We start from the raw sequence: 119,803 nt of genomic DNA, 5'->3' as shown, positions 1-119,803 counted from the left end.
GCCGTTGCCTCTGAGGCTCTTCTGCAAAACCCCTTGAATTCCGCACACGCTGGAGAATGCCCTTTCAATGCACTTTAGAAGCTAATTTTCCAGTTTCGTACAGGGAAATCCAGCTGCAAAAGCACATTGGAAGAGCATTGTCCATGGTGGCGAAGTGAGGGAGGGAATGTCTCTTAAAGGGAACTTAAAATTAACAAACTGGCAAGTCCGGGATCCCTTTCTCTGCCCCCGCCCTCTCGCCCGCCCCCAAGCAAGAATTTGAGCACCAGATAGAGTTAAATTGTATAGTCACATGGGTTTCAATAAGGGCTAGTCCCAGGAACAACCTTAAAACCAACTCTCTCAGACACTTAGCCTACCTTGCAGGGTTGTTGTGAAGGCAAAAAGGGAGAATGGTGCGTGCCTCCCGCTGTTCCTTACAGAGCGGGTGAGCTACGGGCCGTGGGGCTGAGTCTTAAAGGAGCCCGACTTGTTTATATGAGGACACAGGCTTCCCTGGTTGTTTTCATGGTCAGTCCCACGTTCCTCGCTCCCGTGTGGCCTTTTCACACATGCACGCGGTTGAAACGCATCCTGAGGCTCTGCCATGAACCCCCCCCCCCCCCGTGATCTGGGGAAACAAGGGGGCGAGGGCTCAGTCCCGAAGCCGGGTGGGAGGGAGAGAAGAGAACGGCGCGCCAGGTCGAGTCAATACCTCGGTTCCGAACCAAGCGGGCCGGGAGCCCCGGGAATGACCCCAAGTGGCTTGCACAGGGCCGCTGAGGCTTCTTTTAGTGAGGAGATAGATCTCACCTGGTAAAGGACACGTCAGACTTTTTAATTAAAGGAAAAGGACATTCCCCACCACCACTTCCAGGCAGGCAGTTGGCAACTGTAGCGGCTCATTTCTTAGGCGGCTGGAAGTCCCTGGTCCCGCCTCCACCCCGTCTGGCCTTTACAAGCCCGTCGCACAGCGAGGGTTAGTCTGTGCTTCCCCCTCCTGGCCTGAAGATGGAACTGCAAGATGTGGAAGTGCGCTCTCTCACGCGCTCCCACAGAGTGTCACATAAAAATGCAGAGAAATTCTCATTCGGGTGTGCCAGCTTTCCACTGCCCTAAGGGGTCTCCAGGCGGCTGACAGTCGCCTTCCCTTCTTCTCCCCACAACAGACACCCTGTGAGGGAGGTGGGGCTGAAAGAGCTCTGACAGAACTGGGACTGGCCCCAGAACAGAATCAAAATCACACAGAGCTGGAAGAGACCACAAAAGGCTGTCCAGTCCAGCCCCGCACCTTCTCAGAGACTTCTCAGGGACCCAGACCCAGCTGGCTGCCTGCGGAGGAGCGGGGAATCAAACCTGCCTCTCCAGATGAGTGGCCACAGCTCTTAACCATGACTGTTTTGCTGGCTCCCTTCCTAGTATCTGCTTCACGAGCTGCACCTTACTCTCGTGTAGTGAAAACAGACATTCTGCTTGCCACAGAGGCATCTCTTGCCCCCGGGTACCCCCAGCATCTAAGAATTGCTTTGCTCGCCTGGAGACACCCTCTGATTTGCATTGCTCAGCAAGAGAGGGCCCTGCTGGATCAGACCAGGAGTCCACCTTGTCCAGCGTTGCCGTTCACCCAGTTGCCTTGGAGCAGGGGTAGTCAAACTGCGGCCTTCCAGATGTCCATGGACTACAATAAGTGGCAAACGATCTCCAAACGTCCCTTTCCTGGCTGCCAGACAATCCTTGGGTCCTCAAGAAGCTAAGGAGGACCAGCTTTGGTTCATAATTGGATGGGAGACCATCAAGGAATTCCAGAGGCAGGCAATTGCAAACCACCTCTGAATGTCTCTGGCCTTAAAAACTCTAAGGCAAAGTGGCCAGACGTCAATTGGACTACAATTGCCATGAGCCCCTGTCAGCATAGGCTCATGGTAATTGTAGTCCATAGGCCTCTGGCAAGCCACAGTTTGGCTATCCCTGCTCTAAGGGGCTAGATAACCCAGGAGGTCCCTTCCAACTCTATGATTCTACGTTTCTAAGGAAGGAAGAAGCCCCTTCGAGTCAAACTTCTTTACACTCTTGTAAGTATGCATCTTGGGAAACATCTGGTGGGGGAAAGGATGGTTAAATCACCACTGAGTGGTTTTCAAGGTAAGCGATGTTCAGAGGTGCTGCCTCACATCCAAGCACTAACTAGGACCAGCCCTGCTTAGCTTCAGAGATATGACCAGATTGGGCAGATCCGGGCCATCCAGGTCAGGGGTGCAGGAGACAGAATGCTGGACTTGGAGTCAAGAAAGACTCCGCAGTGCACCGACTCTCATTCGGGTAGGTCCCCTTTTCTCGGCCCGTCCTACCTTAAAGGGCTGTTGTCCCCCTCCAGTTTCGTTGCTTATCCCAGAGGCTGAGCGAGTGGAGTAAAGCTGAGGACAAGGTCTGGTACGTGCTCATTCTTAGCACGAGTCAAAGGACGAGACGGATCCTCGTTCCCAAGGAACGGGCCCCGCGCCGCTCATGCCAAGAGAAACATAGCCGGCTTCTTATGCTCTGGCTATTGTTTCGGAGGCCTTCAAACAATGGCGCTTTGTCTCAGATCCTTTTCTATAGACTACAGATGCTTTCTTTCATCTTTATTTTCCGCTTCAAAGGCGACGTCTCAATCTTGTGTTCATTACTGGAAAAGCACCGTTGCGCTAAATAGTCGCGGCATGGTTGAAATTGCGTCCACGGCTGATTTAACAGGAGGGCTATTTTTCAGAGGAAATAAGTGGTCATAATTAATTGTATATCCTTGAGTGCGTGGGGATGATTTTCCCCTCCCGAATCCGTGGAGGCTTATTTGAAGCCACACGTCCCCGCGGCCACATTTGGGAAGTATCATAACGTACGAGGAATGCAGGCAGTCTACATCTGCGGCCATAGAATTTGGATATGGATTTTGGACAATCACGTGTGGCTGTCCGGGCACTCAGATTCCAAGCACATGGGTTATGACGTCTGACCTGCACATTCAGGGCAAGCTATTCCTCCGCCCCAAAGATCAAGAAAGATAACGAAAGAACAGGCTTAGTTACCTGCCGTACAGGGGATAGATACAGAGATTGTCGGAGAGAACGGAGACTGTGCGGAAACAGAACTTTGAGGCCGGCCTCTGTGGAAGGCCTCCTTTCCCACGAGTCAAATGCAAATGGTCAGAATTCCACAGGCCTACAAGGTCACACGAAACCATCACCGAAAATTTGAGGTGGGTTCCTGAGGAGGCAAGCTACCAACTCAGCCTGCCAAAACACACGTTGTAACTCATACATATAGATATCATATGAAATCGGACATTTTTGTGATGGTTGTGATGGATCGAAAGGTGGGAAGCAAATGAAGCAAATAAAAAGAAAGGTGAATAAATTGTATAGACTCGAGCAGGCATTCTCAACCAGAGTTTCGTGAAACCATGGGGTTTCTTGGCAGTCCTGGAAGGGCTTCCCGAATGGGTGGGAGTTAATTGTTTTTATATATATTCTTTAGATTTGTTGAACATTTATCAGGTGATATGACCATATATGGTCATGCTGACCCCCCCCCCAAAGGCCAATACTTCCCAATTGTATTCTGCATGATTGCGCCACTTTCAACTGGCAGTCTTCAAGCAAAGGTTGGATACACACTTTTCTTGGATGATTTAGGATGCTTAGGGCTGATCCTGCATTGAGCAGGGGGTTGGACTAGATGGCCTGTATGGCCCCTTCCAACTCTATGATTCTATGATTCTATATGTGCTGCTGAAGCAAGCACTGATTGTGCCACTTCAGGGTGTTCTCGAAGCCTGAAGAAGGTTTCAGGGGTTTCTCAATGATAAAGAGCCAGTTTGGTGTAGTGGTTTTGAGCGCAGACTTCTAATCTGGTAAACTGGGTTTGCTTCCCCCGCTCCTCCTCCACTTGCAGCCAAGTGGGTGACCTTGGGCTAGTCAGAGCACTGACAAAGCTGTTCTGACCGAGCAGAAATATCAGGGCTTTCTCAGCCTCACCCACCTCACAGGGTGTCTGTTGTGGGGAGAGGAAAGGGAAGGCGATTGGAAGCCGCTTTGAGACTCCTTCAGGTAGAGAAAAGCGGCACATAAGAACCAACTCTTCTTCTAATAAAGTTGAGAAAGGCTGGACTAGATGAAGGGTCCCCAATACAGTACCCACTGACGTATTTTCTGCTGCCGTCCAAACGTTTTGAGAAAGTGTGTGTGGCCAGATGAGGCTTTTTGCCCAGCAGGACTTCTGACTGGCTGTGCAGTTGTTGTTTTTTGAGTTGCTTTAGCATAGCTGCCCCCACAGCTCAAGGATCTTTCCTGCATTACTGAAGGCAAGCTATATCTATGCAAGAAAATGTTTATTTCTAAACAGGTTAATTATAAAAGGCATCCTGTTATAAAACAGATTCTACCTGAAATGTCAAAGAGTAAATATTTGACATGCATGATCTCATTTCCTGACATTTTGGGATTGGCTCCGCCTCCTGAGGCAGCCATTTTGTGATTGTGCCCATCCCCTGTGCCAGAATTCCAAAGGTGCTCTTGAGTTCCAAAAGCTTGGGGAGCTTAGACCAATCCCCTCCCCATTCTTCCTTCAGGGGATGCTAGTCAGTGCTGAACGAAAACCAGGAAAACCTGGGTCCAAATTTCCCATTGTCAGCTATGATTATTTTTAAAATCCAGATGAGACATGGGCAAATGGGCTATTCACTGAACAGAGACAACTCACAGGATTACAACTCACAGAATTAGGCATCTCATCCATCTTTTATAACTGTGTGGGGTTTAAAAAAACTTTAAAAAAGAAAGAAACAAAGACAACTTTGGAGTTCTTAAAAGATGGCTCCGTTTCAGCTCAAGTTCATCTAAGACTCAATGAAACCAAAAAGCTAGTTGCGACTCACATTGACCTGAATCAGGACAGAGCCAAGGACAGGTGGATCACAGACTTTAAATTATTGCTTCATTTATACCATATTTTCCCCTACTGGGAACCCAAAAGTCCTTAGATTATTCTCCAACTCCTCCACCGTATCCTCACAGCAATCTTGCGAGGTAGGTTATGCTGAGAGAGAGTGATTGGCCCAAGGTTATCCAGTGGGCTCTCAGATCCTAGTCTGACACTCTAACTCAGCTTTTTTCAACCTTTTGACCATGGAGAAACCCCTGAATTGATTTTTCAGGCTTCCAGGAACCCTAGAAATTGTGACAGCTGGCCACTCCTCCTTACCACACCCCCGGAAGTGACATATCACTGGAAGTGACATCACCACCCGCATTAACAGTCAGGCTTGAGGAGGACTGAGTAGGGGAGAGACAGGAGGGGGTTTAAGACAGGATTAGGCAAGCAGGTGCATAAACCAAGAAAGAACACATACTCAGGAGGGGGAGCAATGGATGAGGCCAGCTTCCTCGCTTGAGGCCATATCCATTAGGGGGAAAAGCCACGGACCCCCATCCAGATTTCCCACGGACCCCTGGGGGTACACAGAACCCCAGTTGGGAATCCCTGCTCTCACCATTACACCGTACCTCATTGCAAACACATTGGAAGGATGCGCATCTGTATTTTTACACTGACGTACAAACACCTCCTATATTCATTCTATGCAGCCCAGACCATCCGACAACACTCCTAAAGGAGAAATAGGGGAGAAGTGTTTCTTATCAGCCTGCTTTTCCCTGATTGCTTTATCAAATTCAATTTTATTAGCTTGACTCTCCTGGGAACGTTCTGTTTTAATAATGCATAAAAAGAACTGTCTCGTAGTTGACTCCTGGCATTTGCTTGATACTTAATGTAATCTGTAATTACTCTAGTCATTTCAACGTTGGCCAGCTTGTTGTGGTCGCTGGCAAGCTACGCTAAGTGGTACAAGGCGTACAAGCCCATCCTCACGTTGATTGATGTCCGGGCTCTACGGGAGGGTTTTAATTTTGTCCTTGAAGCGGGTCTGAAGAAAGACTGTCAACACGCATCCTTTCCTATCAAGCTTAGGAATCTAGATGCCGATTAAGGGCTGTGTCTCTGGACAGCAATACTTGTCCTTTGGGTCATTCATTTATTTATTATATTTATATACCGCCCTCCCCGGAGGCTCAGGGCGGTTTACGTTGAACTTATGAACCATACATTTACCAGGCACTAAACTTTTAGCCAGGTTACTGGAGGTGGAAATTGCTGCCCAACACTTTTTACCAGGGGCTCATGGGAATTGTAGTCCATGGACATCTGGAGGGCCGCAGTTTGACTACCCCTGCTCTCTACCATAAAAACTGCTTTTGTCTGTCTGGCAGCAGTGATCAGGTGGAGCAAACTTGCCTCTGGAGGGAGCTTTATGCTCTTCAGTGCCACTACTGAGAAGGCACTGTTGCTTATGCTTATTCGGCATACCCCAGAAGGGAGGGTTTTTTTGGGGGGGTGTCATCAAGTTCAAATTGACTAATGGCAACCATTTTAAAAGGCCTCATAGCATTTCTAGTTAGGATTTCCAGCTCCAAAATTTGGGAAAACCTGGAATCTTGGGGGCCATAAGCCTGGGAACGTTAGAGTTGGAGGTGGGAGATATTGGGTATAATGCCATAAATTCCACCTTGCAAAGACAAGAACATTTTTATTGTGTAGAGCAGTGGTCCCCAACCTTTTTATCACCGGGGACTGGTCAACACTTGACAATTTTACTGAGGCCCGGGGGGACAGCTGGTGTAGAATATTTGGAATCTGATGGAGCTTTTGGCTTTTTGTGGAATTCCCCCCGCTAGTATGATTTTTGTTGTCCGTGGGTTTTTCCTTGCTGGTTGTACTATTTTTATTCCGTTGGCTTTTAAAAAAAACGACTATGAGTCACACCGAGACTTTGTGAATGGCAGGATATATTTTAATAAATACATTACATGTACATGCCAATATATGGTTATGTACATCCTGCTAAGGGGCTGGAGGAGTTTTAAACAGATCTTGTTCCCCAAAAATGTCATTTAAAGTTTTTTCATATGGCCTCACTTATCTCTCCCCGCTCCCTTCAAAACCATTTAATTGCTTTGACCGTAAGCTCCTTGGAACCAGAATGGTTTGCACTTTGAACAACGTCTCTAAGCTGCTCTCAGCTCATTGAATGGGAGAAGATATAAATAAAACCCTCTGGAAACAAGGGAGACATTCCCACAGCAACTGGGAGAGGGGGGAATAGTACATTTTTGTTGATGCTTCATTAGCTAAGCAGGGTCCGTCCTGGCTAGTCTTCAGGTGGGAGACCTCCAAGGAATACCAGGGTCATGACGCAGTGACAGCCTATGGCCCAGCACCTCCAAACCTCTCTTGCCTTGAAAATCCCACAAGGTGTTTTCCATCACCCCTGTGAACTAATTCAATTGCAACTATTATAGGTGGCTTGCTTTCTTTTGGTGGGGATAGGAATGCATTGCAGAAAGAAAGAAAGAAAGAAAGAAAGAAAGAAAGAAAGAAAGAAAGAAAGAAAGAAAGAAAGAAAGAAAGAAAGAAAGAAAGAAAGAAAGAAAGAAAGAAAGAAAGAAAGAAAGAAAGAAAGAAAGAAAAAGAAAGAGCTGCTGTGGGCATAGAATCATACAGTTGGATGGGACCTCTTGGGTCATGGGAATTGTAGTCCATGGACATCTGGAGGGCCGCAGTTTGACTCCCCCTGCTGTATTGCATATTCCAGCCTACTGCATATTCCTAGCTTGGGGGAAACTCACGAAGCAGCAAGGGGTGGTCATTGCTTGAGGCACTGAAATACCTTCCGCTTCAGACATTCAGCAGCCCCTTCCAAGGCGACTGAGACACCAGCGGTGCCGACCGATGCATGAACTGGTGCTGGGTAGGATAGTTCAAGGCTTCGGGGTTAAATGACTGGCCACCTTTCCTTTCTAAGAATCGTTGGGTTCTGGGTTTCAACAGCATGCTAGCTCTCTTTCTCCTGTTTCTGAGATAAAAGCTCCCATCTGGTGAAAGGCTGAAGACTTTCTTGTGCAGGGCCGTGTATGTTTTAGACACTTGCTAATATACCTTGACGTGGGGAGGGATGGCGAGAGAGGACATCTGTGTTTAAACTGTACTCATGAGCTAAGAGTTCATTATAACAGCAATCAATTCATCTTGGGTTCTTCTCGTAAGCCCAGACCTGAGATGAGGCCAACACAGATGGAGACGAAACATATTCTTTGGTCACCTGTAATGAAAGAGCCGCACATGTTTACACAGGGCTCTGTTTAACTTCCAGCGAGCAGTTCTGCGGGTGGAAGCCAACAGGCACCCTGCCCTTGAAGATGTCTTTTGACGGTCTCTGCTGAAAAATGCATTTTGTTCTGCTTGTCAGATGGGCTGCATCGCTTGCTTCCGGAAATGTGACAGACCCAAGAGCCAGCGCATCAGAATAATGACACACCATCTCTGGTTAATAGGATCAAGATCAGGCAGGTCCTGGCGCCTTTTCATTACAAAGAGAAATGCACCCCTCAAAATCAACATATACGAGGAGAAAAAGAGAGGAGAACAAAGCTGTTTTGGGGTCCCCCCCACTGGGGAGGAAGAGATGGAGAGCAGGTGAAGTAAAGAAATACATGAATTATAGAAAGCAAAATTAAATAAATGTCTACTCCATGCAGTACTGAAGAATTCCCCCCCACACACACACACACACCGGCAGGTATCTCTTAGGATTCCTGTTACAATCCCAGTTATTTCCTTGGAACGAGATCAGAAGGCTACAACACCAACAAACAGCCAAAGGAAAAGATACAAAAAACAGGAAAAGGCCCATTTCTCTGGCGTTCCATTCCGCATTAAGACATGAAAAGATCTGTCACCATTTGCCTTCGTGTTTGAACGCCTCCCCTTGTAAGCATGCAGATAAAGACGTGCACCTTAGGGGGAAGAAGCAGGAAGCAAAAGGAGAGGGGAGAAGCAAAACCAGCCGAATGGCTTACTCATGCCTTTCATTGTCATGCGCCCGCTTGTTCCAAGTTGCTTGTAAAATGCATAATGTGGGGATTGCAGCTAGATGGAGAACTGAGGGCCCGAGATAAGAACTTTGGATTACATTTAAACAAACTTATCTTTAGACGCAGCAAAAGCTGCATAGCTGGTGGAACAAAAAATCCGGTGAAACATGGCAGGGGCATGTATTTTGTGAGGCAGAAGGCTTCCTGTGATAAAGGCCACGCATGCGGCAGCTAGGCCGGAGTTAAATATGGTGAACCCCATTACACTGATGTTAAGATAAACTTAGAACAATGGATATCATTAAGGACATCAGCAGGTGGGGGTGGTTTTCGTTGTTTTAATCACACTGCAAATGGGCCCCAATCCAGCACCATGTGTGATAGCCCAAGTGTACGTTCAAAGGACTCATTACTGGGCTGTCTGTGAAATCCAAGGGCTACATTTTTATATCAATACACAACTAGAAGAGTCATGCCGTGACATCCAACAGTTCCGTTATTCTCTTAATCTGATGATGAAGACGGGGACATGATTGACAACAATTAGCCCAATATCATGAAATCTCAGAAGTTTACTAGGGTCGGCCCTGGGGAGGCCATCCAAGAATACCACCATCTCTACATAGAAGGAGGCAATGGCAAGCCACTACTGGATGTCTCTTGAGTTGAAAACTCTCCCCGTAAGTCCACTGCAACTCAAAGGCTTGTTCCACCCCCAGTGTCCCACCATGGTATCAGTCTCTACATCGATGTTGGTCTGGCACACGGAGTTTAGATGCTACACAATTGCCAGATTAAGCACCTAATTCACTGAAATTGCTCAAAAATGAGTGCTTACAACTGGACGGAAAATACTTTGTGACTTTTTGCACTGCCACATGGGGACCGTAGTCAACAAAGTATGTTCTAAGCATATGCCAAAAGGATGAATGCCCCTGCAGGTGTGAAAACTCTCTATCACACACACACACCTGGGAACTTGATTTTAAAGTCTGCCCACAACAATGCAGAGGCATATAGAGCAGGGATAGTCAACCTGTGGTCCTCCAGATGTTTATGGACTGCAATTCCCATGAGCCCCTGCCAGCATTTACTGGCAGGGTCTCATGGGAATTGTAGTCCACAAACATCTGGAGGACCACAGGTTGACTATCCCTGATATAGAGGGCTCCCTTAATGCATGGCAACATGTCCAGGGGCCCGACACTAATAGTTTGTGATATGTTTGAACTGGCTTCCACACTTACGTATGGAAAGCAACATTCTGAAGACCACAGATTTCAAGCCAATTATGAAACAATTCTCTGCAAAGAAATATTGCAAATGCTTGTTAAAATACTGGTTTAATGAAGAGTAATTCATTGCAATTTCATACTGTGCCATCTCTGCCTCTTATTATTTATCAATTTAATTGTTTATATGTTGTAAGTTTTGTTTTCGCATTCCAGGTTCATGTTACATTGTCCAAACGTTTGTGTTGATTAATAGTCATTGCACAGCATGTTTTTAAAAAATGTTTTGAATACTGACCTTGTTGCAAGTGCCGATAAATAGAAGTTTAATTTTAACGATGACTTGTGTTTTTATTCCTTATAGTGGTTGCGTAGGTTCGGCTTCAATACACCCAGCACACTGGGGGCCTAAAATGCTAAGACAGCCTTGGGCGTACAGGCAAACTCAATGACCAAGTGAGCTTTCACCAGCCGTAGCTCTCTGACAAGTTGCTCTGCTCCACAATGTCATCTGAAGTGCTTGACTTGAGGGTGGAAAAAGAGACACTGAGAACAGGTAATTTTGGTAAGTCTGGATCCTGTGCACCTGAGGGACCATCTCTCCGTATGCACCCCCTGAAGAGCTCTTCGCTCTGCTAATTCCAACATGTCAGTGAACCCTGGCCCCAGAGATGCCTGGCCCTGGGTCCAGCCTGATGGAGATCTGGGCCCTTATGGAACTCCCAAAGTTAAAAGGGCCTGCAAAAACAGCACTCTTCTGTTACCCAAATTGCGTGTACGCATGTCCTCAGATGCACGTACTTGTTTTTGGGGGAAGGTTAGCCCAAATGCAGCCAGCGGGCAGCGGGGGGGGGGGAACTTAACATTTATGGATCGAAATGCCTATGTATACGAGGGTTATTCCACCTCAAGGAACTCAAGGCAGACACATGGTAAAACAATAAGCACAAGTTTTATTGAAGAAAATAATAAACGAGCATAAAAATAGCTAACACACTGATAAGCAGTCAGATAGAGAATAGGGTGGGAAAAAGAGGGTCCAGTATAGTTACCTTTTCCTGTAGAGATGATAGGCAAGAGAAAGCAAGCTGCACAGAGACCGTGCAGGGTGTTCAAGATGACTCCCATATCCGAAATGCACACAGGGGCTTGCTAAAGCCATTGTTTCTATTGGGTTTGGGGGAGCTGGCCTACATAACGTGACAAGACTCCGGTGAGCATGTGCTGGAAGTTTCAGGGTCCCCAGAGGCTGGGACAATGCCTGGCCAAGTATTGCTGATGGCCTCAGACAAAGGTGTTAATGGGTCTGCGGAAGGGAGCCATCATATCTCAATGGATCTAGCTGTAGGGTTCGGCAGAAAGGCCAAGAATGAGTGATGCACAAAGATAAAGAAATTGGCCAAGAGCCCCTAGCCAAACCACTTCTGGCCAGACTACGCTTTCAGCAAAACTGGGGGGAGGGGGGGGCAGACTCCAGAGGCTTCTGAAATTCCAATCTGTAGCAAAGGGCAGGTTGAGGCATTGTCCTGGTTTTCAAGATAGATTCTGCCTTAGCAGTGTGTCCTGTGTCTGGCTTGCTCCCAAGCCTAGACGGTTACAGTGTACTACTGGTTATGTAGTGTGCCAGCATGTGAGGCAGGGGTCCTGCCAACAATAACACTTCCACCAAGCATTTGGTTGTGGCCAAGGCCACACTCACACCATCTAAACAGGCACCCCCTGCCAAATGCCCTGCCCAGGCTTTGCCAGGACCACTCTCCCCTACCTAAATCGGGTCAATAATTTAATTTCCAACTACTGCAACCTCAGGCCCACAAGGGTGTTACTTGACAGGGCAACTGAGTCATTTTATAATGTTTAGCATTTTAATGTTTTACTGTATGGAGATTTAGTTCTATCTATTGTGAGTCGCCCCAAGACCTTTTTAGGAGAGGGGTGACTCAGAAAGGTGTAGTGGTTAGGAGTGTGGACTTCTGATCTGCCATGCTAGGTTTGATTCCACGCAAGTGGTGGCTAAAGCTCTTGAATGTGACAAAAGTAACCTCAATGTGACAAAAGTAACCTCAATGGTGTTCAGCCTGAAAGGGCTGGAGGTGTCTAACAAAAATGGTTCCTTTCCATTGGTTTACTTTTAATAGTCCTATCTTAGCTGTGACTCACCTAAAACAGGTCTCTGGAGAGACAATATAAATCTTCTACATAAAATCAAGTTGCACATGGAGCACAACTGCATCCTTTGTGTTGATAGGTCTTGGTATTATTGTAAAAAAAAAAAAAAAAACAGCCATAGCAATTCCGTTATCTTCCGTGTGGAAATCATGAACCACCACCAGATGGCAACAAACATCTATGCCATACCCAAGACAGAGACAGGCCCATTGTAATATCCTATACTGTTTATGACTGATTTGCCACTAATTTACCTTTTCCGTATCTGTTCTCTCATGATCCCTGATCCATTTTGCCTGAGGAAGAGTGCATGCGCATGAAAGCTCGCACCTTGAATAAATCTGTTAGTCTTAAATGTGCTATTGGGCTCTATTTTTATAAGGGTTAATGCTTATTAAAAGGTAAACGTATCCCCTGTGCAAGCACTGAGTCATGTCTGACCCTTGGGGTGACGCCCTCTAGCGTTTTCATCCAAATAAATCAAGGCACCCCTATGGCACTCCCATATACCCGAAGCACAGAACAAAATCTGAGTCCAGTAGTACCTTGAAGACCAAGGAAGTTCAATTCCAAGGTTAAGCTTCTGTGTCCGTTTTCATCACAGCTTACATACAGGTTGGGGAGGGGGGGGGGAGGTAGGTACCCGGAAGGGCTGGTTAGTCAAGAGGTATGGCTAACCAGGCCCAGTTATTTATGTATCTTGACTCTAACTAGCCCTTCCACACAACTAACCCCCACTTATCTAAGTCTTGAGGTAGACTTGTTTCAGTATATCTGAAGTGTGCTTGAACACAAAAGCTTATGCCCAGAATTAAACTTTGCTGGCCTTCAGGATGCCACTGGATTCAGACTTTGTTCTGTGGCCACAGACCAACATAGCTACCCACCTAAACCCCTGAAGTATGTATACCCAAAGCTAAGCCCTACTACAGCCAGGTTCATAGGTAGAACTAAAGATCTGTGCAGGTCACTGATGCAAACTGATAGGGCATGCATTACTCCACCACCAAAGGATTTCATTATGCTTTAGAGCAGGGGTACTCAAACTGCGGCCCTCCAGATGTCCATGGACTACAATTCCCAGGAGCCCCTGCCAGCCTTCGCTGGCAGGGGCTCCTGGGAACTGTAGTCCATGGACATCTGGAGGGCTGCAGTTTGACTACCCCTGCTTTAGAGAAGTTGATTTCTATATATTCAATATTAGAATAGTGGCGTACCCTATGCTTTAGTATAATAGGTTATTTATCAGAGAGGCAAGGCTCAAGGACCAGATTCTGGTGTTTCTTAGCATCAGCTTTCGAAGGAGTACTGGCACACAGCCCCAACTCGCCCCCTAGGGCCCACTTGAGTCAGAATAGCACCTAATCCAGGCTCTTAAAAGTATGGCTTTGGAAAACATTGTTCCTTTAAACAGCAGTTAACTGAATTTCTTCAGCATACACCAAGAATGTGAAACTGCACTTATTGCTGGTGGCTATATCACTTAGCTCAGCCGATAAACGTTCAACAAGTTTTAAAAATATAAAAATTCATTCTTACCCATTCATGGAACCCTGGGCTAGAGGAATGAGCAGCTTTCAAAGGGGGATAGATGCATGGAAGATAAATCTTATCAATGGCTACTAGCCATAGAAGCCTCTGAATTCCAGAGCCAGGAGGCAGCATAAGGGGAAAGCTTCAGGCTCTATACCCAGTTGTCCATGCAGAGGAACTAATTGGCCACTGGGTGAGACAGGATGTTGGACTAGAAAGACTACTGGTCCTACCCTGCAATTATGTATTCCAAATAGGTATGTTTAGTAACAGAATATCTGCCTTCTTCTGTATGGTTCTGTAGTGGCTTGGAACAAACTGGTAGCTTGGTCCCTTTGCAGTACCGAAGAAAAGACGTTTTTGAGGGAACTACTTTAGCATGCTCTCCAGGGAAGCACACTTTTACATGTGGAGCCAGTTTACTTTACCACTGTACTAACACGGGGAGACTCAATAGCAGGGGTAGTCAAACTGCGGCCCTCCAGATGGCCATGAACTACAATTCCCATGAGCCCCTGCCAGCATTCGCTGGAGACATCTGGAGGGCCGCAGTTTGACTACCCCCGCTCAATAGGGAAAGTGGGCTGATCAGAAAGCGATTAATAAACAATAAAATGGGCTCTACATTGAAAAATATGCTATATCAGAGAAGAATAAGATCGATCAAAAAGTAGGGCTACTCCTGAATAACGCTTAGAGATCAGCAGAGTCCCAACTCCTACTACAATACCAAGCAAACAAACCACCAGAATTAAAAGGGGCAGTTTAAATGGCCCTTGAGGCTTGCAGTATAATCTTTGTCTACTACAACAGACACCCAAACGTTGTCAGGGGAAAAACAGAGAGGCACATCTCCCAAGATTCTTCCTTTTCTCCTGCAGACCAGCACTTGGGGGTGGAAGAGATTACAAAGCAGCTTGCATTCCCCTCCTTAAGTCCAGGCACAGGCCCAGCAACGGAGGCGTCTGTTTTAAACGCCTGCTGCCAAGGGAGCATGAACCCACAAGGCCAGGCCTCACTGGATCAGAAGAGCGGTCCACCTGTAGAGATAAACAAGACACACTAAGGCATGGGTAGTCAAACTGCGGCCCTCCAGATGTCCATGGACTACAATTTGCTGGCAGGGGGCTCCTGGGAATTGTAGTCCATGGACATCTGGAGGGCCGCAGTTTGACTAGGAGTCTGAACGCAGCTTACAATCGCCTTCCCTTCCTCTCCCCACCCCAGGCACCCTGTGAGGCAGATTGGGCTTAGCGCCCAGGTCGCCCAGCCGGCTGCATGTGGAAGGGCAAGGCAATCAAACCCAAGCTGCAGCTCTTAACCACTACATCGTGCAGAGTTAAGCCCCGTGCATCCCTAAATGCGACAAGCAAGCCTGCAGCACTGCACGGCTTTTCAACCCTAGTTTTGCCTTTTCCTTTGCCGCGGCCATGCATCCCTCTCCCGCCCCTCCACGTGGCCCGGCGGGACCCCAAAGGGCCCCCTCCCCACGCACAGCGCGAGGCGCGGCTGGAACAAGCGCACCGCGCCTCCCTCGACGACGCAAGCGGCATATAAATGGAACGAATGTGCGGGCGAGCTACTTCGCGCGCCCCAAAGCTCCGGGGCGCGCGTACGGGCAGCTGCCCCCCGTTTGCTCTGGCGCCCGCCCCCTCCCGCCCGGAGGCATTCCCCCCCCCTTCCGCCGCCGCCTCCCCCGCGTCCGAGGCAGTCAGGGACGAACCCTTCGCGGCAGCGGCGGGAGCCAGGCTGGCCGCGGCCTCTTCGGCGGGACGGCGGCTTCCGGGAGGCCTCGAGCCTGCCGCGGGGAGGAGGCGGGCGCGCGGGCGGCGGCCCCCCCCTGGAAGCTGGCGTTTTTTGGATTCGCTGAAAGCCAGCCAGAAAAACAGCGGGCAGCGAGCGAGGTAGGGTTAGGACACGACACAGAGAGGGGCCGCCGCGGGAGTGCGCGCCGCGCGGCGGGCTTTTCTAGCCGGCTCGCGCCGCCTCCGCCGCTTCCGATTGGCCCGAGCGTTAGGGCGTGACGCTTCTCATTGGCGGAGGAGGGAGAAGGGGAAGGCGCTTGCTGTGACGAGCTTGCAGCCCTACCAATCGCGTCGTTTCGGAAGGAATGGCGCGCTAAAGGGAAGGGGGCGGGAGATGGGAGCGAATGTGTTAGTGGCTGTTCCTTGTGTTCCATCTTCTCGTGGAATGGCAACGACAAAGGCCGCCTGCTTGTTGCACGGCAGATCCGATAGCAGACTTTAATAGAAAATGGACTCCAACACTAGTCTATGTGGATTGACCCGATGTGGTTGGGAAAAACAGTTTGGGAACACAATGGGGTTAAGGGTACACCTTGAGTTGCCGCGTGGGCTCTACAAAGCCAGAACAGCCTATGTTTTCTAAAATGTAGGGCAGATCCTTTCAAGGGAGCTTCAGAATGTTTTGGGGTCAGGATACCCGGGAAGAACCTTATATGCTGCTTGTAGGTAGAATTGAGCCTCTTGTGGTGCAGAGTGGTAAGGCAGCCGTCTGAAAGCTTTGCCCTTGAGGCTGGGAGTTCGATCCCAGCAGCCGGCTCAAGGTGGACTCAGCCTTCCATCCTTCCGAGGTCGGTAAAATGAGTACCCAGCTTGCTGGGGGGTAAACGGTAATGACTGGGGAAGGCACTGGCAAACCACCCTGTATTGAGTTTGCCATGAAAATGCTAGAGGGCGTCACCCCAAGGGTCAGACATGACTTGGTGCTTGCACAGGGGATACCTTTACCTTTTTAGGTAGAATTGGCAGCTGACCAAGGAAAATAAAGACCTAGGCTGTTCCTTTGACAACAGCTTGATCTCCAAATATCAGCAGGGGAGCTTTTTACTATGTACTGGTAGCTTAGGGCTGATCCTGCGTAGAGCAGGGGGTTGGACTAGATGGCCTGTATGGCCCCTTCCAACTCTAGGATTCTATTATTCTAATCACCTCCTGACCAAAGGGCTCTTAAGGTGACAATAGTTAGTTAAAAAAATGGCAGATGTCCCCTAGAACAGCAAGAACAGGAGGAAATGTGAACTGGCCTGGTAGACATTTTTGACTTCCAAAATGTATTTATTATATTTACGGTACCACACTACAGATTATTGGATATAACAACAATAAATGGGTTAAAATTAATTGAATGGCAGGAAGTGAAAAATAGAAATGGACAGTTCTCACAAAGGAGGAACATAAGCAGTGGGGAGCCACATGGTTTGGGACCCCCATAATGCTCTGTGGTGCATATTCCATTCAAAGAGGGCAGCCACACTTCTGGTCCTTCACATTACCTGAGAGCATGGTTAAAATGCAGCCCAAAGTCTCCTACAGATGCATGTTCTTGGGGGAAGGTCTTTTAGAGAAAACGTGGAATAAAAGTCAAAACATAAATATAGACTTATTCAGGAAAGCATGGCTGCCATTACTGATTTTCCCCTTTGAGAATTCCTAGATAGGTTCCACATGAAGCCAGGGCTCTCATGCTGTTATAACCATGGTTAAAATGGCATCCTGTCTGGAATATATTCCCTACTGTTTGGAGGTGTTCCCAAGCCAGCCCAGTTTAATACAGGGAGAAAATATCTCCAAGGCACTCCGCACCAACAAGTTAAAAGCACAGATCTTGTTGTTTTGTGCTGAATGGAAGGAGTTAAACAAGTTGAGGTAAGATTTGTGAGAATAGCACATGGTTTCATATATCCTGCCACTCTTAACTATAGAAAAACATGAGTGAGGCAGTGTATCTTTTGTGGACAATCACAGAGCTGTTTTGAGAAGCAAGCATGCTTGAAATTTTTACTTTTATTCATCTTTCAGAAAGCGGTAAGGCTTTGAGTTTCACTGAGGATGGCATGGCTTTCACGTTCTTCCCCGCGGCACTTTTAAATAAAAATGTTTCAACACAGCAGGAATCTAGAAGCATTTCCTGTGTACTATATTGGGCCCGACTTCAGCGTATTCTTCCTTGGAAATCCACATCTCCTGGAAGGCAGAGAGAGAAGCAAGAATGGAGCCTCCCATCCAGACAGAAATCTTCCGGTCAGGGGGTGCATTGACCATCACCTCTGTGTCTTTGGGAGCCAGACGAATCAACTCTTTCGTCAAGCGGTCAGCAATCCCAGGAAAAAGGCTCGAACCCCCAGAAAGGAGCACATTGGCATACAAGGTTGTCCTCAGGTCGATGTCACATTTCATGATGGTGTTGAAGAGAAGCTTATCAATTCCAGGGGCCTCCATGCCAATGTTAGACGGACGGAAAAGGGTCTCAGGGCAGCGGAACAGTTGGTTGTGGACTTTAACTATCTGTCCGTCAGGCAGCTTCCAGGTTTTCTCTAACTCGTTAGGTTTTTTAGCCATGTCCTCCTCAGGGTTGAGACTCACGTAGCACAAGCCCTCCTTCATGATTCGCACAATTTCCCTCTCAGCCGTGCTCACTAGGGCAATTCCGCTTTCCCTCAGGATTCTCATGAGGTATTCCGTGAGATCGCGGCCCGCCAGGTCCAGCCGGAGAACCGCATGAGGCAAACAGTAACCCTCGTAGATTGGAACTGTGTGGGTGACACCGTCTCCGGAATCCATCACACAGCCAGTGGTGAGGCCTGCAGCATAGAGTGCGAGCACAGCTTGGATGGCCACGTAGAGGGCTGGTACCTCAAATTTTTCAAAGAGCAATTTTGTCATTTGTTCACGGTTGGCCAGTGGGTTGAGTGGTGCTTCAGTGAGCAATGCTGGTCTTGTGCAAGAGTTTAACTTCAATTCGTCGTCATAAACATGCCTCCATATCTTCTCCATGTCTGGCCAGGAAGTGACAATGCCATGTTCTACTGGGTATCTGTTGCACATTAGTGAGAATAAAACAGAACGTTGGTATTCTGTTACTTGGTCACGCATTACCCGGCCCCATATTCCACATGCCTAAGAAACTTCGTAGCAACAACATAAATAATAGGAACCCCCCAGATATTTATCATTATCTATCCATTTTATCCTATCTTTCATCTGAGGAGCTCAGAGTTGCTTATATGATTTCCATTTGGATCCAACAACAACCCTTGAAGGTAGGCTGGAGGCTGATTCTTTATAACACAGACATGCAGAGGACACCTGGGGCTATATGTGGGCTATACTGGGGATTCAGTTCCCAAGCAAGTGTCGGCCCAGTTAGATCAGGCCCCCAGCTTGTGAGAAGATGCTTCAGCCTACTTCCCGTGCCATTTTCCTGACCAGTAACAACTCAATGGACATGCTAAGCTAGGGTTGTGCGCTTCGGCTCGGTTCGGCTGCCTCAGTGAGCATCGAAGCCTGAAGCAGTGTGTAGGAAGCTACAGCGTGGAGAGGAGGGGCAGCAGCAGCGTGCCAGCCGGTGATGGCGTCTGTGTACGGCCGCTGCCGTCCCTTCTCTCCATTCCGTGGCACTGGCCGCCTCAGGCTGCAGTCATCTCCGAGGAGGCCAAACTGAGCCGAAGCACACAACCCTAATTTATGCTGGGAAAAACTTCCATTTACTGAGAATCATGTGTAAGTTTCCCTCAGAAGGACAAATAGCGTCCTCCCCAGGCTTTTGCAGGTGGCAAAAATACTGCAGAGGAAGGGCTGCCTCAACCCGGATCAGGTTCAAGATTTTGGTATTAACCTTTAAGACCATACACAGTCTGGGCCCCACATATCTATGGCACCATCTGTTTACTTATGACCCCCCGCAGGGCTCTTCGCTCTGCGGGTACAAATCTGTTGGAGATCCCCGGCGCGAGGGAGGTAGGCATGGCCTCGACCAGGGCTAGGTCCTTTTCGGTCCTTGCCCCAGCCTGGTGGAATGAGATCCTGGGAGAACTGAGAGCCCTGACGGAACTTTCCCAGTTCTGCAGTGTCTGCAAGATGAAGCTCTTCCGCCAGGTCTTTGGTTGAGGCCAGGGCGGGTAAGGTCTGGGCTCCTCTCTGTGCTAGCTGGGTCATCAGTCCACCCAGGGTGTGCTGCTCCTGAGGCAACGGTGTTAAAGCTGGGGGGGGGGGTGCTTTGTCACCATCTAGTGTGAATTTTAATGGGTTTTAAATGGGGGGGTTATGATTGTTTGGGGTTATTGTGGGCCACCATTGTTACCCACCCTGAGCCACTATGTGGAAGTGGCAAGTTATAAATTGCCTTTTTCAGAGCTGGCATAAATAATTTCATTTAAAGAGATGGGGTGTGATGGGTGTCCTTTGGGAGGGAATTCCAGAACCCTCTCAGTGCTGTAAAGAAGGCCTATCTCTCATAGCTGCCTACCATCAGGGGATGAGAGCACATGAAGAAGGACCTCAGAGGTTGGCCTTCCAAGTCTTGGAAGTAGATTGGAAGCAGATTGCACAATATTCCCATATGCAAAATATATTCTTATTCAATGAGCACTCCTGCAGTTGTCTGGCTTGGACCTGTATTTTAATACATCTGAATGCTTCACTCCTGCAGTTTTATGCTGTACTTTTGGCACAGATGAGACTGCAAATTTTAGTTTTATTAAGATAGATTTGCAAGATCCCATATAACTGCCTCTGAGCCACCGGATTCATTATTCATTTGCTTCATTTTAGCCCCATTTTTCTTCTCAATGGTGGCTTACAACTTTCTTCACTTCTCCATTCTATCCTCCTAGCCACCCTGTGAAGTAGGTGAGGCTGAGAGAGTGTCAGGTTCAAGGTCACACAGCAAGCTTCCACAGAAGAGTGCAGATCTGAACATGGGTCTCCCAGGTTCTAGTCCAGCATTTTAACCACTACATTGTGCTGCCTCTGACCACTGATTTTTATCTGCAACTGAAATGTCCAGACTGGGATGGTTTTGGGATGCTTCTGTTGGGTTAATTCCTGGAGGACCATGATGCTAAGGTGAAGTTGTATAGGACTGACATGATCCATAATGAATTGTTTTTGTCCTTCGGGTTTCCCTGAATCTTAAACTGAGTGTTGCAGCACTGTTTAGCAGTATGGATGGAACCAGTTCTAGATGAGCAATATGGATGGAACCAGTTCTAGATGAGCTTTCATCCCTGGATAAATTACTGCATAATAAACACATTTCCCAGGGATGTCTGATATGCAAGGGCTGATGAAATGCCAGGCTTCCAAGACACAAAATAAAATGTGATGCAAATGTACCCACATTCCATCTAGGGGTTAACTTGAAGGCCAAGCCAGGCTAAGCAGATACACCTGGTTTGGTCTTTAGTCCTTATCACTCCCTAGGTCAGGCAGTGGAATGTGCTACTTGGGAGTCATTTTTGACAATCAGACCTGGCTGAGGTAAAGGGGGGAGGAGTAAATGTGAATGTCTTCTGGTAGATTCCTAAGGGGGCGGGGTTATTGAAGTGGGTCATCTGATTATGAAGGGGGTTGTTGGTTGTAAATGAGTAATCTAATTATGATTATGTATAATTTGGTATAAAGGCTTGGGAAGAAACCTGTTTCTCTTCTGCTTTCCTCCTTGTTTATCAATCTGATACCTGTATTTAGCGCTTAAGCTAGTATATTGTATTATACCATAATTTGGATTATTTTTCTTCTTTCTGTTATCTGATTGCTCACTGAAGATTTTATCTTTTTTGCTGCAGGTGTCCTATGTGTTATGCAGTGCTATTTTTGTTGCTTTTGGATCTTTGGCATTTTAATTGTTTTTTTATTAGTTTTTAGAAATAAAATGTTATTTATATTATATCTGAGTTGTTTTCTGTGTACGTAGGAAGTCCCTTGAAACGTGTGGTAAAGTGTTTTTGATGGCTTTGCAAGGGTTTTTTTTTAAGGGGGGGTGCTCTGTGTGCCTGTTGGGACGGGGAACATCCCTGTTGGGCAGTTTTGGTGCAGACAGTCAAAAACCCTGAAATCCCATCCTATCCTAAAATCGCCTCTGTATCCTTGACTGCAGGTGGCAACAGTGATCCATGGAAAATTTTCAGAAACAACAACCATGCAAATGTCACTAAACAGCATACCCCAGAAATCTTAAGCAGGCTGCATATTCCATACTAAGATAAAAAGGGGGAGATGTTTTAGCAAACAGCTACAGTCTGCCACGTGGCTGATTTGAAACCTGTTTGAAATTTATTTTGCTAGTGCTTTGCTAGATCAGACTAATGTGTCAGCCTAGAGTTATGCCTTTCTAAATCCAATGGTCTTTGAAGAGCAAAACTTTGTTGGGATTGCACCGTAAATTTGCAACAGACTCTTCAGACTGTGTACTAAGTTTGTTCCAAAACATCTTTTCTCCTTCTAGTTGTTTCACCCTGGACATGGGCTTTATTACAGTCCCTCAGTGACTTTGGGTTCATCCCAAAGCATCTAAGAGACTCTCAAAAGCCTTCCTCTGGAAACAGCTTAAGAAAGCAAAACATTGCTAGCTACCTCTTGGCATCTTAACTACATCAACCCTACTGATTGGTAGATGAAAAACTTTCTTCCTGTAAAGTTTTAAAAGAAACAGGGGAAAAAATGCTTTGATGGCAATCCAGTCAAACTGCAGGTAACAACATGGTGCCATCCCACACTTGAGCAGCAATTCGTCCCAAAGTCAAATCCTGTGTCAACACTTTATAAATCTCTTCTGCAAAGGCAAAAATGTTTGGGAAGCTGCAAATGGGCAGATGCATGTCTAATTTGTATGGGAATGGGCTGGAAAATAGTTCTAATGAGCTGACCTGCTTTTTTGTACCCCACTTCTTACTACCTGGAGTCTCAAAGCAGCTTACAATTGCCTATCGTTCCTCACTCCACAACAGACACCTTGTAAATAGTTGATGCTGAGAGAGCTCTGAGGAAACGGTAACTGGCTCAAGGCCACCCAGCTGGCTGCATGTGGAGGAGGAGTGGGGAATCCAACTGGTTCTCCAGATTAGATGCTGCTGCTCTTAACCACTACACCACGCTGGCTTTCAAATGTTCTCCTCAAAAAAAGAAAGCAATGCCTGTGAGTGCCACCTCCCGGTGGTTGCCATCACCCTATTGGGGGCATGTCCCCCAGTGAGGGCCAATCAGAGACTCACCTTGTCGTCGGAAGGACCTGACACTTTTTATGAGGTACTAGGAGCAAAGCCCATTTTAAAAATGGGCCAAACAAAGGCAACGGTGTTAAATCTGTTGTGTTAAAGCTAGCAGGCACAGGAGCTAGCAGGATGTGGTGGAGTGCTTCCTGGAGGAGGAGGAGGAGAAGGAGGAGAAGAAGAAGAAGAAGAAGAAGGAGGAGGAGGAGGACGAGGAGAAGGAGGAGAAGGAGAAGGAGAAGGAGAAGGAGAAGGAGAAGAGTTGGTTCTTATATGCCGCTTTTCCCTACCCGAAGGAGGCTCAAAGCGGCTTACAGTCGCCTTCCCATTCCTCTGCCCACAACAGACACCCTGTGAGGTTGGTGAGGCTTAGAGAGCCCTGATATTCCTGATCGGTCAGAACAGTTTTATCAGTGCCGTGGCGAGCCCAAGGTCACCCAGATGGTTGCCTGTGGGGGAGTGCAGAATCGAACCTGGCATGCCAGATTAGAAGTCCGCGCTCCTAACCACTACACCAAACTGGAATGGTGTGTGGTGCAATAGAGCATGGACAGGCCACCTCTCTCACCCTTCCAGTAGCCAGGAAGTCAAGGAGTGCCACACATCATGGCAGAGCACTCCCAGCCAGTGTCAGCAGCCCCCCTGAGGCCTGGCTTGCTGTCAGTGTGTCTGGACATAGTCAGCCCTCTTCTCTCCCCCTTTTTTTTTTGTTGGCCAGCATGTTCACGGGTTTAGAAGAGTATAAATCTGTTCAGAATTACCCCATTAGCTCCTTACTCCCACACAGGGAATAAAAGATCTGTACCAGATTCTGGCTCATTTTCTACTGCTGCTGTCACAAGTAGTTGCTCTTTCCCCCCCAGCTCTCATGCTAAGAAGCTGGCCTACCCTTGTTTTCCAAGTTTGCTCCTTCCACATGGTTAGAGTAGTTGGGATGCCAGCTTCCAGGTGGGACTTGGGGATCCCTTGGAATTACAGCTAATCTCCAAGCAACAGAGATCACTCCCCCTGGAGAAAACGGTGAACTGAATGACATTATGCCCCCGTGAAGTTCCTCTCCTCCCCAACCTCCACTGTCTGCAGGCTCCACCCCCAACATCTCCAGGATTTCCCCAACCTGGAGCTGGCAACCCTGTATCATAGGCAGTCCCGTCCCCCCTGTATTCCCAGTACTTGAGAGAGAGGATCCCTCGCTTCGCTTGTGCCTCGTCACCGATGTAGAACTCCTTCTGTCCGGCCCCTAACATCACAGACTTGGCCTTGGGCCGACCTATCAAGTTGGTGAAGGTGATCCGTGGTTCCTTGTCGCCAGCAACGCCTCCCTTGAGCAGACCTGAGCCATTGTCTATCACGACCGCTGGTGGCAGCTCACCCATCCCCAGGTGATGGGTCTGTGCCTGCTTGTTCCTGTGCTTGACCCTCAGTGGTCCTGCCTTATATTGGGGGAAGAGACAGCCTAACAATATTTGCAGGTCTGTGTGGCTTGCTCTATTATGACCTGGGGGTTGCTATGATACCTTTGCCCCCAACTTTGGTGAGGCTGTGACTGTTTCTTTGCACAAGAAGTCTGCGATGATGGAGAATTTCTGGTCTGCCGGTGTTATTACTATACGACTCTGGCCGGTCTCTTGGACGGGAGATGAACATAAATATAAATTGGTGGCATGTTGCTTTCATACTCTGCCTGGTTGGCCTCTCCGGAGAAAGTAATGTTGGACTGGGCAGACCAATTTGCTTTGATCCAGCAGGGCTCTTCTGATCTTCCTACAATGTAGGGATGTGTTACTATTGGAATAAGAGCCTCTTTAATCTCCTCATTTGCACATACTGGGAAAATTTTCAAACAATATTGTCATTGCTAACAGTTTATGATAGGTTGGAAGAACAGATATATTAACCGAGAATAACTGACAGCTAGCAGGATTGTTGAAACTCAGCTTGCACTAAAGAAAGAGAACCCGCAGATTCAACCGCATAATCAGGTTTGTACTTTGGGTTGCCAAGTCCAGGATGGGGAATTCTTTGATATTTTGGAATGGCTCCTTGGGGAGAGTGAGGTTTGGGTATAGGGGAGAGGAGCTCAGCAGGGTAAAATGGTCTCAAGTCCACCATCCCAAGCAGCCAATTTCTCCAGGGAGAAGGATCTCTTTTGTCTAATTATCAACTGTAATTTCAGTAGAGCTACAGCCCCCACCTGAAAGTTGGGTACACTAGATATACTCCATGAATGGGCACAGAATTCAACAGCTGCAAACAAGATGCGCTGCTAAGATGTCTGTTCAAGAATCTCCCATTATCTGACAAAACAGCAACAATAATTAATAAATAGCAGTCACAGACTTCAGATTCAGAGCAAAGATCTGGAATGTGGGGGTTTGCTTTTTAACCCTTCTTCCCAGAGGTGTTTTTATTGATTTCAGTTTGTTCCTAATGTTGCTATCTGCTATACAGGGAAGACATGTGCGTACCTGTATGGCATAACTGTTCTGTAAAAGGTAATTACTAACTTTTAATATGATTACAAAGGATGTTGCAGGACCTGATGAAATTTCAGAAGCCACACAAACTTTGAATAAATTTAAACTCTGTTGATTCCCAAGGCATCAATGGACTCAAACTTTGTTCTAAATGCAGATATGTTACTTAGGCACGTTGAATGAATGTTTTATCTTAACTCTTGTAGGTCAGGGAGTTCTAATATAAGAATTCCTGTTGGGGGGAGCATCATTGGAATTGTAGTCCATGGACATCTGGAGGGCCGCAGTTTGACTACCCCTAGGCTAGATGATACTGAGGCTGAGCTGCCTTGATTTTCCCGCAGCCGTGTTGTGCTTGGGCCAGATCCTGCGAAGAAGTATCACTTCCACTGCATGGGTCTGAGAATGGGTTGCAGGCCCCTTATCTAGCACTTTACCACCTTTGAATTGCCTCAGCAGGGCCTTCTGACGCTGCTATTCCTGCAGGGTGAGATTGGGCCATGGGAGTCTATGACTTTTTCCATGGAAAACTGGTGACTGTTTCATTCACAAAAATGCTGCAGATCCAAACAGACCAGCGATCAAGTTCAGTAAGGACTTCTTAGATGAACACTAAATGGTAGCAGTTTTTAGAAACGTCAAGGATAGGTGATTGATACGATTTGTGACTATTTGGCTGACTATTTATACAATTTCTGAAGAAGTGATACACTAGAACGCAGAGTGAATGACCCATGCTGGGAGGGGGTGCTGCCAGCACAGCACATTCTGGGCTACTGTCTCACTACAAAACCACTCTCAGAAAATACAGGGAAACAGCAATGGAAAAGCAAACTGAGCCCTGAAGGAAAAATAATACTCATTGTAAAATCAAAGGTCTGGTAAATTTCCTTATTGTGGCAGCCAGGAGTTGTCGCAAATTATACCAAGAATCTTTATTGTAAACTGCTCTGAGCTGCAAGGGAGGGCAGTATATAAATGCAAAATAAATAAATGAATAAAATAAATAAATAGGAAAAGCGCACAACTAAAAGAAATGGTGCAAGATCGAAAATCGTGACGACCGTTGAGTCATCAGATGACCAGGAGATGGACTGGACTGCATGGCTATCGTCATCAAGCTAAAGCTGTTTATAATTGTGGAAAAAATGACTAACAGCATTAAAGTAATGCTGGAGAGACTGGCTGGACGCACACACACCCATACACACACCCATACAATTAAGCTTGATTTGGTGAATTACTTGAAAAGTTTCTCAGCTTGTAAAAACAGCATAAAGAGGCAGCTGAGCACTTTGTAGTTTTGCAAGCAAACAACATGACGGGAAGCTCAATGCCAGTTTTTTTTTCAGTTTGGCTTGTTGGGATAAATAAGGGTTTCAAAAATAAATAAAGGCGGAAAAAGAAGAAGAAGAGCTGGTTCTCGCACGCCGCTTTTTTACCACCTCATGCAGTCTCAAAGCGACTTACAATTGCCAACTCTTCCTCTCCCCACAACAATCACCCTGTGAGGTGGGTGGGGCTGAGAGAGCCTTGGGAGCTGTAACCGGCCCGAGGTTACCCAGCAAGGCTTCATGGGTGGGAGTGGGGAATCGAACCCAGGTCTCCAGATCCGAGGCCACCACCCTTTGCCACTACACCAAGCTGACTCTCGGCAAAATTGGCAATTTCAAACCCTATGTGTACTGAAGCAGTGAGAGACAGCAGAGACTTTATGTAGGGTAGTTTGAAAACTCTTTGTATGGGAGTTTCCGTAGTGTAGTGGTTATCATGTTCGCCTAACACGCGAAAGGTCCCCGGTTCGAAACCGGGCGGAAACATTTTTACCCCCCTCTTTTCAGCTCTAAGGTTTAGTTTTGTGTTTAAAACAACATACACATTTTGCATTTAGTTGCCTTTAATGATATCGCAACTCGTTCCGGGGAAAGGAAAATGTGTTAATGTGCTTTACGATGAAATCACTGGACGGGAAAAGGGATTAAAGATCACAGACTGACCGTGCCATCCCAAACAGAATTGCCCCTTCTTCAAACCATAGAAGCAGATGGGCTTAGAATGGCGTAGCTCTGTTTAGGATGGCGGGGTAAATATTGGTATTATGATTGCAGGAAAGTTATTAGATGCCCCCCATTTTTTATTATTTTATTTTTTTTGCAGAGGATTGCTGTAACTTAAAAGTAACGATTTCCAACTGTTGGAAATTTTTTAAAAATGCGACACTTTGAAGCTGCCTTTATTCCCACCCAGCCGCTTTTGTCCTACGTCCTTTGCAATAAAACCCAGCGACCACCTGCAATACGCGCCTTTCATCCACCCGCCTGGCAATGAACTGGTTAAGCGCGGCGCGCGCCCAGGGCTCCCCACCCCCACCACGCTTTGTGGCGCTAGGCATCATGGGAAGCACATCTCCTCTCCCCCCCGCCCTGTCTCTCCGGGAGCGCTCACTCCGCTCTGCCCCCACCCCCTCCAATCCAATCCTCCCACCACCCTTTCGCTGCCAGAGTCGACCGAGGACGGAAGTCGGATTCGGACCACCAGCTCCGCCCTCCGAGGGCCGCGTCATCGTAAAATGGCGGCTTGAGGCGCTCAAGGTTCCGTGTCCCTCATTCATCTCCCCCCCCTCCCGCCCCTTCCAGGTGTGTTTGCCCACTAAGGGCCGCGGACTGTGGTTGGGCGGAACCATCTGGACTGCGGGGTGGGTGCATGTGTGGGATGCGGTGGAGACCTCCAAGCAGACGGGAGGGAAGCTGGTAGGGAGGAGGGAGGGTCTGACGGGCGGGGAGGGCGAGTGGGGCGGCGTGGGTGCGGGGCACGGCTCACCCGCCAGTTGTGAAGACGGGAATGGGAGGCGAGGACGAGGGTGGCCCCTTTCCCGCAGACCGACGTCGAAGCTTCTCTCTAAATAGCTCTTTGCAAGCAGCCGCGAGTCCGAGGAAACACGCGTGTCTGCGGGCTGCACGTGTGCATGCTATCGCCAGATTTATTGGGCGGCAAGCCCTGCGCACGCCAGAATGGTCTCGTTCCGATTCAGACTAGTTTACGGGTTTGGACTGGCATGAGATGGTTGCACTGTAAGAAAGTAGGGAGGCTGGGAGAGGCGTGCAGGGGTGAGGGAGGGGATCATGGCAAGGCTAAGGTGACCAGATAGTCCCACTTTTGGAGGGACATCTGGGGGCACCTGGCAAATTGTACTTATGTTGCAAGTAAAATATATATATATTACAATACTATTTTTGCGTTCTATGAAACTTTTTGTTGCACCATATTTTTAATCAAGAACCCCCCCCCCTCCCCGGTCAATGGTGTCCCGCTTTACCAATGTTAAATTCTGGTCACCTTAGGTGGGTCAGCAAAAGGGTGGAAGGGTGAAGGGACAGGATGGCTGAAGGTACCTCAGTGTGGGACAGTGGGCCTTGTGTGCTTCCCTGGGCCAGACTGAGTAGACTAAAGGGTTAACTGTTGTCCGAAAAACAGCATGTAGTCCGGGGGTGGCAAACTGGCTCTTCAGATGTCTGTGGACTACAGTGACCATGAGCCCCCGTCAGCTTGGTATTGGCATTGCCTCAAGGTCATTGTAGTCCATGGACATCTGGAGAACAACAGTTTGGCCACCACTGGTTAAGGAATCCCTGGAAAACGTGGATAAAGGGGCAGTGGTTTAACTGGAACTGCAGTGGAGGGGGATATACCCCCTCCCCAGTCCCTTGGTCTAGAATCAAGGCACAGTTATCTTTGCTCCTCCTCCTGCCTTTTTGGCATCTTTCTTTACTTGTTTAGGAGGTTGATTTCAAAAGCTGTCAAAATAGTGGAAATAAATTCTAGAATGATAAGAGTCATAGTTTGCTTTCCTATCACTGGGATATCTCATTCTGTGAGCTTTAGTAATCTGGTCACTTGAAGTGATATACCTAGGACGGTGGTCTGTAAAGTGATCTTAATTAGTGATATTATACTGATGAAATGTTTGTAAAACCTTGTTCGTGTACACAGATGGTGGTGGATGTTGGTCTCCATATTTTACAGAGGTTCCACATGGAAAGAAATAACATGTAGTTTGCATTCAGGGCTATCACGTGTGGCTTGACCGCAGTGAATCCGTGCTTCCATAGATTTTTCACTCAAGTTCACTCATAGAATTGCTCTTTATAACAGTTTATATTAGGATGGTGTTTTTTATGTAGATATTTCTGAAGACAAATTTTTTGGAATTTATTTCTCTGCGTCTGCTGTCCTGAAGCTATCACTAACGAACGAATCGCTGTAATTTTGCTGTAAGCACTCTATGCCAAAACTAAACCATCCAGTGGCACCTGAAAAATACATTTATACTAATAACCATCTCTATGACTGTTTTGCTGTCAGATCTAATTTTGGCCAGTAGAAGTCCTGCTTAGCTGTGCAGTAGTTAAACTTCTTTCTTGCTTTATGATTTCACATAAACCCTTTGGATACTGGGCAGAGACTATGGTTACTACAGAATTCTGTACAGAGTCTGGTGCCCAGCCACTAAAAGTGTTCCTTTGCCTTCTCAGGCCAAAGAAGTCAAGCCCTGATTCCCCAAAATGCAGTATTCACACCACTGTGAGCACCTCCTGGAAAGGCTGAACAAACAGCGAGAGGCAGGTTTCCTGTGTGACTGCACCATCGTTATTGGTGAATTTCAGTTCAAAGCTCATCGAAATGTGCTGGCTTCCTTCAGTGAGTACTTTGGGGCTTTTTACAAGGACGCGTCTGACAGTAACGTAGTTTTGGATCAGAATCAAGTGAAAGCCGATGGATTTCAGAAACTTCTGGAGTTCATATATACAGGAAATTTAAACCTTGACAGGTAATATTAACGGGGTTGGGTTTGGGATTGTTTTAGCACTCAGAATTAATTCAGTACAAAGAAAGCTTGTATGTACAGGAAAGACCCATTTTTAAGGGAGGGGCTATGGCTCAGTGACAGAGTGTGGAATTAGCATGCAGAAGGTCCCAGGTTTGATTTCTGGCATCTCTAGCTAAAAGGATCAGGTAGTAGGTGGCTTGGAAGACTCCTGCCTGAGACCCTGAAGAGCTGCTGCCAGTCAGAATAGACAGTACTGATCTAAATAGATTAGTGGTCTGATTCCCCCCTCCTCCACATGCAGCCAGCTGGATGGCCTCGGGCTAGTCACAGCCCTGTTAGAGCTGTTCTCCCAGAGCAGTCCTGTCAAAACTCTCTCAGACTCACCTGCCTCACAGAGTGTCTGTTATGGGGAGAGGATGGGAAGGAGATTGTAAGCTGCTGTAAACTGCTTTGAGACTCCTTTGGGTAGTGAAAAGTGGTGTCTAAAAACCAACTCTTCTTTTTATCCAGTTTGCCTACTTATACCAATCATTCAGCCGTTTCTGTCGTCTTCGCCCAGCACACGTTGTCATCTAAACCTTTTTCCCTTGCAGCTGGAATGTTAAAGAAATCCACCAGGCTGCCGATTATCTCAGAGTGGAGGAGGTGGTCACTAAGTGTAAAATAAAGATGGAAGACTTTGCTTTCATTGCCAACCCCTCTTCTACAGAAACCTCTAGCATCACTGGGAACATTGCACTGAACCAGCAGACGTGCCTGCTCACCCTCCGCGACTACAATAGCCAGGAGAAATCCGATGCCCCTTCGGCAGACACCGCTCAGGCCCCGGCTGCAAAAGCAACCCTGGAAAAGAAATCCGCTCAAGGCAAAAAGCGGAAGAAGTCCTTCGTCGCTCAGAAAGGCCTGCCGGACAAGCCAGCGCAGTGTCCAAGCGATGTCATCGAGAACTCTTTGGGGGAGATGTTCTTCAATGCAAATAAACTGGCCACTGAGATCACGGAGCAGGCCGCCCAGGGCGGGGAGAATTCAGAGCTGCAGCTGGCGCCCGTGGTGGAAAGCGAAACCTTTACTGCCCAGGAGATCCTCGCCCAGGAGATCCTTGTCCAGATACTGCCAGCGAAGCCCAAACGGGGAAAGGCCCAGCAGGGCTGTGCGCTGAAAGAGCACTGCTTGTCCAACATCTCCAACGACAAGAACTCGTACCAGTTGGAGAGCTTGGGAGAGGACCTGGATCCGAAATCTCCCAAGACAAAGCCGGTGTGCAACACCTGCGGGAAAGTGTTTTCCGAAGCCAGCAGTCTGAGACGGCACATGAGGATCCACAAAGGAGTCAAGCCGTATGTGTGCCAGCTCTGCGGGAAGGCCTTTACTCAGTGCAACCAGCTGAAAACGCATGTAAGAACTCACACAGGTAGGCTCTGTGGTTTGTATTGGGGAGGGGAGGGGTAGCCACTTGGGAATTTGAGCTGGAAACATCCATTCTCTCTGATCCTTTCAGACCCAACATGTTGTGGTTTGGTGCCAGTTGGGGCGGTATTGTATGTGGTCCCTGGCATGATCCCATCATTACATTGAGGAGAGTATCCCCACCTGCCTGAGCAGGGTAATATGTACATGTAATAGTGATTGAATAACATGTTGCCCCGTCTTGAAATTAACTCCTATAGTTACAGAACTGTACAGGTGGAATTATCATCCCCCAAACTGCCCGTTCAACCCTTCCCTCTGTCAGAAGCTCTCCAGATTTGTTCCTTTAGAAAAGGGTGATTGTTTTGCTTTGCTCTGTTCATGACCCATGTTTGAGTTCTTGAAATCTACCTAACCTCATTCCTTGATGATCCTTGGGTAAATTCAGAATGAATTGTAATGACTTGGATTTAGACAGAGTGGATCAGATCCTATCAGCTTTTCCACTGATAGTGGGGCTCTTTTGATCACCAAAAATGCTGCACTGTAGATTGTGTGGCCGGGTGTGGAAGCTGCACTGGGGAGGGGAGTCAGATGAGATTGAGCAGAAAAGCTGGTCGCTGGCCATACCTGACGATGAATTCAGTGAAAAGGAACTACACCGTTGATTTCCAAATGTTACAGATAAGAGAAAAACTAAATCAGCAGACCAAAATGATATAGAATCATAGAATCAAAGAGTTGGAAGGGACCATACAGGCCATCTAGTCCAACCCCCTGCTCAATGCAGGATCAGCCCTAAGCATCCTAAAGCATCCAAGAAAAGTGTGTATCCAACCTTTGCTTGAAGACTGCCAGTGAGGGGGAGCTCACCACCTCCTTAGGCAGCCTATTCCACTGCTGAACTACTCTGACTGAAAATTTTTTTTCCTGATATCTAGTCTATATCGTTGTACTTGTAGTTTAAATCCATTACTGTGTATCCTCTCCTCTGCAGCCAACGGAAACAGCATCCTGCCCTCCTCCCAGTAACAACCTTTCAAATACTTAAAGAGGGCTATCATGTCCCCTCTCAACCTCCTTTTCTCCAGGCTGAACATTCCCAAGTCCCTCAACCTATCTTCATAGGGCTTGGTCCCTTGGCCCCAGATCATCTCCGTCGCTCTCCTCTGTACCCTTTCAATTTTATCTACGCCCTTCTTGAAGTGAGGCCTCCAGAACTGCACACAGTACACCAGGTGTATCATTCTGGCCTGCTGATTTCGTTTTTCTCTTATCTGGCCCATACCTGTCTTGCTGACCGGATCGCCTTTGACATGTTTCCCCTACATTTTAAACATGCTGTATTTTAGTGTCCTTCAATGGCCCGGCTAAAATGAGCAGCCTTATTCTCTCCGTAGGCGAAAAGCCATATAAATGTGAACTCTGTGACAAAGGCTTCGCTCAGAAATGCCAACTGGTTTTCCACAGCCGGATGCATCACGGAGAGGAGAAGCCCTACAAGTGCGATGCCTGCAACCTGCAGTTCGCCACTTCAAGCAACCTGAAGATCCACGCCAGGTGAGTGAAAGGGCACTGCCTGGAACTGGCTCTCCCTGTCGGGTCGAGGGCGTTGTCGCGCAGGTACACGGCTGGCGCGTTGGCGGACCGTAACCTGCTCCTTCCCCCCTAGGAAGCACAGTGGGGAGAAGCCATACGTCTGTGACAGATGCGGCCAGCGGTTTGCCCAGGCGAGCACCCTGACCTATCACGTGCGACGGCACACAGGAGAAAAGCCTTACGTTTGCGACACCTGCGGGAAAGCCTTTGCAGTCTCCAGCTCCCTCATCACCCACTCAAGGAAGCACACAGGTGATTCCCAAACAGTTGAGCTGGGAGACATACTGGAGGGGTCCTCCTCTGTTCGGACGGAGGCATCCAAGGAGCCGGAAGGTTGCGTGGAGTTTCCCAAGAAGGGAATACATGGTCTTCATAGCCATATCTGGATCACGAAGTTGAGGAAGGTTGTGCTTTGTTAGACTGCCTAGAAATAGACTAGATTCAAATGGGTCGCCGTGTTGGTCTGAAGTAGCACAATAAAATCAGAGTCCAGTAGCACCTTTAAGACCAACAAAGGTTTATTCAGGGCGTGAGCTTTCGAGTACAAGCACTCTTCGTCAGATGAGTGCTTGCACTCGAAAGCTCACGCCCTGAATAAATCTTTGTTGGTCTTAAAGGTGCTACTGGACTCTGATTTTATAGAAATAGACTGTAGGAGAGGAAATAGTTCTTCACTCAAATAGCCATTAACTAGGGCAGGGGTAGTCAAACTGCGGTTCTCCAGATGTCCATGGACTACAATTCCCAGAAGCTCCTGCCAGCGTTTGCTGGCAGGGGCTTCTGGGAATTGTATTCCATGGACATCTGGAGGGCCGCAGTTTGACTACCCCTGAACTAGGTGATCCATTGCCCCATGATGTAGTGACAGTGTCTAGTTTAGTCGGTCTTAAAGGGGAATGTCTGTAGGCCTAAGGGAGTTGGCACCATAAAGTTTCTAAAATATAATGTAATTATAAACATATGAGCATTTCTTAATAATAATGCAATTTAAATTAGAAACGCCCAAAGGCTTATGCATGGCCTCTGATACAATCCGATCCTAGGAACACACCATTGTCTTAATGCCGGGGACCAAAAGCGTTTCGCCGTAGCTGCCTTTATTGATGGTCTGGCATTGTAGAGTGCTTGTTTTGTACGTATGATTTGGGATTTCCATTGGAAGGACCGTGGGGGGGGGGGGGGAGTGTTGCTGCCAGTCTGAGTAGATCCCGCTGGGCTAGATAGACCATAAGCCTGGTGGTGAACATGAGGCTGCACTGTAAAGGAACTGGACAGCCTCTGTGTGTGTGTGTGTGATTGTGATCTGCAGAGTCCTTTACAAGCATTTGTCTTATGGCTTGTGCAGACAATTAATCAACTCCTCTCTCTCTCTCAAGGGGAGAAACCCTACATCTGTGGCATTTGTGGGAAAAGCTTCATTTCTTCAGGGGAACTCAGCAAACACTTCCGATCCCATACAGGTCAGTTTTCACGCCTACACCTTCCCCCTTCCCACTCCAATTTGTAAATGCCCAGCAGAGGTGTGATAGGTTCATAGAGCTGGGAGGGGCCATACAGGCTATCTAGTCCAACCCCCTGTTCAGTGCAGGATCAGCCTAAAGCATCCAAGATGTATCTGTCCAGCTGCTGCTTGAAGACTACTGGTGAGGGAGTGCTCACCACCTCGATTCCACTGCTGAACTACTCTGACTGTGAAAACTTTCCCCCCATATATAGCTGATATTGTTCTACGCTTAGTTTAAAGCCATTACTGCAGGCCCTATCCTTTGTTGCCAACGGGAATCTTTCCCTGCCCTCCTCCAAGTGACAACCTTTCAGATTCTTAAGGAGAGCCATCATGTCCCCTCTCAACCTCCTCTTCTCCATGCTGAACATTCCCAAGTCCCTCAGTCTTTCCTCATAGTGCTCAGCCCCCAGGGCCCAAATCATAAGAGAGCCAGTGTGGTATGGTGGTTAAGAGTGCCGGACGGGTATCTGGGAGACCCAGGCGGAAATCCCCACTCTGCCATGGGATCCACCTGGGTGATCTCAGGCCAGGCTCAGCCTAGCCTACCTGACAGGGGTGTTGTGAAGAGGAGACTGATGCAAACCACCTTAGGTCCCCATGGGGAGATAAACAGGGCACCAATGCATGTAAATAACCCTATTGCGTTCACAATGTTCTTACTTTTTCATTGCTAGTGTGGATGAATGGAGAGTCCTGGGTTTAAATCCCCCTCACTGATTCAGGCCAGTCCCTCAGTCTGACCTACTTCCCAGGGGTCTTGTGAGGGTGAAATGGAAGCAGGGAAAACCATGTATGCTTCCCTGAATTGTTTGGAGGAAGCGCAGGGTTTGTTTGTTTTTAAAATTAACCCATTCTTAACAGGCAAATTCTTAATTGAATGTATGGACCACTTCATGTTCAATTAGTATAGCATTTTGGCATAAGAGGTTTGTAAGAAATTCTTTCAGTAGGGTTGACTACATTGCATCCATGAAGCCTAACTAGCTATTTATTTCCATAGGTGAAAGACCATTTATCTGTGAGCTGTGTGGGAATTCCTACACAGATATAAAGAACCTCAAGAAGCACAAATCAAAGGTACATGCAGGTGAGTGCTGATTTCTTTAGAATACAATCTGGTGTTTGTAGTAACCTGGACCTCCTTTCCAAAGGCTTGGGGAGTCATTCACAAGTCCTGAGTAGATCAACTTGCACAAGCCTTATTTCAGCACAGAGGCTTTGGTGCAGCTGCTCCTGCCTGCACCACTGTTGATACATCCCTGTGTAGACAGCCCTGACAATATGAGAATTGCTAAGCTTTCCCGAATGGCCCAGGCCACCTGATCTTGTCAGATCTCCGAAGCTTAGCACGGCTGGCCTTGAAGCCTACTTTGATGGGAGACCGGCAAGGAAGTCAAGAGTCGTTCTGCAGAGACAGGCCAGGGCCAACCACCTGTGAACCTCTCTTGCCTCTCTTGTCTCCTACAAGGTCACCCAAAGTTGGCTGTGATGTGAATACTCTTTACCCACATACTCAGAGTGTTTAACGTGTATGTTAGTAACTAGAGTGGAAGCAAGGCTTAATGTTGTCAGTCTGTGTAGAAGCCCGAACTGAAAATTACCTTACTTGCAAGGTAGATGACTTGTCTCCTAAAAGTGCTATATACACATATGTAGGGAATTGTCAGGTGACCTCCCCCCCATTTTTATGGTATCCTGGGGAGGGGGGGAGACACCTAGTCTTGCATATGATTAAATGCATTTATTGGGGGGTTTGTGGATTCCCCAGCAAATCAATTGCTTTTACCCCTAGGAATAAATTATTTTTGATTTTATTTTGAGTAAGAAATGATATCATTAACTGGGTTTGCCTGTTTCATTATGAAGAATTTATATCTCCAGTACCTGGCATTACATGGATAGCCCTACAAAGTAACATATATGTCTGATCCAGCCCTTGTAACAAATTAGTTTGATTTCTCTAGTGTTGAATATGTTTATATTGATGCTTATTAGGTTTTTAGACCACCCTCAGCTGGCTCAGGGCGGTGTACACAATATGCGAACCAACGCCCCCCCCCCCAAAAAAAAACACGTCATTGGAAGGGAAATGAGGAAATATGACATGTCGATCTTGTTTTTTTGTTTTTTTTTGGGGGGGGGGGGGTTAGAAGCTTTGGCAAAGAACCTAAGCCTGATACTTCAGCCTCTTACCCAGTGAGGGCAGTATGAGAGGATCAGAATACGGAATGTTTTAGGAGAGGTTTTTCAGTTCGCAAACCCCTTTGCATATCCAATCAGGTGGGCGGGGCTTAGCACGACAATCAGAATCCAAACAACTCTGACATCTCTTTAGACCTTGAGCAGAACTGGCTTTTTCAGAAAAGCTCATTTGAGGCTCTGCTATTGGAGAGGAGTTGCTTTGCTGGATGGTTGTCGAGCCAGCCTTTTTGCTGGGATGCCCTGTGAAGGGGGTGCAGGGGGGTGGGGGGCAGTGTGAATGCTGTCCCTGCATGTCTCGGTCCTCCTCCGTGGTGCTTGCACGGTGGAGGCAGCTTTGCCCACCCTTGTGTAAAAGCAGCCCATATTGCTTTCAAGAATGGAAATGTTTTAGGCTCTGTCTTCGCAGGTTCCGAGAACCCCCTGGATCCCATCGCGGCCGACCATTCCTTCAACGATCAGGACTCCGCCCCCAATGAGAAAAGCCCTCTGCTGGAGTCGGCAGATGTGAAGCCTTCTGACATAGTGTTGCCTCTTCCCATTGGGTCAGAGGACCACCAGGTGCTGCTGCCCATCGCCGAGAGCCAGTCTCCCCCCTCGGACACGCTGCTGAGGTCGACCATCACCGGATATTCAGAACCTCAGTTTGTTTTCCTCCAGCAGCTGTACTGACACCGGGCACCCCCAGGGGACGTTGGGAGCAAGATCTTTGGTAAAGTGAACATAATCATGCAAGCTGTTTCCAAGCTGGACTTTTGCTTTGGCTCCAATGAGGGACACTTGGTAAGGCACCTGAGGTGTGCAGCTGTTTTTTTCTTACATGTTGCTAATTTAGAACCACGGTTTGTAACTTTCTTCATTTAAAAAATCATGACAGAGTTCTTGTGTTTTTCTAAGGTATGGAATACTTTCTTTCTCACACCCCTTCCCCGCAGCTCTTGTCAAGAATCCTCAGTTCAATAAGTATCCCTTCATTGTTTAGAAGCCAGGAAGGCATCACAAAAGTTTGTTCTGCTTATTTTTACACAGCTCCTTCCTGGGTTTTGGCAGTTGGTGGAAAGGGAAATGGAGCTCTGTGGGGACATGAAGCCGTGTCCAACTATTGGAAATCTTACTTATCAATTCCCTGGCTCCTGAGTCACCCACACATTTCCAAATGTATTTTTACAGCTCTAAGGACTAAAAAAATCTTTTTTAAAAACAATAACTGAGATTCTCAGGAAACTGAATTGTCTCTCTCTCTCTGTACGTGTGTGTTTAAGCACTCGTGTAGAAAGCACGCAACCTGGCAGTACAGTTGAGTACAGGACTTGGATTCGCAGAGTTGTCAGATGGAGCAATCTGGAGTCTGGTTTAGGAGGACCATCCAGAGCGATACTGTGTCTGGAAGCAAGCACTGGCCTGTCGCTCAGAGTCAGAGGCTATGTAACCTGGGCTATCCATCACAACCCGTGGCATTCTGGCTGCTGTCTGTCCTCTCTGGCTCCACAGCATGTCTTTATGAGATATGCTCCATGTCCAGGTGAATGGTTTTGTAGCAGCAGCAGTCTAGAAATCTATGTTGTTCCATCCTTATCACCGAGCTGTGGTGAAAGTATGGTGAATGTAGACAGAGGCGTACAAAATATTGGCCAGCATCCATTGAGTTCTCCCACTAATCCCATGCATGGGTGGAGACTCTGGACTTGTGTCTCTCCCACTCCTATCCCCTTGACAAGTTTATCTCTGACACTGCACCAATTTTGGATGACCAATGATCCTACTGTCCAAAAGAGAATAAGAAAATTATGTGGCTCTTTGGACACCAGTCTCCTCCTCTCACTTCTGTAACTCTTTGTGTGAATGTTAAATTATAATTCTACAGTTCTGGCCCTTAGTGACTTGAAACTTTTAATTTCATGTCTGCATGAATTTCTCAGGCATTTCCACAACTGAACCTCCAGGTTTAGCAAAGACCAACTTGCTGGATCATTCTAATGGTCCCTCTCTAATATTCTGTCCCCACCCTTGAGCAGTCAGAGATGCCTTCAGAAAACTCCATAGAGCAGGATGTGAAAAAGTCATCATCAGGGACCTGCTGCTTCTGCAGTTGGAGAGGCCATTCTTAGCTCTTAGTCAGTTTCCCCTGAGGTGGCCTTAAGGAGAAACACCTGGCAGAAATGCAATAATCTTGATAGGATGAGGATGTGACTTAACATTCTCTTTTGTCACATTTTGGAGCACTGCAAAGTTAGTTAAAAATTAGGCAAACTTTTTCAGTCTCCCAAGAAAGTTAGATTAAAGATGAAGAACAAAGATTATTCTTTTTTTAGCATTGTAGCTCATGCAGTCTTTAGCTGTTTGCTTGCTATTGTCTGCGTCTGTCATTTGGGGAAAACAAATCAGGGAAAGGAAGAGCTGCGGACCTCTGGTTTGTGGGGTGCATTCAAGACTGTGCAACTGATGGAGGAGAGTAATGCAAGGGCTATTATGCAGAATTCTGGTACCAAGGAAACGCTTGGTTTCTCTGCTGCTTAGAATGCAAGTGGCTAAACCCAAGATCTACTTTGTTATTTGGGAAGTCAAATTAGCCATCAGAACAAAACATGTGCAAGTGACTCACTTTGCGTGGTTTCTAAGGCAAGACCAGGCGCCTGTCCAGTCTGGCGGGTGAATTGCACTCAGGTGCAAGAGATTTTTACTAATTCCACTGCCAGAGACTCTCCCACTGCCAGGGATGACCCGGAGAGTTTATAAAGGAGCAAAGCCTGTGCTTTCCCCATTTTTGTAAGGGCTTCTGTCATGTGCTCTTTCACAATTTAGGTTTTCAGAGTGTTGGGGCAGATTCAGGCAAGACACGGATGTTGAGGGAAATAGTTTGAACACGGTTGGGTGTGAGGAAATGCATTACCTGCTTGAAGGCTGCCCCCCATTTCCTCAGTCCTTTGGCGGGCAGAGCAGAAGTGCCACTTGCGTTTCCCAGGATCTGGGTCTTCTTGTCCCTTCTCTCCTCACACTCAAGAGTTTTCGTTAGCCTTTTGGCGCTTCTGTTAGGTGAACTTCAGAAACAAGTCTTTGCAGTTTCCGGAAATATTCTCTAAGCCAACTGATAGCGATGCCCACTTCTCTCCCAAGCACAAAGTAGTTGAATGGCCATCTCGTTTGCTTCTGCAGAATACAGGCATTTTCACTTGACAGGAGACCCTCTCTGCATCGTAGGACTGCCGTGGCCAAACAAGCTCTGGAAAAACTCTTGCCGTTTCAGGATGCATCTTTCTTACAAATATTCTGGTATGTCATTTTTTTTTTTTTAAGAGGCTTCCGGCTTTGGAAAAAGAACCCCGTTCTTAGATTTATACTAGACACGACATAGCTATTTAATATTTATATGGGCGTTACTTTATAGACCTCTCCTAGCTTGCCTTTTGTACATGAAGAGTTTTTAAATGGGTGATTGGTTTTTAATGCCGTACACTACACACAGGCTCTGAGAGAGCTGAAACCGATTGTAGCAATAATTATGAGCACTTCCAACTTGACCGTGATAGACAGAAGTCTTGGGCGGTCAGGATATGATTTCTACTCAAATATACTCATTTAGTGGACCTATACTGATACGAAGTTTGGTAGCCAAGAGGGTTCTGCTTAGTCCTCATGAGGGCACATGAAGCTGCCTTATTCCGAGTCAGACCTGAATCCATCTAGTTCCATATTGTCCACTGTGAGGCAGAGAACAGCTTTTCTTAATAGAAACGTAAGATTGAACCTGGGACCTTCTCCATGCAAAGCCTGTCTTCTGGCATTGAGCTATGGACCTTCCTGAGCCATTGCTCTACCCCAGAGCCCGGCACCTTCGTTAATATGATGCAGGAGCATTCCACGCATCTCTTATGTAGGTCTCACTGCAGTCAAGCCTCATCTGCAGTTGGCAAGACTTTGCAGTTAAATTTCAGATCCAGAAGGTCTGCCCATTCATGAAGGGCTCCGTTAACTTGCAGGGGCTTCGATGGGCAATTTGGGGCTCAACCTGCTCTTCCTGAGGAGACAGGTACTCCGAGTCCAGTTCTTAACTTGGAAAGATCCTACTAGAATCACCACCATACTAGTTCTAAGATCATGAGGTGCTCCCTGTGAGTTTAGAGCCGGTGATCCTCTCTGGTTGAAATGACTTTTGAAATATTTTTCACGTGTACATACAAAGCATCTTTCTTCTCGTTTGTGTGTCTGTATATAGCCTGCCTCCTGCTTTTATACTCCCCACCAAAAGGGGGTCATGTAAATATGCAGCCTGCAATATTTTAAGGTTAGAGTTGAATAAAATTTGTTTTGTAACATTTCTTGGCTCCTGAAATTGTTCACTTTTATCATGGGTGCTGTTGCATTTGCAGTACACACAGCCTTACATCCACCATTTACATCAGGGGTAGGCAAACTGCGTCCCTCCAAATGTCCAACACTACAATTCCCATGAGCCCCTGCCAGCATTTGCATAAAATATGCATGAAATATGCTCATAAAAATATGCTTTCAGCCGAGTTGAGCTTCTGCATGTAAGATCTTAAGCCTTGCAGCCATCTGCTTGACTCTCTTCCTTATATCTGGGAATACTGGGAGGGGGGTATGCTTCTTGTGATGTGTGCCATTTGCCATGGTTAGACTCCTCCATTGAGAGGGCCTCTTCTCTCTGCCAAAGTCAAAAGCAGTTGTGGCTGTCAAAAGCTGCAGGGAAAGGACAAGCCCTGTCATTGGAGGGAAGCATTCCTATTTAACACCCAACTCTATATCATCATCCCTCACTGGCAGTCTTCAAGCAAAGGTTGGATACACACTTTTCTTGGATGCTTTAGGATGCTTAGGGCTAATCCTGCATTGAGCAGGGGGTTGGACTAGATGGCCTGTATGGCCCCTTCCAACTCTATGATTCTATGATCTATCATCATCTATCCCTTGATCTATTCAATAGAGGGGACAATTATGGCTTTGCATTGCATCTATCGTCTCTGGGCTGTGTGCTCTGAGAATCCGTCAATGACATCCTTTTTCAGTGCAAACCATATCTTGCTGCTGTAGCTAAGGTGTGAACTCTGGCTTGCGGCTGAGGCTGGCTTGCCATCCTGGCTTTTGAGGGGAAGCACAGACTAGTCTGTAGATCAATTTCCCGTATTGCTCCCAAGACAGTGGGATGGATCTGACCAGCTTCCCTACTCATTCATGTCTCATTCATTTCCTCTCCCTGCTCCTGCATTCATTCATTTCCTCTCCCTGCATGGTTCTTGTACTAGCAGGACTATGATTACCAGCACAGCTTTTAGGTGAGCGTCAAAAGAAGAGCTGTTTTTTTAAATACTTGCTTTTCACTGCCTGAAGGAGTCTTAAAGTGGCTTAAAATCACCATTCATGTCCTCTCCCCAGTGATATGAAGGAGGAGAGTGTTGTAAGAGAACTATTTGGAAGAACAGCTCTAAGAGGACTGCGACTAGTCCAGGCTCACCCAGCTGGCTGAATGTGGAGAAAGTGGGGAATCAAGCCCAGTTCTCCAGAGTCCCACTCTTAACCACTACACCACACTGGCTTTCAAAAGGAACACCTTCCTATTATGCCAGTAGAAAGATTTTGCAAGCAAAGGTCTGTGCCTATGAACGCTTCCATGGGTGGCTACTGGTTCTTGGTTAGCAGAATCAGTACAGCTCCTGCATCGTTTTGGAGCCTATCACACAATAGACCTTTTATAAGCTGCTGTGTATAGCCATGAATATTATAGCTTGAGCATCAAGATGGTAGATTCTCTAATAGTAGAGAGAATGACGCATGCACCAAAAGCAGTGACCCAAGCCAGTTACTGTTGATGCTGCTGCTGAGGCTAGGCCATAAGCCTCAAATGCATTAAAAATGCTGTAATGGACACTTGCCCAGAGATCAAAAACATTTGCTTCTAACTTTGTGGGTTTTTTCCACTCAGGCAGTTCATAGAAAGCCAGCCACACAAGAATCTCTTAATTCAGAGCACCAGAGGTATTTTATTAGCATAATATTTTGGCTGGTAAGAGCACGGTTCATGAGCCCCAGGCTCTAAGATGGCCTTCAGGCTGATGCTATTTCCTCGAAAGGGACAATTTATAGGGTTTTCCCCATCATGTGCACAGCCGAGATCAATTTAAGCTTGTCCGTCTTCCCGCAAGCTTGAAACTGGGTTCTCCACGCTCCAATTTCAACTCAGCTTGTACAGGGGATGTTTCCCCAGGGTCACATTGTGAAGAGTGCGTTTAAGCCAACAACAAACTCATAATCTAAGTTTAGAAAGACATCAATACAAATAATCAAACATCTTCCCTCCCCAAAAGTAAACTTAAGCGAGACTAAATCCTATTGATTTCCGTGGCACTTGTTTTTAAAGGACTGCAGCCTCACTTCCAGTTATCACGAAGAAGGCATTGTACCGTTGTAGCGAAACCTATTGCATTATCGTTTGGAAGGAGCCGAAATTAGTCATTCGTCATTTCATTAAGACTAACAGCACTTGGCTGAGCGACCTCAACCCTCCACTGTGGGTCAGTGGAGTGCTGATGATCCAGCTTTTTGCACCTGCAAAAAAATGAGCTCTCCAAGAATCCAGTAGTCTTCAATGGAGATCCAAGTTACTCAAACCCCCTGTGCTCCCACCTGTACGAAAGCCAACCGCTGGATTCACAAATGCTCCGCCACAGGAGCTATGGCGAGAGAGGCGTTAGCATCCTCGTTGTCAGGCTCCCCGTAGCTTGGGGTCCAATAGTAATGTCTCTTGAGGCCGTGGGAGAGCTCGGCCAGGTACGTCACCCCATCCACCACGTACGGCTCGACGTCTGTGCTGGTCGGCTTCAGGCGGCTGCTTTCCAGCAAGTCTGCAAACGCCTGAGAGGCACAAGAGACCGGGCAGCTGTAGGCTCAGGCCGGAACCAGGCATCATGCGAAGACAGACACGAAGCGCCATGTAAATATAGGGTTGCCACCCGCCAGGGGTGAAGACTGAAGAAAGGAGCGGCTATTGATGAAATTGCAATTTGTGAAAACAAGTGTAGCTGCACACCTTTGTTCTCCCATTTGAATAAGGAACCTTTGAAATCTGAGAACTTGGACGTGAAGAACTTTACTGCGCAGCCGCTTTGCCGTTCCTTTCTTCGGTCTTCGCCGCGTGGCTCCGGCCAACCTCCAGGGAGTGGCTGGAAATCTCCTGGGATTACAACTGATCTCTGGATGACAGAGGGCAGTTCCCCTGGAGAAAATAGCTGCTTTCTTAGGGGGCCTCGGGGGCACTGCACCCTTTTGAGGTCCTGCTCCTCCCCGACCCCTGCCCTCCTCAGTCTTTACCCCGCAAATCTCCAGGCATTTCCCAACCCAAAGCTGGCAGCCCTGCGTATGGGGGACAAGATCTCCACTGGCCCTTACGTGGGGAAGCTGAAGCCCGTCGGAACCACACGGGGCATTTCCTGCATCACATGGCCGATTGCCGAGGCAGGTTAGGTTGCGGCCCAATAGAACAGGTCAACCTACCCATGAGGACTTCTAGCCATGTGTTCACTGGGAGTTCAGTGACTGGAACTTAATTTCTAAGGCTCAATTTGGTTTGAGGGAGGGAGAGGGAGAGGGAGAGGGAGAGGGAGAGATTTAAGCATCCCTCTTTTTTTCTTTATTATTTAAAGGTTTTATTTTTGATTATTATTATTATTTATTTTTAAATTGTTTGTATTTGTGTCTGCTATAGCAATTTCTTTGGGCTGTTTCACGTCAGGAGAATAGCAGGGGAGAGGGGGGCTTCAGTTCCTTCTTGCCAAAGGCCCCTGTCCCAATCCAAATTGGGCCTGTGTGAACCTAAGGATGCACAGAACTCCCAGTCTTCATAGCCTTTATACTGTGTGAATCAACTCCATGAAGAAAACTGCAAGGGGGGGGGGGAACCACAACCACCAAAAGGGAGTCTTACCACACATGCCGACTCATCGATCTTGTTTCCCCAAATGTAGATATAAGAAAGCACTTGGTTTGTTTTCATGGCCTCCGCAAGCGCCACCAGTCCTTGCCCAGTGATGCTGTTGTTTGTCACTGCTAGCCTAAGTAAGCAAGCAAAAGTTACAAAAGAAAAAAAAAGTGGGTATCCAGCAGAAGGGGCTGATTTCCAAAGGATCTGCAAAAATTCCTCTGCAAGAATGCAACTCCCATTACTTTCTTTTAAACATATCTCTTGTATTTTTGGAGGAACCAGCGAAGCCTCATGAGATTCAAGGCATGCGTGCCAAAATGCTTTGCAATATGACAGAGGAAGTTCGGGCGGACTCTTGGGCTGCATGCAGCTGTACCACAGCTCTCAGGAGGCTTCTGAGTAGACCTGCTTAGGGCTTCCCTCTAAGTCTCTTGGCCTAGGCCTGCCAATTGCTGCAGGGCTTGTCTTCTCCAGTTTAATCAGACTCGTGTCTCTCCCACAACCAGGTAGTGACCAGTGACACACTTGGGACCAAGAAGACCTAGGCTGAAATCCCCACTTTGTTACACAACTGAGCAGTCTTGGGCTTGCCGACTTTCTCAGCCTAACCCTGGTGACTAGAGCCCATTCTGCACATGTTGGATAATGCACCAATGTGCTTTTGCAGGTGGCATTTCCTGTGCAGAACAGGATAATGACTTCTAAAGTGTACCGAAAGTACATGATCCAACATGTACATAATGGGCCCACACAGGGAGGAGGGAACCACACACCTTACAGGATGGGCAGAGTAGCAATCCAATAAATCAGGGTTAGTCAACCTGTGGTCCTCCAGATGTTCATGGACTACAATTCCCATGAGCCCCTGCCAGCAAATGCTGGTTGACTACCCCTGCAATAAATAACAAATTGCATTTCCTCCTGTCCGTGTTGCCAATTCTAAAGGCTTGCTCCAAGAACAGTTGACTCTGGGGGACGAGTATACTAACGCTTGAAGCGTCCGGTTGTGCGAAGCCAGCGCCTCGCTCAGGTAGAAAGCGCCATCATCTTCTATCCTGTTAAAATTGAGATCCAGGATTTCCAGGGTGTTGTTCAGTTTTAACAGCTTTCCCAGAAATCTGACTCCGTCTCGAGTAATTTTGTTGCTGGAAAGAGAAAGAATATAGATTTGTTCTTCGGTCCCAAAGGCAGGACACGGTGGCATAAGTCCCATTGCACCAGGAGCAATAAACATTGCTGAGCCACTCTCCTGGAATATAGGGAGGTTTTCTGGGGTGTTGTTGTAGGGTGGAAGAGCCAGTGGAAGGAGCTTTGGGTAGATGCAGGTTTTCCCCACAATCCACTACTGGAGCCAGTATGGTGTGGTGGTTAAGAGTAGAGGCTTCTAATCTGGAGAGCAGGGTTTGATTCCCCACTCCCCCTTTACATGCAGCCAGCTGGGTGACCTTGGGCTAGTCACAGTCCTGCTAGAGCTGTTCTGACACAGCAGCCCTGTCACAGCTCTCTGAGCCCCACCTGCCTCACAGGGTGTCTGTTGTGTGGAGAGGAAGGGAAGGCTGTTGTAAGCCACTTTGAGGATACGCACAAAAATGAGTCACAAAAAGCATGCATATTAGATGGGTGATACACTTCTGGGTAGCAGTGTGTGTGAATGAGATCTTGGGGTATTTGTGGACTGTAAGCTAATTATGAGCAGACAGAGTGATGTGGCGGTAAGGAAGGCAAATATTGTCTTGGGCTGTATCAACAGAGGCATCACATTGAAATATCAAGATGTCACATTCCTACTGTACACTGCATTGGTCAGACCCCACCCGGAGCACTGTGTGCAGTTTTGGAGATCTCATTTCAAAAAGGATGCATACAAAATTAAGAGGGTCCAGAGGAGAGTGACAGATGACCAAACCCTATGAGGAAAGGCTGAGAGATTTGGGAATGTTCAGCCTTGAGAAAAGGAGGTTGACAGGGGATATGATGGCTCTCTTTAAGTACCTGAATGGTTGTCACATGGAGGAGGGCAGGCTGCAGTTCATGTTGGCAGCAGAGGACAGGACTCACACTAATGGGTTTAAACTGCATGTAGAATAGTACCAGCTAGATATCAGGGAAAAGTTTCCATAGAGAAGTTGTGCAGTGGAATTGGCTGCCTAAGGAGGTGGTGAGCTCCCCCTCACTGGCAATCTTTAAGCAGCAGCTGGACAGATCCTTATCCTGGATGCTTTTAGGCTGATCCTGCGTTGAGCAGGGGGTTGGACTAGATGGCCTGTCTGGCCCCTTCCAGCTCTCTGATTCTACAGAGATGCCCCTGGACTCAAACTTTGTTCTGTTGCATCAGACCAGCATGGCTCCCCACCTTTTTATGCACTGTAACTCATTGCAACGGCAAACGAAATCTGAACAACCGAAGCCACTCTTACCAGCTGAGATCGAGGTATCGCAGGCTGCGGTTTTCATACAGCGCATCACACAGGCGCTCGACTCCAAAGTTCTTCATTTCATGCTTACACAAGTGCAGTTCAATAAGAGTGCTGTTGGCTCTCAGCATCAGGGCGATGTGGACGGTGGACTCTTCCTGCAGGTCAGTTTTTACCATTACAACTTGAATGTATCACGTATTCCACTGAGCAGGAGATGTACACATCTCCCCGCACCTCTTTGTATGCAGCCAGGAAGACAGGCGTACACAGCAATGCAAATGACTGTAATACATTACTGACCAAATGTGGATACACATCTGTTTCACTACCCAGCGTAGTATCTTTGCACCAGCCAGTCCTGCAGGGCTACGGACAATCAATATTCCCATGAAGCAGACTTAGATGAAGAAAATCTCTTTATTTAGGAACAAGCAAAAGCAGAACTTCTCCAATTCTTTGCTAAGACTCTCAGATCACATTTAAGAGAAAGTGTTCTCTCTCTCTTGAATAAATCATCTCTACTCAAGCACCCCTGTATCAGCACATCCCCTCTTCCCATCTCTTCTCACGGTAAAATGAAACTAGGCGCCAGACTTGACAGATTTACAGCCTGCCCTGGTGGAATGGCAGAGGTGGCAGATACCAGGCTCCCACCAGCCCCTCCTGGACCCTCTGTGAACCCACCCCCACCACTACAGACCTAAGCAGACACTAACAGCTGAACCAAAACACCTGAGTTACAATGGTCATGACAAAAGTTTTGGCATCCTTTTGATTTTGGTTTTTCTACGTTCTGTATCCTGGGCCAGGCAAGAAGATCCGTGAGACTTACCTCTTCACTGTACAGGATTGGCCGGTTCAGGTTTATGGCCTTGATGGATTCGTTGTGATTCAAAACGGTTGCAAGCGCTATCAAGCTCTGTGTTCCCTGGAAATGAAGAGCACAGAAGTCAACAGCAACAGACTTAGAAATCAACACAGAAGCGTATCGAGGCCAATTGCTTTTAAAGACCTCAGCTTTGCTCATTGCAAACCCCTAGATAAGCTAACAAAAGTATATCTTCAAGCAAGTATGGACTACAATCATAGGGACTACAAACCTACAACCTAAGCAGAACTGGTTATTTCAAATGGGATTGAGAATTTCCACCTTTTTATTTAGAATCCTAGAGTTGGAAGGGGCCATCCAGGCCCTCTAGTCCAACCCCCTGCTCAATGCAGGACCAGCCCAAGGCATCCAGGATAAGGATCTGTCCAGCTGCTGCTTGAAGACTTCCAGTGAAGGGGAGCTCACCACCTCCTTAGGCAGCCGATTCCTCTGCAGAACTACTCTGGATGTGAATTGCCCCCCTGATATCTAGCTAGTAAAATTCTAAACATAGCTTAGACCCATTACTGTGGGTCCTATCCTCTGCTGCCAACAGGAACTGCTCCCTGCCATCCTCTAGCGACAGCCTTTCAACTACTTAAAGACAGTAATCATGTCCCCTCTCAGCCTTCTCTTCTCCAGGCTGAACATTCCACAGTCCCTCAGCCTTTCCTCCTAGGGCTTGGTCCCCAGGCCCTGGATCATCCTCATCACTCTCCTCTGGACCCTCTCTGCTTTGTCCACATCTTTTTGCACTTGCACAGTCCTTGGCTATGTGCAGCTCTGTTCTCTAAAAGTGGTCTCCTAAGCTTACTTTTTCCTCCCCGTTTCTGACTTTGTCAGCTGGCCAGCTCCTCACTCTAGAATCATAGAGTTGGAAGGAACCTCATGGGTCATCTAGTTCAATCCCCTGCACTATGCAGGACACTCCCAACCCTTCCTCACACATGAAGCTGAATGAGAACCTTGGTCTATCAAAGTCAGTAATATCTCCTCGGGTCAGTACAGGCTCTCCAGGGTGTCAGGCACAGGTCTTTCCCATCACCTACTGCCTGGTCCTTTTAAATTAGAGTTGCCAGGGATTGAACCTGGGACCTCCTGCACGCAAAGCAGAGGCTCTTCCACTGAGCCACAGCACACCCTCATTCCGCTGAATCACAGCCAATGCCTGATCGGCAGGGTCTGCCAGGGATGCGCCAGGAGCACGAGGCCTTTGTGAATGGACTGGCCCTCAACGGTGCTTCAATGCTGCTCACCAGGTCACAGTCTCCGAGATCTAACTTCCGCAGGGTTGCGTTGATCTGCAGCATGGCCGCAAAGAACATCCCTCCTTTGTTGTCGACCTTGTTGCCGGTCATCCTTAGATGTGTCAGCGTTTCATTCCTCTAGGCGTGGGAAAGGGTCGGTTATTTTCTCGCAAATATCCAACAGCAAAACTGTGTAATCTGCCAAAACTGTTCCAGCTTGGTGAAGAAAAGCCCTCACCTTCCCTGGTTATTTGACAGCCTTTAAGGGGCGGTGCCAGGGATTGAACCTGGGACCCTTTGCATAAAACCCAGAATCCCTGCCAGCCGCTGCCCCCCAGCTCCTCCCATGCTGCTACATGAAGCTGAGGCTACTCCCACCCTGGCTTAAGCAAGCTCTGCTATTTCTTTATCGCACCACAGCCTTCAGCTAAGATACAGGCAGTTGCTGCCAACCTCTCTTGCAAGTTCTGCCTTTTTCACTTCTGCAGCACCTGGCCACGTGTTGGGCAGTACCAGGGCAATCTTAAGAAAAAGATTCTTATGCCTCCTCGTTCTCCCCCCTGCTTCACTTCTCTCTTCTTCCTCAAACTCCTCTCAAGACTCTTCCAAACTCCAGAGCGGGTTGTTCAAAATGAGGTCCGGCACCTCTTTTTCCCCATTTTTGCTTTGCGCAACACCCATCCTAAACATAAATATGATCTGCTTTGGGGGGCTTTGTAAGGTTTCAATGGATCCTCCCCAGCCTTTGCTGTTTCTCCACCCCCCCACCCCCCGAGCAACCAATATAATAACAGCAACAAGGTCAACTGCACTTTTTTTCTTTGCCCACTTCAGAAAAGACATCAAAGTCGTTGACTTCAGAGCGTTCAATACTCACATGCAGGGCTTTGGCAATGGATTCTGCTCCCGCAGTGCCAATGTCATTAAACATCAGGTTGAGGTAGCGCAGGGAACGGTTGTCCTACAGGAGGCACAAGCCCAGGCAGTTGTTGAGGCACAGAGTCCAGCATTACTCTCCTTTCTCTTATCACACTCCCCCAAACCTCCTGCCACCCGGAAACGGTACACAGCCAGCGTATATCCGGTTCCAAACGGATAAACGAAAGCCAATATCTTGCAAACTCCAAGTTGGGAGATTTCTGCAAATTTGAGGGGTGGGGCTTGGGGAATGGAAGTTCCTAAGAAGGGTGTGAAGTCCACTGTCCAAAGCAGGAGATCATTTGAAGTCCTGGGAGATCTCCAAACCACACCTGGAAGCTGGCACCCGTAGCTGGTCAACTGCTCTTTGCCCCAGTCAACTGTTGGTGGGATGCCTGGATACAGCCCCCCTCTACACCCTGAACAGGTGATTGCTGCTTTCAAAGCATTATTTCCTGGTGTCTCTTTTCATTTTCCCAAGAGGAAAAAGCCAGTCTTGATTTTCCGCTACCTTGCTGGAGCAGGAGGTGTTTTGGAACAGCCAAGAAGGCCTCCCTTTCCTGTCTGTATGAAACACTCAATCTAGAGCAGCTGCCTCTATCACAGGAGAACACTTGGCTCAGAACCTCATAAGAGTCTTGTGATTGGTCTCCTTCCCCCTCCACCACCATGGCAGCCATTTTGTGGTGATGCCTACTTCCTGTTTTCAAAATTTTCAGAGTTCCCAGAGGCTCAACAATAGTGGGACTTCCAACTGTAAAGTAAGAGTTTGGCATGTTTACCTCAAGGAAGGTACCAATTTGGGCTGCACCAGCATCTGTTAACAGGTTGTACCTCAGGTCCAGCCCTGAAAGAGTCAAGGATTACAGGAAAGAATAGGATACTTGGTGTCAAACAATCACTTTTATCCCAGCCCACTGTTTTTAGCTGTCTGGTGTTCCACATGCTTTCCTTCTTAGGCTGTACTTTTGCTCAATCACACCTTCATCTGACCTTTCTCCTGGGAATTCAGCTAGCTTCTCCTCCATTTTACCCTCTGTAAGACAGAGCTGTTCAGCGAAGCCTACAGCTCAGGCCTAGAAATAACATCGAGATGATGGCCTCCCTGCATGAAAGCCCACACCAAACAACTGAGTTCAGCACATGAAGGCCAGTCGCAGAAGAAAGACAAAAGGAGCTGAAACTGAAGTTAAGTTGGGTTTTATACCCTGCTTTTCTCTACCCGAAGGTGTCTCAAAGACCATTTATGCACTGGAGGTTTCATTCTGGGCTGCAGGCTGAAATATTAATCATGGCAGGTTGCCCCACCTCTTCCTGCACCCACACGGAGGAGCATTTGGCCCAGTGTGCCTCATCTGTCCCCGATTTGTGCACCTGGACAGGAGCTGGGGCAGTGAAGTTCCCAGTGCATAAACGGTCAAAGTGGCTTATAACTGCCTTCTCTTCCTCTTCCCACAACAAACACCCTGTGAGGTAGGTAGGGCTGAGACAGCTCTGAGAGAACTTTGGCTGTCTGCATGAGGTGAGGGGAACCAAACTTGGCTCTCCAGGTCAGAGTCTGCCCTTCTTAAGCTGGCTCTTGGAGGGGATCAAATTTACTTTTCCTCACCAGCACCCAATTTATACATTAGCTGGTGGAGAACAGGCGGATCTTCTCCATTCGGCCTAATTTGGCTTTTGCTTTCTATTAACGCATCAATAGCTATTTAACATGTATGTTTGAAAGAATGAGCGAGTGGGAGAAATGAACCTAGGCTGGATGCTCAGATAAAGAGGAATACCTGTAAGGAACAAGTTGTTCGAAAAGATTGCAGCCAGGACTTGGAAGTCCCCATCTGTCACCTTCACCACGGGAAGCAACCGGTTGTTTCCAGCTATCTTTATAGTGATATTTTTGATCAATCTGCAAGATAGATGGAAAGGAGGTTGGGAGGGTCAGGGGAGTTGTTTGAGTTTTCCCTAAAGCAGCACCTCAAAAAAAGGAGTTAAGAACTCACAAAAATGTGCACATTTAATAAAATGCTAAAGTATATCATCCAAAGGGAGACCAGAACATACGTGGATGGAAATTGAAAATTCTTTACAACTATTGATTTACCTCCTTCCGGTCAAGTGACACCACTGGCCTATCTTGCCTGAATTTCTCCCCTTTGCAAAATTAACAGTGTCACATAAGCCATAACAATATTTAGCCTTCTTATACCCCAATAAGGCCTCTTGTGGCACAGAGTGGTAAGGCAGCAGGCATACAGTCTGAAGCTCTGCCCATGAGGCTGGGAGTTCGATCCCAGCAGCCGGCTCAAGGTCGACTCAGCCTTCCATCCTTCCAAGGTCGGTAAAATGAGTACCCAGCTTGCTGGGGGGTAAACGGTAATGACTGGGGAAGGCATTGGCAAACCACCCCGTATTGAGTCTGCCATGAAAATGCTAGAGGGCGTCACCCCAAGGGTCAGGCATGACTCAGTGCTTGCACAGGGATACCTTTACCTTTAATACCCCAATGCTTATCATGTATTATTTTAGTAATCTTCACAACAGCCCTGGAAGGTAGACCAATATGGCAAATGAGGTCAAACGCCAGCTTGTCTGCAGTGCCTTAGTGAGTTCACTGCTGGGGTAGGAACTGAAGCAGAATCACATACATGTTGCCGCTACCCTGTATCAGAGGAATCTCGGGCTTATGAAAGCACAGGCCTCATTCTAATGGTTAAGGCTGCAAGGTGTTCCAAGACTCAAGGCTCCCTTTGTCCTTCATCAGCTCCCCAGGCCATATAATTCAGCTCAGAGCGTGCTCAAAAAAGTCGGTTCCCTGGACTTCCGGCCGGGCAAGCAGGACTGCCCTTGGAAGCTTTGGGTATGTTCTTCGCTCAGAACATAACAGCTGAGCAGACTTTGCAGGCATTACTGGCCCCTTTCACTGGGACCTCCTTCCCCAAAAGGGATGGCCATCAGAATATGTGCTGCAACAGTCCAAGTGCTTGTGAAACTCCAGTCCTCAGAATATCCAGGCAATGCCTGGGGAAATATCTGGGAATACTTTACAGGGGGAATAATTAAAGTGTAGAATGCATTGCCAGAAAATGTAGTGACGGCCACAGGCATAAGATTCATGGAGAACAAGTCTACCAGTGGCTAATAGCCATGGTGGCTGAGGGGAACCTCCCTGTGCAGAGGCAGCCCAACTCTGAAAATGCCAGTGCCAGGGGAAGGCCTTGCCCCAGAGGAACTGGCTGGCCACTGAGTGAGACAGGATGCTGGCCTACATGGACCACTTGCCTGATCCAGCAGGGCTCTTCTGATGTTCTTATGACTGGCGAAGTGGAAAGGACTGAGTGGAATGCCTATTGGCCAAGGTTTTAACAAGTCATCTTAAAGCAGGGGTGGCCAAACTGTGTGCAGAGACTACAACTACCATGAGCCCCTGACAGCATGTTCTGGTAGGGGCTCATGGGAACTGTAGTCAATGGACATCTGGAGAGCCACAATTTGGCCATTCCTGTTTAAGGGCACCTGTTACGGTCATCTTACATGTTACTGTCAAGCTTCACTTCTTGGAGGACGCGGAATATGAACGGGTTCTCCGGCTGTTCCAGTTCTGTGCAGGCGTCAGAGTACTGCTGGTCAAGGCTTGGTGGCTCCAGCATGTCTTTCTGAGGGGAGAGAATTTGTTGATTACAAGAAGAATCTTCACACAGACTCTTTTACGCACGGTGGTGTTTATCTCACACTTAGTTCGGCTCTTTTGGGCCGCTGTGAGCACTTTTGGGGACGGCAAGAGACAGATGTGATTATCTTACTATTTCCACTACAATTGAACCATTGTTCATCCTTAACTTCTCTGTGCAAAGCCTGAGCCTTGAAGGGTCCCAGGGTGGCATTCTTGGTAGCTCCTCGTTAGTAATCCCTTCATCAGGAAGATCAGCCAAGGCTGAAGCCGTGTCTTCCTCAACTACTGAAGGACTCCAAATATGTCCCCCAGAAGAGCCTTGCACTCAACCAGGTTGGTGGCCTCCAGTCCCAGAGAAATTTGGCTGGCCTCAACTAGAGCCAGGACGTTCTCAGCTTTGGCTCCTGCCTGGTGGAATGAGCTCCCCCAAACGTTAGGAACCCCAAGGTTAAGCTGCAAAAATAATTTTTAAAAAATTTCAAATATTTATTATATTTTGTGAGGAATGCACTTGTGTATGAAATCAAAAAGGCTTGCTGGGTGGCAAAGAAAAATCTGTTAGGTGCTGCTCCAACTAGACTTTCTAATGGAAAGGTATCTGTACAAGTTCTGTACAGAAAAGGAGTGGGGATGAGAGATATTACAAAGAAAGCTGGTTTGAAACGATCAAAAGAGCTCCAATCAAATCCAATCAAAAGAGCTCATTCAGAGTAGGTGAAGTCCAACCCCAGATACTTTGCGATAGGCGTACGGATGATAAACTAGGAAGTTCAGCAAGCAGAATCTTAACAAGTAAAGGTTTAAACAAGCACGGGTTTTTCATGGCGTAGAAGGTGGAAATTCACCAGATACATCATTGTGTAACAATAAACGCCACCGGTGTGTTCTCCGCTTTAAAAAAAAAAATCTGGCCGACGATTTACTGATTCGGGAGCACTTTCTCCCTCCCCTCCTTTCCTTTCCTTGCACTCCATCTCTACTATCCCGGCTGCTAAAAGACGTCTCTCCACCTTTCTTGACAAAATGCCCCCAGGTGGGTGGGGGGTGGGGAAGAGGTACCTTTTAGGATTCCCCGCTTTTTTGCTGCGGCAACCGGCTTCCTTGCAAAAGGCACGCGCCAGAAAACGCTCCGCCCGGGCCACGGTTGCTAGGGCGATGGCACGCGCGACTCTTTCCCGATTTGCTGCCCCAAGGGGGTCCCGACTGCGCCTGCGCCCCTGCTAGTTGCGCTCACCAGAGCCCGGGTAAGACGGGGGCGAGCTGCGTGGCGCCTGCTGGACCGCCAACGGAGGAGCGCAAGCAGGGCTGCCGCTCCGCCGCCCTTGGGGGGGCCAGGGCGCTGGCAGCATAGGAGCTTCGCACATTGTGGGCTCTTGGCTCGGTCTTCTTGCCTGTCAGATGCGCGGGGCTTAATTTGCCCTGACTTTGCGAGGAGTGTCAAATCTCAGCCTTGCGGGAAAGAAAAATTAAGAGTATTCCCGAGCATGTGCAAAGGACACCTTTCCTTTACTTAGCCAATAATGTGATCCACTCCCACATAATAGATATTAGAAGGGAATCTTTCCAAGGACAAGGCTGTGACTTAAACTTGCCATCGGGTTGGGAAATACCTGCAGATTTTGAGGGTGGAGCCAGATGAGGGCAGAATTGGGGGCAGGACTGGACTTCAGTGGGATCTAAGGCTTCACCTGCCCTCCAAAGCAGCTATTTTCTCCAGGTGAACTGATTCGTATTGCCTGGAAACAAGATGTAATCGCAGGTCTCCATCCATCCCCAGGAGGTTGGTATCCCTGTTGTGACTACCAAATCCGTTTTGAGAAAACGATTCACAATTCTGAAATGAAGTAGTGCAGGGGTAGTCAACCTGTGGTCCTCTAGATGTCCATGGACTTCAATTCCCATGAGCCATGGGAATTGTAGTCCATGGACATCTGGAGGACCACAGGTTGACTACCCCTGAAGTAGCAGACAGCAGTACTGTGAAAGGGTTTCCTGGATGCTTTTTGGACTTTGAATTGTTGGAGAGCCCGCCTGTTGGAGTGTTGGGCCAGGATACGGGGACCCATGTTTCCATGGAAACTTGCTAGGTGACCTTGGACTAGACAGTCAATCTCAGCTTAACCTGCCTCACAGGGCTGCAGTGAGGATATAATGAAGGACAATGGAGGCTGCTATGAGATCCCATCGGGGAGAAGGATGGGGTATAAAGGCTGCTTCCCCACCTCATGCTGTTTCAATGCACTTCTGTACCTTTGGCAAGTGGATTTTGCCATTTCACATGGCCAAATCCTGTTGCAAAGTGCGTTGAACGTGCCAAGGAGGGGGTGAAGAGAAGAACAATGAGGCTGGTCTGGGGCCCAGGGAGCCAAGCCCTGCGAGGAAGGGCTGAGGGACTTGGGGATGTTCAGCCTGGAGGAGGCTGAGAGGGGGCAGCATGGCTGTCTTTAAGCATTTGAAAGGTTGTCACTTGGAGCAGGGCAGGGAGTGGTTTAGTTAGTGGCTGTGGGCATCACCATGAAATGGCTGCCATGAGATGTGGTCAGAGAATGACTGCCAGGGAAGGGGCAGGTACAAAATGTGGGGAGGTGCTTGTTGGACTATACAAGATTTGCTGTGTGTATAATTGAGTAGGATATAAAGGGTGTCCTGCAGGGGGCACCGGGGAAGATGTATATTTAGCATAGATAGTATAGGAACTTCCTGATGATTTTCAAATTATCTTCTTCAGGGTCCTGATTGGCTCAATAAAAGACTTCCTGTTTTTTGAGCGCATTTCCTCCCTGCTTGCCTCCAGAATAACCCTGTGGAATAACCCTGTGGACTACAGCTAGCTAGTTAGATCTCTCTCTCTCTCTCCCTCTCTCTCTCTCTCCATAATTGCTTCTCTTCCGAATAAAACTATTGTATTCTTTAAGCAGCTTGGTGCTCTACTCTTCTTGCATATTTAAACTGCTTACAGTTCTAAGCCAAACAGCCTCTGATGATGGAAGCCGCAATTTCTGAGTGGGTGCTCCTTGGAGAACCAAAGGTGATTCCTTCTGCAGTCTTCTGAAAATCTCCTGCTGTAATAACCAGAACTGGCTCTTTGCTCTAGGGCAGGAATAAATAGGTGCCAGGAAAAACACTTCTGGATACCACAGCACACTCTGGCAGCACACTGACCGTTTATGCACTGGGAACTTCACTGCCCCAGCTCCTGTGCAGGAGCACAAATCGGGGGCGGATGAGGTGCACCAGGCCAAATGCTCCCCTGTGTGGGTGCAGGAAGAGGTGGGACAACCTGCCACGACTAAAACTCCAACCTGCAGCACAGCATGAAACCTGCAGTGCATAATTGGTCACTGTGGAATCCCTGTTCCAAGCTGATCCTTGCATTGCATGGGGAATTTAGGGGGCTTTTAGAAATCTGAGGGAATTCCTACTTTGCAGAAAAGATGCTGATGAGGTGAGATGATTATCACCTTATAGGATACATAAGAAGTTGCCATGCAAAGGATGATGAGACAGATATGTTCTCAGGCATGTTGGATGACAGGCCTTGAACTCAGGGATATAAACTATTTATTTCATTTCATTTGGATGCCATCAATCCTGGCGCAGCCATCTTGAGCAGAGAGGTTTCAGTTAAATCTGAGGAGGAATTTTCTCACAGTGCAGCATATTTGACACTGCAACCATCTCCTTTGTGAAAGATGTTTCATTTTGGAAGGTTTTAAAGTATCGATCGGATTCCTACTGTGGGGGATGTTATAGTTCTTGAGTTGGCAGCGGCTGGAGATAGATCCCTTCCAACTCAAAAGAGAAGAGTGAATACGTTAAATAAGCAGGTTAGTCGGTGAGAAAGTGATTTTTAAAAGTCTACCCTTTTTGGTCATCCAGACACAATCCTCTTGGTCCAGCAACACTCTAAAGAAATTTGCCCGAGAAAGGCAGACTATTAAAATAAAGCGATAAACAAGTAAATGATCATGCCACTAAAGTAGACTTTGAGCTAGATTTAAGTCTAGTCACACCTTAGAGACCAATATTTCAGGGGGTGCATAATTTCAAGAGTCATCAGTTAGGGAAGAACTTGGTTTCTGTTTATGAGATTAACTGGATTTTTGACATTTGAGTTTCCCCCATATTTCCTGCAGGCCGTACTGCCAGCTCCTTCCTTGCTTGTTCCTCCCCTTTTACCTGGCCTGAGCTTGCGGTGGCCACGGAGCTGTCCATAGTGGGATTATTATGATATCGGAGGTAAATGTGAGCTCATCACCCTCTTCTTGGGCGGGTGTCTCTCCTCGGCTGCTTTCTCCTCCACTTCTCTTGGTGCTGGGAAAACGGATAGGGCCCTCGATTCCAGGAGGTTTTGTGACATCAGAGGTATGTGAGCGAATCAGCTTTGCTCCCTATTTGAAAAGGACCTGTTGGCTCTCGATAAACACAGCGTTGATCATTGTGTCACAATTCTTGCAGAAACAGCCAGTAGTTAATGAATAACAAACTTGGCCTGCCACCTCACTTTCTCTGCCTAGTTCCCAGGATAAGCTGTGTCCTGTTAACAGATACATCCAGTCCAGTTTTGTTAGCACACTAGCTTCAAAACCCGTTCCTAAGAACGGGCCTTGAAAGAGACCCCTCCCCTGGCCCCTGGCCAGGCAGCTTAAGTTGGCTTTGGGCCGCAGTTCGCAGCTGGATCAAGTGGGGCGGGTGGGGGCTGGGCAGCTCATTAGCAGGGCCGGGACAGAGCTCCTTAGCAGGCAGTCAGCAGGCTGGGAGGTCCTCGTCAGCAGGGCCAGCCTAGCAGGCCAAGAGGAAGAGTGCTTGCACTCAAAAGCTCACGCCTTGAATAGATCTTTGTTGGTCTTAAAGGTGCTACTGGACCCTGATTTAGAAGTGTGTGTAGTTACGGCAAGCAGCACAGATACCATTTGAGCGTGTGGGGCCCCAGCAGGGTCTGTGATTCCACTCCCACGGGCCCACTCCCTTTGACGGGAACCTCTCCGAGGCACACATAGTACCAAATGACGGCTGCCAGTGATATGAGGAAATCGGCTGCTGCATTTGCGTAGGCTTCTGATCCTGCAAGACAAAAGGTTCCATGATTCCTTGGCTCGTGGAGCCACAGAGCAGAGTGGGGCAAGCATAGCTAGGAACCCCAGCCCACGGCTGTCCCTTTGAGTTGAGCCTCCAGAGATGGGGCACCTGAGCGTTTCCTGAAATGAGACCCATTCACCACACAGCATGGATGCTGCTCTCCCCTTGGCTGTTAGTGGCTTGTGCTAAGGGATGGTAAATGCCCTCCCTGTCCCTCTCCTGTCACTGAAGTGCATTGCTGTGTGTGCTAAGACTGCACAGCACAGACCTCTGAGGCAGCGTCCTGGCTGGCATTTATATAGAGTTTGGTGGGGTGCTGTGATTGGGTGGGGGGGGGGGTTGGCTGGTGCTGGTTGGTCTAGGATTTTTGGACAAGGCTATGTCTGGGGAGGAGCTTGGACTTTTCTGTTGCCTGGATGCCTATGGGTTATGCCATGGTCTTTGCTAGTGTCATTTTCAGCTAATTTTTTTGGGGGGAGGGCATTCCTGGGTTGGAGCAGCTTAGGGAGCTGGAGAACAGGCGTATCCGGTATTGCAATTCATTTTAAAGTCTAAAATTGCCACAAATCTGAAAAACAGAAAGGAGGACCCCTGGGCAAACACTGACATGCAATGAATTATCTGTGTTCTCCATTAAAACTGCATGAAGCAGTGATGACATCTCAAAACTAAATGGCTAGACTGGAAGCCATAGTCCTCCCAGACTTTGGCCTAGTCTGCACACGTGAGATAATGCACTTCCGGTGCACTCTAGAAGTAGATTTTCCTGTTCTGCCCAGGAAAATCAAGCCGTGAAAGCACATTGAAAGTGCATTGTCTATTGTATGCAGAATAGGCCCTTGTCTCTTGACAATAAGTTCAACGTGTGTCATGGATTCATTTCAGAATGACATTTGCAACAGCAGCGCTGAGCTACTAAATAGAATTGTGTTCTTGGTGAAAATCAAGGGGCGTAGTTTTGTCGAGATTAAATTGGGGAGGGAGCAAAGCCAAAATTTGTTGCACCCTTTTCAAGAACAATCTTTCTGTGGGCCATATTTGTATACAGTTCATTGACGGTAGCTATTTATGATGCTCTATTCATCCAACAAGTCGGTGTCCATGTCCGTGGGGTTTTAAAGGCAAGACATGTTCAGAGGTAGTTGCCTCTTCCTGCCTCTTCACCAGGATCCTTTTGTGGTTTCCCATCCAAATACTAACCAAGGTCAACCCTGCTTAGCAGCTGAGATTTGCCAAGATCAGCTAGCCTAGGGCACCCAGGTCACATTGACCCTAGGCAAACTCAGTCAGGGAAAGCAAAAGTATTTGCCCGGATTAATGGTCATGACTCACTGGTCTCCTGGAAGCTATCAATGAGCCCCAATAGCTTCATACTCATCACGTTAATTCACAATTCTCCAATCCTCCCCTTTTGCAGTGAAAAGTGGGACGTCAAATGGCTGAAATCCCCAGGCTCTGCTACACCAAACCAAGTGACGATTACCCTGAAGGAGGTACTACCTGTTCCTTGGTTGACAGTCTGTCCTTGATACACACGGTGCAGACTAGTGAAGAAATAAATGAGAGGCAAAGAGAGGAGGTTCTCATTCCAGTGCAGATCACTGACCGAATCTTCTTCCTCGATCTAGCCAATAAAAAGCAGACTACCATCCCATCACAGGTTTTTGAACTGGAAGACATGGAGGAACTGCATCTGGAAAGAAATATGATCGACACCATACCAGAAAGCATCTGCCGTCTTCGGAACATGAAAGTTCTTTATCTGAATAAGAACAACATCAGAGAGCTCTGTGAGGAACTTGGAGAATTGAAATCTCTCCAGAGCTTGGATTTAAGCAGCAACCCACTCTCTCCTGATTCTCTGTACATCCTCAGTCAGCTAAGGGCTCTCCGTCGGCTCCGGTTATATGACGTGAACCTAGATGAATTCCCAGTGGACATCTGCAAGCACCTTCACCACTTGGAGCTGCTTGGCCTTTCTTCGAATAACCTGAATAATCTTCCCAAGGAAATCATCAATCTGACCAAACTTAAAGAGATTTATTTACAAAACAACAGGTTTGAAGATTTCCCACCGGAACTTTGTCATCTCTATAATCTGGAAATAATAGATTTGGAAAACAACAGCCTCACCACTATTCCGGATGAAATTGCCTCTCTGGAAAATTTAGCCCAGTTCTTCCTCGCGTTCAACAGTCTGACGGCCGTGCCTGACGCCCTGAGCCAGAGCTTGAAAATGCTGGTGCTGGATTTGTCCCATAACCGCCTGCACAAGCTCCCCCGAAGTTTGAAGCAGCTGACGGAAATGAAAGAATTTGGGCTATCTGGGAACCACCTGGCTGTGTTCCCACGCCAGATCCGCCGCTGGAGGTCCCTCATAGTGGTCTACATGAAGAACTGTGCCCTACAGACAATACACCCATCTTTTGCCAAGCTAACTGCTATGAAGATCCTTGACTTAAGTCAAAATCTCCTGGAGGTGTTCCCAAGAGAGATTTGCGCAATGGAAAACTTGGAGGTCTTGTCGTTAGATGATAATATGATCTGTGAGGTATGAATGAGCTAGGTAATTAGGATAGGGCTCCCAGGTCCCTCCTGGCAACTGAGAGGGGAGAAGGAGGGGTGATTTACCAGGAGCAGCAGGGAGACCCATCTGATGCGCAGCAATGTGTAGACGTCCCTGGCATTGTGACCAGCAAGAGATGTTCTCATGTCTGGGATATAAGGGCAATGCTCTGGTATTTGGACATGACCATTATGGTAAAAATGGCTTCTACCATAGAGCTTTTGTCCAAATACCAGAATGTCACCCTGATGTCCCAGATGTGAAGACATTACTTCCGGGTCATGTGGGCTGTGATCTAGACATGTCCCTGCATGTCAACAATTCTCTACTTTTTTGGGGTAAGTTTCCCCTCCCTCACACTGGCCAGCTGATGAGTGACAGGGAGGTGGGGTTTGTCAGCGGGAGACCCCTGGCTCCACTAAGGGAATCTGGCAACCCTAAACTAGGATGAATTAAAATTCAGTTAAAATCTCCTGGACTATGTCAAAACACAGAAGCAAAAACAGACCTTGTGGCAGCAAAACTATGGCTTTAACCACGAGCCTTCAACAATCACATACAAAATGGTCAGAAGGTGGATACAGACAGGGCTATGTTTGCATGGGTTAGTGAACCCTCGTTCCCCCACTTCCTTTTCTTCCAGTCGGTTAGCTCCGTTGGAGCCTGTCTGAGGGGATAAAATACCTTCAGGGAGGGTTTTAAGGAGCATAGAGACAGGACACTAATCAGAGACAGGGCTAATCCTGCGTTGAGCAGGGGGTTGGATTAGATGGCCTGTATGGCCCCTTCCAACTCTATGATTCTATGATTCTATGATTCTATGATTCTATGATTCTATGACGCGGGTGGAAAGGGCAGTCAAGCCATGGCTCTCCAGAAGTCCATGGACTACAATTACCATGAGCCCCTGCTGGCAGGGGCTCATGGTAATTGTAGTCCATGGACATCTGGAGAGCCAAAGTTTGGCAACTCCTGTTCTAGAGGCATCTGGGGATGTGTAGCAAGGAAATCTGTCTTTCCTGCTCTTCTGTTTCTCTGACAGCATCACTGTGAGTAAACTTTTCTTTGATGTACACAGGATCGCAATTTGACTAACATGCATTTCTTTTTAATGACATTTTTGGGGAAACTGTCCAGATACCTCAAGGAGTGGCGAGGCTTTCTCAGCTGAAGTGTCTCAGTCTGACAGGCAACAAATTTTTCTCCTTTCCTGAGGAAGTTTTTCTTCTCCAGTCGTTAGAGAAATTGTACATGGGGCAGGACCTTGGGACCAAGTTTACAGAACTACCCACCGAAATCTGCAAGTTACAGGTAAGAAAATGAGCAGGGTTCAATTGTGGAGTCTTCAAAATCCATGGAGGATTGGCAGGGTTTATGGCGACATTTACGACACCCTTATAAAGAAAAGAGGCCATACTCACGAGGGTAAGAAGCAGAACAAAGTTTGAGTCCAGGGGCAACTTTAAGACCAACAAAGTTTTATCTATTCCATTCCACATAATATATTTCTGGTAAGGGCTTGGAGGAGGAGCTGGTCTCATGGCTTAAGTGCCACTCAGTGCTTAACCGCCAATCAGGACGGCTGTCTCACCCAAGTGCCTCCTCCTCCAACCGGCTTGTCTGTCTGTCCACTGGCCAGCCAATTGCCTTCCATCCCCCATCCCCGACCACCCCCTCCTCCTTCCACTTCCCTCTGACAGCTACCCCTGCCGTTGAGTTTCATAACAGCTGCCTGCAGCCTTTCCAGGTCCTGGGAGGAAGGGGAGAGGGAGGCCGTCCACAGAGTTCTTCCACTCCCACCCCCAATCTAATGCTTGATCCCTAGTTTAAGTTATAAGCTTCCTCAGATATTTAGCTGCTGCCAGGGGCCAAGCCAACCAGGGATGTCAGGGAGTAAGGTTATGCAAATATCTAGTAAATCTTTGAGGTTTCAGGGCAAAAGCTCCATTTAAAAAGATGCCTTTTAAAGAGAATATATCATGCTAAAGGTTTGGGTTTTTTTTCTTTTTTTTCTTTCTTTTTTTTTTTTTGCATGCATATAGCTTACCTTCGGTCATGTCATGAAGCTCCTTGTTCTGCAGTGACCACTGCAATGTTTTTAAAAACCTGCACAAGCAGCCAAATCTCCAGTCGCCATTCAGAAGCCTTGCTGGGCACATGCCCTTCTTGGCCCTGCAGGCTCCCGGAAAGGTGTCAGTGGTGCCATAATGCCATGGGCACCTCGTTGGGGATCCTGGCACTGGCCAATCAGCACCATCCACGCCAGTTTTGATCTTAACCAAACTGATCCATTCCAGAAAGCTGTAGAATGGCTTACTTCTTAGCGTGGGGGACAGATATGTGGCTCTCCTGAACCAGTCTACTCCTTCAAATGAAATGTTACATACCTCTTCACCCTCAGATAATGCGTAGTCAAGACAGTGGGAAGGGTTTAGCATGGGCACACTTGTGTGAAAATACACCTGTGTTTTTATCCCAGAACCTGAAAGAGCTCTACCTTGAGAACAACGAGCTGGAGCATCTCCCGTCCACCATAGGCTTGTTGAGTAACTTGGAAATACTGGACTGTCGTGACAATTCCCTTATTGAGCTACCTGACTCCATCTGCCAAATACCAGGTAAAGGAAACGGATGTCCTGTGCCAAGGCTGAGTGCTCAGCCATCCCTTCAGGGGTCCGCGTCTCGATCGACAGCCTTGTTTCTGGGCTTCTTGTGTTCCAGTGCCTGGATTGGGTAGGGAGGGCTGGACGCCTTAATGGCACGTGCTCGTAAGCCTCTGATTCTTGGCACAGTGCAATAGGAACACGGATAAGGGGCAGAGAGGAAGAACAAGGGAAGGAAGAGGGATCCGCTGCATCCCATGTCAGTCCATGCATACTGATGCACTCAAAGGTGGATGGCGTTTTCTTTTCCTTTTTTTTTTAATGAACATTTTGGTTCTCAGGATGCCCAAATCTGCTTCCTTCCCACCTTCTCTATAGATTTGTTTTTATTTCTGTGGAGGGGGAAAAGGAGAACCGACCAGGGTAGGATATTCCCTCTCCTTTCCATCTGACAAAAGCCTCGCTCTTGCATTATAGCGTTGACATGCAGGGCTGAGGAAGAGCTAAAGAGACACAGACATAGGTCACTGCAAATGGGAAGCCTACAGTCTCCCTCCGTGCCATCTTGCCCTTTTCAGCCAATGAGAAGGAGCTCAATCTGGGTTGGGGTGGAGCCTCTGATCTTCCGGCGAAGCGATCGCCATTTTTTTTTCTCGGAGCGAGCGGAGATCAACGCACCGGCGAGCCTTCGTTTACCCAGCGAGGCTTCCCTGGCTGCAGTCCCTCCCCAGAGCTGTCACCAAGCACCACACAGCCCTGTTTGCTGGTTTATTTTCCCTTTAATTTTCACTGTATTTTCGGCCAAAAATCACACCCGTGAGAGGGGGGGGGAGGTAATTTTTTTTCACTCGGGGGGAGCGTGGCAACGACGAAACGGCAGCTCAAACACCACCTGCTAGCTAGATGGGTCTCTCCGTTGCAACGAATCAACGCAGATTCGTTGCAACGTGTGTGTGTGTGTGTGTTTTTTTTTTTAAACCTGCCTTAAAGGGAAAGGGGCTTTTCGGGAGCATGATAACAGCCGCCCATTGGCTGCTCGTTTGATTGACGGCCAGGGGCGGGACAAAGCTCGGCAATATCGCTTCCTGGCTAGCGATTTTTGCCGAGACCGGAAACCTGTGGGAAACAATAGAAACGCAACTGGATTCCACGACAAAGGCAGGTATGCATAACGACAAATTCCACTATTTAAAATGGCGTTTTTTCGTTCCGCAACCAATTTGCAACATAGATCCTGGTGCGGAATGGCCCTCAGTGGACCCTTATGGGCCATCCTGATGGTGTGATTCTCTATGTTTAGGTTTGCAAAAAATATTGGTGGAGAAGAATCAGCTGTTTCAACTCCCAGAGAACCTGGATAGCCTAGTGAAATTGCAGGTCCTGACGCTGTATGGAAACCCGATGATGGAACCCCCAGTGGAAGTGTTTTCTCAGGGGATAGAGGCGATATTTAAGTATTTGCAAGAGTTAAGGAAGCAAAAGGCCATGGCTATCAAGGTACGAATCCCCCAAAAGCCACAGAAGAAGCACACTGCACACCTAGGCGTGTGCAAGGAGATTCGGGTTCTCTGGTCTGTTCTCCCCATAGGAATTAAGGGAGGTTGGATGGGGCACCATCTTTGGGTGCCCCTAATATTGAACCCTGTGGTCCAATCTCTTTGCAAGTTGGGGGTTCTTTTGAGGAGAAGCTTCTGGTGCATCAAACACCCACTCCTGAGCCTGGGATAAAAGGGCCTGAATAAAATCCACAAACTGCATTCCCTCACTCTCCTCACTTTTTGACCTTCTCGCTGCTGTCCCTAAGTCACATACCAGTTCCAAATGACTCCTGTAGCTCTGGAGTCATGGTGTGCTCTGTTTACGAAGGCCTGTATACAAGGTGAGGAAAGTGCCAGGGAATTTCAAGCCTTCTTTTGCGTGGACTGCAGTCTGCACTAGGTTCAATCGCCTCCTACTCTTGCTGAACGCAACTGGAATGAGTGACATAAATATATCAGATGCAAGTGACCTGCAACTCATGCACCAGCCAGTGGTACATCAAACTGCTTTTCTTAAGACTGATTGATAGACTTCAGTCTTTGGACAGCAATTCTGGGAAACATGGGAAGGGGATGGAGACTGCTTGGAAGTCACTTCCTGTTCTGAAACAGGAAGTGACTCTCCAGTACTGCTCCCACCATTCCATTGGGTGAGAGCAGGGAACTGATAGGGACCTCATAGGGAGGTCCAAGACGAGGCCCTGAAATATCGGTGGCAGCAGCACTAAGTGTTAATCTGAGTAGCATGCAGAAGGTCCCAGGGTCAATCACCAACATCTCCAGTTGAAAGGATCAATCAACAAGTGATATGATACATTCCTACCTGAGATCCTGTAGAACCACTGCAGGCCAGATAAGGTTGTCAATCCCCAGTTGGGACCAGGGGATCCCCTGGTACGGAACCTCTCCACTCATTCTAAAGCTCAAAAAACCTGGGAAACTTACTGGGCACAGGGAGGGAACAACCAGTAAGCAATGCGGAAATGACATCAGGAGGGCAACACTGGTTTCTGAGCAAAACTCTATGATGAGAAGCTAATTCTACCATAGAAGTTTTGCCCATAAACCAGAATGTAGCACCCAACATCCGTGGCATATTGTGTCACTTCTGGGTGATGCAAGGACATTTACTTCCTGGCTCTTCTAGCAGCCAGTAAGTTGCCCATCACCAGCTGGTCTGCCCATCCTGGCAAACCTATGGCTAGAGAAGACTATAAAGAAATAAATGGAGCCCATGGTTTGACTCTAAAACAACTTCATGTGGTCACTGCCTACCACTTCTTCCATCCTTAGAAAGACAGCAGGATTTAGAATCCTTTTCAACCAACCATTTGCTGGGGAGGGGTGGAGGGTTGGGGAAGAGAAAACCACAACATCCATTTTTGACCATTTGAACCTTGATTTGGCTTTTCCAGGTTCAGGCTATTTGGCGTGGCTTCATGGTACGCAAAGGGCTTGGCGCTTTTGCAGAAGTCTTGAAAATAATAAAGAAAGTCAAGAAAGAAAAGGAGAAGAAAGGCAAAGAAAAAGGGAAAGGCAAGGGGAAAGGCAAAGAAAAAGGCAAGGGAAAGGGGAAAAAGGTATAACGCATCCGTTGGGAGCTTCAAAAGACACACAAAACTGTGCAAGGAAATAGGGGAATAAAGAAGAAGAAGAGTTGATTCTTATATGCCATTTATCTCTACCAAGAGTCTCAAAGCGGCTTACATTCGACTTCCCTTTCCTCTCCCCACAACAGACACCCTGTGAGGTGGGTGAGGCTGAGAGAGCCCTGATATTACTGCTTGGTCAGAACAGCTTTATTAGTACTGTGTGGCGAGCCGGCTGCACGTGGGGAGCAGGGAATCAAACCCAGCTCATCAGATTAGAAGCTGCCGCTCTTAACCTCCACACCAATGCACAAAAGTGGAAAACCAAAAAGTATATTTATTCCCTAGAATCATTTAGACCAGGGGTAGTCAAACTGCGGCCCTCCAGATGTCCATGGACTACAATTCCCAGAAGCCCCTGCCAGCATTTGCTGGCAGGGGCTTCTGGGAATTGTAGTCCATGGACATCTGGAGGGCCGCAGTTTGACTACCCCTGATTTAGACAGATAAAGACAACATGCAGCTTTCTAGGGTTTAAATAATAAGCTTTATGATAATGCCAGGGCCAGGCAGAGGATCAAGTAGGATCTATGCTCAGCGGCCAGGCAGAGGACAGAGTGGGAGTCATGTTGAGTGGATAGTCTTGAGTATCTCTTCTCCCCAAGAACAGTCCCTGGGTGTTACTCTTTTTTCCTTCTTCTCTCCACTGTACTGTACCAGGTAAGGCTGAATGGCACGGCAGGACCACAAAACAAGTACTGTGGCTTCTCCCTGCCGACCATTACTTTGGGCCTGGACTAAAAGTCAATGCGAATCTTTCGTTCATTGTCCCAGTTGAAACTTTCCAGCTGTTTTTGCTGACGTTTGGAGAGAACCCAGCCTTGGAGGTCTAGGTCCGAGAGCATGGGCAGCTTCAGCAAGGCAGCCAACAGCTGGCCAAACCATTCCTCGCAGTCACAATGCGACACTGGCCGAAGACTGACATCCAGTTCGGAAAGCTGCTCAAGGGCACCTATGCCTTGATAGAAAGTGGCCCATCCCTGGTCAGAGATATGCTGATTGTAGCTCAGGTCCAGCTTCTGTAGTTTAGCCAGAGGGCCATCTTGGACAACCAGCGCTGAAATGAGACACCAGGTCAGCAGCTAAGGTACATGTTAAACAGCATACATAGCATACAATGTGTGCTTTCAGATTGCAAATGGAGTATTATTGTAGTTTCTCTTTTAAAGGAAGGGGAGTTATACTTTGGACAGAGAAATGTCAAAATGCATGGGGTATCATCGCACTATGGGGTTTGTATTTAATGCAAGCACTGAAAAATTCAGCAATAGTACTTTGATTCCTGGGGTGGCAAATGCACACGTCCCTGTGATGCACCCAGTTTGTACAATCACCATCACCACATGGATTGGACAGTACGTGGATCTGCCATGTGGACACGGCTTCTGTTCACATGGACCACAACCCTGGACAATCGGGTTTCTAGTTCATGTGAATGAAAGCTTTGCACAGTTCACACAACTGTGCAACTCATACGAACATGAGAAGATCCCTGCTGGATCAGTCCAGTGGTCCATCTAGGCCAGGATCCCGTCTCACAGTGGTCAACCTGTTCCTCTGGAGGACCAACAACAGGGCATAGAAGCCGAGGCCTTCCTAAGGATGTCGGAAGGGACCAGCTAGACCAGGCCAATGGTCCATTCTAGGCCAACATCCCATCTTACACAGTGGCCAACCAGTTCCTCTAGATCAGGGGTAGTCAACCTGTGGTCTTCCAGATTTTCATGGACTACAATTCCCATGAGCTCCTGCCAGCAAATGCAACTATAGGGCATGAAGGCCAAGGCTGTTCCTAAAATTCGTGGTTAGGCCAACTTGCTCCTCTGCATAAACAGAACCCCATTGTAATGTCTATCTGCTAGGGCTGAAAAGATAATTGAAGGGGAAAGGTGATATTTATTTAGATACATATATTCCACTTTTTCCATCAACACGGGTCCAAAGGAGCTTACTACATCCTTCTCTCCTCTGCTTTATCCTCACAACAGCCACTTTGTGTAGGAAATGAGGCTGAGGAAGGGTGGCTGGCCCCGCATCACCCTTCCATGGCTGAGTGGAGATTTGAACCCTCCTTTGACACCCTCATCCCCATACCACGTGCCTGTCCTCAAAGCATTTTCAGACCAGAGCAGGGATTCACAGAGGAATGGCAGGGCCTGACTACAAAGCAGTAGCATTTAAACCTTCTGCGAGGGTGGCCAGCTGTGGTTCAGGAAGCACTTGGAGATATGGGGGGTGGAGCCTGAGGAGGGTTTGGGAAGGGGAGGGGCCTCAGCAGAGAACAATGCCATGCAGTCTGCCCTCCTAGACAGCCATCTTCTCCAGGGGAACTGATCTCCAGGCCCCACCTAGAGATCAATGAAAAGGAACTACACGGTTGATTTCTGACGTAGGAGTAAAATTGCCTCAAGATAGAGAGCTTAAAGCCGAGAGATATGTCCTAATTTACTGTTAAATGGATTACAGACTCTGAAGTGGCAATCATTGAAGAAGCATTTGAAAACGGGGGAAAATATACCTAGGAGCCCGTTCTGATTGTCCAGAAATTATATGATTTACACGCCAAACAAGAGTGAGACTTATCATTTTGGCCTGCTGATTTCGTTTTTCTCTTATCTGTCCCACCTAGAGATCAGCAACCCTATTTTCTTCCTTCAAAGACCTCGAAACATTGCATGAGCCTTTCAGAATTTTCCACCCTGTACACCTTTCTCCCTGCATTCCCGATATCCAAATCCTTGCAATGTGAATTGTCCCATGTAAGAACCGGTAATGGCCAGCTTTCTTTCCTACCACGTAGTGCAAAGAGGAATCGTGGCCATTGACCAAGCTGGTTGTGTCGCAGTTTTTAAAACACGGAGTACCTAAGGAGGGAAATGCAGTTTCATACCTACCGAGGCAAGCCAGATCTTTATCCACCAAGCTGCAGCTGCTCAGTCTTAGCTCTTGGAGCTCAGCTTCGAGGCTTAGCGCTTTCAAAATCAGCTTTAGGTTCCCACCAACGCATTTATTCCAAGAAAGGTCTAAGATCTTCAGTTCAGGAAGGTGAAGGGCAGCCTCGGCTGAAAAGATTAACGACAGCATCTAGCGCTTACTGAAAGAAATAGGCCTTCTCCAGAGACACGCCTCCTTCCGCCTTGAACCCCACGACTTCTGCAATGTGAAACGGCCACTTCCTGACATTCTGTCCCGTTTTCTCAGCATTCCATTTAGGAGCAGGATTGGGCCTCAGTGGCGGGGGAAGGGGTCCCTTGAGGCAGACAGAAAGCTTAGCTGTCTCACCCCGTGGAGTCCCTAGGTGCACCTCTTTACTTTCTCCTAAGTCAGTGAATGAGCCCCTTGTGGCGCAGAGCGGTAAGGCAGCAGACATGCAGCCTGAAAGCTCTGCCCATGAGGCTGGGAGTTCGATCCCAGCAGCCGGCTCAAGGTTGACTCAGCCTTCCATCTTCCGAGGTCGGTAATATGAGTACTCAGCTTGCTGGGGGGTAAACGGTAATGACTGGGGAAGGCACTGGCAAACCACCCCATATTGAGTCTGCCATGAAAACGCTGGAGGGCGTCACCTCAAGGGGCAGACATGACCCGGTGCTTGCACAGGGGATACCTTTACCTTTACCTTTAAGTCAGTGAATAGTTCCCCTTTGCACCAATGAGAAGTACAGCACTGTGCTTAGAGAGCCACACTAGACGTTACGGTGTCCACAGATCCAACCTGTGGATGCTGATGCCAATTCATAGAAGAATTTTGCAAGAACCTTGTAATCTGGTTTCCCTGTGCACACCTTTTCCGGTGCTTGAAAAGAAGTCAGGAGTGATTGACAAGATTATTCCCCCATGCCGTGGGCCTTCGCAGCACTGACAAATGGATGGATTTTTCTCTAAAAAGGCATCGGTATCCAAGGTGTCCAAGCCTCAAGAACAGCACAGACACATAAATGAATAAAACCAATTCATATGGACAATATTAGACTGGGCACACTTTTGATTTATCCCAGGACATTTTCATGGGCTCTCTGTGGCTAGTGAGCTGTTCCCTACTTTTGTAATTTGCTTAGTTTTTGCACATATCATGTCTGATACCTTTGTTTGTGTGTGTGTGTGTGTGCATTGTTTCCAGTGGCTGTGACCCTCTCTCTTTGCTGAGCCTATGTGAGGATAAAATGGAACAGGATTGGATGGTGTTGTAAGCTGCTTTGGGTCACCATTGGGGAGAAAAGTGGGGTACAAATAAACATAAATAAGATTGTTTAATGGGAGTTTATCCATTACTTAGCAGTTCTATGGCCTTCTCTGTTCCACTTAATATTTCTGGTAAAGGCTTGGAGAAGGAGCGTGTCTCATGGCTTAAGTGCCACTCAGTGCTTAACACCCACTCAGGGCGGCCGTCCCACCCCTGAGTGCCTCCTCCTCCAACCGGCTTGCCTGTCTGTCCAGTGACCAGTCAATTGCCTTCCACCCCCACCCCTGACCACCCCTTCCTCCTTCCTCTTCCCTCCGAGGCTTGGAGGCTGTAGATCCGTGCTATGTTCGAGCTGCCCCTGCCGGTGAGTTCCCTAACAGCTGCCTGCAGCTTTTCCAGGTCCTGGGGGGAGGGGGAGGCTGTCTGCAGAGTTCTTCCACACACACACACACCCCAAAAAAATCTAGTGCCTGTTCTATTCCTGAATGCAGTGGGCTTGGCCCCTAGTTTTTATATATGGTACGTGAAGCATTGATAGGGTTAGTTATTTCTAACTGAGTTAGAATAAATGGTATTATAAAGAATGACTCTCAGTCTTCCCAGTATCTATCCCGGCACTTCCCACGTGTGACAATCTGTATTGGGAAGACATGGATACCTAAAGCCAGAGTAAATTTCAGATGCAGTCTTACCTAATGATGCAAATGAATTTTGCTGCAGAGAGCAATTGCTCAGGAGCACGGATTTCAGTTTGGGTAAAAATCGGAGTCTGGTAAGAAGGTTATCAGAAGACAGCCCAACACTTTTATTTGATGACAAATCCAGCTCTTGAAGACTTGACAAAAGAGGTATTATCTGTGCTATAAAATAACAATAGAGAGTACAGAGGCAAGACTGGTGACTTACAAGCAAGAGTGGTCAAACATATTTGGATGCATCCTTCCCTTCCATTGTCTTTTTCTTGAGCACAAAATTCTGAAAATAGTTAAAAACTGATGACGAAAGCCTGATAGAGCATGTGAAACTTGGGGGTGCAATCTACTTATAGGTATCTTCTTTGAATAGTTATATCCATTTAAGTGAATTAACCAATAAAAGTGGCATATATTTTCCTGTGAATAAATATACTTCTATATAGTCAGCCTGTTTATTCTTGCAGTAGCAGACTGAGATGGCTGCCATTCTGAGATTTTGTAGCAAAAAGCCTACTTTACCTGCTAAAAGGCTGAGGGACTTAGGAATGTTCAGCCTGGAGAAAGGGAGGTTGAGAGGGGTCAGGATTGCTGTCTTTAAACATTTGAAAGATTGTCACTCAGAGGAGGGCAGGGAGCAGTTCCTGTTGGCAGCAGGGGATAGGCCCCGTAGTAATGGGTTTAAACTATGGGTAGAACAATATCGGCTCGATATTGGAGGGGGGGTGTGTGGATTTCGTAGTCCGAGTAGTTCAGCAGAGGAATTGGCTGCCTGAGGAGGTGGTGAGCTCCCCCTCACTGGCAGTCTTCAAGTAGCAGCTGGACAGATACTTATCCTGGATGCCTTAGGCTGATCCTGAATTGAGCAGGGAGCTGGATCAGATGGCCTGTATGGCCATCCAGACTCTATGATTCTATGTGATGCACACCCATATCACTGCAGAGGCCATCGTGGAGCCAAACAAAATGTTACTGTTTTTAAAGAGTTTTCAAGAAGAGGATTTGCTTTAAGATGATATACCCCATATGCAGTTTCTAAATAAGTAAAGTATGTTTTGACCTCTGTGCTGAGATTGAAAATGTCATGGGGGTGGGGGGGAGAGGACTGGCACCATCTGTAGCTGCTGTTTGCTAGTTTTTAGGAAACTGTCTGTAGATTTGTTTTCATTTCTTTTAGCATCACATCTGGTTTGACTCTGACCGTACGGACCTATTTCTTTTGCTGTAATTTTCTGACAGTGGTGCTTCCTTGTTATTTTTGTGGACTGATGGGCCTTGTATGAGTGGATTTGTAGGATACTAGGTGTGTGGGTGTCCAGTCTTTGCATAAAGGGTTAGCTTTGATTACTTTTTTAAAAAATGAAAAGATATCATACTCATGAATATTTTCAAAGGTTAGTTGTATTGGTCTGCTGTAGAACAGCTAGAATGGAGTCCTTAGAGCATGGGGTAGTCAATCTGTGGTCCTCCAGATGTTCATGGACTACAATTCCCACGAGCCCCCTCCCAGCGCTCGCTGGCAGGGGCTCATGGGAATTGTAGTCCATGAACATCTGGAGGACCACAAGTTGACTACCCCTGCTTTAGAGATCAACAAAAATTTTAGGCTATAAACTTTTTAAAATTGAAATTGATGAAGGTATCTGATGAAGGGAGCTTTGACTCTCAAAATCTTATACTCCCAAAATTCTTGTTGGCCTCTAAAGTGCTTCAGGATTCCAAACTATCTGTACTCACATATAAAGTGGTCTGATTTTTCCACCTCAGGACTTGGTAGAAGCTTCAAAAAGGTGCTGGAATTCAGTACCAGTCCTGCATTGAGCAGGGTGATAGACTAGATGGCCTGCATGGCCCCTTCCAACTCTGCCACACAACTCTGCCAGTTCTTTTCCAGGAATATTTTTCTCTGGTTTGTTATTAGGTGTCTCATTGCGTATATCTTACTTAAAACTGCCATGTCCTCTTCTGTTATGCGGCACTGATGAAGGTCCAGGATTTCAAGGTCACTCAGGTTGGCCAAATGAGCATCTGAGCTCTGGAAACCTCCACCAATTTCTTTATTGCATGAGACATCTAACTTTTTAAGTTCTGGCAAGTACTGGAAAGCATCATCTGGATAGCAAAACCGAAACAAGTTATCAAAAACTGAGAGCGTCTAGTATTAGACTCCTTTTTATCATCTCTGTTTCTATGACTTTGAACGCAAATCCGACATGGAATCTTAATCTGAAACGTAGGAACTCCTCAGATATACCTGGCTAGCACGGTCTCATCAGATCTCAGAAGCTAAGCAGTATCAACCCTGCTTAGTATTTGGATGGGAGACCACCAAGGAAGTCCAGGATAAGTATACTAAGATAAACCACCTCTGAGTGTCACTTGCCTTGAGAATCCTACAAGGTCACCATAATTTGGCTGGTGGCAAGAAAAAACCCAACCCTCCTCAGCATTTGAATGTCACATTTTCACATCACATTTATAAAACTGTATTTTCAAAGATCAGATCGATTGGAGGAGCAGAAGCCTATAATGAAAAAGATTCTCTACCAAACATTTCTACCTTGAATTTGCTTGCCAAAATTGGAATTTATATTTTCCCAGTTCGTATTTATTTCACATTTTCCAATTACAGATGCTGGGAGATCTAGTGTGAAATACTGAACTTGACAAGCTGAATACCATAGTTTTCATTTCTGTTTGAGAAGCTTAGAGTAATTCAGATTCGTTTTACGGATTTGAATCTATATTCCCTGGCACCTAAATCAACATTTATATTTACCCAAGCACTGGAATCCATCTTGTTTCAATCCACACATGTGTAAATTTAGTACTTTCAGACCCGAAAGATATTTCAGTTCCCGAGCAATGCTTTTCAGACTATGTCCTATGTTTTTGTTAATGGACAAATCTAGTTCTTCAAGGTTCTGGATCCTGTTTAGAAGCTGAGCTGAAAATAAGGCAGACAGTGAGATAGTTATAACATCTAGAGGTTAAAAAATGGGGGTCACAAGTCAGCCTGTCTAAGAAAATCCGCTGGGATTGGACGAGGTCCTGTTGTAAATGTCCAGGGAGAACATCTCCGGAACTATAATTCTTACCTCTTGTCTTCCATAAGGAAATGGGATGATCAGTGGGGAAAACCTCACACACAGCTTAATGACTGAAGAGGATATTCTGTGCTATTAGCAGGAATATGAAAAACTTGAAATCCAATATGTGTTTTCATTAACCACCTGACCATGTACCCTCAGCTAGATTCACCTGTCTATCCATCTGTCCATATATATCCCACCAAATCTTTAATTACTACAACTTGCCAAAATACTGGACTAATTTAAATCCAGAGAAATAGAATGTGGCTCTAAACTTGGTCGCTAAATGTCCCTTTGTTCCACAATGCATAAAGTGCTAAGGCAAATGTACTTTTTGTTATCCATTTTGGCTGCCTGTAACACTTCCTTCATCCGATTTGTTATTATAAGCAAAGAAGAAGAAAAAATCCTGTTATGTTCTCATTACGTAGCTGGAAAACTTGCACGAAGCTGGACTTTTGAGCCTGGCCCTCCTAATTCAGCACCCGTTAGAAAATTATATCTGTGAACAATATCGCGAGGCGCTCAAACACATAAATCAGAGTTAACGAACCGTCGTGAACATTTAGCATCAACATATTTAAGTGTGACAGGCTAAAAGACCATGAATGCAGAGTAAGGAGTTAATCTGTTGTCTGAAATTCACAATACAATAGTAAACAATGCTGGGTCACCATGCCCAGGGTCCTTACCCAGAGAATTTCCATCTTCCATTGTTAGACTGCAATCTGTCACTTTTAGCGTTTTGAGATTATACCCTTTGGGGATTTTTTGGGTTAGACTGGAAAGGTTCCCGCCAATGTTATTGTTCCATGATAGATCCAATATCTCAAGGCAGGGAATGACTTCAAGGGCTTCTCCTGTAACAAAAGGTCTGGAAGTCTTGATGTTTTACATACTTGAGTACAGAAGGAGAAAAAAGGTAACACAAATGGTGTTGAATTGCTTGTGGGCACAATTGCCACCACTGAACACGCATTGGCATAGGCCTCTTAAGAGGTATATGTGCCTCTTATTCATGCCAGGTGGCGTCCTAGAATTCTGAGTTCATTCATCTGGAGTAACAATTGAAGATTAGAATCCCGCAAGTGTATTGAAAATTTAAGAAAAAACCACCTTTCCCCCACACTTTAGCTTGGATCCAGACTCAATGATCCTACAAGTGCAAGTGATTCCACCTGCGGAGTGTAATTTTCCCACCTGTCTCCCCCTGCTGCACACCAAAATGCTCCCTGAATTCCTATTTGGGAGGATCACCCCTCCCACAGAAGACTCTGACAGACAGTAGCTCTCCATGATCTCAAGGTTAAAAGAACTGGAGATGCTGGGGATTGAACCTGGAACCTTTAATATGCACAGCAGATGCTGCATTACTAAGCTACATGCCCCTTTGCTTGGTAGTTCCCTTCCTCTTCATATATGTTCTCGTCCCGGCTTTCTCAACCAGGGTTCCATGAAACCCTGAGGTTTTGTAATGGCCCTGGAAGGGTTTCCTAAAGGGTGGGAATTAATTATTAATTTTAATTTGTTAAGCATCTATTGGGTGATATGACCACATATGGTCATGGCGACCTGCCTTCCCCTCCCAAAATAGTCACTGATGGGCCTGGAAGAGGTGAGAAGGGCAGGGGCCCCAGGTGGGTGTCTACACAGCAATGCTTCCCAACCATATTCTGCACAATCGCACCACTTCTTGGATTCCTCGAAGCCTGAAAAATGTTTCAGGAGTTTCTCAATGATAAAAAAAGTTCAGGAAGGCTGTTCTAGTCAAATATCATAAGTAGAAAGTCATTTTGCTATTTGCAAGTCCGTTATGTTAACAAATGTAGCACCTGTGACCTTAGCAGCAAACATATACACTAATGCTAGCAGATGCAGGGGTAGTCAAACTGCGGCCCTCCAGATGTCCATGGACTACAATTCCCATGAGCCCCTGCCAGCAGGGGCTCATGGGAATTGCAGTCCATGGACATCTGGAGGGCCGCAGTTTGACTTCCCCTGAATTAAAGGATAGACAGATTCCCTCCCATCCACTTACTAAGCATATGAATACCCAGGCAATTAATCCAGATACAGATTGGCACATCTGCCCAAAGCTTAATGCAGTGACAATGTAAAAGTCATGGAAGCCGTGATTTCTTTCTCACAAGTTCCCATCATCCCGACAATCTTCATCACTATGAATCAAGTCCACCTGCCCATTGATAAGACAGTGGAAACCCAGAAAGAAGAAAGAGCGATGCAAGACGCTTGGAGACCCCAGAGGAAAATGGAGCTCCATTTGGGACTGGATAAGTCACCTATACATGTATACATAAAGCTGCCTCACGATCCATCAGAGCAGAGGTGCCGGGGATTGAACCTGGGACCATATGCATACCAAGCAGATGTCTTGCCGCTGACCCAAGTCTGAAATGAATCTGCAGGTTCCCTCAATGCAAATTTAAGATCTGGGCATGGCAGATTTTACTAGGATCTCCAGTGCATTCAGCCCTTGTCATACCCCCTCTGGTGTTGCTTTAAGGGCCTTTCGGAGGATACCTAAAAAAGTGACGTCCTTGGGCATAAGTCTGCAATTATTAAGTCGGAGGACTTTCAGCTTCTGTGTGTGGCTGAACTGATGAGTCAGAGGTTGCAGAGCCCCTCCTACAAAATCGTTCCAGGAAAGATCCATCTCCTCCAGGTCTGGCAACAAAGGTAGAATAGCAACTAGAAGGGGAAAGAAAGCACAGCAAGAGTGAGATATGAGCCACTACTGGCCTGCCCCTTTTCTCTACCCGAAGGAGGCTCAAAGCGGCTTACAGTCGCCTTCCCTTTCCTCTCCTCACAACAGACACCCTGTGGGGTGGGTGAGGCTGGGAGAGCCCTGATATCACTGCTTGGTCAGAACAGTTTTATCAGTTTTATAGCTGCTGTGGTGAGCCCAAGGCCACCCAGCTGGCTGCATGTGGGGGAGTGCAGAATTAAAACCCAGCATGCCAGTGATCAGTCCCTTTCAGTATCCTGGGTCCTCAGTAGATACCCATCAATGCCACCCCATGGCACCACCAATGGGTTGGTTGTTTTATGAAAAGTTGTTTCTTTTAGCTTTGTAGTCGAGAAAGCTTAGTTCTAAGAGAGTGCAACCAAACAGGTTCATACTCAGCTCTTTGAGATCCGTTGTGTTCATTGCAGAGTTGTTTAGGTCCAAGACTTTATCACTGGGCTGTTTGTTCAGTTTTTCCAGGAGCTGCTTCACTCTCCAATGAAACACAGTTGACTCTGCTTCCGAAATGGGAAATAACAAGGTGATGGGAGAAACCAAAGAAGAAGAGTTGGTTTTTATACCCTGCTTTACACTGCGCAAAGGAGTCTCAAAGCGGCTTACAATCACCTACCTTTCCTCTCCCCGCAACAGACACCCTGTGAGGTAGGTGGGGCTGAGAACCCTGATAGAACTGCTCTGTGTGAACAGCTCCAAGAGGACTGTGACTAGCCCAAGGTTGCCTAGCTAGCTGCATGTGGAGGAGCAGGGAATCGAACTAAGCTCACCAGATCAGAAGCCGCCAATCTTAACCCCAACAACCCGCTAGCTGGTAACTTGGCTCCTTTTTGGTCATCCCAACTTGTTCCAGTCAACTCAAACTATGCTTTTGTAGTCCATCTGCAAGCACACCACAGTCTTAGATGGTCTTCAGCTGCTTCTGCAACACTCCTCAGCACAGGGCCAGCATCAGCGGCCCTTCAAGTGGGAACAGCAGCCCACAGCTGCCAACTCCCCCCTACACACATTACTTTCCCCTGTCTGCTCCACCACCCGTGCTCAAAGCTGCACACCCCACCTCATACCATTGGGAAAGGGCCCATGGGCAGCACAGGTGGCTGTGAGCATGGCCAATGGGACATCTTGTGAAGCGGACAAGGGAAGGATGGACAAGCTGGTAGTGAACCGGGGGGGGGGGGGGGAGACCCTGGGAACCCTCTGAGCAAGAACTCCCCCCCCTTCACCAGCCCTATCTCAACAGATAAGCTGTTTTGCAATTCTTATGTGCATTATGTAAGAAGTAGAAATCTCCCTGTAGAAATGTTAACCCAAATGTAAGTCCTTTCTCAGGATGCAATAAGTATGCAAAGGATCGTATCCCGAACTGAGAGAGTAACTTGCGGTGCCGTTGTCAGCAGAGAGTTACACCCTTCAGTGGCCTTAGGTTTTAATTTTACTTAGGATAGCACTGTCAGTCGTGGCTTTCCGCTAGAAACGTATTTTCACTTACCCAACCCAGGGAACCCAACCTAGCACTTGAATGAACCAAGTGGAGAACTGTAATGCTATTAGAGCAGGGGTAGTCAAACTGCGGCCCTCCAGATGTCCATGGACTACAATTCCCAGAAGCCCCTGCCAGCGAATGCTGGCAGGGGCTTCTGGGAATTGTAGTCCATGGACATCTGGAGGGCCGCAGTTTGACTACCCCTGTATTAGAGCAATGGAACTAGTTTGGAAGCCAGAATCCTTAGCACAGCCTATATACCTTTGGTTATACCTGGAAAAGCTCTAAAGTGCTGGTTTTACAAGTCTGTCTAGCAAAAGGCAGCCATGGAGGACTTCCTATTGGCTAGCACCTGTCCTGTCACCACTGTTCATATGGTGAACAAAGGGTTTATGCATTGTTTTTTTTTTTAATGGAGGCAACTCATGTGAGACCAAATCTGTTTTTCAAACATACACGCCCGGCCCATCACTGTTACCTGCATCAGGAGGAGCTTGCTTCATGGTTTGAGCTTCTGCTTTAAAATTATTCATTTTGGGGTTCTACAGGTTTACATCATTGGGATTTTCTTCATCTGAGTCCAAGGAAAGGCTCTTCAGTGAATGCTGATGTTCCCGAGGTTTCTCTTTCTCTACAAAAGGTTTCTTCTTCTGGATCTAACTTATAAAGTAGCTGGTTGAGGGCTTCTGGGAGATGCTGCCTTCATAACTTCCCAGTGTTTCCTACTTTTGAGTCTTTCAAAAGATAAGAGACCAACACTGTGATTTTCATCACATCATCAGTTGCCCAGTTTTTTTAGAGACAAAGACTGTCACACCTAAAAAGAATTAGAGTCTTCTAAATCCCCTGATGGGAGGGAAGGCAACATGGAATCACATATTGTCAGATCTTGGGAGAAGAAGAAGAAGAAGAAGAAGAAGAAGAAGAAGAAGAAGAAGAAGAAGAAGAAGAAGAAGAAGAAGAAGAAGAAGAAGAAGAAGAAGAAGAAGAAGAAGAGTTGGTTCTTATATGCCACTTTTTCTCTACCCGAAGGAGGCTCAAAACAGCTTACAGCTTTATCAGTACCATGGAGAGCCCAAGATCACTCAGCTGGCTGCATGTGGGGGAGTGCAGAATCAAACCCAGCATGCCAGATTAGAAGTCCGCACTCCTAACCACTACACCAAACTGGCTCTCGGGAGTGAAGGAAGATTTTCTAGAAGAAGGCAATGGCAAACCACCTTGGTTTCTTGAAAGCCCCTAGTTGGGAATTCTGCAAGTGAGATGTGACTTGACAGCGCTTTACACACAAAAAAGTCCATTGATGGTTTAGAATGGAGGTTAGAACCATGTAAATTATGAAAAGCGTTCATCTATATAACCATAGTGGAAGGGGCAGGATTAATTGCGATTCTTGCTGCATTTTTTTCTCAAGTTGATGTCCTTCACCATTTTTATTTCCCTCCTCTATGAAAGGAAGGATTTCTTGCAAATGCAACCTACCCAGCAGGGTGTGTAATTGACTTAAGTGTTCTTAGAGGGTTATGGATTGGCTTCTAGCAGTGGCCCACACAAAATCCAAATGGAATTTTGCCGTTCTGAGGCTCAACATATCCAGGCAAAAGAGCCAATAGAAAAACAGAACATTAAACAGACCAATCAAACAGGCAGATACGAATCTTCTGGAACTAAGTGTTCATTGGATATCTTAAACTGTTTTTTCAAAACTTGCACTGTTACCTGAGAACTATGTTTGCACATGGGCATCGTGAACATGGAGCATCATAAACATTTTCAAGAGAAAATGAGCACTGGTGAAGAAAGAAAGATCCATTTTTAAGCACATTATTTGCAGGGATCACAACCTCCCCAGTACATCACAGAAACCCCCAGTTCCTGCACATACAGAAATGTGTGTACATGTGTATCTACCATCACAAACGATGGTAGGTAAGAAAAGTCCAATAGAAAAAGAAGATTCATGTTGGCTCAGGTCTCATTCCACACACGTTGGATCATGCATTTCCAGTGCACTCGAGAAACAGAGTTTCCTGATTTGCACATGGAAATCCAGCTGTAAAAGCACACTGAAAATGCATTATCCAGTGTGTGCAGGATTGAGTGTGAAATAGTGGCTGAAATCACAATCCAAACCAGCATATAGACACTACAGTTTGCAGTTGATATGCTGTTGATTTCATCTGATTTCTAGTGTTTCTAGTGTTGCTCTCTGAATTCGTGGGATGACCATCCTCCCAAAATGTTCGATACATTCAATGAGCACTATCAAAATCTTTTGACGGATCAAGCAGCTTACCTTCTCCATCTATTTCTTTTCTTTTTTAATTCCACGATGTTGCTTCTTCCAAAGCCTTGCGAAAATGACCAGCTCTGACTGGAGGCGGTCGGCAGATTCAAGTTTGCATCAGTTCCATGTAGTCTGTGAAGCTTTGTTCTTTCAGGTGGGTAGCTGTGGTGGTCTGCAGGAGAAGAGAAAGGTCTTCTGAGTCTGGTTGCACTTTAAAGACCAACGAGATTTCCAGCGTATGTGTTTGAGAGTCAACGCTCCCTTGGCCAGAAGGTTTATTTCTTCTCAGCAGAAAGTTTCCGCAGTTGCAAATGCCAGTTCCCAGCACGGAACACGATGTAGCCTTCCAAAGAAGAACTTGGCAGAGTTCAAAAGTTTTATGCGCCTACCAAGACAAAAAGGAAGAGCGAGGCACTGGTTCTACGCTAAACGGTCCCTTATCTTCTCTTCCCAGTGCATCCGGGACTGGCTTCCCACAGGCTCAGCAAATAGTGTTCCTCAACGTATGCCCTTAAAGAATTTATTTGACCAGTCTCATTTGCTTTCTTTTTTTTTAAAAAAAGAAACTCCCACGACAAAAGAGGAAGTCATTCTTGTAGACTTTGGTGCCTGGAGCAGCCTACTTGTGACAGGTTGCTGGCAACGGGTTATTTTTAGGAGGGCTGAGTTGTTTTATAGCTCAAGTTACCAGGCTACCTGTCTCTGGCAAGGGAGTTCATACTGTTCTCCCCTCCTCATTGGTTACACTTTGAGGAAACTGCAGGCCACTGGGAAAGCTGAGAAAGAGAAGAGCCGGCATGCTTCTGCTGGCTGACCAGTGGGAAAGACTTTGCTTAATGATATTACAAAACATTTTGTGCTTCTTATGGTTGCTGAGATTGGAATGTACAGCGGTGTTTGTCCAGTCTGATTGTATCAGTCAGCAATGGTCTGGTCTGGCTCATAATGAAATCCAGTGTGCTAGAGAAAGTGAGAACCCAGGATAAGCAACTTCTAGGTGGGGCTAGACGATCTCCTGGAATAAAGTTAGGATTGCCAGCTCTGGGTTGGGAAATACCTGGAGACTTTGGTGCCACCAACCAGATCTTATTATTATACTGTATACATGTGTATATAGTATAGAGAGCCAGCTTGGTGTTAGTGGTTAGGAGTGTGGACTTCTAATCTGGCAAGCCAGGTTTGATTCCCTGCTCCTCCCCATGCAGACAGCTGGGTGACCTTGGGCTCGCCACAGCACTGATAAAGCTGTTCTGACTGAGTAGTAATGCCAGGGCTCTTTCAGCCTCACCTACCTCACAGGGTGTCTGTTGTGGGGAGAGGAAGGGAAGGTGATTGTAAACCACTTTGAGACTCCTTCGAGCAATTAAAACTGGGGTATAAAACCCAGCTTTTCTGCTACTTGGCTACTGACGAAGACCTTCCGGGTTGAAATGCATTTGGTCTATAGTCATTCCATGTGCAGCCACTGAAAGTGTACATGAAATACTGCACAGATTGTGACGCTTATGTTTCAATGTTGCTTTTAATCTGCTTAATGTGCGCTTAATAGTAAACATTTGTATTTTCATCATGTAAACATTTGTATTTTAATAGTAAACATTTGTATTTTCAATATTTGTTGCTCAGGCTTCAGGTTTCAGCCGAGACCAGCCACGAGGTGACGGGCCAATGTAAGGGTGAGTGTATCGCACGCCAGCTGACAGACAGGCGATGCCGGGTTAATCCAGCCTTCTGCAAATATACGAAGGGCGTGAACAGCAAAGACATGAGGGACTTTCTGTGCGGTGAAGTGCGGAGCTGCGCTATAACAACAGCCGTGATAAACATAAGTCAAGAAGATGGTAGCTGAGACAGCTGGTATGAGAAAGTCCAAGGTGTGGTCCATCTCTGGTCCACCACCGAAGCTCATGAGAAGGAAGCATTACCTTCCGTTGGACCTAGTTCATAGGTATGGGACCTGCAGTGCCCTCCAAAGCAGGGTTAGGCCCTGTTAAGCCCAGTGGTTTCAATGGAGTTAGAAGGACGTAACAGTGCTTAGGATGGCACCATTAGCGGATTCTTCAGCTCTTTTGCTATTCAGGGCCTGGCACATTCACCATGACAGTAAACATTTGCAGCAGCATAGGAGTGCCCTTGACCTGGCCTGGGGTAGTAGCCTCAATGAGAGAGCTAGTTTGGTGTAGGAGTTAGATGTGGTGACTTCTAATCTGGTGATCTGGGTTTGATTCCCTGCTCCTCTTCCACATGCAGCCAGCTGGGTGACCTTGGGCCATTCACAGCCGTAATAGGGCTGTTCTCACAGACAAGTCCCATCAGAGCTCTTTCAGCCCCACCTACCTCACAGGAAATCTGTTGTGGGGAGAGGAATGGGAAGGCGATTGTGAGCCGCTTGGAGACTCCCCTGGGCAGTGAAAAGAAGGAGAAGGAGAAGGAGAGTTGGTTCTTATATGCCACTTTTCTCTACCAGAAGGAGTCTCAAAGCGGCTTACATTCACCTTCCCTTTCCTCTCCCCACAACAACAAGAAGAAGAGTTGGCTCTTATATGCCACTTTTCTCTATCCAAAGGAGGCTCAAAGCGGCTTACATTCCCCTTCCCTTCCTCTCCCCACAACAGACACCCTGTGGGGTGGGTGAGGCTGAGAGAGCCCTGATATCACTGCTTGGTCAGAAAAGCTTTATCAGTGCTGTGGCGAGCCCAAGGTCACGCAGCTGGTTGCATGTGGGAGAGGAGCGGGAAATCACATCCTGTTACCCAAATTAGAAGTCCACATTCCTAACCACTACACCAAGCTGGTATAGTGTGTGTGTGTGTGTGTGTGTGTGTGTATATATATATATATATATATGTATGTGTGTGTGTGTGTGTGTGTGTGTGTGTGTGTGTGTGTATACGTGTACGTGTACGTGTACGTGTATGTGTATATATATAGATTAACTCCTACCCATTCGGGAAACACCTCCAGGGCCGTCAGGAAACCCAAGGGTTTCATAGAACCCGGGTTGAGAAAGCCTGGCTTATACTAAGGCAGCCTTTTTCAACCTTTTGACTGAGAAGGAGCCCCTGAAATATTTTTTTAGGCTTCGAGGACCCCAGGAAGTGATGTCAACTGACTGTACCTCCCTGCCAGGCCCCCCTGGCATCACAATCCCATGTTAACAGGCAGGCTTGAAGAGAACTGAGGGGAGAGACAGGAGAGGGGTGAAGGTGGAAGTAGACATATAGGCTCAGCCCCTTCCCAGGTACAGAAGCCACAAGAGAAACCACCCATGCTCAGGAGGGGGGAGGGGGAGCAATGGAAGTGGCTGGTTCCCTCGCTTGTGGCCAAGTCCATCAAGATAGGAGAGGAAAGGCCACGGACCACCTCTGGAGTGCCTGCAGACCCCTGGGTGTCCTTGGACCCCTGGCTGGGAATCTCTGTGCTAAGGGATCTAAAGAAACAGCACACAGGACGTGTCTTATTGGGGCACGGATTTTAGTAAATATGGTGGAAAGGGAATGTCAGTGTCTTTTATTTCTTTTTCTAATATGTCGCAGAAACTTACTTCAAAATTCACATTATACCCAAATGCACACATATGAAATGCTTCCTGTACTTTCTAGGAGCATTTCCAGAGAACCTGTCTGTCTTTCGGGGATATGACAGGGAAATCGATCCCATGAGTCCATGCGTGTTTACACCGTCCTGAGCACGGAGGGCCTTTACAGCTGAAGAGGTGGCTCAACTAACGCCCAGAGGTGAGCATTCTAATGCTTGTGTACACACCGCCTACAAGCAGATTCTTTCTTCTCCGTCCTCTTGGCTTGCCAGAAGGGAGCAGGTGAGCAGAAGAGGGGCCGACCCTTCACAGGGACAACCTCATTAGCTGCATCCCACGCAGCATCCTCCATTCAAAGATTAGGATGGATTTTGGGACTTTGCCTCATCTTGACTCCTTAATCCGGCATATATGCTAAAGGAATAATGCCATTAGAGGATTGATGCCACAAGTTGATTTGCAAAAAAAAAAAGAGAGAGAGAGAGAGAGAGCAAAAAACAAAAACAAAAAAGAAAGGATTTGCAAACCCTAAAATCCTATATTGCATGCACTTAATCATGATGTATTATTTTGAGGATTTCCTCTTCAGTTCAGTAGTGATTCTAATTCAACCCATGTGGTGCTGCTGAAGAACACTGCAATTCAGCCTCAGCACCTGCTTTGCAGTTAGGAAAGGCGCTAAAAAACAGGTCTCTCAGTGGCTACGGAAGACTAAAGGGACCTCCACTTCCAGAGGGAGTCAGCCACTGCATTCGCGCACCCTGTTGTTTTAAAATTAATTAATTTGTTCATTTTTAGATTTAGACCCACCTTTCCCCAAGAGGCTCCGGGAAGCTGTTGTTGGCGCTTCAAAGTAACTGGTTGAGATGGGAAGCTGCCCTAGATCAGGGGTAGTCAACCTGTGGTCCTCCAGATGTTCATGGACTACAATTCCCATGAGCCCCTGCCAGCATTTGCTGGCAGGGGCTCATGGCAATTGTAGTCCATGAACATCTGGAGGACCACAGGTTGACTACCCCTGCCCTAGATGGATTACTGGTCTTCTCCAGCAGAGCTGTTCTTATATTCTTATAGAATCATAGCGATGGAAGGGAACACCCAGGCCATCTAGTCCAGCCCCCTGTCCAATGCAGGATCAGCCTCAAGCATCCAGCATAAGTATCTGTCCTCCCGAGGCAGCTGATTCCTCTGCTGAACATATTAAATGAATAAAGCAATGAAAAGAATATGAAACAGCATCCCTTCTAAATGAATCTCTGCCCATTTAAAGGACAATTTCATTAAAATTCAGCCCCATACAGATTCCTTCTAAATATATAAATATTGGAAGTACTGTATAAGATAGGGAAGAATTTAAACCTTTTTTTTTTTTACATGTCTCCAAATGCAAGCTTTTGGAGCTGACTTTGTGCACCAATTACTTTAAATTGTATCACACAGGCAATTGGAGTCAACAGGGGCCCATTGGCCCTTTTCTGTTTGTAACTTTAGATGGTTAGCCACGTAACCTCCTAAGGTATGTAATTTTTGCAGTGGAACTGACAACAATGCAAGGTACAGGGAATTGTTGATTGCCACTGTGGGATGGCAGGTGAATTTCCTCCAGGCGAGGCTAGATTCTGGAGATTTTTGGTAGGGGGAATCACTTGGTTATGAAATTGGAGTCACCATGGGTGGGCAGGTAGTTGTGAGTTCTTGCATTGTGCAGGGGATTGGACTAGATGACCCTGGAGATCCCTTCCAACTCAATGATTCTATGTTAAATCCGTGGGTTCAGGGTGGACAGGTTTAGTATCAACAGTTCTAGTTACTTCCACTGGCCTTGGAAATAGGCAAGCTTGGGACATCAACATTGGCACTATTTGGCAGCATTTCAAGAGATGGTCAAATACATCCTTCTCACAAGGCCTTCTGATTAAGACATAGTTCCAGAAGCTAAGTTACAGAGACAAAATATTAAGAACTTTGCATTGTCACATAAAGCAGGGGTAGTCAACCTGTGATCCTCCAGATGTCCATGGACTACAATTCCCATGAGCCCCTGCCAGCGTTTGCTGTGGTGTTTGCTGGCAGGGGCTCATGGGAATTGTAGTCCATGGACATCTGGAGGACCACAGGTTGACTACCCCTGTGTTTAAGCACTGAATGGGCCCTTTAGGAATCTTATCATTTCATAGCATAACAAAAGTGAAAAGTTCAACCCCTACTCTATCAATTTTAAAACATCACATTTCTAACTGCACGTGGAATAGACCAACATAGAATGGACCAAACGCGTTTCGACCCTGAGGGGACTCCCTCAGTGGTCAAATTATTGTGAGGAATGCACTCATGTATAAAATCAAAATCAAAAGGCTTGCTGGGTGGCAAAGAAAAATCTGTTAGGTGCTGCTCCAACTAGTCTTCCTAATGTGAAGGTATCTGATTTGGAGCCCACCTTCTGAAATACGCACTTCCAGAGGCCACCACTCTCTGCTTTGGCCCAGCTCTCAATCACCAGGGCATCCCCACGTGGGTCAGAAAGCTTTTTGGTTTTACCTTTGAATCGGCACAGCTGATCAGAAGGCCTGCTGGGCTAAAGCCCTACCTAGCTCTGCCCACTTTCTAAGAGCACTTGGTGGACACCAAGAAAATTGCTGGTGGGGACCACACTGGGCATGCCTGGATTAGGCAATCCAAAGGCTCTTCACATCTGGAGCTGCATTCAAAGGAGCCCAAACTCAATTTCCTAAGCACGTAAAGAGTAAAGATAAAGAAGCAAAGGCAGAAATTTGGACAGGTTATGTCACTTCCCATGGATGCGATGGCAGGCACCTCAAGCACAGATGTGTGCATGTACCTGCAGATATCGGAGGCAAGGATGGTAGAACGCACAAAGTTCCTGAAACAGGCACAAAGAAAATGTGGACTGAAATGGGCCTTGTGCACTAATGCAAGCTGTGCTTTAAGCTCTTTCCTTACCATACTGCAGCATCTCCATGGTGGCATTCCCGTCTGAATAGAAGCTAATTGACCTGGACAGCATAAAAGCCAAAGAGAAAAGGACGTAATTCCTTCTGGGCATTTAAGAGGTGATTAATTGCAGGTCTCCAGACAAGCTCAGCCACTTGACATCCCCACCCACAGACCTTAAGGGTATTGTGGTCACGGTTGCCAAGCAGCTTGAGGAGGCTTACCCGCTGCACCGGATCCTGAGCACCTCCTAGGATTTGACCAAGAGTCACCTCTGCGCTTGGCAGTTCCATAACTAACCACTTCAAGGCGCCATCGCTTATTATATCTACAAACAGGACCTCCGCAGAACGATTCTGATACCACATCAGGCACATATGAAGACGACTGAAAATGTCTCGTGTTGGCCCTGCTGCTAAGATACTCCAGGAGTGGCCAAACTGTGACTCTCCAGATGTCCATGGACTACAATTCCCAGGAGCCCCTGTCAGCATGGTATTGGCAGGGGCTCATGGGAATTGTAGCCCACGGAGAGCCACGGTTTGGCCACCCCTGAGATACTCCATATTGGGCAGTTGCAGGTGAGTCTGCAGTAAAATAACAAGATTTGAGTCTATCCGTTTGTTTAAAAAAAACAAGAACGAGGCCCCTCCTCAGGCTGGACATTGATGTCCGGTGCACCCTATACCCTTTTCTATTACTACCACTCCCGGGGTAGACTGCCATGAGGTTGGGGAAGGGACATGCTGCCAATCTCGTTTTATCGGGGGAATTTTTTAAAGAGGGTTTGATGGTTCTGGGGGTTTAATGGATATATATATATAGAGAGAGAGAGAGAGCCTCTTGTGGCACAGAGTGGTAAGGCAGCCGACATGCTGTCTGAAGCTCTGACCATGAGGTTGGGAGTTTGATCCCAGCAGCCGGCTCAAGGTTGACTCAGCCTTCCATCTTTCTGAGGTTGGTAAGATGAGTACCCAGCTTGCTGGGGGGGGGGGTAAACGGTAATGACTGGGGAAGGCACTGGCAAACCGCCCTAGAGGGCATCACCCCAAGGGTCAGACATGACCCGGTGCTTGCACAGGGGATACCTTTACCTATATATATAGGCAGAGCCTATATATTATTCCATTATTCCTCTTAATATTTGTGAAACAGATCTGGGGGTGGAGAGCATCCTGGCTGTCCGAGATGGAATAGGGCCAATAAGGGTGCAGCCTCACCCTGATTGGCCCTCCCTCTCCAGCTCCCGCCCTCCTTCCCTGGACGCTAGCCACTTTGCTCTCAGACGCCTGAGAGAGACACACAGAGACACAGAGAGCCCTGCCAAACCACAAATGACCCTGATTACCTGCTATGGTTCCTGCTACGAGGAAGAGAGAGAGACAGATAGAGACAAACTGCAAACAAGCCCCAAACTGCAAACAGCCTGCTAGAAGGAGCCCTAGAAGGAGCCCTGCTAGAAGGAGCCCTGCTTTCCTGCTAGAAGGAGCCCTGATTACCTCCTATGAGTCTGCCGGTGCCCCCTGGGTCCTAGTGCCCATTGTTTTCCTGGTTGCAATGGGCTTTCTTGCTAGTATATATATAATGTTTATTTCAAACACTTCAACAAAACAAATCCCAACGTACCTAAAACAAAACAGAACATAACAAATCTAATGGAGCAAAAATTATGGGCCTGATGTTAAGTCCTATATTGATCAAAACAAAGCAATAAAAGAAATGCTTTCAGGAAATAGAGGTTGACTGTTCACGAGGGCTGGGGGGGAAGGGAACTGATATTTGAAGGGGTTTTCCACATTTTTATGATATTCCATTACCTCCAAATAAGAAATTGAGGCATCCACTTGTCCCAAAAGTGAAATTGGTGTCTCTACTTAAAAGGACTGTGTCATGGGTGATGTGGAAGATCTCTATCTCAGTCCCTGGAGAGCTGCTGCCAGAAAGAGGAGAGACAGTTCTGAGCTTGATAGTAAAATAATCTGACTGTATAGGGCAGCTTCATGTGTTTGTGGGTGTCTGGGGGTGGCATTACTCACTGAATTTCTCACTGAACTCTATCTAGATCTGGCATGGGTTTCCCATTTCACCATATCTTAGTAGGCCTGCCCCGTTGATGGCATCGTCATACGCTGCTAGGACCAAAGGGGCTTCTGTTCCCAGTCATGTGGTCCTATCTGTTCAGCCTGCAGAGACTTCAGGAGATGCAATGGGTAAACATTGTGTGTTGTGCAGGGGGCTGGACCCTGGAGACCCCTTCCAACTCTATGATTCTATGAACAGGATTTTGTTCATGCTGTAGTTTTTGAATTCTGTAGTTCCCTTGAGAAGTGCAAACATAGATGGTTGCATTCATTTACACAGCATATTGGACATGGGATTATACCTACTGCCACTCTATGCCCTATTCCTATTCCTAGAAAGCACTAGGAACTGGGGCAGAAAGGCAGAAACCTCAGTCTGGGTCTAGCATGAAGAAGGATGCTTTGGGCTGATCCTGCGTTGAGCAGGGGGTTGGACTAGATGGCCTGTATGGCTCCTTCCATGATTCTAAGAAGAGTTGGTTCTTATATGCCACTTTTCTCTACTCGAAGGAGTCTCAAAGCAGCTTAAATTCACCTTCCCTTTCCTCTCCCCACAACAGACACCCTGTGAGGTGGGTGAGGCTGAGAGAGCCCTGATACTACTGCTCGGTCAGAAGAGCTTTATCAGTGCCGTGGCGGGCCCAAGGTCACCCAGCTGGCTGCATGTGGGGAAGCGTGGAATCAAACCTGGCTTGCCAGATTAGAAGTCCGCACTCCTAACCACTACACCAAGCTGGCTCTAGCCTAGCACAAGCAGGAAACTCAGTCAATTTAATGAGCACCCCATTTCTGCTGAAATCGGCTGGACCCCATGGAATGTCCATGGGTTAGTCTATGGCAGGGGTAGTCAAACTGCGGCCCTCCAGATGCTGGCAGCGGTTCATGGGAATTGTAGTCCATGGACATCTGGAGGGCCACAGTTTGACTACCCCTGCTCTATGGGATTCTGATGGTGATTTAACCCATTCATTCCTCTAAGAAGGAAATCAACAACTTGTGAAGAAGCCCTCGAGAATTAAAGCGTAAACTGTCTTCTTGAGCTGTATAGCCATCTGATCCTTCTGTTAGCCCCACAATGTGATTAGCAGGATTTTCATCTCTCCAACCCAACAGGATAAGTAATTCTGGGGCACCAGGCCTGTCATGTGACACAAAGCACAGGGTCACTAAGAAAGAATCAATAGGGGGGAAATATTGCACAGATAACAGATAACAGCCAAAGCAATTCCGATCTCTTTGTATTTCTGTGATCTCGGGGACAATCAATGTTTTCAACGAATGCACTAAAGTGCCTTAAGGGCTAACAACAGCTTATCAGGTTAAATGTTGAAATAGGTTTATCGGATCAGCGGGAAGCGCTGTTTGTAATTATGTTTTTGCCGCTTGCCTAAGAGATGGGCGTGGGAGAAGAGCCCGTGATGTCAGAGTGGGAAGGCCTTCGAAGCAACGGTGAAGGATGAGCAAGAGGAGTTTGCATTTAAAGCAAACCCAGTGATAGTTAAGAGGTTTGGGGTTTTTTTTTTTCTTTTTACAGGGCTGATGGAAATGTGTCTTAACAGCTGCCGGCCGTTTGACAGCTCCTGCCTGAAGCAAAGACCCACCGGGAGGGTGATCGCCCTTCGCTCTTTGAGCAGCCTCACCTGGCTTCCAATCTAAAAACTTGACAAGTGACGTAAGTAGCAAATGATCATTTACATGGACCTGTCATAAAAGTGACATGTTTGTGGAGACAGAGGTTGCTTTCCATTTGCAGCCTTCAAGAGGAGGCCTCTTCAGCAGCAGCAACTAACATTTAAAAGGAGTTTGCATGAATTGAAATATGACTGTTCCCTTGGAGCATTTTTGACTGTGCTTATAAGGTTGTGAGCTAACAGATGGAGATGCGAAATAGAAATGTTTTAAGGGAATCAAGACATGCAAGTATCGCATGGCTGAATTTATGGGCTGGATCCCACAGCCAGGGGTAGTCAAACTGCGGCCCTCCAGATGTCCATGGACTACAATTCCCATGAGCCCCTGCCAATGCTGGCAGGGGCTCATGGGAATTGTAGTCCATGGACATCTGGAGGGCCGCAGTTTGACTACCCCTGCCATAGACCCATTCTACTTATGGCAATACTTTTTTTTCAGCACCAGGCAAAAGCCAGCAGTTTGCAGAATGGGCCAGCAGGGTCCAGTTCTGTATTTGTAGGGTAGGTTTGTTTATTGGTTTGTTTGTTTGCTTGTCTGTTTTGCTGTGCTGCAATTATTTCTACACCATGATGTTTTCCATGTGATACACAATGAACGGGAAACTTTGCCATCAACCAGTGAAGCTTAGAATCCTTCAATGGAAACCAATTCCATGATGCGATCTGAATCAGCTCAAACCAAAGACATTTTCCTCATATGGTTTGCAGATCCAGTTAAACGCCCGGAGTTAGGGGCTGCCATGGCCCATAAAATCAGATAAAACCATATATATCAAAGGTTTTTAAATTATTGAATCCAATGGGTTACTTTAAGGGCCAAATCATGGCAGAATTAAATGAGACACACACAACAAACTGTGGAAGATCACTAAGAGTGAAGATGAGCCAGAACCTACACTACAGATTTCAGCAATGAAATCAAAGGCACAAGTAAAGAATGTGGGAGACCTGGCTTGGTGGTGGTGGTGACAGAGAAGGGATCTAGGTATTTTACAGTGCAGTTACTCAACAGAGTTACGCTCTTCTAACACCACCAAAGTAATTGGGTTGGTGAGGGTGTAACATTGGGCTTATAATGGTGTCTGGTAAGACAAGAAAATAAGAGTCCCATTGCACCTTTAAGACGAACAAAAATTTATTCCAGACGTGAGCTTTCGAGAGCATGCCCTCTTCCTCAGACTAATGAACAACCGTCATAACTGTGTAGATATAGGTAAAAGCCAATTATGGCAAATTAGTAAACTGTGTCATAATATCCAAATTAAGCCATATGATGCCATATGATAATTCTTTGCTAAAACAGCCAATCAGTCCCCTTGAGTCCAATTGTGGTTCACAAAAACATTGGCGAAATAAAACTGTCTATGTCAGTAATTAATAGCAGACATGTTCCCAGTTGCAAAAAGACATTATTAATAGAGGCTAGTTGCTGGCCCCATCCATCTCCACCCAAGCGTGGAATCATCTCCTCACCCACAACAATGCAACATCTAATGTGGACATGGACATAGTACTAGAGCAGGGGTAGTCAAACTGCGGCCCTCCAGATGTCCATGGACCACAATTCCCAGAAGCCCCTGCCAGCGAATGCTGGCAAGGGCTTCTGGGAATTGTAGTCCATGGACATCTGGAGGGCCGCAGTTTGACTACCCTGTACTAGAGCTTGCAACAAACCCAGATGCCAACTTTGCTGCCATATATACAATGACACAATCACTGGACCTAACAACATCACCTACATCATCAAAGGCTTATTCACTTGCTCATCTTCCAACATCGTATATGCCATTAAATGCCAACAATGCCCCTCTGTTCTCTACATAGAGCAAACAGGTCAAACCCTCTGCCAAAGAATAAACGAGCACAAGTCTGACATCAAAAATCACAGGACTGAAAATACTTGAAGGGGGACACTTCAGCCTTCCAGGACAAGATAGTTTCCAGCACAACTTGTCACTTGCAGTGATGCTCCCACGCTTGGGTGGACTGGAGACGGATGGGGCCAGCAAATAGTCTCTTTTAATTATTTATTTTCACAACTGGGAAAGTGTCTGGCATTAATTACTAACATGGTCAGTTTTATTTCTCCAATGTTTCTGTGAACTACGACTGAACTCAAAAGGACTGATTGGCTGTTTTAGCAAAGAATTGCCATATGACATCATATGGCTTAATTTGGATATTATGACACAGTTTACTAATTTTACATAATTTGCTTTTGCCTATATCTACACAGTTATGATGGTTGTTCATTAGTTTGAGGAAGAGGGCATGCATTAGAAAGCTCACACCTTGAACACATTTTTGTTGGTCTTAAAGGTGCTGCTGGACTCTTATTTTGTTGTGCTACTTCAGGCCAACACAGCTACCCACTTGAATCTATCCTTCCAATAAGACAAGAGTTCAATGTTACTAACATTGCTGCTAAAAAGTGTCACAGAAAGAACTTGTGATCTGTCCTTATGTAAATGGGATCTGCTGCTCAATGCATTCATCAAAACGTTATCTAAAAATGTAATAAAATAATATGCTATCTACAGAGATGGCTCCAACCAAACCTGAAAGCAAGGCTGCTTGGAATTAGATCCTCCTTCTTCCTCAGCTCTCTGAGACCTCTAAAAAACTCAGGTTGGAAGGTGAAGAACTCGTGTATACAAAAAGCTAAACAGCTCAGGAAGCTGCAGGGTGGAAGGGGTGAAAATCGCACCATCTTCCTCTGTTTGTTACAAGAAATATGCCTGGAACAAGCTGTGTTCAATTTCTTCCTGTTACTCCTCCTCACTGCAACCTCCTCTGATCACTTGGTTTTTTACTCACACAATGACCATGGTCTTCAGCAGTGGTCCCCAACCTTTTTATCACCGGGGACCACTCAACGCCGGGGACCACTCAATGCCTTTTACTGAGGCCCGGTGGGGGGGGGGTAGTTTACTCCTCTACTCTCAACCACTGCCCTAACGCTCTCTGATCGCTATGGTAATGTTTAAACCTCCCTTCAAAATAAGATACAGACACGCCACAACCATGAACATAAGGAACATTTTATTTTCGTGGAAATTTTAACTCATGACAATGACAAATCAATGGGAACCCTGAGCTTGTTTCTCTGCAACGAGATAGTCCCATCTGGGAGTGATGGGAGACAATGACACCCGAAGTGTGTTGTAAAGGGCCGGGGGGGGGGGGGAGAAGGCATCCTTCGGGGCCCACCTCCAATTAGTCGAAGGACCACATGTGGTCCGTGGCCCACAGGTTGGGGATCGCTAGTCTTCAGGACCCATCTTGGGAGGCAGGGACTACATCCCTGGGCACTTCACTGAATCTAATCCAAAATATTCTACATATAATATATAGCATTAAAAAAAACCTTATTTGGAAGAAGATGACGACTGGGTTCTTATATGCCACTCATCTCTACCACAAAGAGTCTCAAAGCATCTTATAATAGCCTTCCTTTCCTGTCCCCACAACAGACACCCTATGAGGCAGGTGAGGCTGAGAGAGCTCTGACAGGGCTGCTCTTATCAGGGCTGTGATGAGCCCAAGGTCACCCAGTTGGCTGCACTGGAGGAATGGGGAATCAAACCCAGTTCTCCAGATTAGAGGCTGCTGCGGTTAACCACTGCACCAAACTGGCTCTCAAGGCAGAGATTACTCCTCATTCTGCTACCTATTAAACAAAGATGCCAGGGATTGGACCTGTGACTTTACAAACACAAACCATAAGCATTATTATAACCCCACATCTAAAGTTTCCAGAAAGTGAACTTCAAGGGTGGTATGCATCCACATTTTTCTTTATATAGACATAAAATAGAAAGAAAACGAAAGCATCTTTACCCAGACACACATCCTCAAAGATTGCCCCCCTTCTCCCCCTGTTCACGCACAAGCCTTCACACACACACACACACACACACACACACATTCTGTCTCTTATCACATGCTTAAATCCATGCTCTTAGGCCATAAGGCTGTTGCTTGTCCACCTCTTGCCTAATAAAACGAGACAGAATTAGCCCTGGGTGATTGGTTCTGCCTGCTGCCTAGAAGGGTTTGTTGAGGGTAAAACTCTAAGAGGGGAGATTAATGCGTCTTCATCCCCATAATGTGCTGTACAGCCTGGATTTGCAGCGTGGGATCAGGAAAGAGTCATCTGTGAATGCGGCCCCGGCAGCTGGTGTGTACGCTCTTAGGCAGCCTCGGCTCCCAGGTTCTTAGCCTTTGGGGAGGGCTGGTGGCTCACATGCTTTGCATAAGAAGGTCCCATCTCTAATACCCATAATCTCTAGTTAAAGGGATCTTTGGTAGCAGAACCAGGAAAGAGCACTGCCTGAGACAGTAAGGTAAAGGTAAAGGTATCCCCTGTGCAAGCACCGAGTCATGTCTGACCCTTGGGGTGACGAACTCCAGCGTTTTCATGGCAGACTCAATACGGGGTGGTTTGCCAGGGCCTTCCCCAGTCATTACCGTTTACCCCACAGCAAGCTGGGTACTCATTTTACCAACCTCGGAAGGATGGAAGGCTGAGTCAACCTTGAGCCGGCTGCTGGGATCGAACTCCCAGCCTCATGGGCAAAGCTTTCAGAAGGCTGCCTTACCACTCTGCGCCACAAGAGGCTCTTGCCTGAGACAGTAGGGAGCAGCTATTGGTTGGAGGTTCTAAGACTGTAGGGAAGTGCTTCCACTTGGACTGTTTCTGCACTACCAGTATTATTTGGATTTGGGTTTAATGGGTCAACTTTTCCCTCAGTTTCCACACTGAAATCCGCTTCTTCAGGCACAGACCTAAATTGTCCCCTCACTTGCCGCACAGTTGTACCCCACTTGCCGATAGGGTACTTGTGGATTGTAAACTAAACATGAGCAGGCAGTGTGATGCAGCGGTAAAAAAGGCAAATGCCATTTTGGGCTGTATCAACAGGGGCATCACATCAAAATCACAAGATGTCATAGTCCCATTGTATACTGCACTGGTCAGACCACACCTGGAGTACTGTGTGCAGTTCTGGAGGTCTCACTTCAAGAAGGACGTAGATAAAATTGAAAGGGTACAGAGGAGAGCGACGGAGATGATCTGGGGCCAAGGGACCAAGCCCTATGAAGATAGGTTGAGGGACTTGGGAACGTTCAGCCTGGAGAAAAGGAGGTTGAGAGGGGACATGATAGCCTTCTTTAAGTATTTAAAAGGTTGTTACTTGGAGGAGGGCAGGATGCTGTTTCTGTTGGCTGCAGAGGAAAGGACACGCAGTAATGGGTTTAAATTTCAAGTACAACGATATAGGCTAGATATCAGGAAAAAAATCTTCAGTCAGAGTAGTTCAGCAGTGGAATAGGCTGCCTAAGGAGGTGGTGAGCTCCCCCTCACTGGCAGTCTTCAAGCAAAGGTTGGATACACACTTTTCATGGATGCTTTAGGATGCTTAGGGCTGATCCTGTGTTGAGCAGGGGGTTGGACTAGATGGCCTGTATGGCCCCTTCCAACTCTATGATTCTATGATTCTATTCAAGGCGTGAGCTTTTGAGCGCAAGCACTCTTTGTCAGACTAAGAACTGACCATCATAACAGTAGGAATATATATAAGCAAAAGTTAATCTTGTTACATTAGTAAACTCTTCTTCTTCTTCTTCTTCTTCTTCTTCTTCATTACAGCTGCCGTCCCATAGTCTATGTCTTGATCATTCCAGGTACGCAGAGGTCTAATTTGGGACTGTTTAGTGCAAAAATGCATGCATTCAGGTTTTTCCGCTACGCTGCCATTTTGAGTTGCTGGGCAGGTCCCTTTCCTTGTCGCCATTCTCTCTCCACCTCTCTTTGTTAGTTTTAAATCAGTGGTCCCCAACCTTTTTTTCACCGGGGACCGGTCAACGCATAACAATTTTACTGAGGCCCGGGGTGGGGGTGTCTTTTGCCGAGGGACATCACTACTGCCACCTGAGCCCCTGCTCCACTTGCTTTCCCACCAGTGCCCCTGACTTCCCACTGCCTAATGGGGGCGTGGCCAGCAGAAGCTGCGCAGTGCCATGCCGAGGGAGAGCGCCAGCCATGGCGGCCGCTGGAGAGCACCAAAGGTGAGCCGGCGGCAGAGTGTCAGGGCAGCCCCCGAGGCAGCAGCCAGGGAGGAGGACGAGGAGCCGCGGCCCGGGACCAACTGAGCTGCGGACCGGTACCGGTCCCCGGACCAGGGGTTGGGAACCACTGTTTTAAATTACATTCAGGACATTTTGGAGGTACCGGGAGTAGGAGTGATCGAGGGCACAGAATGGTGGGATTAAGGTGTGCAACTAAAACAAAGGTGCAAGCACACAGAATTTTGCAAAAAACCCCACATTTTTTGAGATGGGGGAGCAAAGCATGATGGGAGGCCGTCCCCGTCAGACTCATTGAGAAAAGCATATAGTGAATTTCAGCCTGGGAAACAAGGGGAGGAAAGCCCAAAAGCAGAAAGGCTAGAGTTGACTAGCAGCATCCAAAGGATATCCAAAGCGAGGCTGAAACAAGGCATGTCTCGTAATGCGGAAACGGACTTGGTAACCTTGCTAACCTTATGTATGTATGTAAGTGCTACCAAGTTGCAACTGGCTTACAGGAACCCCCACAAGAGGCTTTCAAGTCAAATGATTAAGCAGAGGTGGTTTGACATTGCCTTCCTTGGTGGTCTCCCATCCAAATACCAACCCTATTTCACTTTGGAGATCTCATGCTGCTTTCCCTTGCCCTCCTACAGCTCTCATTTTAGAATGCAAGCTTCTCTTATTCCGAGGGCAGAGAGGTTGGGGGTTGGGTCCTCAGGCATTCTATAGAGGGAACCATGATAACAATAGCAGTGGGCAGGGTGGGGCAGATGTCAAGGCCCGCTCCTGCTATGGAAAATTATTTTTTCGTATTTTGTAAACGTTTTCTCACATTGCAGAGTGGAAAATGCTGACTTTATTACTTTATGACGGACTTTCTCAACCTTTTGACCATGGTGGCACACCTGAAATGTTGTCAGCTGGGGAGAGGAAAGGGAAGGCGACTGTAAGCCGCTTTGAGACTCCTTCTGGCACAGAAAAATGGCATAAAAGAGCCAACTCTTCTTCGTCTTCAGTAATTTCAGGGCTCTCTCAGCCTCACCCACCTCACAGGGTATCGGTTGTGGGGAGAGGAAAGGAAAGGTGAATGTAAGCCACTTTGAGACTCCTTCAGGGAGAGAAAAGCGGCATATAAGAACCAACTCTTCTTCTTCTTCTTCATTACAGCTGCTGTCGCATGGTCTATGTCTTGATCATTCCTGGCCATCTTTGTACCCAACTGGGGCCCTCAAGGCAGTGAACAGTTAAACAAAACTGCAAAGAAATCCATTAAAATAACACACATATATTTGCTGGAGGAATAAATTAGTTGTATCAACACTGTAACACTTGGGGGCATTTCCCACGGCTTAAAAATAGCACAATGGTTGCTGATTGAAAACGCTACTAATTTGCCATAACGCACGACGTCGTTAACGATCTGCAACAATCCTGAAACCGACCCGCCAAAAGCGCTTCGTTGTAGCGCTTTTAGGGGAATCCAGAAAACTGGATTCACCCTCCGGATAGCGATACACTCCTGCAACCAATCTGCAACAGTAGCGCTAAAGACCTGTGCGTTACCATTGTTGCGGGTTCTTCAAAGTCCCTCCTCCCGAGCCTGTCCTCGAAACTTCCGGTGAACTGTTCGCCATTTTTTTTTTCTCCGAGCGAGCGGGGATCTACGAGGCAACGGGACAGCGACTGGCTTTCAAGCACGATCACTTTAGGAAATTCTGCCCGGACACCACAAGAGTTTTTCACAAGCACAGTGGCACACACCGTCACGTTCCCTAAATTTGGCCAAAGCTTAAAACCCCGTCTACCATCGGCCAGTCCTAGCGGAGTCAACGTACAGGGAGCATTTTAAAAAATTCTCCTCTGAGCGTGCCAACGAACATTCGCCGCTCGCAGTCTCCTGCTTAGCTTAGAGGGGTTCAATAGACATGATTCGTGGTGATATCATGAGGGGCGGCTTATGTGTAGTGGGTCTTTGTGTGGTTCCCGGTGCGTGCTTGTGCTTGGGTGCGGACAACCCCTTCCATTGGCGGCTAGACCTCCGGCAAGCGGAGTTGCCGTCCCCCGTTCATTTTAAAAAATTTTCCTCTGAGCGTGCCAACGAACGGTCGCCGCTCGCAGTCTCCTGCTTAGCTTAGAGGGGTTCAATAGACATGATTCGTGGTGATATCATGAGGGGCGGCTTATGTGTAGTGGGTCTTTGTGTGGTTCCCGGTGCGTGCTTGTGCTTGGGTGCGGACAACCCCTTCCATTGGCAGCTATACCTCCGGCAAGCGGAGTCGCCGTCCCCCGTTCATTTTAAAAAACATTCCTCTGAGCGTGCCAACGAACGTACGCCAGTAACATGTCATGTTTGGTTGATTTATGCTGTGGCTGGTGAATATTATTGGGGAACTGCCGAGTACTGCCGCACTTGCTCTCGGTTGAACACCGGCATGCGTTTGTGTAATGGCGGACATTTTCCTAAAATGGCTCCCGCTGCATGTTCAAACTGCTCTTCTCTCGTGTAAACGAATCAGCGCATGCGTTAAGTCAAACAACAAGGGCGCCAATCTGGCCATTAGGAGCAGATCCTGTTCCCGCGCGAGGAGTTTTGAACGTGACATGTGACCTAATGTGGCCAATGCGCGTGTCCCCTACTGCCCTCTACCAATCAGGAGCCGGCTAGTCCCTTTGTCTTTGTGTGCGGGAAGGTATATGATCCGTTGCACCCTGCACCTTCCACCACCATTTTGCTCAGCTACCAGCGAAAGCAACATGGAATCGTCTTCTCAAGCCTCGTCCGTCCCTGCAACCGGCCGTGGCCCAACTTGGAGGGACGCGGAGATCAGGGACCTGATCGGGATTTTCTCGGAGGAGAAAATCCAGGACGCGTTCCAGTCCTCCCACAGGAATAGGGAGGTATTCGAACAAGTGGCCATTAAGATGCGCGCCCTGGGCCACAACAGGACCGGCCTTGAATGCCGGTCGAAGACCAAGACAATGAGGGCAGAGTATATGCGTGCCGTGAACCATAATAAGGGTTCCGGCAACGAGAAGGTTACCTGCCCCTACTTCGAGGAGCAGCGCCAGCTGTACGGAGACGGGGAAGGATCCGGCAGGCCGAAGCGCGTCGGCCGGAGCCTTAAGGTGGTTCGGAAGCCGGCTGCCCCGGTCGAGGAACCACCCGCTGAGGAGGATCCCGGCGAGGGCACCTCGTCCAGCTTTCGCCCTCCACCCCCCGTCCAGCAACGAGCCGCGGAATCGGTAACGCTGGACCTCATCGCCATCGTTCCTGGGGAGCCAGAGGAGGCTCCTGAGCAAACGCCCCTTGCCTCCGGTAAGTGATTTTATTTTTATTTTATATTTCCTTTTGAGCAAATGTGTGTTCTGACGTTTGGCCATCGTTTTCTCGTCAGTTCGTTGCAACGCATAAGATGGTAGGCTGTGGAGTGCTTGCTGTGTTTACTATTTGAAACGGTTTTAATTTTATAATTTAATTTTAATTTTTAAAAGATTTTAAAAGATGGTAGGCTGTGGAGTGCTTGCTGTGTTTACTATTTGAAACGGTTTTAATTTTATAATTTAATTTTAATTTTTAAAAGATTTTAAAAGATGGTAGGCTGTGGAGTGCTTGCTGTGTTTACTATTTGAAACGGTTTTAATTTTATAATTTAATTTTAATTTTTAAAAGATTTTAAAAGATGGTTGGCTGTGGAGTGCTTGATGTGCTTAGTATTTGAAACGGTCATGTTTAACCAACAGCCCCAAAATATTTGCTGCATGCCTCGCCCATAGGCCTTCTGCAGTACTTTGGCTCACTACTTTGGGAGCTTGCTTTGTGGTTCATGGTGTATGCTTGCTCATTTTTCACTATTTTCTGCTCTTGTCCACAGAGACACAGTTGCCAGGGACGGGGCCCCTCGAGTCTCCAGCAGCACCTGACGTGGATAGTGATTCGGGGGCATCAACTAACATTGGTAAGTATTAGTTAAAATAGGGGGGGGGGGCTGTTTTGACTGCTTTGTGCTTTTCTGTTTGTGCAGGGCAGCAGCACTGCTAAGAGAAAGAAGAGAGTCCCTCTGCGTTGCTGGTGTAGCCTTTGAAGCTGGCTTTGCCACCCTTTGGTCCTAGATCTGTTTTTTTTCCTTTTTTTGCAGATTTCATACCCGGAACACAGGAGGAGGAACAGCCTGGGTTGCTTGGACCTCCTGCACGGCGCAGGCGGATACAGATTCAAGATGGTGAGCGTGCATGACCTGTTCCTTTCGAGCCATAGCTGCAGGACAATGTCGCTAGGCACTAACCATGTGCTCCCTTTTAATTGTTGAGAGTCCTGCTGTGAAAGTAGGCAAAAGTAAAAGCACACCATGGGCAAACAAACAATAGCCATGTGCTCGCCGGGGATTGTTTAAATTCTTGGCAGGAAAACACGGGGACAAAAAAGAACACCATGTCCACCATGGTGTGTTTTGACTTTATTGATGTCACTAACAGTTTTGTTTCTCATTTTTTGCCAACAGAGGTTCTTTCAGATGAGGAGGAGGAACCACCCCTGGCTCCAGGCAGCCCACCACCTAGAGGTGCGCTCCCAGCAGAGGAGAGGCTTACGAGGGAACGCGGCAGGCTGAGGCGCGTCTCCGTCTTGACAAGCGTGGGAGAGAGGCTCCTTGAGCACTGCTATGAGGAGTCACGGCGTGCCGCTGCCGCTGACCAAGCCATGCTCACACTCATTGCCCAGGAGGGGAGAAAATTGAGGGCAGTCCTTAGAGAGACAAACCAAATCCTACGCGAAGGCGTGGAGGAGGTGCGACTGATAAGGAGACTCATGGAGAGGGCTGTAGTGGTCATGGAAAGGGCCTACCCTCCACAAATCGCCCCCGCCCCCCCACCACCACCCCCACCACCACCCACACCACCACCCCCACCACCACCCACACCAACACCACCACTTCCAGCACCCACCCCACCGACTCCCTCTCAGAATGCCTCCACCCAAACACGAAGGAGGACTATTCTCGGAAAGAGGAAAATAAAACCAGCAGACAAGTACTCCCCCTCCTAGTTTTGCCCACTTTTTCTATTTCATGTTATCTGTGTTTTGTTGTTTGTTGAATAAAGTTTATATTTTTGACTCTGTCTCTGTGTACCCTACTGTGGAATCTGCAAGGCCGAAAGCGGCCTCTCTAGTGATTGTCTATATTGTGGTACTGCTGTGTGGGTTGGAGGTTGGAGGGGTGTTAGTTCAAGGAGTTTTAGGAGTGTGGTGTGGGGTTAAATATGTGCGAGTTTAAGAAGTCACACTGGAGTCTTGTTATAAAATTTGCAATAACATTTTATTTTAAAAAACATTTTAACAGGGGAAAAACATTAGGGAATGAAACTTGGAGCCCCACCAGCACCACCACCCCCCACCCCCCTGGAAAACCTATTTTTTTTAACAAAACTATACATTTAACAGGGGAAAAACATTAGGGAATGAAACTTGGAGCCCCCCCCCCAACCCCTACCCCAAAACACAAACAGGAAACAAAACTCAGGTCCCACTGCTCCCCTGCCCAGCCCCTTCCATCTCCCTCACTCTCCTGCTCAACCTTCCCACGGACCCCCGGACTTTGCGGCGGAAGAGGTCCTCATCCTCCTTCTTCTTAACTGTGTGGGGAGGGAGAAAAAGTACACATTAGTGCCACACATATTTTCAAATTTCTTTAGTTTACATGCATACACTTTTAAGTGGCCTTAGCCACAGTGTGAGAAGAGTTGGGCAGTGGGGAACATAACCTACGTTCTTCCGCCTCCCTCTGTTGCCTTTGCTGCTCAATCTCCCCTTTCAGCTCTGCCACTTGAGCCTCCAGGGAAGTAACTCTGGCCTCCATCGCACGCAGCCTTGCCTCCACAGTTTCAGCTATAGAAATCAAACAAAGAATTTAATAACACTTCAAATGGGAGCATCACAGCAGGCTCCCATATGGCTCCATGGGGGTACACACACATGGGTCTCCCGCACAGGCATAAAACTCTCACCTGCAGCCTGTCCCGAGGTGGAAGGTCCCTCTTCCTCCCCCTCCTCACGCTCAGGTGCTGTTGCCAGCTTGGATGGTGATTGTGTGGCTGGGCAAAGAAAAAGACAAATCATAATTAAAAGCACACAAAACAGAGATGAAACACAGCTGGTGGACACACCACAGTTAGAGTCTAAGCGCATAACCAAAGTGGTTCTACAGTACTGGCTGGCTAAGTCTGAGGGGGTTGACAGCATCTAAATACTTTCTCGAATTTCATTGGGGACAGTAGGGGAAAGAGGCAGCTAGTCATTCCATGCATGTTTAAGGGTAAAACACAACGAGGGCAGCACTCACCCATATGCCTCCTCATGTCCAGGGGGGGCTTCCCAGCCTTCTCCCATATTTTTACCATCTGGTCGTGGAAGACCGTCCTCCCACTTGGCTGCGGGATCCCCCCCCACTGTTCCAGACTGTTTAGGAAGTCCAGCTTAAGGCACTTGAATTTTGTCCGGACCTGCTCCCAGGTCCGGACGTAGCCCCTTTCCCTCAGCTTTGAAGCCAACACCAGGTAAGCACCCTTGGTGTGGCAGTGGGTGCTGGCCATAAGGCGGCCAACACTTTTCGATTGGAGCACAAGCTCCAGAAGTGCCTCAGCCTCGGCGCGCTGCCAGAAGGAGCCCTTCCGTGGCTTCGGCATCTTCGGAATGACGGTTAGGGAACGAACGTGCGTTGCTCCGATAGACCACCCCGTTTTTTAAATGTATCAAAGCTGCCCACCAATAAAATTATTCATTGGAACATAAGTGGATTGATCCTCCGGTTTGACAGGGGTCGCCAATACTTCCTGGCTACCCGCCTCCCCGAACTTTCCCCATTCAGCGCTTCCGTATTGTGTTTGTCAATTTCAGTTGGGAGTTAGCATTTAGGGCTGTCAAAGTGCTTTTGGACCAGAGAATCCCCGTTTTTTTGCTGGCAAAGTACACAAACCGCACAAGACAAGGTTAAACAAATAACACAAAACTTTATTCACCAACAAGAGAGTGGGAAAAACAATTAAACACGCCTCCTGTTTCTGTAGATGTGGGTGGCTATGGCGTCCCGAACCTTGCACCCCTCTGCATAGATTCTTCTTCTCCTTGCTTCAGGGATGTCTTGTGTGTCCTCAAGGACAACAGGATCAGGTTCATCCACAGGGAAGGGGATGTTATGTCCCTTGTCCTCGCATATGTTGTGCAAAATGACACACGCGATGATCAGCGGAGTCACATTGTCTATATGCACGTGTAGTCGGGACATCAGGCAACGGAACCGGGACTTCAAACGTCCAAAGGCACGCTCCACTACATTCCTTGCCCGGGAGTGAGTGAGGTTGTAGTGGCTATGCACGTCTGTCCTTGGCCGCTTGTAGGGAGTCATGAGCCAGCGTCGTATTGGGTAGGCTCCGTCCCCGAGCACCAACGGCGGCACACGCACGCCCTCAATGGTGGCGGTGGGGTTTCAAAGACCCCTTCGTCCATGGCTTTCCTGAGGTTGGATTCCCTGAAAACAAGGGCATCATGCCTCCTGCCACTCCACCCCACCTCGGCATCGATAAACCGGCCGGAGAAGTCCACTGTTCCTTGCAGGAGAACAGAGCAAAAGTCCTTCCTGTTCCCGTACTCTTTTATGCTTCCCCCGGGGGCACGGATAGGGATGTGGCTTCCATCGACGGCCGCAAAACAATGCGGGAATCCAAGCCTGGCAAACCCGTCCATACTCTGGAATAAGGGAAAGAAAAGAATATAAGCCATTGCATGTCAGCGTGGGGTGTATCGCGTCTTCGTTGCTGACCTGTCAAACAAGAAAAAAAATTTAAAGGGCAAAGGGGATAGAATGACACTCACCGCTCCAAGCCGGTCTCCGAGGCACACGACTTTGCTGAACAATTCCGCCTCCATGGCGAGGCAGAACTCCTTAAGGATATCGCCAACCGTAGTGACTCCGAGTCCGAATTGCTGGGCTACTGTCCGGAAGTACTGAGGGGTGGCCAAGTACCACAATGCGGCAGCCACCCTTTTTTCAACTGGAACGGGGCGCCGCATGCCAGTGACTTGCCTCTCCATGCGTCCACGTAGAGCCTCCACGAGTTCAAAAAATGTCCCCCTCGACATCCTGAAGTTGGCAATCCAGTGGTCATCATCCCAGCGAGTCCACACAAAATTCTCCCACCAGTCAGAGGATCGTTCGTCCACCCAGAACTGTCTGGGGAACCGGACCTCTGCCAGTGCTTGCCAGCGTTTCTTGGCCGCCATGGTTACCCTTACAGAACGTCTTCTGCTGCTGGTCAGCGTTCCGGGCACCCGTTCTCGGTACTCCGCGATAGCAGACGTCCGACGCGACAAGGCGGTATTCATGCGCTGGAGCACCGCGAGCATGTAAGCCAGCAATTGAAAAATAAGCCTCTCCATTGCAACGTTGACCTGTGCTGCGGGCAGTAGGCTACGCAAACAAAAGAGTGAGGCCGACCGCGTGTCTGCCCAGGTGCATATAAGCAGGTAACCTGTGGGCGTGTACTGTGGGCGGGGATTAACCAATCAAACATGTCAATGCATCTGGTTCCTAGAAAACAATAGAAAACACGTTCCAAGGGCGCCAATGATCGGACGATAACGCGTTGCTACGGGGTTTCCTGGGTTTTTTAAAAAAAAAGGGGACCCCGACAAGTTCGGCTTTAGGGTCGAGGTCAAAGGTGTGCCTGCAGTTTGATTGACGGGCACGGGAGGCCAGAAGCGCTAAAAAGGGACCTCCTTTGTAGCGATAAGACGGAGAACCGGAAGCCTGTGGGTTACGAAAGTGGCGAGAAGTGAAAGTGCCAAATTCCGCAAAAACCGCAGCTGTGCGTTACGGGCACGGCTAGTTACATTTCGCTACTTGAAGTAGCGCTTTCACAAACGGCAACCAAATAGCAACTTTGAGCTCTGTGCGAAATGGCCCTTGGTTTTTTAAAAAAATGAATGGATGTATTTCTCATTATGATTTATTTATTTAGATTTATATACCGCCCTCCCCGAAGGCTCATAATACTGATGATGCATTCATCAGTATTAAAAATAAGTTTTATGTTCTTGCATGAGCGAAGAGATGGCTCCTTTGATCCTTTAATCCACTGTTGAGCGACAGAATTAATGTCCTTTCTTGCTATCTGATGGTGCCAAGTAAACATCTTTAGTATGTTGGGATTGTTCAGTTGCTTAAGCATTTTGGTCTCCGCATTTTCAGGGATGAGAGTGGAACAACGTTTCCATAAGCCTTGAGAACTGATTCCAAATATTATTCCGGAATAATATTTGTATTGCTTTTAGACAAACAACACACCAAATAAAATCACATGAGGCATATTTTCTTCTATCTGGCTTTATATAAATAAAGTAGCTAAGAAATCACACATTGGTCTGATTTCTAGAAACATAGAAACATAGAGTTGGAAGGGGCCATACAGGCCATCTAATCCAACCCCCTGCTCTATGCAGGTTCAGCCCACAGCATCCTAAAACATCCAAGAAAAGTGTGTAACCAACCTTTGCTTGAAGACTGCCAGTGAGGGGGAGCTCACCACCTCCTTAGGCAGCCTATTCCACTGCTGAACTACTCTGACTGTGAAACATTTTTTTCCTGATATCTAGCCTATATCGTTGTACTTGTAGTTTAAACCCATTACTGCATGTCCTTTTCCCTGCAGCCAACGGAAACAGCATCCTGCCCTCCTCCAAGTGACAACCTTTCAGTTACTTAAAGAGGGCTATCATGTCCCCTCTCAACCTCCTTTTCTCCAAGCTGAACATTCCCAAGTCCCTCAACCTATCTTCATAGGGCTTGGTCTTCTCTTCACCGGCCCAAGCAAATTGAAATGGGAAAGGGAATGGTTGAAGGAGAAAAGGCAGAGCCAAATAGGAGGGGCCAAATGAAAGGTGAGTTGCTAGAAAAATAAAAGGGCCAAGCCAAAGAGGAAAGGGGAGTCAGTTATATATCACGCAGGGACCACACAAACCTGGAACAAGCCCTGAGTGGAACCCACTTTCAAACACACAAAAGCATTTGTTCTGCTATTTTATTATTTTTCCCCCAGTTCATTTCACTGATTGTTGTGGAAGAGCAAAGAGCCTGCTGCATCCGTCCTTATCATGACTCCTCGAGATCACATGCGAAAGATGTCCATCCTCGGGGAACAAGGAAATTTGGAAGACAAACATTTATACCGGTTAGCAAGTGGCATGACAGCAGGCGGTAAGCGGGAGTCATGATGCACAGTTATAGGGAAGCAGGGCTTGGTTGGAATTGGGGTGCATGGCTCTAACTTTTCTGTACTTTTCATAAAGGATGTAGGTTGGCTCCTACAAACCATGGGGGAAAAGATATTTTCCTGGATTCCCTGCAGATATCCTCTAAGACGACCCCCAAGTCCAGTCTCAGGGGCATCTTATATTCTTAAAACAAGATGCTGGACGAGATGGACCATTGGTCTGATCCAGATGCGCAATTCTTTTGTTCTTTTATTCTTCAGAAATTCCCACTGGCAGTTCATAATATCTAACACTTAATTTCCTAATTATAGAGGGTGTGTGTGTGTGTGTGTGTGTGTGTGTGTGTGAGAGAGAGAGAGAGGGGGGGGGTGTAGCAGAGAGCCAGTTTGGTGTAGTGGTTAGGAGTGCGGACTTCTAATCTGGTGAGCCAGGTTTGATTCCATACTCCTCCACATGCAGCCAGCTGGGTGACCTTGGGCTCCCCACAGCACTGATAAAGTTCTTCTGACTGAGCAGGAATTCCAGGGCTCTCTCAGCCTCACCCACCTCAGGGTATCTGTTGTGGGGAGAGGAAAGGGAAGGCAAATGTAAGCCACTTTGAGACTCTTTCGGGTAGAGAAAAGTGGCATATAAGAACCAACTCTTCTTCTTCTAGTATCAACTTCATAATATCTATTAAAAACCCACATGCATAAATATAAGGTTTTGCGGAACTGAAAAGTCTGCAAATGCCTTCAGTGGTTGCAGTGAACCCAATAAAATATAAGATTCCTTTATATATCTGTTGAATGGTTAGTCATTCAATTTTTCTATACACAAGGCAGATGCAGAAGAGTCAGTCTCGCACTGGTAATCTTATGGGGGTGGAGGTACTATCTTGGAGTGCTCACATCTTTATTGCTTCTATTGAATGCTTTAAGGGTTTGTATGCTCTATGCTAGAATTGCGACAGCGGCAGGAGATGATCATGAGAAACCAGATGATGGCTGTCAACCCACAGCTAATGGGAGCAGGGCCCCAAAGAATCCAGGCTATTCCCACACAGTTTGAGCCTCGGTTTGTGGAAAGGTATTCCTCTTTGACGTTTTATCTTATGGCTGGCTTTAATGCTGATCATTTTTATGGTGTTGCTTTTATGGATTTAGTGCTGTGCAGTTTTACTTTGTGAGCCAACGTGAGCCGCCCTCTGGAAAGCCAGCACATTCACTTTCTGAATACATAAATAAATGTATTTTATTTGCCCTTTGAGTCCTGCCCTTGGAGTCCTGCCCACTGCCCTTTGAGTCCTGAAAGCGCAGACTGCGAAGTGCAACAGCATCATGCACACATTAACTTGATGTTTTGGTCTCCCAATCTAGAGATCTGTTGCCTTCCGCTGAGATGCTAGCACCAGCGGACCCACGACAAATTCACGTTGCTTCCCATCTTGGTCCTTCGGTTCCACAACATGCCAATATGCCAAATCTGTTATCCAGTCGTGTTTACCAAGGGCCAGGTAAGAGTCAAGGTCATGAATTTGGAACATTGGCATTGTAAAAAGACATCAGTGCATCAGCTCATGGGAACAATTAATATATTCTCTGTTGTAATGTGTTGTTCATAGGGGGACTTGGCCCCACATGGCTCCATTGTGCTAGAAATACATGTGCTGGGCCAGAAGGACCTGCTTTGGGCTCATGCGCTCTTTCCCCCACACTCCTAGCCATAAATGGGAACTGGAATTTGACACACATACCTCTCTGCCTGAGAATCAGTGGAATCTATAGTCAGTCAGTAACCTTTTATTGGCATAAAGCAATCTATAGTAGTTCCTTTGCATTTCTGGAAAGAAAACTGCCCCTATACTGCCATCTATGGGTGGCAGTGATACTATACACGAGGCTTTCTCAACTGGGGTTTGTTGACAGCCTGCACTTACTTTTTTCCCCCCTTTGTCAATCCTGCTGAATTCAGTTCAATCTGAACCTGGGCCTTCTGCCTTTGTTTTTCCCGAACTGAAACAGACGTTGCCTTCTATGCTTAATTGTCTGGCTGCTCTCTCCTTCGTGCTTGATTGGGGAAACTATGAGGGGGGAGGGGAGCAGTGGTCATGAAGCTCCAGCCGGCATTGAAAGAGCACAAGGCTGGAGAGGGGTTTATTTCCTGCTGTTTGTCTCCTGACGCTACAGCCAAAGCAAGGGGGGGATATGGAGCATGAGGCTGCTTGTTTATTTTTCTTTTCCTGAACAGGGGTGGTGGTGGTGGGTAGAACAAGCTGGGCAAGACAATCCAAAATGCAAATCTCGGCATATAGAAGTATGGGCTTTTGGAAAGAGCACAGTCACTTAAAAAATGAGGGCAAAAATAAATCTTGCAAGGGCATGGCGACTGGGATCCAGCAGTCTTTGAAATGATGCCCAGACCAATCAGTGACAGACTACCACACTATGTCAGCATCAGGAGGAAGTTAATCCAGCAAAACACAGATATCTACACTTAATCCTGTGGCTTTTGGAGTGGTTTTCTCAAATACAGCAAGTTATATCTGTTCCTGGATATCATGAGGGAAAGGTAGTGTCACTGGGGATCAATCATAGACGTTGCAAGGGGGAAATTTAAAGCACTAAATATCAAAATGGAAAATGAATAAGGTGTAGATGAGTTTTTAAAATTTGGTGTCACTGGGGATAAAAAGCAGATTCCGCCCTGGAAAGGTTTCCTGAATGGGTGGGAGTTAATTAGCTTTTAATATATTTTTCAAATATATTATACCTTTGCTGGGTGATATGACCGATTATGATCATGTCAATCTGCCCCCCTCCCAAAATGGCCAATGATGGGCCTGGAGGGGGTAGGAAGGGGAGGAATGCTTGATGTCCGTGTCCACAGCTATGCTTCCCAACCATATTCTGCATGATCACACCACTTCTGAGATTTCACAAGGCCTGAGGGATGTTTCCAGGGTTTCCCAACAGTAAAAAAAAAAAAATTGAGAAAGGCTGCTATACACCTTAATCTTTTCAACGGGCTGGGGAAAGGAAGTGACCCATTTAGCAGCAATCTAAACCAGGGTCATCGTATCACTTCCTCCATATGCTAGAAATTCTTCAGCAGGCACAGAAAGCTTCCAGACCATGAATGTGTCTTTCCCTTGCCACCGGTACAATATAAACAGTTCACCCGGGCTTCTGGGTGATCTTAAATCTATGCAGATGAATCTTGGGAATCCATAAGAAACCAAATATCCATGCTTTGAATCGGTTGCCAGCTATGAGTGGGGAAACTCCTACCGATTTTGGAGGGTGGAGCCTGGGGAGGGCGCTTAGAGAGGTATAATACCATAGAGTCCACCCTCCAAGGCAGCCATTTTCTCCAGGGGAAATAATCTGGGCTGTCTGGAGAACCATTGTAATAGTGGGAACTCTCCAGGTGCCACCAACCTGGAAGCTGGAAACCTTAGCAAATTGCCTCTGCAGTTACACACCGTCCAGTGCTTGTAATTGGCTTCTCCTGTTTCTGTGCATTAACCTGTGCATTAACCTGCATGTCCACTGTGACTTCTTTACCCATCTGCTTTTTTAAAAGGCTACAGTTTTCTCCAGCCAGAACCCATGGAAGCAGCAACCAGAAGGCAGGAACTGGTTCAGAAACAAAATATGGCCAGGTAAAATAAATACAACCTGTATCCTACAATGCAGCCATCTGGATGACCTTGGGCAGCTGATAAAGCTGTTCTGACCAAGCAGTAATATCAGGGCTCTCTCAGCCTCACCCACCTTGCAGGGCGTCTGTTGTGGGGAGAGGAAAGGGAAGGCGAATGTAAGCCACTTTGAGACTCCTTCAGGTAGAGAAAAGCGAGGCACAAAAACAAGCTATTATTCTTCTAAAGACAGATCAATCTATCAAGCCACTGATCTCTCAGGCCAGGGGTAGTCAAACTGCGGCCCTCCAGATGTCAGTGGACTACAATTCCCATGAGCCCCTGCCAGCAAAGGCTGGCAGGGGCTCATGGGAATTGTAGTCCATGGACATCTGGAGGGCCGCAGTTTGACTACCCCTGTCCTAGGGTCTCAGACAGAGGTCTTTTCCCCTCACCTGCTGCCTGACCTTCTTAACTGGAGATGACAAGTCCAGTTGTCAACATGGGACTTTCTGTTGTTGTAACACTGAGCCATGGGGCGAGACTGTTTCTCTGAAATGAAAGGGGTTACGGACTTACCTTTAAAAAAAAAAAGAAAGGCGGTAATTCAGAGACCTTGTGACACATATTATTGGTGGTGGTGGAAAGTTCCATCAAGTCACAGCTGACTTCTTGTGAACCCAGAGTAGAATCATAGAATCATAGAGTTGGAGGGGACCTCCAGGGTCATCTATTCCAACCCCCTACAGGATATCACCTTCAAGGCAAGTGACATTCAAAGGTGGTTTTCTATTGCCTTCCTCCATATCATGACCCTGGTATTCCTTAGGATCTCTCATCCAAAACTGGCCAGGGCCAACTGTGTTTAGCTTCGGAGACCTGATGAACTCCATCTAGCCTGGGCTAGACAGGTCAGGCGCGAGAATTATTGCTACTCGTAATATTCAGTAGTTGGTATAAAAGATTATCACCCCCAGGGGCAGACAGAGGAAATGACCAACATGAGGACACAGTGTTTGGAAAAATGGCCATGTGGATGGGAAAATCTGAACTTTCTTACCCCCATGCCAGCCATCCAGATGCAATTTCCCCCCCAAACCTCTCAGCACAGCATGCATGAAAAAATGAGAGAAAAGCTGAGGAAACTCTGGGAGGTGCACAAATGTACCATGATAACATGGAGAAAAATGCCTCCCACCAGCATTGAACCCGGGCAGTTAGCTAGGGTTGGAATCATAGAATCATAGAGTTGGAAGGGGCCTCATGGGTCATCTAGTCCAACCCCCTGTTGCCGACTCTGGGTTGGAAAACTCCTAGAGATTTGGGAGCAGAGCCTAGGGAGGAGAGGAAGTGGATATGAACGCCATAGAGCCCACCACCCAAAGAAGCGATTTTCCACGGGTGAAGTAAATCTCTGCGATCTGGAGAATGGCTGGAATTCTAGAGACTGCACCACCACCAGGAGACTGGCAGTCTGCTAGGAAATGGCCATCTCAGCTTATGCCTTCCTGCTTCCTTCTGCTCTTTCCTTCGCTTAGGATGGAAATGGAAATGAACGCCCTTTTCCAGCAAAAAGAAATAGAAAAAGCGCATCGCAAGGGGCTGCTGGGCTTGGAAGGCCCCTTCCTGTACCACAGCATCCCCGCTAGCCCCGTGGCTTTCCGCGGAAGGCACCGAGTCCCCGAAGGCCACGTCCCGAACGACTTGTACGTCCATCGAGCGACCCTGGACGAACTTCACGGCAACACCATGCTGATGGCCACCGGCCCCTACCCACCCGTGGGCGCTCTGCAAAGGGAGCGAGGCCGCCGGCCGGGAAGGAGGACCGGAAATCACAAAGCTGCCGACGGTACGGCCGGCGGGGCCAAGAGCCAAGCCGAAGAGAAAGGCCTGGATCTGGCTTCTGCCGCTGCCGACGAGGAGAAAGAGGACAAAAAAGAAGCCGAGGTGGAAACGCCGAACAAACACGAACCGAGCAAAGCCCACTTGGAGCCGTGCGCTGCGGCTGCCAAGGACGGCAAAAGCTACGATCACGGCTTGGGAAAAACAGCCGTTGGCCACGAAATGCCCAATGAAGCCAATGGAGGCAGCAACGGGAACGAGAAAGATGCTGGCAACCCTTGCCCGGCCTTTGACGAAAAGTACGCGTATCCGTCGGCGTTCACGTTCTCTGCTCTGCCGTACGGCTTCTCGGTTCCCACCAACCCGCTGCTACCTCCCGGTAAGAGAAGGCTTCGCAGGCAGCCTGCCTCGTGCTGGTGGGAGAAACCCGAGCTTTGGTCTCAGTAAAGGAGGATATGTTGAGGGCTTGCTGTGCTACGGCTGATCATACAGAGGGCTGCCAGAACTGATGGCTCTTTGGAAATTCCAGCCGGACACTTCTGACATGTTTAGATTATTTTTTTTACACGAAGAACATTATGACGTCAGTAAGACAGTGGGTAGAGCCTCTTGTGGTGCTGAGTGGTAAGGCAGCGACATGCTGTCTGAAGCTGTATGCCCATGAGGCTGGGAGTACGATCCCAGCAGCCAGCTCAAGGATGACTCAGCCTTCCATCCTTCCGAGGTCGGTAAAATGAGTGCCCAGCTTGCTGGGGGATAAATGGTAATGACTGGGGAAGGGGCTGGCAAACCGCCCCGTATTGAGTCTACCATGAAAACGCTAGAGGGCGTCACCCCAAGGGTCAGACATGACCTGGTGCTTGCACAGGGGATACCTTTACCTTTTAAGACAGTGGGTAGATGAGCAGGTGTGCGTGCACATGGTTGGCATCGCAATTGGAAACGTGCGCCTCACCAGTGGAGCCTTTTGCAAAGAATGCCTCCATGTTTTCAAGTCGTGGCAACAAGAGGACTAGAAACGTTATTGTTTTAAAGGCTGTTAAATTTTTCAGGACTTCAGATTCTGTGCCAAAGGACACATTATACTGAAGAGATGTGCAATGTAACTGCAGGAGCTGGTTTTCTTCTTCAGGTTGGGAACATTTGCTGTAGAAAAGTGGGAGGCTGCGTGGGGGAGCATAAAGGCAGGAGGGGAAAGACGGACATCATCTCTTTCCAAGCATGATTTTCTGAGGACGAGCAGGTGGTGGAGCTGTGCAACTTGCAGTCGCTATGTACAGTCTAGTTTGGCTCTCAGTACATCAAGGAGATTTGGCGTATGCACATTAAAGTTTATAAAATTGCCAGCCACTGAATGCAAGGCTGATTTTTAAAAATCCCTGCAGGTGCTTCCAGCCTGATTCTGAATGGAGAAGATGTCCCTCCCATTGAAGATATTCGTAAATGGGCCATTGAAGACGTTTACAGTTTTATCATCAACCTTCCAGGGTGTTCGGACTATGCCCAGGTAGCCCTAGAGGATTATTTAAACTTTTGTAAGGGGATGTTTCTGTGACCTGAGGTGCTGAAAGATGGGGGTGCATTTCAGCTAACGTCATTCAGCAGGATCATCCTAAGCAGAGTAAAATCTTTCTAAGCACCACTGGCTCCAATGGGCTCGGAAAGGGGTAACTCTGTTTAGGATTGCTCACTGATTGCAACGAAAGGCAGATAAGCATATGTTTAATTGTCCTACTGAAATTGATGGAATGTAAATGTTCTTAACCCTGGCCGAAGGGTGCCCTGCAAGGGGTGCATACATTTAGTATGAAATGAAATTAATAAGCACCCTGGAAACCATTTCCAAATATGTGTCATGGGTTGAATGCAATTCATAGGGCCCAGAACAGCTATAACATTATTATGTCATGGGATGAATGCATTCATAGGGCCCAGAACAGCTATAACATTATTATGTGTCATGGGATGAATGCACTCATAGGGCCCAGAACAGCTATAACATTATTATGTGTATAGGTAGATTCAGGTGGGTAGCCATGTTGGTCTGAAGCAAAAGAAAAAAAATTGAGTACAGTCCTTTAAGACCAACAAGTTTAATTCTTCTTTGTATCCAAGGAAGTATACATGCTTACAAAAGCTCATACCTTGAATAAACTTTGTTGGTCTTAAAAATGCTACTGGATTCAAAATTTATTCTGCTTTCTTCAGGGGACTTGGATAAATGTATGGAAAATTCACATCTTAGACTGCTATACTCCTGCAGAGGCAAAACACTGACAAATTGAGCATTTGTATGGGGAGGGGGAGGGTAAGAGAAAAAGAGGGATAAGGCTGAAAAGTAGTGGATCGCGGACTTTTTTTGAGGGAAATGGAGGGATTTGTTAGGCTCAACTTCTTTACTGAAAGGGAGCCTCACACTATTCCTGGGTGGTGTCAAAGAATGGAGAAGTTGTCTGTTGGAGAAGAGATGGAAAACTAGAGATGGGTCACTTTTATGCAAAGGAATAGGGAAGAAATCAGGAGTGTGTTTATCGGGATGGAGATTTCACATTTGGTTGACAAAAGAGCGCTTAATTTATAAACAGAGAGCTGCAAGTGCTCAGTCCTGAATGGCAGAACCTTCCAGGAACAGCAAGAAGGGAAGGGCATGGAGGGTTGTGTTTGCCTCCATCTGGGTGGGCCTGCCTTCCATGTAAATATCTTTTACACACACATGAAGCTGCCTTATAGTGAATCAAACTGACTGGCAAGGTTGGTATTGGCTACTCAGACTGGTAGCAGCTTTCCAGGATCTCAGAGGTCTTTCACATCACGTGCCAACAGATTCTTTAAATTGGAGGTGCCCCGAATTGAGCATGGGACCTTCTGTATGCCAAGTCAGTGCTATACCTCTGAGCCACAATCCCTCCCCAAATTCATGGAACAAATATGATTTGAAGTCAAAGATATGGAATTCACCCTGGGAATACTGTTTAGCTACCATATCTATATATTTTAACCCTATTTTGAAAGACAAAGGCAGAGGTAACATTGGTCTTTGGGTTTATTGAGTCCAGCCTGCTTTTGCTCCCCTCTGAGCTTGTTGCTACAATGTGGAAAAGCCAAATAATATCCACTATGTCTTTGTTAAGGTATTCAAAGAGCATGCCATTGACGGAGAAACCCTACCACTGCTCACGGAAGAACATCTTTTGGACACAATGGGATTAAAACTTGGACCGGCACTGAAGATTCGCTCTCAGGTAAAGTGAACAGAGTGTGAGCCTCTTGTGGTGCAGAGTGGTAAGGCGGCAGACATGCAGTCTGAAAGCTCTGCCCATGAGCCTGGGAGTTCGATCCCAGCAGCCGGCTCAAGGTTGACTCAGCCTTCCATCCTTCCGAGGTCGGTAAAATGAGTACCCCGCTTGCTTGCTGGGGGGTAAACGGTAATGACTGGGGAAGGCACTGGCAAACCACCCCGTATTGAGTCTGCCATGAAAACGCTAGAGGGCGTCACCCCAAGGGTCAGACATGACCCGGTGCTTGCACAGGGGATACCTTTACCTTTATCTTTACCTTTAATCTGAACAGATGCATTTGAGTACACAGTAATGAGACCCTAACATATATATACTATGATAACAATGGGGCTGGCCAGGGTGGATAGCCATTGGTGCAGACCCCTTGATGGATTCAAACCCATTGGCTGTCGCAGTGGCTGTGACAGTTAGAGTCCAGGTGTACCCAATGCTACCTCAAACCATGTGCTTGGTCCTCTGTAGGACCGTCCATGTACCCATATACACAACACCCTGTCTCCTTTTTACTTTAGAGCAGGTCTCACTGTCTTCGGCCACCCCCATCTTACCTGTCATTCCTCACTTCATCTTCTCCTTCCCATAGCCAACCCCATGACTCCCTGCTCCCGAAACAGCAGCACCTGTCAGGAAGGAAGACACTGGCTAGGCTATAAAATCCAGTCTGCCCACCACCACCACCCACTTAGGAACTGTATGTACTTCAGCAGAAGTGCAGCTAGCTAAGATGTGGAGGGGAAAGGATCGATGCAAGGTAGCCCTGCTTACTTTGAGAAGCGCTGAAGAGCTGGGTTTTTTTGTACCCCACTTTTTGCCACTTAAGAATATCTCAAAGCGGCTTACAATCTCCTCTCCCCACAACCGATGCTCTGTGAGGTAGGTGAGGCTGAGAGAGCTCTGAGAAGAACTGTGATTGGCCCAAGGTCATCCAGCGGGCTGCATGCAGAGGAGGAGCGGGGAATCAACCCAGTTCTCCAGATTAGAAGCCGCCGCTCTTAATGCTTTAGGATGCTTAGGGCTGATCCTACGTTGAGCGGGGGGTTGGACTAGGTGGCCTGTATGCCCCATTCCAATTCTATGATTCTATGATTCTATGATTCTATGATTCATTCTATGATTCTATAACCACTACACCATGCTGGCTCTGTTTGCTCCCCAGGCTCCCATTTGCTCCCATGGAAGCTTTTGGATCAACCAGAGCCAGAAGTCTCTGTAGACATAACCCCATTAGCTCTGTGGATAATCTGCTACCTGATTCTGTGAAGGCAAAGGGGTGGCAGGTTACAGTAGATGAGCGATAGGGATGTGAGTGTCCTGCATAGTGCAGGGGGTTGGACTAGAATCAGGGGTAGTCAACCTGTGGTCCTCCAGATGTCCACGGACTACAATTTCCACGAGCCCCTGCCAGCAAACGCTGGAAGGGGCTCATGGGAATTGTAGTCCATGGACATCTGGAGGACCACAGGTTGACTACCCCTGGACTAGATGGCCCATGAAGTCCCTTCCAACTCTATGATTCTAGATTTGAGTGTATGGTTAAAATGGGCATCAGATTCAATTGATGTACTTGGAATAGTAACTAATGTGATTGCTTGCCTCTCTCCAAAGGTGTCCCGACGCTTGGGCAGCTTGTTCTACATGATGAATCTTCCTTTGTCTGTGCCCGGCTCCTCTGCTACAGGCAAGCCTTCAGATCCGCCCCCAGAGATGGCATCTCCTCTTCACTGCAACAGTTCTGCCGATGTCCTGGGCAGCCCTTGCTCTCAGGACCCCGAGACGTCAAAGACAGTAGAGCAGATGGTGGCAGAAAGCAGAGAAAATCCGCCTGACTTAGCAGGTGGAGCTCAGACTGAATTCCAGATGATCAGCTATCAGAAAAACTGAAGGAATATAACAAAGGGCCTCCGTGGATACTGAACACGCTTCTAAAACTTGGAAATGCAAAATGACCACTGTTGAATACAGTACATTAAAAATAATTTTTTTAAAGAATTTAAATGCATATATCTGTGAAATTAATTATAAAGGCCATTCCTTCAGCAAAGGATGGAGCAGAGTTGTTCTCTCTTGCCCCGGGCTGGACAGGAATTCCATCTAAACATCAGGAAGAAGTTCCTGACAGTCAGAGCAGTTTCTCAGTGGAAGAGGCTTCCTCGGGAGGTGGTGGGTTCTCCATCTTTGGAGATTTTTAAACAGGCTGGATAGCCCTCTGACGGAGAGGCTGATTCTGTGAAGGCTAAAGTGGGTGGTAGATTATAGTAGATGAGCGATTGGGATGTGAGTGTCCTGCATAGTGCAGGGGGTTGGACTAGATGACCCAGAAGGTCCCTTCCAACTCTATGATTCTAAATATACATTTAAAGGATAGGTGGTCAAGGCCTGCAAGGTCAAAGGCCAAGGCTGGGGACTAGGCAGTGATGCTACTTCATGTGAATCCATGATGCTGCCATAAATTGAATCAGGTCCTTGGTTTGTGAAGGTCAGTATTGGCCACTCTGGCAGCAGCTCTCCATGACCTCAAGTGCAGGTCTTCTTCAACACAACCAATCCTTACAACAA

At 47.3% G+C, this 119,803-nt stretch overlaps 6 protein-coding genes and 2 non-coding genes across 25 annotated transcripts; 4 read left to right on the top strand and 4 right to left on the bottom strand.

The window, feature by feature from the left end:
• Positions 1 to 17,667: 17,667 nt before the first annotated feature.
• ACTRT3 (actin related protein T3) lies at positions 17,668 to 24,349 on the bottom strand. Its single transcript, XM_077348463.1, has 2 exons — positions 24,063 to 24,349; positions 17,668 to 18,715 (listed from the first exon to the last, which is right to left on the bottom strand). The coding sequence occupies exons 1-2, from the start codon at positions 24,263 to 24,265 to the stop codon at positions 17,797 to 17,799; spliced, it is 1,122 nt and encodes a 373-aa protein (XP_077204578.1). The 5' UTR covers positions 24,266 to 24,349; the 3' UTR covers positions 17,668 to 17,796.
• A 2,764-nt stretch (positions 24,350 to 27,113) lies between these two features.
• On the top strand, positions 27,114 to 27,186 carry TRNAV-AAC (transfer RNA valine (anticodon AAC)). Its single transcript has one exon. It is a non-coding gene; the product is annotated as a tRNA-Val (tRNA).
• A 685-nt stretch (positions 27,187 to 27,871) lies between these two features.
• MYNN (myoneurin) lies at positions 27,872 to 40,195 on the top strand. 8 transcript variants are annotated; one of them, XR_013233424.1, is made up of 9 exons: positions 27,872 to 28,002; positions 29,899 to 30,194; positions 30,788 to 31,605; positions 33,002 to 33,161; positions 33,274 to 33,452; positions 34,577 to 34,660; positions 35,708 to 35,794; positions 37,316 to 37,689; positions 40,060 to 40,195. XR_013233424.1 is itself a non-coding variant. In XM_077348461.1 (8 exons), exons 2-8 carry the CDS (start codon positions 29,929 to 29,931, stop codon positions 37,576 to 37,578), a joined length of 1,611 nt encoding a protein of 536 aa, XP_077204576.1. In that variant the 5' UTR covers positions 27,872 to 28,002; positions 29,899 to 29,928; the 3' UTR covers positions 37,579 to 40,195. The 8 variants fall into 8 exon arrangements, 7 of the variants coding, with proteins under 7 accessions (XP_077204576.1, XP_077204575.1, XP_077204571.1 ...); XM_077348461.1 differs by having other exon boundaries at positions 29,899 to 30,064; positions 30,904 to 31,605; positions 37,316 to 40,195; XM_077348460.1 differs by having other exon boundaries at positions 35,708 to 35,784; positions 37,316 to 40,195.
• A 2,683-nt stretch (positions 40,196 to 42,878) lies between these two features.
• Positions 42,879 to 58,279, bottom strand: LRRC34 (leucine rich repeat containing 34). 4 transcript variants are annotated; one of them, XM_077348452.1, is made up of 12 exons: positions 58,136 to 58,279; positions 53,818 to 53,939; positions 52,071 to 52,192; positions 51,072 to 51,136; positions 50,249 to 50,332; positions 49,381 to 49,509; positions 48,089 to 48,184; positions 47,257 to 47,411; positions 45,829 to 45,984; positions 44,843 to 44,969; positions 43,546 to 43,773; positions 42,879 to 43,172 (listed from the first exon to the last, which is right to left on the bottom strand). In XM_077348452.1, the coding sequence occupies exons 1-11, from the start codon at positions 58,169 to 58,171 to the stop codon at positions 43,570 to 43,572; spliced, it is 1,296 nt and encodes a 431-aa protein (XP_077204567.1). In that variant the 5' UTR covers positions 58,172 to 58,279; the 3' UTR covers positions 42,879 to 43,172; positions 43,546 to 43,569. The 4 variants fall into 4 exon arrangements, with proteins under 4 accessions (XP_077204567.1, XP_077204569.1, XP_077204566.1 ...); XM_077348454.1 differs by adding an exon at positions 55,567 to 55,692 and having other exon boundaries at positions 42,879 to 43,773; positions 58,136 to 58,276; XM_077348451.1 differs by having other exon boundaries at positions 42,879 to 43,773.
• On the bottom strand, positions 49,192 to 49,265 carry TRNAA-UGC (transfer RNA alanine (anticodon UGC)). Its single transcript has one exon. It is a non-coding gene; the product is annotated as a tRNA-Ala (tRNA).
• On the top strand, positions 58,233 to 67,393 carry LRRIQ4 (leucine rich repeats and IQ motif containing 4). Of its 2 annotated transcripts, XM_077348450.1 has the most exons (7): positions 58,233 to 58,321; positions 60,453 to 60,528; positions 60,664 to 61,586; positions 62,739 to 62,912; positions 64,081 to 64,219; positions 65,505 to 65,701; positions 67,158 to 67,393. In XM_077348450.1, exons 2-7 carry the CDS (start codon positions 60,471 to 60,473, stop codon positions 67,326 to 67,328), a joined length of 1,662 nt encoding a protein of 553 aa, XP_077204565.1. In that variant the 5' UTR covers positions 58,233 to 58,321; positions 60,453 to 60,470; the 3' UTR covers positions 67,329 to 67,393. The 2 variants fall into 2 exon arrangements, with proteins under 2 accessions (XP_077204565.1, XP_077204564.1); XM_077348449.1 differs by having other exon boundaries at positions 60,453 to 61,586.
• A 404-nt stretch (positions 67,394 to 67,797) lies between these two features.
• On the bottom strand, positions 67,798 to 82,517 carry LRRC31 (leucine rich repeat containing 31). Of its 3 annotated transcripts, none has more exons than XM_077348445.1 (10): positions 81,899 to 82,514; positions 80,081 to 80,336; positions 78,497 to 78,619; positions 77,897 to 78,064; positions 76,048 to 76,215; positions 75,043 to 75,210; positions 74,208 to 74,375; positions 72,264 to 72,431; positions 70,286 to 70,453; positions 67,799 to 68,448 (listed from the first exon to the last, which is right to left on the bottom strand). In XM_077348445.1, the coding sequence occupies exons 2-10, from the start codon at positions 80,133 to 80,135 to the stop codon at positions 68,129 to 68,131; spliced, it is 1,506 nt and encodes a 501-aa protein (XP_077204560.1). In that variant the 5' UTR covers positions 80,136 to 80,336; positions 81,899 to 82,514; the 3' UTR covers positions 67,799 to 68,128. The 3 variants fall into 3 exon arrangements, with proteins under 3 accessions (XP_077204563.1, XP_077204560.1, XP_077204562.1); XM_077348447.1 differs by having other exon boundaries at positions 78,497 to 78,616; positions 81,899 to 82,513; XM_077348448.1 differs by lacking the exon at positions 74,208 to 74,375 and having other exon boundaries at positions 67,798 to 68,448; positions 81,899 to 82,517.
• A 3,086-nt stretch (positions 82,518 to 85,603) lies between these two features.
• On the top strand, positions 85,604 to 119,203 carry SAMD7 (sterile alpha motif domain containing 7). 5 transcript variants are annotated; one of them, XM_077348440.1, is made up of 11 exons: positions 85,604 to 85,626; positions 91,995 to 92,132; positions 97,805 to 97,839; positions 108,313 to 108,470; positions 109,408 to 109,555; positions 109,846 to 109,982; positions 112,052 to 112,130; positions 113,645 to 114,327; positions 115,334 to 115,455; positions 117,080 to 117,190; positions 118,853 to 119,203. In XM_077348440.1, the coding sequence occupies exons 4-11, from the start codon at positions 108,368 to 108,370 to the stop codon at positions 119,126 to 119,128; spliced, it is 1,659 nt and encodes a 552-aa protein (XP_077204555.1). In that variant the 5' UTR covers positions 85,604 to 85,626; positions 91,995 to 92,132; positions 97,805 to 97,839; positions 108,313 to 108,367; the 3' UTR covers positions 119,129 to 119,203. The 5 variants fall into 5 exon arrangements, with proteins under 5 accessions (XP_077204555.1, XP_077204558.1, XP_077204556.1 ...); XM_077348443.1 differs by lacking the exon at positions 85,604 to 85,626 and having other exon boundaries at positions 91,785 to 92,132; positions 109,429 to 109,555; XM_077348441.1 differs by lacking the exons at positions 85,604 to 85,626; positions 97,805 to 97,839 and having other exon boundaries at positions 91,785 to 92,132.
• The last annotated feature ends 600 nt before the right edge of the window (positions 119,204 to 119,803 follow it).

This window comes from Paroedura picta, chromosome 8 (assembly GCF_049243985.1).
Source record: "Paroedura picta isolate Pp20150507F chromosome 8, Ppicta_v3.0, whole genome shotgun sequence".
In the NCBI taxonomy this organism is placed as follows: domain Eukaryota; kingdom Metazoa; phylum Chordata; class Lepidosauria; order Squamata; family Gekkonidae; genus Paroedura; species Paroedura picta.
Note: the sequence above shows the minus strand (reverse complement) of the source record. Positions and strands in the feature narration are given on the sequence as shown.

Coding starts and splice junctions, on each gene's coding strand:
- SAMD7 (XM_077348440.1), top strand. CDS start 108,368: ATGACTCCTCGAGATCACATGCGAAAGATGTCCATCCTCGGGGAACAA. Junction 108,471..109,407: donor AAGTGGCATGACAGCAGGCG/GTAAGCGGGAGT, acceptor GAATGCTTTAAG/GGTTTGTATGCTCTATGCTA. Junction 112,131..113,644: donor CAGAAACAAAATATGGCCAG/GTAAAATAAATA, acceptor TCCTTCGCTTAG/GATGGAAATGGAAATGAACG.
- ACTRT3 (XM_077348463.1), bottom strand. CDS start 24,265: ATGGGTGAGCTGCCACCAGCGGTCGTGATAGACAATGGCTCAGGTCTG. Junction 18,716..24,062: donor CGAGGGATCCTCTCTCTCAA/GTACTGGGAATA, acceptor AATGTGCAACAG/ATACCCAGTAGAACATGGCA.
- LRRC34 (XM_077348451.1), bottom strand. CDS start 58,171: ATGGACAGCTCCGTGGCCACCGCAAGCTCAGGCCAG. Junction 52,193..53,817: donor GTGAAGCTTGACAGTAACAT/GTAAGATGACCG, acceptor TCTATCTTGCAG/ATTGATCAAAAATATCACTA. Junction 43,774..44,842: donor TCGATGAGTCGGCATGTGTG/GTAAGACTCCCT, acceptor TGTGCCTCTCAG/GCGTTTGCAGACTTGCTGGA.
- LRRIQ4 (XM_077348449.1), top strand. CDS start 60,471: ATGGCTGAAATCCCCAGGCTCTGCTACACCAAACCAAGTGACGATTAC. Junction 62,913..64,080: donor CCGAAATCTGCAAGTTACAG/GTAAGAAAATGA, acceptor TTTTTATCCCAG/AACCTGAAAGAGCTCTACCT. Junction 65,702..67,157: donor AAAAGGCCATGGCTATCAAG/GTACGAATCCCC, acceptor TGGCTTTTCCAG/GTTCAGGCTATTTGGCGTGG.
- MYNN (XM_077348456.1), top strand. CDS start 29,929: ATGCAGTATTCACACCACTGTGAGCACCTCCTGGAAAGGCTGAACAAA. Junction 30,195..30,787: donor GGAAATTTAAACCTTGACAG/GTAATATTAACG, acceptor TTTCCCTTGCAG/CTGGAATGTTAAAGAAATCC. Junction 33,453..34,576: donor CCACTCAAGGAAGCACACAG/GTGATTCCCAAA, acceptor CTCTCTCTCAAG/GGGAGAAACCCTACATCTGT.
- LRRC31 (XM_077348445.1), bottom strand. CDS start 80,135: ATGAATAATTTTAAAGCAGAAGCTCAAACCATGAAGCAAGCTCCTCCT. Junction 78,620..80,080: donor GCAAGCTCCTCCTGATGCAG/GTAACAGTGATG, acceptor CCATTTCGGAAG/CAGAGTCAACTGTGTTTCAT. Junction 75,211..76,047: donor GGAAGATGGAAATTCTCTGG/GTAAGGACCCTG, acceptor CCTTATTTTCAG/CTCAGCTTCTAAACAGGATC.